The sequence below is a fragment of the Balaenoptera acutorostrata genome, chromosome 12 (assembly GCF_949987535.1).
Source record: "Balaenoptera acutorostrata chromosome 12, mBalAcu1.1, whole genome shotgun sequence".
Taxonomy (NCBI): Eukaryota; Metazoa; Chordata; class Mammalia; order Artiodactyla; family Balaenopteridae; genus Balaenoptera; species Balaenoptera acutorostrata.
Genome location: NC_080075.1, coordinates 30,595,576 through 30,732,073, shown reverse-complemented (window position 1 = coordinate 30,732,073; position 136,498 = coordinate 30,595,576). Strand labels below are relative to the sequence as shown.

Sequence of the window (136,498 nt, the reverse complement as noted above, 5' to 3'; positions counted from 1 at the left end):
CTACAGTTTTGCTATATCCAGCACATAGCACATGATCCATAAATGTCCATTAACAGTGTAATGGAAAAATAAATTGTAGTCTATTCATTTTTGGAATACTCTATAGCAATGAAAATTAATAAACTATGGCTATGTATATAAAACTCACAAACATAGTGCTGAGTGAAAGAGACAAGCTGAAGAATGACAAGTACAGTATGATGCCACATATATAAAGTTTAGAAGCATGCAAAAGATTTCATGCTATATGCTGCTTATGGGTAAGTAACTATAGAGCAATTGTATGAGACCATGAATGGAAATGATAACACCAGGTTAGAATAGTAATTAACTCCAGTGAATGGAACTGGTGAGAGGTGCAAAGGGGCTACATATGTGTCCATAATGTACTTTTACTTAAAAAAACAAAAACTGAAGTAAACGTAGCGAAAGCTGCAGTCGATAAAGTTGGATGTTGAGTTCTTGGGTGTTTATCATATTTTTATCTATAACTTTCTTAGTGTTTGAAATATTTTATTGTAATAAAAAAGGAGAAGAAAACAATTGCTTACCTAATAATAGACCCTATGATAACCCCCTGCTTTCAGCAGCCCCACCCACTCACCTCCCCACTTGACCTATTCTCCTCCATCTTTGATCTCATCCATCCATGTTTTTCTTTTCAAACTAGAACCCAAATGCAGATGACTCCCAAATCCAGCCCAGACACCTTCTCTTACCTAACTTCTTGTCAGATGTCGCTACTGGAATATTTCTCAGAAAACTCACCCTCAATACAGCCAAAAGTACCCCCTTCCAACTGCCTGCAGCCCACAGCTGGAAGGACATGCATGTTGAGAGAAGATAGATACCCAAACATCTTGTTGAAATTTTTGAATGCTGATGATAAATAAAAAGATCTTCCAAGCTTTTTAACATTAGAAAAGGTTTTCTACAAATAAAAATCAACCTGACAGCGGACTTTTCATCTGCACTGTGAAATACTAGAAAACAGCTGTTAGAAGCAATGAAACTTCTATCCATAGAGCACCAAAGAGAGAACTTTAAAATGGTTTTGAGTAAAGAGGAAAAGAAAAAGAAAGGTTTACCATTTATGTAAATTTAAAACATATATACAAAACAGCCCTACATGTTTTACATGGGTCCATAGATAGTCAATAACAAATGGTTTATTAGGGGAGCAGGGGAATTGGCAAGGGGATGAGGATAAAGAGGAAAAGACAGACAAAAAGAAGAGTGGGATCTGGTATGGACTTCAGATGGTAATGGCCATGAACAGGTAGGAAAGATTACCTCAACCCTCTGCTCCTGAGGTCCAAAAGGGGGGAAAAAATCACTACAAAAGAAAAGTGTTCCCAAATTCAGAAAAAAGGTTGAGAGGCAATGGATTAAATGATGAGTTAGTTATAAGATGATTTGGAGAGATGGCAAGAAGAGCTTGCAGGAACTTGAGATCAGGTATTTATTTTTGCTTAGAAAAGTGACATTTGAAGAAATATGGCAATGTATTTGCCTAAATCAATCCCTATCCCAAATTCCTTAAGTAAAAGCTGAAGCCCTGGTAATCCTGGGCCGGAAACTCAGGCTGGCGGCAGCTCACCTGGCTCCTTTAGAGCCCTTGAGAGGGACACCTGGCCATAGGGGTGGACACTGATCAGGCTGATGATATGTTCCTGCCCTGCTCACGTCCCATGAGCCTCTGTTCCGTGCCAGGAACTGTATCTTTATTACTTGTTTTAGATTTCACTAAACCCAACAAAGTGGGCTGTATTAGGTGAAGCTAATACCATCAGTTACATTCATTCACTCATTGGTTTATTCATGTAACAAATATTTGTGGGCTGACCATTCTGTGCCAGGCTCAGTTCTAGGCTCCAAGAGAAAAATCAGTAAGCAAAGCAGATAAAAAACCTCTGCTCTTTAGGGAGCTTACATTGTTGTTGAAAGAGCTAATAAAAATAAATAAATAAGGAAAATATATGTTTGTTGGATAGTAATAAGTACTATGGAGAAAAATTAAGCGGTACAGGGAAATAAGGAGCATAGGACAAGGCAGGGAAGGCCTCATTAAGAAGGTGATATTGGGACTTCCCTGGTGGTGCAGTGGTTAAGAATCTGCCTGCCAATACAGGGGACACGGGTTCGATCCCTGGTCCGGGAAGATCCCATGTGCCGCAACTACTGAGCCCACAGGCTACAACTACTGAAGCCCGTGTGCCTATAGCCCGTGCTCCACAACAAGAGAAGCCACCACAATGAAAAGCTCACTCACCACAACGAACAGTAGCCCCCGCTCACCGCAACTAGAGAAAGCCTGTGCGCAGCAATGAAGACCCAACGCAGCCCCCCCAAAAAAAAAAATTAAAAGAAAAAGAAGGTGACATTGCAGCAAGGACTGAAAGAACGTGAGGGAATGAGCCATGCAGATAGCTGAAGGACAAGCAGGAGGAGGGAACAGCAAGTGCAGAGGCCCTGAGGCAGGAGTGTATTTAGTCAAGGGAAAGTCAGAAGGCCAGTGTGTCTGGAGCAGGGTGAGACACGGGAACAGTAGTGGATGAGGTTAGAGAAATAAGGAGAGTGGAGGGCCTTGTCAGCCCCTGCCTGGGGTGACTTGGGGAGTCAGTGGAGTTGAGAAGAGGGGTGACATGATCTTACCCTGTTTACCAGAACCATTGAGTTGAAGTCTGTAGAAGAACAAGGGTGGAAGCAGGGGAGCAGATAGGTCATTATTGCAGTCATCCTAGCAAGAGACAGGAGGCTTGGTGCACAGTGATATCAGGGGAGGTGATTGGGCAAGGTCAGATTCTGGATATATTTTGAAGGTAGAGCCTTATGAGAAGTATGCTGATGGACTGGATGTGAGGATGAGAGAAAGAGTGGATCCAAAGATGATTCCAAGTTTTTTGGCCTGAGCAGCTAGAAGGATGAAGTTGCCATTTTCTGGGGTGGGAAAGGCTGTAGTGGGAGCAGGATGGAGACAGATGGGGAGGTGGGAGGCCCCTCAAACTCTCACAGCTTGAATGTGCACAAGCCTGATGTAAGCCTACGTCTGTCTGACTCCAAAGACCCTTCTTCTTTAGCTCCTCCACACTGCCTGCCCCAGAGAAAAGGCAAAGCAAGAGGGGTCCTACCCCTGCCCTCCTCTGCCCTTGTCAGGTCAGCATATTGTGGGGAAATGACACCTTCAAACACTGGATTGTAGTTAGTTTTTGACTCTGTTGCATTCTGTAAGCTGTCTTCATCTTCAAAGATCTGTCCGTTTAGTGAACAAGCATTATCATTTTTCATTGGTCTTAACCCATGAGATTCCCAAATCATTGACCTTCCCCATCCTCCTCTCATGAGTCTCCCATTCTACCGGAGTAAACCATTCAATGTGTTTTGGTTATCTGCTGTTGTATAGCAAACCACCTCAAAACTTTGTGGTTTAAAACAACTATTTTACCTGCTCACAACTCTAGGGGTCAGGAATCTGGGCAGGGCTCAGCTGGGATGTTCTTCTTCCTCACAGGGTGTCAACTAGGATCTCTTATGAGGTTGCAATCAGGCCTGGCTTCCTAGGTGTGGTACCTATGCAGTTGCACAGGGCCTCACGCTGAGAGAGACTCTGCAATTGGTTTAATGCTCTACTCTTGCTGTCTTGAAATTCTTCACCATTTTTGAACAATAGACCCTATGTTTTTACTTTACACTGGACTCCACAAATTATGTAGCTGGTCTGGCTTGCAATCAGATGGTGGCTGGGACTGGAACATTCAGGATAGCTTTATTCACAAATCTAGTGTCTTGGCGGGGTTGGCTGGGAGGCTGGGACTCTCTCATTCTCTCAACATGACTAGCTTGGGCTTCCTCACATAGAGGCTGGATCCCAAGGGCGAGCACCCCAAATAGCAAAGGGAAAACTTCAGATCATAGGGTCCTGCCTCAGAAGTTACACAGTGTCACTTTCTTCATAGTCTACTGACCAGAACAAGTCATAGGGCTAGCCCAGATCCAACAAGAGGGGCTAGGGAAATGGCAAGGCCTCTCTGCAAACAGAGCATGTGGGAAGGAAGCCATCTTTGGACACATACCCTACCACTCAATGTTTGTGTCCTATCTGCCCATAGGGCCTGCGTTCCCAAGAGGACAAGAGAAAGATGCGTCTGCTGCTTCTGCTGCTGCCCTCTCCCTACCTCTGCCACACTCCCCAGCTGCAGCCAGTTGAACTGGTTTGTCTCAGGTAGGGTAAGGGATCTCTTTTGTCCACTTAGACTCCGAGAATGACTAGAGGACTGGCCTTGGCCAGAGAGGCTGTGAAGTATGCCGATCACTTTACCAAGCATGGTGGTGGGGAAAGGGTGGGCCGAGTAAACAGGTGCAGAAAGCTTGGGGGCATGGCCCCACCCCCTTCCCCCTGGTAACTGGAAGGAGGAGTTGAAAGCAGGTCTAGGGGCTTGCCATTCAAGGAATGGGCCCCAGGCTAACAGCACCAGCATCACATGGGAATGTGTTAGAAATGCAGAATGTAAGCACCCAACCCAGACCCACTGAGGTGGATCTACAATTTAACTAGATTCCTGGGTGATGTGTATGCACATTAAAGTTTGAGAAGCTACTAGACTCTAGAACAGAGGTTCTCACCTTGGCCACACAGTGGAATTACTTGGGAAAGTCGTACAAGTCCCGGTGCCCCAGGCACACCCCAGACCAACTAAATCAGCATTTCAAGGTGGGAGCCTGGCATTAGGTTACTTTGTTCCTCACTAGGCACTTCCCCTGGTGAGTGAGGAAGCCAAACTCCAACGCTTCCTGCCTTAGGACTCCTCACTGGGTGAGCCCCATGTGGTTCTCCTCTGGAAAGCAGGGAGCCAGGGCTGAGCTTCCAGTGGGCTCCAACCCTCCCTCTCCTCATCAGGAGCTTGTAGACATTGATTTTCCCAGAGTACTCTCTGGACCCTGCAGGCTCTGAGTCTGGCCATTACTCCCACTTCCCATGCCTACGCCTACGTTTGAAGCCAGGACTCCAAGGGGCAGCTCTCCATGTGAGTGTGAACAGCAAACAAATCAGTCTGAACACAAATAAGGTAACTTCCTAACAGGAACCTCAGTTCAGTGCTGAACAAACAGGCAGCCAGAGCCCCCACCCGACTCCTAGACCCCCAGCTGGTGGCAAGGACCAGCCTCTGCACCTGGCTTGGAAAGTGAGGTTTCCCAGGACTTCCAATGCTCCCTTCCACCCAGTTCTCTCCGCATCCCTGGACTTGACCTCCTCAGCCTTAGTAGGGGATGGCAGAGGCTTGGTGACAACCCCAGAAGCCCACTTGTGGAAGAGCCTTAAAAAGGTTACAAGGGCATGAGGGAAGGTCTGGGCTGGTGTGAGGGCCTGTGACAAGTCTGTCCTCTTCTCCCCGCCCAACACCCCTGACATCTGCCTGCAACCCACACACACCATCACCACCACCACCACCACCATCATCTCTATTTTCCTTTCTTCTGAACACAGAAACCACTTTCTAGGTGGTTCTTTCATCCTCTCCCCTTCCAACTCCATCTGCTTACAAGACACTTGGAGAGATGACACACATGATAACCCAACTCCTTCTGTGTTTTTCCATTTCAAAAACACCCCTGAGTTTCTGGACCCTCAGACCAGGTTTGAATGTAATGATGCAGAGATGGGCTGAACCTGACTGTCAGTGACTTTTTAAAAAGAACCGATACCTTTGTTCACCTCTTCTACTGGTGTTGGAAGTTCAGTCAGTTATGAGTAGTTGAAACAAGTCGGTCTTTAAAAGGATTTACTTTCTCTCTCACACACACACACCCTTCTACTACAGCTCCATCCCCCATGCACCCGCAAAGGGAAAAAATAATCCTCCCCCCTTGAAGGGCTGTGGGGCACAGAGGAGAAATTAACTCAATTAAATTCAATTTCAGCCATTTAAGTTGACACTCTTAGTGTGGAATTTAGTGTCAGATGGACCTGGGTTTGAATTCTTACAGTTCACTAGCTGTAAAACAAATCTTAGCTCTTCAAGATCCAGTTTCCCCATCTATAAAATGGGAATAACAGCAGAATCATGGGGATCAACAAGATACATCCCTTATCCAGTGCCTGTGGTATAAATAGGGGTTTGGTAGAGGACCATCCCTCTTTCTTGTTCCTTTCTTTAGAAACTGGAGGAATAAAGGAGAAATAGAATTCAATTCAGCAAATATGTGTGTACCTACTGTGTGCTGGGTACTGTGGTAGGCGTGGCTGGTGGGTAACATGACAAAGAAGCTGCTGACCTGGGTCTGGGGTTGTCACAGGGGTATGGTGTACAGTGAGCTGGAAGCTGAGTCCTGGACCAAGTTTTGCCTTTTGTGCAAATCTCTCCCCACTTAGTTCAGTCTCAATGTCCTTCCTTTCAGTACAACAAAGGGCTTTGACTAGTTGGCTGCGAAGGCCCCAACCAGCTCTAAAGTACTCTAAGTGGGTAGAAAACATACTAGTCTCACTGAATGAGGGTTGTTTGCCCTGGTCCTTACACTTCCTCTCTGATCACTGCTTCTTCCCTCTGCCTTTGCCCATCCTTAAAGCTGGGAGTCCACACGGGTCCATACTAGCTAGCCCTTCTCTCTTCTCTCACAGCACATTCTTTTTGCATAATCTCCCCCACTCCTTGCCTTTGTAGGCTATCCTCTCTTTGGAAGTATCTGCAGAGGAAAGTCTCCCCCAAGAAGCCTTCCTGGATCTCTGAAGCTATAGCTAATCTCTGTCCTTCATACTCACATAGAATCTGCCCTTTTAGTTTGACAGTCGCATTACTTAGTTGTGAATCTCCCCCACCATGAGATTGTGAGTTCCCAGTGGGAAGAAACAGTAGTCTTCATTCCTTTGCACCCCTCATAATCCCAGCACATGAAATAGGTCTCAAACAAATAGATGTTTGTTGACTTCAGTCTAATTAAAGAGCACAGGATTTCAGAGAAAGTCTTAAAAGCAGCATACATAAGAAAAAGCTAGGAAACAGTAGGTAACTACAAAGTGCAATGTGTGTTAGCAATGTGCGCCTCTTCTGTGTCACTGTGCATTCCTGGGAGAGAGGAACAAACAACAACTTGTTTGCTCTTGGCCTGTCAGGTGCAAGGGGGTGCAGGAGGGGCAGAGGAGGGGAGAAGCAGGTGTGGGGGGAGCTGAGACAGCTGGGCAGTGGGAGGAGGTGTGGGGCTTCCCCCGAGGTGGCCCTCAGGCCTTCTCTTCCTGTAGGCTGGGCTGGACTTGAGGCCTGATGTGTGTGGGCCCTGCATCTCAGCTGCAATGACCACTATATTCCCTAGTTAGCACCTTTTTTCTGGGTGAAAAAGTCTCCCTTTGGCAAGATGAAAGAGAAAGAGGGATGGAGAGAGACTCTGCGAAAGAGAAGGTGGAAAAGGAGAAAAGGGACAAGGATTCTCGAGGGTGTTGGAGGAAACGGCAGCCAAGGGGTCTCCCAACATACATTCTCCAACTTCCTCGGTCCCCGGTGGCCCTGGGGTCCTGACTAGGGTTCAGAATATTGGTGTCTACAGCTATGTTTCTTCCCTCAGTCCAGAGAAAGAAACTAGTTCTCTACTTAAGTGAGATAATCCAAGTGCAAAGCTTAAGTGATCAGTATTAGCAATCATTATTATTATCATTTTCCCCCTCTTCCTCCTCTCTACATGTAAAACCTATAGACAAGTATAGAGAATAATACAAAGCATATCCATATGCCCACCACCACCCACTTTTATCAAACATTTTTACGCTAGTTGTTTTAAGAAATATTACAGAAAATTAACAGCATATGTACCCCTCCCTAGTCCCATTCCCTTCTTCTTCCCCGGAGCTCATCCCTATTTTAATTGTCATATTTATCATGCTCAAGAATGTCTTTATACTTGTACCACTTATTTATGTTTTATCTTATGCATTTTTTAAAATTTATTTATTTTATTTTATTTTATTTATTTATTTTTTGGCTGTGTTGCATCTTCGTTGCTGCACGCGGACTTTCTCTAGTTGTGGTGAGCGGGGGCTACTCTTCGTTGCGGTGCGCAGGCTTCTCATGGCGGTGGCTTTTCCTGTTGTGGAGCACGGGCTCTAGGCGCGCAGGCTTCAGTAGTTGTGGCACACGGGCTTCAGTAGTTGTGGCGCACGGGTTTAGTTGCTCCGCGGCATGTGGGATCTTGCTGGACCAGGGCTCGAACCCGTGTCCCCTGCATTGGCAGGCATATTCTTAACCACTGCGCCACCAGGGAAGCCCCTTATACATGTTTAAACCTTTTTATAAATAGGCTCGTGGCTTTGTACTGGGTCAACTTAGCTAAGCTAGAACTACATTTCCCAGAATTTCCTTCCTTACATGGTTCTGGGCTAGGTTCGGCCACAGGAGAAATCCGCATGATACTTGTGTGGCAGAAGTGACGCTGCAGGCAGCACGTTCACACTGTGTGAGGTAGGCGCTGGGGTGGCTCACGCACCGCGGCTGAGCTGCTGGCTCCCCTTGCTGGTGGGGGCAGCAGCTGGACACAAAGCTCCTTTATCTGTCCCAGACCCTCTTCACTTTTCCCAACTCCTGGGCTAGGTATGTATTTAGTTCTAGAACAAAGGACACCAGAGTCTTTTGCAGGTCACCTACATCAACGAAGTTAGAGGCTTGGAGGTGGTGTGAGACTGGGGCCGTTTCCAGCTCATTCTCGCTCTTCCTCCTGGATCCTGGTTCGTCCTTGCTTCCCCACTTCATATCCATCTTTCCTTCGCGACTGCCTGCCCAGGGGATTTCAGTCCCCAGCCCCAGAAAAAGAAGTAACAGCCTCACATAGACTCTATAATCAGCTCCCATAATTGCATAAAGTCAAATTCCCATAATAAATTCCTTATCCTATTGTCACTCCTAGTGGTTCTGCTTCACAGATTGGATCCTGACTGGAATAGAATTTGCTAGCAGACATAGTTCCAAGAAGAACAGAAGCTTAGTGAGTGATGGGTTCTCTAAATTTGGTCTAAATTGTCTAGAATTGATTCTGTGATCTAATTAGATCTAAAGGCATACATGACCCTTACCAAGGGTCACCAAGGGTTACCAGGGGTAAAGGGATCACTGTTACTCCATGGCATATAACAGGAGAAAATGTTTTAAAATAATCACCTGTAGGGACTTCCCTGGCAGTCCAGTGATTAAGACTCTGTGCTTCCACTGCAGGGGGCGTGGTTTCAATCCCTGGTTGGGGAGATAAGATCCTGCATGCCCTGTGGCATGACCAAAAAATTCAAAAAAAAAAGAAAGAAGGAAAGAAAAAATAATCACCTGTAGACAATTGCAATCAAGTGCCTATAGAAGTCAATACTTTGATTGACCAAGTATTTGCTTGAGCATAACAATTAGAATGAGATTGGTAGGTTGCTAAAGTGCCCTGAAGAACTTGGGGAAAGAATATGATGAGTCAGGGCTTTACATTCCCATCTCAAGGTCCATGTAGGGACTATGGCTTGTGTCCTCAGAATTCTCTTCTGTTAAAATTAGGTAGTTGATTGGGAAGGAGTGGGACCATGAAAGTTAGGATGGAGACATGTATTGACAGATTCCCGTGAACCTGGGGACCTTGAGTCCCTAAGTTCTGCTGAACCTCTTTTTTCAGTAGAAATGGCGCTTCCACCCCTATCTGAGGAAGTCTCCCTTGCCTGTGGGGCCTGTGGTGGCCTTCCCTGAAGTAGAAGTATTGATTTTTCTCAGGATCTACCTCCATTGCTTATAGGCTCAAGTCCAAACAGACTCCAAAGGGTGAAGTACAAAGCATGATCCAAGAGAAGGTGTGATACACACCAAAATAATTTCATGACTTTGCCAATTTATATCAATGGAAACCTGGGGAAATGTGTAGATATGGATCCCTAAGGTGCAGACTCAGGGTGGAAGGAAGGAATATAAAGTCAGATTAGGCTACATTTATTTATTAATGTAGAAATTTCTGATTCAATGTGTTAGCTTGAGTGGTTCCAACCATTTGCTCAGTTGGCTGATTGAAATCTGGAAGCTAGCATGTCAAAACTTCTTTGGTATACAGTAGAAGAAAGTATTCAAAGGCTAAGGAAGATTGGAATGCTACAGTAGATTTATCATATAAGATCTATTTACCTACCTCCTAAAAAATGTGCTCAGGAAAGTCCAGAGGACGCTTCTTTCCCCAAGCCTGTGAGAAGCACATTCACAAGGACAGCCCTGATATCCTTGAAGAGCTCTATGGTGGCTATTCTATGTAGGCCAAAAATAATGGTAGGAATTTACACTATTGAATCTGGCTCCCCAAATTCAATGGGGATGATGAAATCCCAGGTTAGCAGGGACCAAGTAATGGTACTTAGTCACCAAAGACAAAGTAGGTAGAGTTATTATTAATGGACTCATGAAAAATGTGGCCATGGTGGGAGGGATAGAGGTCATGCATGGGCTTAGTAACATGGATTCTCACTCACCAAGGCCAGTCTGGCTACAGCCACTGCTGAGTGCCCAACCTGCCAACAGTAGAAGCCAACACTGAGTTCCCAATTTGGAAATCAATCAGCCACATGGTGGCAGGTTGTTTACAAAGGAAGGAGCAGGGCTTTGTTCTCAATGGAATATCCAGTAACTGTGACATGGATTTGCCTTCCCTGCCCACAGTGCTTCTGCCAAAATCACCATCTGTGAACATACAGGATGCCTTATCTGTATGTCATGGCATTCCACATAGCATTGCTTTTGACCAAAGAATTTCTTTTACAGCAAATGAAGAGAAACAATGGGCTCAGGCTCATGGTCTTCACTGGTCTTACCATGTTCCCCATCACTCTAAAGTAGCTGGCCTGAGAGAACAGTAGAATGGTCTTTTGAAGACTCAGTTATGGTTCCAGCTGGGTGGCAACACCTTGAGGGCTTGGGTAATGCCCTTCAGGATGCAGGATGTGCTTTAAATGAGCAACTGACATAGGGTGCTGTTTCTCCCAAAGCAAGGATTCGTGAGTCAGGAAACAGAGTATAAATGAGATAGCACACAGTACTTCTCTAACAGAATTATTGCTTTCTGTCTCTGAAACTTTGGGCTATGTTAATCTAGAGTATTAGTTGCCCAAAGAGAAATATTTCCACAGGAAACATAGCAGTGATTCCATCGAACTGTAAATTGAGACTGGCCCTGGCTACTTTGGGCTTCTCTTACCAGTGAATCAACAGGCAAAGAAGGTTATTGTACTGCCTGGGGTGGTTGGTCCTGACAATCAAGGGGGGAATGGGGAGTCTCTTTACCAAGTATTCTCACCTCCTGTGATTAAAATTGACAGCAAAACTACTACAAACTAATGCAGGAAGGAGTGCTATTGGCAGAAACAAGGGTCACCCCATCAGGCAGGGAATATGAAATGGGGAGTGGAAGCGTATTTTTAAATATCAGCTAACACAACACAACCAGTTGCAGGAATGAGGACGAAACTTTTCTTCTTATTTCAATGTAAATATTTTTGTGTTTTAACCAAAATTTCCCTTCGCCTTCCCATCCCCCTACTGTCTAAATAAGTTTTTGACATTATTCATCAGTAATTGTTACAGGATATCACAGGGGCAGTGTGACATAGCTAGAAGAGATGTGAACATCACCAAACTATGAAAAATATGAACTTACAGACTTTGTATCTTCTTTTGGCAGGGGAGGGTTAGAAATGAACTTTTTCTTTTTCCACATGGATAACCAATTACTCCGACATATTTTCATCATACGGGGGTAGGTATATCATGTTAAGTGGAAACAGAATTTCGCTGTAGTTTGCTTTCAAACTTTATTTGAAAGTTACGTCTGGTGAAAACAGGTATTTATGGATGCCAAGTTGACAAAGGGTGGACGGTGATGGCTTTGGACTGTATCACCTTAACTAAGCTGGAATCATACTTCCTAGAATTCCCTTTCCTCTATGGTTCTGGGCTAGGGTTGGCCACAGGAGAAATTTCCATGATATTTGAAAGGTAGAAGTGAAGCAGCTATGTTTATACTTGGAAGGTCGCTGTAGGGTCAGGTGTTATTGCAGTTCAAGCACAGTGTTGTGGACCTGTTGGTTCACTTTACTGGCGTGAGGCAAGAACCAAGTCTGCAGCTCTTTCAGCTCTCATTGGATCTCCTCCTTCAGCTTCTTCAACTCCTGGGCTAGGTGCATTTTTAGCTCTGGGATGAAAGACACCAGATTCTTCTACTGATCTCCTGCATCATGGAAGTTGGAGGCTTGGAGGGAGTGAAAGAAAGAAGTGAGTTCCAGTTTCTTCTTGAGAGCTTCAGCTCTTCCTCGAAGGTTCCAGCTATCCCGATCCTCCCCACTTCATGTTCACTTTTCATTCCTCACTGCCTACCCTGCCTAGTTGAGCCCTCAGTACTAGATGCAGAAGCAATAGCTGTATGTGAACTGTTTAACTAGTTCCCATAATTATATAAGATCAAATTTCCATAATAAATGCCTTATGGCATGTCACCCCTAGTGGTTTGGATTTTCTGATTGAACCCTGTCAGCTCTGGGGGTTGTACATATATTCTCTCAGTTTGTGACTTGGCTTTTATCTTTGTTTATGGTGTCTTTTATTGTACAGAAGTGTTAAGTTTGAATGTATCAAAATTTATTGTGTTCCTTGTATTTAAGCAAGTCTTCCTTATCCTGAGGTCATAAAACTATGCCCTTTTGAAAAAAGAAATCTCCTTTTTTCTTTATACATATTCATAACCAAATAATCTGTCTACATTTTTACTATAGCTTTATAAGAAGTGTTGATATTGGGTACAGTAAGTTCCTTTACCTTATTCACTTTTTTCAAATTGTCTTAGATACCCTTGGTGTTTTGTTCTACAGTTTTTGAATCAGTGTGTCAAGCTCTATAATTGGGATTTTTTAAAATTCTAATTGCATTTAATTTTTGGATAATTTTGGGAATAGTTGTCATCTTTTGACCTTGAGTCTTCCCGTTCATTTATTAAGGTCTTATTTTATGTCCTTCAATACTGTTTTCTACTTTTCTCTTTAAATATTTCACACATCTCCTAAGTTCATTCCTATGTACCTTATAGTTTATGTTGCAGTTATGAATGAGATATATTTTTCTATTACATTTGCTAATAATATTTACATTTACCAATTTTTATATATTGACCATACACCCAGCAACTTTACTAAATTTTCTGATTAGTTTTAATAGTTTCTCTGTGAATTTACTTGAATTTTCTCTGTAGATAGTCATATTGTCTATAAATAAGAGTAACTTTATCTATTCCTTTCCAATTCTTACATCTTTCTTTTTGTGTCTTATGGCATTGTATCTCCAGTACAATGATAAATAGACACTACAATACTGGATATACATCTTATTCCTGACTTTAATTAGGGCTACTTCTGAAGTCTCATTTTGAAATATAATTCTTCCTGTAGGTTTTTTTTGTTTGTTTGTTTTTTTGTTTTTTGGCTGCGGTGGGTCTTCGTTGCTGTGTGGGATTTCTCTAGTTGTGGTGAGTGGGGGCTACTGTTTGTCATGGTGCGTGGGCTTATCGCAGTGGCTTCTCTTGCTGCAGAGCACAGGCTATAGGCCCGCAGGCTTCAGTAGTTGTGGCTTGCAGGCTCTATAGAGCAGGCTCAGTAGTTGTGGTGCATGGGCTTAGTTGCTCTGCAGCATGTGGGATCTTCCCAGACCAGGGCTTGAACCCATGTCCCCTGCATTGGCAGGTGGATTCTTACCAACTGCACCACCAGGGAACTGCCTAATGAGGATAGTTTAAGAGACTTCTGGGACAATATCAAACATGGTAATATTCACATTCCAAGGGCCCAGAAGGAGAATAGAGAGAAAAGGGGGCAAAGAACTTATTTGAAGAAATAATAAGTGAAAACCTCCCTAACCTGGGAAAAGAAACAAATATTCAGATCCAAAAAGCACAGAGTCCCAAACAAGCTGAACCCAAAGAGGTCCACACCAAGACATGCTGTAATTAAAATGGCAAAAATTAAAGATATTTAATTATATTTAGATATAAAATAATTGGCATAAATATAAAGATATTTAAAAGTAGCAAGAGAAAAGCATTAGTTATACACAAGGGAACTCCCATAAGACACTCACAACAAAGGAAAGGAATCCAAACATAATACTAAAGATAGTCATCAAATCAAAAGGGAAGAGAGCAAAAGGAGAAAGAAACAAAAAAGAACTACAAAACAACCATAAAACAATTAAAAAGGCAATAAGTGCATACCTATCAATAATTACTTTAGGGAATTCCCTGGTGGTCCAGTGGTTAGGACTCCGTGCTTCCACTACAGGGGGCATGGGTTCAATCTCTGGTCGGGGAATTAAGATCCTGCAAGTCACATGGCATGACCGAAAAAAATTACTTTAAATATAAGTGGATTAAATGCTCCAATCAAAAGACATAGAGTGGGGCTTCCCTGGTGGCGCAGTGGTTGAGAATCTGCCTGCCAATGCAGGGGACACGGGTTCGAGCCCTGGTCTGGGAAGATCCCACATGCCACGGAGCAACTGGGCCCGTGAGCCACAATTACTGAGCCTGCGCATCTGGAGCCTGTGCTCCACAAGAAGAAAGGCTGCGATAGTGAGAGGCCCGCGCACCGCGATGAAGAGTGGCCCCCGCTTGCCACAACTAGAGAAAGCCCTCACACAGAAACGAAGACCCAACACAGCCATAAATAAATAAATAAATAAATAAAAGAAAGGCAAGTAACTTTAAAAAAAAAAAAAGAAGACATAGAGTGGCTGAATGGATACAAAAACAAGACCTATATATATGCTGCCTATAAGAGACTCACTTCAGATCTAAAGACAACACACAGACTGAAAGTGAGGAAATGGAAAAAGTATCCCATCCAAATGGAAATGAAAAGAAAGCTAGGTTAGCAATACTTATATCAGACAAAATAGACTTTAAAACAAAGACTGTAACAAGAGACAAAGAAGGACATTACATAATGATCAAGGGAACAATCCAACAAGAAGATGTAACAGTTGTAAGTTATATGCACCGAACATAGGAGCACCTAAATATATAAAGCAAATATTAACAAAACATAAAGGGAGAAATTAACAAAAATATAATACTAGTTTGGGACTTTTACGCCCCACTTACACCAATGGACAGATGATCTAGACAGAAAATCAATAAGGAAACAATGGCCTTAAATGACATGTTAGACCACATCGACTTAATAAATATATATAGAACATTCCATCCAAAAGCAGTAGAATATACATTCTTTTCAAGCACACATGGAACATTCTCCAGGATAGATCAAATTCTAGGCCACAGAACAAGTCTCAATAAATTTAAGAAGCTTGAAATCATATCAAGCATCTTTTCTGACTACAACAGTATGAGACTAGAAATCAACTACAATTTTTAAAACTGCAAAAAATGCAAACACATGGATGCTAAACAAAGTACTACTAAACAACCAATGGGTCACTGAAGAGATCAAAGAGGAAATTTTTTAGATACCTGAAGACAAATGAAAATGGAAACACAATGATCCAAAATCTATGGTATACTAAAAAAGCTGTTCTAAGAGAGAAGTTTATAGTGATACAAGCCTACCTCAGAAAACAAGAAAAATCTCAAATAAACAATTTAACCTTACACCTAAAGGAACTAGAAAAAGAAGGACAAAAAAAACCCCCCAGATGTTAATAAAAGGAAAGAAATAGTAAAGGTCAGAGTAGAAATAAATAAAAAGAAACTAAAAGAACAATGGAAAAGATCACTGAAACTAAGAGCTGATTCTTTGAAAAGCTAAATAAATAGATAAACCTTTAGCCAGATTCATCAAGAAAGAAAGAGAACAGTCCCAATAAATAAAATCAGAAATAAAAGTTACAACCGACACTACAGATATACAAAGGATCATAAGAGATTATGATGAACAATTATATGCCAATAAAATGGACAACCTAGAAGAAATGGATAATTTCCTAGAAATGTGCAACCTCACAAGACTGAATCAGGAATAAATAGAAAATATGAACAAATCAATTACCAGTAATGAAATTGAATCATCAATCAAGAAACTCCCAATGAACAAAAGTCCAGGACCAGATGGTTTCTCAGGTGAATTCTACCAAACACTTAAAGAAGAATTAACACATATTCTTCTCAAACTACTCCAAAAAATTCAAAAGGGAGGAATGTTTCCGAACTCATTCTACAAGGCCAGCATCACCCTGATACCAAAACCAGGCAAAGACACCACAAAAAAATAAAATTACAGTCCAATATCTCTGATGAACATAGATGCAAAAATCCTCAATGAAATACTAGCAAATCAAATTCAATAATACATTAAAAGAATCATATACCATGATAAAGTGAAATTTATTCCACAATGCAAGGATGGTTCAATATCTGCAAATCAATCAATGTGATACACCATATTAACAATTTGAAAATAAAAATCATATGATTATCTGATGCAGAAAAACTCTTGACAAAATTCAACATCCAAAAAAAAAATTCAACATCCATTTATAATAAAAATTCTCAACAAAGTGGGTATAGAGGGAGCATACCCCAACATAATAAAGGCCATATACGATGAACCTATAGTCAATATCATATTCAATGGTCAAAAGCTGAAAGCATTTCCTCTAAGATCAGAGACAAGACAAGGATGCCCACTCTTGCCACTTTTATTCAACACAGTATTGGAAGTCCTAGCCACAGGAATCAAACAATAAAAAGAAATAAAAGTAATCTAAATTGGAAAGGAAAAAGTAAAACTGTCACTGTTTGCTGATGACATGATACCACATATAGAAAATCCTAAAGACGCCACCAGAAAACTACTAGAGCTCATCAATGCATTTGGCAAAGTTTCAGGATACAAAATTAATATACAGAAATCTGTTGCATTTCTGTACACTAACAAAGAAGTATCCAAAAGACAAATACAGAAAACAATCCCTTTTACAATTGCATAAAAAAGAATAAAATACCTAGGAATAAATCTAACTAAGGAGGTTAAAGACCTGTACTCAGAAAACTGAGACATCAATGAAAAAAACTGAAAATAACACAAACGAATGGAAAGATATACTGTGTTTATGGATTGGAAGAATTAGTATTGTTAAAATGACATACTACCCAAGGCAATCTACAGATTCAGTGCAATTCCTATCAAAATGCCAACAACATTTTTCACAGACTAGAACAAATAATTCTAAAGTTTTTGTAGTAACACAAAAGACCCTGAATGGCCAAAACAATCTGAGAATGAAGAACAAAGCTAGAAGTATTATACTCCCCGATTTCAAGTTATACTACAAAACTACAGTAATCGAAACAGTATAGTACTGGCACAAAAAGAGACACATAGATCAGTGGAACAGGATAGAGAGCCTAGAAATAAGCCCATACACTTACAGTCAATTAATCTATGACAAAGGCTGCAAAAATACACAATGGAGAAAAGACAGCCTCTTCAATAAGTCGTGCTGGGAAAACTGGACAGTTAGATGCAAAAGAATCAAACTGGACTACTTGCTCATACCATATACAAATATAAACTCAAAATGGATTAAAGAATTAAAAGTAACACCTGCAACCATAAAACTCCTAGAAGAAAACATAGGCAGTATGCTCTTTGACATAGCAATATTTGGGGGGATATGTCTCCTCATGAAAGGGAAACAAAAGCAAAAATAAACAAATGGGACTACATAAGGCTAAAAAGTTTTTGAACAGTGAAGGAAACTATCAACAAAACGAAAATGTAACTTACTGAGTGGGAGAAGATATTTGCAAATGACATATCCAAGAAAGGGTTAATATCCAAAATATACAAAGAACTCATACAACTAAATAGCAAAAAACCAAACAACCCAATTAAAAAATGATGAGAGGACCTGAATAGACATTTTCCCAAAAAGACATAACAGATGGCCAATGGACACATGGAAAGATGCTCAACATCACTAATCATCAGGAAAATTCAAATCAAAACCATAATGAAATATCACCTCACACTTAGCAGAATGGCTATTATCAAAAAGACAACAAAAACAAATGTTGGTGAGGATGTGGAGAATAGGGAACCCTCATGTGCTTTGGTAGGAATGAAATTGGTACAGATACTATGGAAAACAGTATGGTGATTCCTCACAAAATTTAAATAGAACTACCATACAATCCAGCAATTCCACTTCTGGGTATTTTTCTGAAGTAAACAAAAACACTAATTTGAAAGCATATATGCACATCTATGTTCATTGCATCATTATTTACAACAGCAAGATATGGAAGCAACCTAAGTGTCTATCCATAGATGAATGGATAAAGAAGATGTGGTATATATACATATACAATGGAATATTACTCAGCCATAAAAAAGAATGAAGTCTTGCCATTTGCAACAACATGGATGGATTTAGAGGGTATTATGCTATGTGAAGCAAGTCTGTCAGATAAAGACAAGTACCATATGATTTCACTTATATGTAAAATCTAAAAAACAAAACAAATGAATAAACTTGAAACAGAAACAGACTCAGAGATACAGAGAATTAACTGGTGGTTTCCAGAGTGGAGGGAGGGAGATGAGTGAAAGAGATTAAGAAGTAAAAACTTCCAGGGACTTCCCTGGTGGTCCAGTGGTATAGAATCCGCCTTCCAATGCAGGGGACATGGGTTCGATCCCTGGTTGGAGAACTAAGATCCCACATGCCGCAGGGCAACTAAGACCACACGCCACAGCTACTGAGCTCCCACACCTCAACTAGAGAGGCTGCATGCAGCAAACTACAGAGCCCACATGCCCTGGAGCCCACACGCCACAACCAGAGAGAGAAAACCCACATGCCACAACTAGAGAGAAGCCCACACGCTGCAACGAAGAGCCCACGCACCACAACAAAAAGATCCCGTGTGCCACAACAAAGACCTAATGCAGCCAAAAATATAAATAAATAAATAAATAAATAGAAGTACAAACTTCCAGTTATAAAATAGGTTAGTCACAGCCCTAAACTTTGGGGTGCCTGTGTCTTGTTGATTTTTAGTTTTCCCAATTTATATGCCCATGAGTGGAAGTGCCCTATGCTCTCTGTGTTTTTTAGATGTTTCAGGACACACCGTACACTTCTCCAGAGTGGCCGTTGGCAATTTACATCCCGCCCATCAGTGTAACAAGGCTCCCTTTTCTCCCTGGCCTGTCCTGCATTTCTGGTTTTTACACTTTTTTAGGATGGCCCTTTTGCCCGATGGGAAGTGAGACTTCTTTGTAGGGCTGATTTGCATTTCCGGCTTGCTTGGTTGGCCAAAAAGGGCGTATGCGTTTTTCCTGAATATATTCAGGAAATATATTTATATATAGGGAATATATATATATATATATATATGGAATATAGTCAATAATATTGTAATTACTCTGTATGGTGACAGATGGTAACTAGATTTATCGTGGTGATCATTTTCAATTATACTTCAGTAAAAAAAGAAAAAAAGAAAAAAGATTCCGTTGTATGTATAAACCACGGTTTGCTTACCCATTCTTCCATCAATGGACACTTGGGTTTCTTCTATGTTTTAGCTATTGTGAATAATGCTGCTATGAACATGAGTGTATAAGTATTTCTTCGAGACCCTGCTTTCAATTCTTTTGGGTATAGACTCAGAAGTGGAATGGCTGGATCATATGGTAATTCTATTTTTAATTTTTGAGGAACTGCCATACTGTTTTCCACTGTGGCTATACCATTTTACATTCCCACCAACAGTGCATAATGGTACCAATTTCTCCACATCCTTGCCAGCACTTGTTATTTTCTGTTTTGTTTTGTTTTCTTTCGATAACAATGGGTATGAGGTGGTACTTCACTGTAGTTTTGACTTGCATTTCCCTAATGATTAGTGATGTTGAGCATTTTTTCATGTGCTTATTGTTCTTTCATATATATTCTTTGGAGAAATGTCTATTCAAGCCTTTTGCCCATTTTTGAATCAGGTTGTTTGCTATTTTGTTGTTGAGTTTAGGAATTCTCTATATATTCTGGATATTAATCCCTTATCAGATATACAATTGCAAATATTTTCTCCCATCCTGTGTGGCCTTTCTACTCTGTTTATAGAATATTTTGATGCACAAAATTTTTAAATTTTTTGTTGTTGTTAGGTAGAGTGTTCTGTATATGTCTGTTACATCTAGTTGGTTTATTGTGTTGTTTAAGTCTTCTATTTCCTTACTTATCTTCTCTCCGTTTGTTCTATCCATTATTGTAAGTAGGATATTAAAGTTTCCAACTATTATTGTTGAACTATTTCTCCCTTCAATTCTGTCAATTTTTGCTTTGTATATTTTGATGGTCTGTCATTAGGTACATAAATTTTTATAATTATTACACTTCTTCCTGTATTGAATTGAATATTTTATTAATATATAATGTCCTTCTTTGTCTCTTGTAACCTTTTTTTTTTTTTTTTTGGTTTAAAGTCTATTTTGTCTGATATTAGTATAGCTACTCCTATTCTCTTTTGGTTACTATTTTCATGGAATATCTTTTTCCATCCTTTCACTTTCAACCAGTTTATGTCTTTGCTTGTCAAGTGAGTCTCTTGTATAGAGCATATAGTTGGTTCATGTGTTTTTATCCATTCTGCCAATCTCTGTCTTTTGACTGGAGAGTTCAATCTATTTAAAGTAACTTAAAGTAATTGATTATTACTTTATTGATAAGGAGTGGCTTACCTCTGTCATCGTGCTGTTTTCTGTATGCCTCATAGCTTTTTTTGTCCCTCATTTCTTACAGTAGTGTCTTCTTTTGTGTTTAGTCAATTTTTTGTAGTGAAATGTTTAAATTCCTTTCTCATCTTCTTTTATGTATATTCTATAGCTATTTTCTTTGTGGTTACCATGGGCATTACATTTAACTTACATCCTAAGTTATAACACTTTAATTTGAATTTATACCAGCTTAATTTTGATAACATACAAAAACTCTGCTTCTTCACAGCTCCATCCCTACCCTCTTTAAGTTGCTGATGTAACAAAATTACATCTTTATATGGTGTGTGCCCCAAAACATAAGCTAATACTTTATATAAATGCATTAATCTCAAATTATGTAGAAAACAAGATTTGGAATTACAAATCAAAATTACAGTAATACTAGCTTTTACACTAATAATTTTTTCTTTAAATGTGTTAGTCTCAAATCATTTAGAAAACAAAGTACAGTTACAAACCATTATTATAATTAATTTTTAAATTTTTGTGTATTTGAATCAATCAATATTTTCCTTTATTGCTTCAGATTTTGACTCATCCTTGAAAAGTCTTTTTTCTAACACCTCCACAAAAATCAATTCCAGACCTAAACATAAAAGGCAAAACAACAAAGAATTTTAAAAATAACAGAAGAATATCTTCATGACTTTGGATAGGCAAAGGTTTCTTTTAAAGGACACAAAAGCAGATGATTAAGCTTTACTAAAATCAGTAACTTCGTTCACCAAAAGAAAACTTTAAAAGAACGAAAAGGCAGGCTGCAGAGTGGAAGAAGATATTTGCTTCTATATATATTGTAACAAAAGACTTGATTCCAAAATATCTATCTCTATCTATACATAAATATTCTTACAAATTAATACGAAAAAGATAGTAACCCAATGGAAAAATAAGGAAACCACTGGAACAGGCGCTTCACACAAAAGGGGATATCCAAATGGCTGATAAGCTTAAGAAGAGATGCTCAACTTGAACAGTCTTCAGGGAAATAAATGTCAATTAAAACACATTTTGCTAAAGGTCAAATAGCTAGGGGATTTGAACCTAGGCAGTCTGTTAACCTCTCTTGCTCTATTTACTTATATGTAAATTGAGGATATTAATGTCTATATCCTCAGGAGCTTACAGTTTGAGGAGAAATAAGTGAAACAACAGAATATAGATAACTATGTACTGAAATACAGTGAATTATGTATGGAAAATCCAGACCTAGAGACACAGTGACCATATTTTTTACCTAAAAATCAGCACAAACATACTTAACAAAATGTTCATACACCTTCCATCTTACAAGCGTTTTCTTGTTCTTTGTCAACTTCCCCTGATTCCAGGGTGCATGCTGTTATTGTAAATAGCCTCTCTCCTCCCCAAAATAGCTAGCATGTAGCTAAAAATTCAATCTCATTCAACTCTTGTAAGAATCCCATTAGGTATTATTTTCTCACTTAAGAGACCATTCCCATTTTATAAGAAATTGAGGCTTAGAGTGAATAGGCCACTTATCTGAAGTCACAGAAAAGTTCAGTGACAAAGTTGGGATTTGAAGCCAGGTTTGTCCAACTCCAAAATCCACATTTTCCATCATCTTGCTCCACTGTTCCCTGACTGCATAAGCTGCTGTCTTTGTGGGCCCGAAAAAGTGGGTGTGTGTATCCAGGCTCACAAGGCCTGCTTCTGGTGCCTTGGCACTGCAGTCTGGGTGGGTTCTGGGTGGGTCCTGGGTCGGGTGGGGGTGTAACACAGCCCCTCCTTCTTGGAGGAAAAGCTCCTCAAAAAGAAACACGTTGAGAAATGGAATGGTGTGGGTAAGATTTGGGAGTTATGGGGGGGGGGGCCGGGGAGCATCTAGAACTTTCCAAATCCCAGTGGGTCTGACCTCACGTAAGAGAGAGTCCTTCCCACCCATGCCCCATCCCTAGGGCTCTCATTCCTGTATCCTCATCTCTGACCCTGCGTACTCTGGTCAGAACACAGGTAGCCTAGACCTGGGATCAGACTGGACACTTGCGCATCATTTTGCCCACAATCTCACATTCCAGGCTGCCTGGGGGGTTGCTCAGAAGGCAGGGCCGGTAGTTGCTGAAGTGGGAAGTGGGGGAGGGCAGGAACCCAGCAAGGTTCCTCCAGCCCTTACTTTGCAGAGCAGACAGGGCATGTTGGTGTTCCAAACAGCTGACACCTATGGACAATGCCACTGAAATGCACCTCGACCTGGTAGAGTGGTTTCAATGTTAGGCATTGATTTGGGGAGGCAGAATGCTATGGGAGGCTGGAAGGCAGGAATCCCTCAGAACTCTGCAATCACAGCATAGTGCTCACCGGCCAATTCTAAATGATTTACATGCATTAACTCATGTAATCACACAGCAACTCCATGAGGTACCTACCATCGTTATCCATTTTACAGGTGAAGAAATTCAAACAGTCACTTGTAACTTGCCCAAGGACATGGGTAAATACTGATTATCCAACTGTAAAACGGGATACAAATGCCTGCCTTACACCTACATAATTCAGGTTTTGTAGGACGTCAACTCTCATGCATTTGCAATAAATTAGTATTTCTTAATCTGGAACCATTAATGTTTTTACCCTTCTACTTTTTTGTATACAGGAAAGATTTTTCCAGTGGGGCCTAAGTAATGTGGGTGCAGAAAGTTCCTGGAAAGACCCAAAAGAAATTGGTAACTACAGCAGTGTCTCCAGTCAGGGAAAGGTGGGAAATTAACACTTCACAGTAGTTTAAAAAGATATTTAAATTAAATTTTTAAAAAAATTTAAGGGCTTGCGCAGTCACAGGTGAGTGTGGCCAGGGCTTCTGCTTCACAGACAGTGAGAGGATGAGCCAAAGCTTGAAGGCAAAGCTTAACATCCATCTACACTGGCAGGGTGGCTCGCCCGGGATCACCAGCAAGTCACAGCGAGCTCAGGGTCCTTTACCCGACAGCACGGGCCGGGGTTAGGGGTGGGATTTTTTTAATGCATAAGGAGGGAGGGCGCTGGGGCACACCGAACTTTGGAACTTCGCGGGGTCGGCTGCGCCCGGGAGGCGGCGCCTGGGCTGCGGGAAGAAAAGGCCCGGCCAGTCCGGCCCCGCCCTGTCCAATTTAAGAGCCCTCGCCGGCAGCTGCGGCCGTTCCTGGACAGCAAGGCTCGCTCCCTTATTTAAAGCAGGTGTCCTCACTCGCTTCTCGCGCTGCCCACACAGCCCAGAGGCCCCCGGCTCCCCTTTCTGCGCCCGTCCGGGCAAGGGCCGCGCCATGCCCAGCCCCGGGCAGCGAGGCTGCCGGCCGCCCGCTACCTCGGGCGCCCGGGTCCAGCGCCCGCGCTCCAGCTGCTCTCCCGCGCCCGCGTCCCCCGCGCCCGCGTCCCCTGCGCTGCCGCGCCGCTCGGCAGGCCCAGGCCCACCCCGTGCAACCGGACGCCTCGAGTCCTCCTTCTCCGTCGAGGCCATCCTGGCCAGACCCGACCACCGTGCGCCCGCCGTCTCCCCTCTGTCTGTCTCCGCCGGCGCCGCCGGGGGCCTCTGGACCGCGCCCTCCCGGCCTCCCGCTCCGGTTCTGCCCGGCGCGTGCCCGGCGACGTGGCTGCCCGCCTACCTGAGCGCGGGGCTCGACCAGCCGTGCCCCCAGCTCCCGGTGCTGCGGCTGCGCGCCGCCCACTTCTGCGGCCTCCAGGGCCTCGGCGTCCCAGGTACGAGGTGGCGGACGGCCGCGACGGTGGGCACAGGGTAGAGGAGAAGTCCCCGAGTTTGAGAGCCACACACGGTTAGAGTGGGTGGAAACGCTATGACCCTTGAGCCTGCCGTTGATACTGGGCGGAGAGAGGGACCGGGTGGGAGGCTGCCCGGCCCGCCGCTGAGGTGGGAGAAGGTGTGTGTGGTGAGGCGGGTGCGGAGCGGGAGGTGAGGGCGGGCCAGAGGGGGCTCGGCAGACAACCAGGGCCAGCGCAGGGCTGCAGGGGGCCCAGCCCCGCGTCCCTGGACGAGGGATTGGTAGAGGCCCTTGCTGTCTCCCACACCCGCTTTGGATAACGCTTGGTGGCGGAGGCTCTTGCCCAAAGCGGCTCTCGTCGTGAACCCAGGGCCCGGTCTTAGACGGGAGAAGCGGATGCTGCCGCTGGTACCCTCCAGCGAGGAGCCGTAGGGAGTTAGCCACCCGCTTACGGCCTCTGCTGCTGTGGGAGCTTAGGTTCCGCACTTCACTGCTCTGCGCCTGCTTGCTTATAGCTCCTAGAGTGGTACCTTGGGGCTCTGGGCCCTGGAGCGCAGTCACTTAAATCCCAGCGAGACTTTAACCATTGAGGTAACTTTCTCCTCTAGCATTAACATCCATCTACACGAGTTTCTGCCGTTTTTGGCTATCTGGTTCATGTATCCGCGTGGTTCCCATGAAGGAAAACAGAAGCGAAGTTAGTGCAAGCCTTATTGACCCATACTAAGATCCTTGTAAGACAATCTTACCTGGTTCCTACTTCCTGGGTTCCCCCCATCCTGCATCTCCTCAACTCCCTTTGGCTGGCATTTCTCCTAACCATGTGGGAGAGAAACACTGGTCTCCCAACCCCATCCAGATTCATGCCGCTGAATGAGAGCCACAGCCCTCACTCCAAGCCACCTTTTTCTAACATCCCCACACACCTGAGGTTTGAATTGCAGTTTACTACTTTGTATATGGTTGTCTCATTTTCAAGTTAGTTTTTGCATGGGTGTTACATCCACACAGTTCAAACTTCAAAATGTTAACTAAGATATAGTATGGAGGAGAGTTTCCTCTACCACTCCTGTCCCCCAGCCACCTGGTTCTCCCCACCCCACAGGCAGCCAGACACCAGTTTCTTTATCCTTCCAGTGGTATTTTATACATATTTAATACCTGCACACACGTATATATGTGTGAAAATAAATACATATATACATACATACACACACACACACATTCTTCTAACCCCCATACTAGACACACTGCTCTGCACCTTACTCTTTTCACTTGACCATGTATCAGAGATTTTTCCTTGTAAGTCCATGCAGAGCTTCTTTGCCACAGAATGGTCCATTGTAAGGCTGTACCATATTTTAAATCTGGCCCCATTGATTATTTTTCATAGTTTGCTATTAATGCTTATGTTTATGGTAAGCCAGGTGAGCCCAGTGGTTTGGGTCTTGGGCAGCCAGGCCTCACTCCCTTCACTGGGGCAGTTTCGTTTGCCAGCCCTGGAGCCTCCCCAAGGCTAGTGGGAGCTAGCACTGCGCTTGCCAGGCCTCTGTCTGGAACACTTCCCTCCAAGCTAGCCCAAGGGCTCACTTCCTCACTCCTTTGGAGTTATGACTCAGGTACTGCCCCCTGGCAGACCAATCTCCATCTCTGCTGGCCCACAGCTCTATGAGCTGAAAAGCACCCTTGCGTGCATTAGAAAAGGTCACCCCCTAACTTCAAGCTGGCACAACACCTTGTCAGGCAGGAAGAATTGGCCTGTGGAGAGTGGGCAGAATTTCAGACTCCACTTACCCTCTCAGCTGGGTACCTGTGTGCAGGGCATAAGCTATACATAGTGGCCCTGTTCAAGTGTCAACTTAGTGAGGTGCCTACCTTTCTAAAGATACAAACTATCCCCCCTCCCCCTCCCACACACTTAACCCTGTCCTTCCCTGCTTTATTCTTCTCACTGGCGCTAATCCCTTTCTGACATACTCAATATTTTACTTATTTGCCTTTTTTACTGTTAGGGATTTTCTGTTTTGTCCTGGAACCATGCCTGAAACATAGTAGACATTCAAAAAGTTGAATGAACGAAAAGGATGAACCCTCACTCTTTGTTGAGAAGCAGGTCTCTTCTCTGCTCATCCCATAGGGTTTTCCTGAAGTAGCCAAGGAAAGGAAAGGAGAGATGGAGGTTTGGCATCTCCTCTTAGGGCCAAAGATTATGCCACTCACTTGAAGAATAATGGAGGCCGAAGCAGTCTCACAACACTGTCCCTTCTTTCTCATTTGTTTTACTTCTGCGCAGTCTCTTCCCACCCTGCCTTCTTGCTGTGTTACCTGGCCAAGGGTAAGACAGGGCAGTGGAGCTGTGAGCTTGTCCTCTCTCCTCTAAGATGAGAAGCTAGGGCGTTACCGGCTAACCTCTCCTCCTGCTAATTGCTCTTCAGGCTTGGAGCTGGCTCACTGCCTAGGCCTCTGGGGTCCTCGAGACTGGGCCCAAACTCAGGACCTTCAGGACACTGAGAGATCCCAAAAGAGGGTTCGAACCACGTTTAACTTGGAGCAGTTGGAAGAGTTGGAGAAAGTGTTTGCAAAACAGCACAACCTAGTGGGGAAGAAGAGAGCCCAGCTGGCAGCCCAGCTCAACCTTACAGAGAACCAGGTGAGAGCAGGGACTCCTGTGGGGCCCGGGCTGCACCTAGGGACAGATACTACTCTCTCAAAGACCCTGAGTGGGGGCTGGGAGGAATTTATGGGCCTTCATCCTCTGTGCCAGGCCAATGGGGGAGACAGGCCCTAACCACTGGCACACTCCCTTCCCTGTATGATGAGAAAAAGAGTCCTATTTGAAATCACATTATGGAAACAACACATGGTGTTAATCTAGAACTTTATAACGTAATGTTTCCATGCTAAATAAGGAGCTGACAGTGAAATTAAGTAGGTATTCAAGGGACTAAATATTAAAAATAATAAACATTCCCTTGACCCCATATTCCCCTCTGGCTACTGCATCATCTCTCTGCTCTTTTCAGAAGCAAACCTATCAAGAACTGGCTATGTTCTCTCTATGTCCTCACCTCCCATCTACTCCTTAACTCATTGCAATGTGAATTCTTTCCCTACCATTTCATTGAACCTTCTCATCAAGGTCTCTAATGTCCTCCATGTTGCCAAAGTCAACAGATGCTTTCCTTTCCTCATCTTACCCCACCACTCAGTACAGTCAACCACTCCTTCTCTTATGAAATACACTCTTCTCTTGGCTTCCACACCAAGACACCACACTCTCTTGGTTTTTCTTCTGGCTTTTTGGTCCTTTCTTCTTGGTTGCCTTTGTAGGCAACTCTTCTCTAAGTGACCTCAAATTTTTTTCCTCCCTAGCTGATTTAATCTGTCCCCATGGGTTTTAAATACTATCTGTAAGCCAATGACTCCCTAATTTTTATCTTCAGCCCACCTCTCTTTCCTGACTTGTACATCTAACTACCTTCTTGAGGCCTCCACTTGGATGTCTTGTGGGTAGCCATTTTAAACTTCAGTCAGAACCTCAATTCTTGATTTTATTTTTCTCCCCAAATCTCTTCCTTTTCCCACACATGGCACCACTGTCCACCCAGTTGCTCAAAATACTTAGTTATCCTAGATTCCTCTTTCTCTCCCACTTCCAATCCATCAGCCAGCCTTTTCACTTCTACCTCCAAAATACAACTGGAACCATTTCATTTCTCTCCATTGCCCCCAGTTCCAAATGGGCCTGTTTTTCTCATCACACAGGGAAGGGAGCGTGCAGACCCAGCTCTCGCTGGATCCCTGCAATAGTCTCCCCAGCTGTCTCCCCAAATCTGTTTATATCCATTCTTCACACAACTGCCAGCTGTGCAATTTACTTGACATGTAAATAGGACTGTGTTGCATCCCACTTAAAAGCTCGAAGTTGACACTTCTAACCCTTGGCCTTCACAGTTTCCCTTCCTTTGCTTTCCCCTCTCTCAGATGTGTCTGCCATGCTCTCCTCCTTTTTGGTCCTCAGACGCTCCAAGCTTGGTTCCCCTGCCCTGGCTTGCTTTTTTCTCTGTCCCCATCGGGCTGGCCTCTCATCCTCTGAGCCTCAGCTTAAGTGCTGGTTCTTCAGGGAGGCTCAAACCCCTGTTCATACCCCCATTTGTGTTTATACATTTGTCTCCATGTTTGTTATTAGTCTCCCTCCACTGGACTATGAGCTCCATGAGGGCAGAGACCATGCCTCTACTGCTCACTATTATCACCATCACCTAGGGTGATGCCTAGTTCATATCAGGAGCTCAATAAATATTTGTTGAGTGAATGAGTGGTGACTGGAATTAGAGGGAAGGGTGTGCTTCCCTTAGAATGAAGAGTAAATTTTGGCCAGAGAGGAGTGGGCACTGTGGGAATGGGGGAAGCAGTGGGAACTGCTGGTCACATTCTGATCTCTTCTCACTGCCTCAATTACAGGTGAGGGTCTGGTTCCAAAACCGCAGGGTTAAGTATCAGAAGCAGCAAAGGCTGAGACTGCCAGCTGCATCTGCCATGGCTGCCTCCCCGGACGAGCCCTCCAGCAGCTCCAACACCACCATCCAGAGAGAAGACGCAGAGTCAGGAGTGGACAGCTGAGGACTGGGACGGAGGCTCAACCCAAGCTGTTTGGGCTAGTTCTTCCTGGGGGCACCAACTGGACCTTCCTGTTCCAATTCTTAATGAAGAGCTTGTCAGGTCAAAGGGCATCAGGGGAATCTGAACTGTCAAGCAGGGGCCCCCCTTTTCTATATCTACCCCTGGGAGCTGTAATAATGCAAATGATCATGGGTACAGACTTTGGCCTTCAGCTATGTTCTTGGCTAAGTTACCGAACTTCTGAAGTTTTTTTTTCCCCACCCTTATAATGGGTATGTTGATAACGTAGACCTCCCAGGGCTGAGATGATGTCTGTAAAACACTTATAGTGTGCCAGGCTCAGTACTAAGTGTGCAGTAACTATTAAGGCTTATAGGTCCCCTTCACCTGTGGGAGTAATACCTCACCCCTGGCTTCTCCAGGGATTAATCTTTGCCTGGCCTGGCTGTAGACGAGAGAGGGCCTCCTTGAATCAGTATCTGGGCCTAGAAGACTCTTCCCCATTGGAGATGGTGGAGTTGAGAGCAAAGAAGGAAGGGCAGACCATTTAGCCCACTTCCTCTCGCAGAATTTCCCAAAGTTTTCTTATTTTGTCTGAACCGTTAACACTCTCAGAAGGAGTTCAGGCCCAGCTGCCTCCTTGGAGCAGACATGCTACCCTGAACACCATCTTTTTCCGTCTAGCTACTTGACTTGACCCCCTATCCATCTTCATACAGAGTAGAGAGATTTAACTCTGCCTTTGCCAAAACTGGCATTTTGTCATAAACTCTGCTGTATTATTATTCCCCTGCTTCACAACCAGTTCTCATGGCTCCCATTCCTTCCCAGGAATCTACTCAGTTTCTTTCCAAGAAGCGTAGCTGATAGCCTACTCTTATGAAGCCTGCCACCAACATTTCCAGAGCTAATTTCTCTAGCACTCCACATTCCCTGGCGGGCTTCCGTTGAGGGTATTCATTTAAAACACAGAATGACTTCTGGGTGTGGAGATGAACTGGTGGAAGGAGGACTGCCCTGCCACCTAGTGGTGAGAGAGGGCATGGTCCACACTGCTCTCCATAGTTTTCTGAGGGAGGAAGGAAAGGCAGGGAGCAGGGGTGGCCTTGGAAAACCACCTGCCGCCAAGGCAGTTGACCATCGTCTCCAGGACCAAGCTGCAGCTGGAGGGAGGCCAGGGTCCAGCTTCAAGAACCCTCCTGTTCCTGTCTTCCGGGAATTCCTTCCTAATGCTGGACCCAGTCAGCTCTATTAAAGGAACACAGCTACATCTGCCTCTTCCAGGAACCACTGGCTCACTTTTTTTTTTTTTTTTCAATCACCAGCAGTGACCTATTCAGCAGTTACTGGGCTCTATCAAATCCCTAAATGTCACCATGAGACCGCAGGAGATGCAGACACAGGTCCCTTTTCAAGTAGCACAGAATCAATTGGAGCACGAGGGAACAAACTGAGACATGGTGGTCAGGCTTGGCTGTGGGGACAAATGTTCAGGTCAGTCCTGAACAAGAGAATAGGTTCCTCTCCTGTTGTCAGGACAATGTGCATCTGCGGACTCACTTCTGCATACAATTTCACGGGTCCTTAGACCCTCCAGCACCCCCAGGCTACAAGGTCCCTACGCCCTGAAGAGTCTGAGGAAGACACACGTCCAGCTTGATCTGTCGTAGGACAGTCTGCCCCGCTGCCAGACTGCCTAAGGAAATAGAAAATCTTGCGCCGGACTTTGTAGGATGGATAGGTGGAGTAAGCTAGTTCTTCCCTTCAGGTTGAGGGTCAGAGAGGATAGCAGTAAGTCAGCCTGTTGCTGTCCCACCCCATGACTGGGTCCAGAGAGCGCTTTACTCAAGACGGACCACTGGGTGGCAGAGACAACAGACAGAAACTTGAACTCGGATACAGGTACACAGATCAAAACTACACGCACACACAAGCTCTGGTACTGGCCACGAAGATAGAGATTGAGGCAAAACTGCGCGAAGGCAGGCCCAGCTACACCCAGTAAACGAACTACTTAACCTACAGATACAGAAACCAAAATGATCCAAATTAAGACCGGCTAGCGCGCAAACCCTCGCAGCCTCGGGGACACTCACGCTGGGGTCGGGGCCAGTGAGGGGCGGGGCCTCCCGGGTCGAGGCGGGGTCAAGGGTCAGCAGGCGGAGGTACGCCCAAGATGGCGGCCTCCATGTGCGACGTGTTCTCATTCTGCGTGGGCGTGGCGGGCCGAGCCCGGGTCGCCGTGGAAGTCCGCTTCGTGAGCAGCGCCAAGGTGAGGCCGCGGCGGACCGTGCCGGGGTCCCCCACCCCGCCCGGCCTTGGAGACAGCCCCACCGGACCCCATGCCTGGAATCTAGAGGCTCCTCTGCCGTTCGGACGCTGCGGCCCGTTCCCGGCTCGGGGCCCGGGGGCTCCCTGTCCCCGCGCGCAGGGTTCCGGGGCGGTCATGCGGTGGGCCCGAGCCCGCTGAGTTTCCGTGCGCGTCCCCTGCCCCTGTGGAACCGGGCCTTTCCGCCAGTGGGGCCAGGGAGCGCCAGGCCGGGGGACGTTACTTCTGGGTCCTGGGAGCTGTGGGCGGGACGTGCTGGGCAGGGGGAGCTGCAGTACAAAAAAGCGTGGGTCCTCAGGGAACTTTCTGAGTGAGATTTGGGTGGGGGTTGAGGGAAAAGGCCAGGACACTTCACGAAGGGTCTTGGAGTGTTAAGGAGTTTGGACTGAAGCCCGTAGTAGCATTGAAGGGTTTAAATCAAGAGGGTGACATTTCGTTGTTTCATTATCGTGTTTTAGAAGTTCATTGTAGAAAAAAAAGCGCATGTAAGGAAAGAGAAGGTAAAACACTCAGAATCTTATATTTGTGCAAATATGTGCATATTAAAACGGTATTTCTAGAAACTGCTTTTTGATGCAGCAGTAAATATTTCAATATCAATAATGCTACGTATTAATTTTTAAGAGTTGAGTAATAGTCTGTTTTATGGGAGGACCACTGTTCACTCAACAACGGCTCATTTATGGACCCTTATGTTGTATCTTGTTTTTCAATCCTGAGGTCAAAGATATTGGAGCTCAGTGTCTGTGCACACATCCTTTTGTTCTCACCAGCACTGAGTATTTTCTTTCTTGGTTATCTTTGCTGGTTGATATGTGCAAAATGATATCGCTTTGTTCTCATTTATATTTGTTTACTAATGAGGTTGAACAGTTTGTCATGTGTAGTGGCTGTGTGTATCCTTGGTCCTTGCCCTAGATGTCAGCCTAGTCATCTGTCTCCTGCTCTCAACATCATCGTACTCATCCAGTTCCCGAACCTAACCTTCCACTGTCCTCTTTTCACTCCAGCGGTACCTGGAGCATTCCTCTCTTTCCGTGATAAATCAGCTCCCATATCCTTGGCCTCCTCAGCTGCCCACAACTCCATCTCCACCCCGAGGCCTCCAGTGCTCGTCATTGGCTCACAGTTTGATGGTGTCTCAGTTCCATCGCTCCTAGCCTGCAGAGATATTCACCTTTACTTTCACTTCACCCCTATCTCTCAGGCCCCTCCTTTTTTTTACTTCTTCCCTCTTACTTCATCACTTCAGCCACTCTCCTTGCCCAATTGTCCTGTCCTAGCCTTCTATCAAAACCCCAGCTCTGGAAGAATGAGCTGGCTTCCCTCTCCATGCCTACAACTGATCTGCTGCTGCAGAAGAATCACATACCCAGACCTGGTGACAAGATGGCTTATCCTGGGCTTTTTGCCTCTACATTCATCAAGTGAGATTGGTTTGTGATTTTTTTTTTTCCTTTATGGTATCTTCCTTAGGTTACCACATCAAAATTATGCCTGTTTGTTTTTTGTTTTTGTTTTTTTAATAGAGAAGCTTTCCATTTTTTCTCTGTTATTGAATAGTTTAAATAGCACAAGAATTACTTATTTGGTTTGAGAGAGCTGGCTCATGAAACCATATAGGGGCGTCACATGGGGGTAGTTTTTGACCACTTTCTCTATTGCCTCTATGGATATTGGCAGGAATGATTTCCAAAATTTTACCAATTGCTATGCCAGGGACATGACCAGTCAGAACAGAAACCTGACCAAATATGGTAGATGTCAACCGGGATGCTGTACTAATGCACATCAGGCAGGTATTGGCATTGCAAGTCTGTCTTGGCTTTCTTCCTTTTGAATTCACTTTTGGCACTTAATATTTTTCTAGAAAATAATTTAATAAAGAATTAATTTACTACATAGTCTTAGATTTTTTGGTACAATCTTTTTTTGTTTTTTAAACTTAAACTTTTCAAATTGGAGATAACTTTGCATAGTTTGTACCCTTTCCATTCAGGTTCCGTTCTCTCCAGTCTTCTTGGTAATATGAATTAGAGTTGTTTTTCTTGAAATACTTTATATGTTTGGGGGATAAGTGGTTTCATAGAGGAACAGCTCTGATTCTTTCCTTTGCTTTACTAAATATTTCCTACATTTGGTCCTCCAGAAAGAGGGAGAAAGAGATCAATATTTATTCAATATTGAGATTTGAGATTGTCAGAAGTAATGTGGATACCTGTCTATATCTTGTTGTCCCACAGAGGAAGGCCAGGTTTTCATTTTGCTGGGTGGGTCCCAGGGGCTACTAGGCATGGAGGTGGGCTTCTAGAAAGACAACCAGGCTGCATCCACGGCTTTGCCAGTGGTTTTGTTCCAGCTGTCCCACTGTACCATATTAGAGCTCCCAGAGTTATTCACAGGATTGAGATTTGTGGCTCACGGGGTGCTCAGGGCCTGTCCAGGTCTATACATCCTGCTGCTCTGATTTTGGGAGGTGCCCCTGTCTATCCAGAGTGCCAGTGCTAGAAGGAAACCGGGAGCTACCCAGGAGGCCACATGACAGGACATTTCACTGCTGTGTCAATCATTTCCTTTCTCTCTCTTTTCATGACAGTTCACTGTTGGCAGGGGCACCACTCCTCTGTATAGTGAGAGAAAGTGCCCAGCTGGGCCAGTAACTGCCTAGGTTCTGAAGCTGTCTCCTGAGTCCCTTTGCACATGTGAGAGATGGCAATTCAACAGTTGTTTTCTCATCCTTCATCTCGTACATATCTACAGTGCTTTAGACCAGTACTTCTCATTTAATGTGCATATGAATCACCTGGGCATCTGCAGCTGATTTTAACAATGCAGATTCTGATTCAGCAGGTGTGGAGTGGGGCCTGAGATTCTGCATTTCTAACATCTCCCAGGCAATACCCATGCTGCCCAGTCCATCACTTCACTTTGAGTAGTAAGGAGCTAGAGTTCATGAAATTCTTTCACCTGTGCTATATCATTGCATCCTGGAAACTACCTGGTAGGTATTATTATAATACCCACTTTTCACATGGTAAAAAAGTGAAGCAACTGGCTCAAAGTTTCACAGCAAGTTAGCATTAGGACTGGCGCTAGGATTAGTCATTCCTTTCAGTGTAACACCTGAGAATTTGTTGGGTACCAGGTACTATGTATGCTAGGTGCTGTGAGTACCCAGCTGACCAGGGAAGAAGGGCGTATTCTCCCGCATAGGCCTCTCCCTCCCATGGTGTAGGATTTCTCTGCAACCCTGAGGAGCAGCTTCATGACCAGGATCCTGGAGGGGCACGTGGGTGACTCAGAGAAGGCTGCCCTGTACCAGTTCCTGGTACTGGAGGCTCCAGCCTGCTGTGAACCTTGGCCGTGCTCTGGCCATCCTAAAAATTCTCCTCTCATTAGTCTGACACGGCTGATGTGGTGGCTCTCTTCCCATCCCAGGCCCTCTGCTCTGGACAGGCTGGTAGAAGTGCGACTGAAACTGGGCAGAGCTGCATTTCCAGAGGACGCAGTCACGGAGGGTGCCGACCACGCTCCATGAACCCTCCTGAGGCAGAGGCTTCTGACGGGAGGGAAGCACGTGGGGGTGAGGAGCCCCTGAAGCTATGTCCTCTGTCTCTTCTTATGGCCATCCTATTCCTTCTCTGCCCTCTTAGGGAAAGGGGTTGTTTGCCACACAGCTGATCCAGAAGGGGGAGACCATATTCATCGAACGGCCCCTGGTGGCTGCACAGTTTCTCTGGAATGCACTTTATCGCTACCGAGGTGAGCACATCTCACCTACTCCTGAGGGCTGTTGGGCCCAGCAGCGTTTGCGCATGGAAGAGAGTACGTACATCCCTACCCGCTGACGTCTCTAGGACTCCAGGTGTTGGGAGGAAAGTGCGTCTTCCCTTGGAGAGCTGCGCCTGAGAACCATGCCTCTGTCTAATCTCAGGCCATTTGCGGCTGTAAGCCTGCTGCAGAGAGGTTCTTCCAAAGTGCTCCCTGGGGGAGGACTGTCACTCAGGTGGAACTCAGTGTGGCCTATACTGTAAGGTACTAGATGTCGTGCTGAAGGGCTCTGCCAAAGTGGAGCCCCCTACCAAGAGGAGACCCCATGCCCCTTGGTTAAAAAAGGCTGTTAGGGGTCGGAGACAAATAGGACGCTCTTAGCTTTGCCAGTCACGTGCTTTTTTCACACTTTTCTTGGGCTAGAGAAAAATCTGTGAAAGGAGGGTCACTCGGCTCCAGAATGTGGGGAAAGCCCAGTTTGGGGGCTGGGTGGGGAGCCCCGTAGACTAAGTCCCATCAAGAAGCAGAGGGAGTCTGCCGGGATGGGTGGGGACTCCAGAGAGGGAAGAAGGCATCATCTATAATGCGTGTGAAATTCATTCATTTAACATAGTCATTCATTCACTCACTTCTCAAACTTTTATTGAACACCTTCTCTGAGCTAGGTGCTATGTTAGCCCTGGGGATATTGCTGTGAAAAGGACAAATGCGGCCCCTGCTCTCAAGACACTTAATTGTCATGTCTGGCTCTCTCCCCCAGCCTGTGACCACTGCCTTCGGGCACTGGAGAAGGCAGAGGAGAACGCCCAGAGACTGACTGGGAAACCAGGCCAGGTTTTGCCTCACCCTGAGCTGTGCACTGTGCGCAAGGACCTGCACCAGAATTGTCCCCACTGCCAGGTGAATATCCCTGGGGGCTAAGCTGAAGTCCTCTCTGGGGAGACAGGAGTGAGGACAGACTTGGTCATGGCCCTTGAGAGCCCGAATGTAGGGAAAGACATTAAAAAGACATTACTGTTCCAGTTTCGTCCTCTCTGTTCCAGTCCCATTGTGTAGAAAATAGGCTTGGTGGGAGCTTGCCCTCTTCCTAGGAGCCTGGCAGGGGCCCTTCCCTGTACCTGAGAAGCGGTCTCTCCTTCCCATGGTTTTACAAGCCTGGGTCAGGTGCCCCTCTCACATGCCCCCAGAGCACTGTGTGCTTTTTCATCTCATAATACCACTGACTACTGCTCAGGGGGGTATTTGTGGAAGGAGTGCAGTTAGAGGAGGTGAGACTACATGGGTGTCTGTGCCTCACCCCACTGCCAGATCCTAGGGTGCTGACCTCCACCTCCCCTAACAGGTGACGTACTGCAGTACAGAATGTCTACTAGCCGCAGCTGAGCAATACCATCAGGTCCTGTGCCCAGGCCCCTCCCAGGATGACCCCCTGCATCCTCTCAATAAGCTGCAGGAGGCATGGAGGTAGGTAGCATTTCCTCTCTTCTTTCCTTTATCCTTCCCTCCCTGCCTGCCTTCCCCGTGCTTAGTGGATGCAGCCATCTTTGTTAAGTTACCACCCCCTAGATTTTTCCTCCATTCTTAGGGCTGAACTATCACCCATTCCCCCTGCCTTAAATCTGAGCCGCCAGTCCCACCATTCTCAGCATTTTACGCACTCCCAGAAAGAGCCCCATTAAGCCCATAGGGGTATAAAATCCTGCCCAAGTCCTTGCCAATGACTTTCTCTCTTTGGTTATAAATGAGATTGGTAGGAAAGATTCTCTGTAGTAATCAGACTGGGCTTCCCTGAATTTAGCTACTGGGGAGGGAATTTCTAGGCCAAACCTTTTTCTTTCTCCCCAGGAGTGTTCACTACCCCCCTGAGACTGCAAGCATCATGTTGATGGCCCGGATGGTGGCCACAGTGAAACAGGTGAGCCCACCTGATCTTCTCAGGGAAGCTGACTCTGGCCTCATTCAACCCTTGGCCTCAGTTTTCTTCTCACCTTAACACTCTGGCTTGGATACAGAGTTCCTTCTGGGCTTCCCAAAGGAGAGCTGCTTGCTGTGTAAACCTTAGGAGTAGCTAACCATAGATCTAGCAGGGGCAGTGGGGGCTCATCTTGCCTGTGGTCTGTGACCTATGGGTGACTTCCTGTGCAGCAGCAATTCATATATAAGCACCACCTTTTCAGGATTGTGTCTCTTAGATAAAGCGAGAGAAGCCACTCTGACCCCTTTAGTATTGTTGCTCCTCAGCCTCAGTCTATTTTCCCAAGTGTCGTGAACTGGCTAGGTTGGCACCAGCTGCGAAGATGGTTGGGTGTGGGCAGTGTGTGGAGGAAGGGTCTACTTAGAAGCTCATGTGTGATGGTGTTTCTCTGAGGGCAGGGGCTTTAGAATGACAGCTTACTCCTCCCACATGGGCAGGAGTGGCAGTAAAGAGGAGGGTATCCGTGAGTCCATGTGTGCACATGCATGCGTGAGCATGTGTGAACCTGACCCTGAAGTATATTTGTTCACTGCAGGCGAAGGATAAGGATCGTTGGATCAGGCTCTTCTCCCAGTTCTGTAATAAAACGGCCAATGAGGAGGAGGAAATTGTCCACAAACTCCTGGGGGACAAATTCAAGGTTGGTCTCCCCACATGACCCTCCCACCGCCCCCCAGTAGCCTGGGGATGTCCGTGGCTACCTAAGGGAAGCTCCACATTTGCTGCCTTCCCAGCCACTGGAAGAAGTTAAAGCCTGGGTCCAAAAATCTGTTCAGAGACTTGTATTCCTGCCGCTATTTAACTTCATGACCTAATGTGGACTTAAAATTGGGAAGTGGGGTGATGACAGAGGACGGAAGGGCTGGGTGCCCTGATGTGGGAAGGCAGGACCCCATGATAGGATTTGCAGTGGGCGAATCAAGTGTAATGGAAAATGGAGGGCTGGGGGTTCCACAGGGTCAGGGAGCGGTGTGAAACAATTTTAGTTGCCAGTGTACTGAGCACTTGCTTCAAATCAGAGTTACACATTCTCCCTGAGAATAGCACACTTCCATGCAGGAGCTGCCTGGAGGTGGAGGTAGGTGTGTGAAAGGGCATCTGGGGTGGGCCTTCCTGCATTGAATCTGGGGAAAGGAGGGGGAGGGTCAAGCTGGTCTGGAGGCTGGGGCAGGGAGCCTGGAGGGTGGTGGTGAGGACAGAAATTCTAAGCCAGGCTGCCTCCGCCCTGCTGGTACAAGGGCTAGAAAATAGGGAGGAGTTTGGGGTTCGCTACCCTGGGTTGGAACAGGCCAGCAGACTGCCAAGTCTCTTGGAGATAAGGATTCTGTGGCTTTCGTTTGCCCCCAGGGAAAGCTCGGTCTGCAGAGCTCGCCCTTTTCCTTCCCTTACGTGGTCTTCTGGGCCCTGCCTGGGTGCTAATGGGAAATCCCCAGGGATGCAAGTCTCTCCCTGCTTCCCCTAAACCAGGGCCAGCTGGAGCTTCTGCGGAGACTCTTCACAGAGGCCCTTTATGAGGAAGCACTCAGCCAGGTGAGTGTGGGGAAGGTGGGGCCAGTGGACTCCCAGGCACTCCAGCTCTCCAGGAGCAACCAGGTCAGCGTCTCCTACTGGGACAGCTAAGCCAGAGCAGACCTGGTCTTCTGGCGTTGGGATGGGACTGACTCACAGCAGACTTCCACAACAGGAAGAAAAGCTAGTGGCTGTAACCCGAGTGCTCTTCTCCCTTTCTCCCCACAGTGGTTCACTCTGGATGGATTCCGGTCTCTCTTTGCTCTTGTTGGGACCAATGGCCAAGGAATTGGGACCAGGTTAGGAGGGAATGTTCCAGAGCTGTTGTACTTGTCCCTCAGGGCTGGGGTGGGAGATGGACTGAGGAAGGTAGCCACATCTCTTTTCAAGACTAGGGTGGGGCAGGGTGTGACTCTGGCCAGAATGCTGGACTAAACTCAGTGGTGGGGGTCAGAAAGACTGAGTCTTGGGAGCACTTGGTCTGTTGGGGAAGGACACACCCACCCACCCCCACCCTCCCCCCGAGAAAGAAATGGACTTAACTTGCTTGGAGTGGGAGAGCCCTGTGAGCTGGGCCTCTTCCTCTCCAACCATGGCCGCCTGGGACCCCCAGCTCCCTGAGCCAGTGGGTCCATGCCTGTGACGCTCTGGAGCTGAAGCCTCAGGACCGTGAGCAGCTGGACGCCTTCATTGACCAGCTGTACAAGGACATCGAGGCAGGTTGGTGAGATGGAGCCTTGGCCTCACCCAACTTTGGAGACATCCATCAGTTAGGCAGTGGACACAGTCTTCCCCCAGGGAGCTCTGAGTTCGTGGTTGGGGAAGGTAATCCCTGTGTGCCTATGGGAAGCTTCAGATCTGTCTGCAGGACATACACGAGAAATGGCTCCGCGATCTGTGCAGAGGCTTGATGCTGGGGGTGGGGGAGGGCCGGACAGTAAAGTGGTACCATTTATAGGAAAGCAAGGCTTGCGCCTCAGAGAAGCAATTTCAGGTAAAATAGTAGTGACTGGGTGGCAAGACAGTGGAGCCACTGCCTGTCCTTATAAGCCTAGTTCCCTTTTCCCACCTATAACGTGGATGCAATAACATCTGCATGTTACTGTCTTACAGCAACTGGTGAGTTTCTTAACTGTGAAGGATCTGGCCTCTTTGTGCTGCAGAGCTGCTGTGAGTCCCGGCATTGAGAAGGGGTAGCGTCACAGCTGCAGTTCATCTCTCTTGGCCCCTTCTGGGCTGGTAGAGTTGAGTCTGGGAGTGGGGTTAGGGCTGAGCTTCCTTGGGGATTTCCCCTCAGCCTTCTCCTTCCATTATTTTTTCATTCATTTATTGGACTCTTGTGCCTTGATATAAAACCTTCCAGTGGGCTAGGCCCAGTGCTAAGGCAGGGCACAGAGCTCTGATTCTTGCAAAGGGGAGCCTGGGTTTTGCCCCCCCACTGCCCTGTGAGCTTTGGTAGGAGAGTGTTGTGATAGCCCGGGAGGAGCTCAGGCTGGAAGGCAGTCTCACCAGCACCTGATGGAGGGGGCAGAGCCAGCTCAGACTGTTGTCTTTTCCAGATCCCAGCCTCCCACCCTCTGCTCTCCTCACTGCAAAACCTTCCTCCCAGGCTCTGGGGACACTACTCCTCCCAAACTAGGCTCTCAGAGGGCCTGGCTCAGCTGTTACCAGACATCCAATAACAGACAGGACTGAGTTAAGTGGCCTGGCACGGGCATCCCTTTCACAGCCCTGTCCCTCCCTTTGTGAGACACTGGGAACGCATCTGAGGATCAAGTTGACCAGTGAGGAGAGAAGGGGCAGTCATGGCAGGAGGGGAGGGGAGCGATGCGGGAGTGCATTAGTGCCTGTGCTCTTCCGCAAAGAGCACTGGACAGGGATATAGGAAACTGGGGTCCCAGGACCTGCCTAGCCCTAGCAGGGATCAGAGAACAAGGAAAGATGGGACCCAGTGCTCTGCAGTTAAGGCTGTTATTTTTATTAGTCAACAGTCCTCATTACCTGCCTCTCATGACCCAGGCAACCACAGCTGTGTCCCCAATGCAGAGACCTCCTTCCCAGAAAACAACTTCCTTTTGCATGTCACCGCCCTGGAGGATATTAAGCCAGGAGAGGTGAGGGGGCCAGTAGCTGTCGGGGTGGGTGGGCAGTGGGCCTTGCAAGTTCTCTCCAGGAATTGGGAGCAGCAGTGGCTACAGTCCCAAGTTCAGGCTGTTGGGTTGAATCCCCACATGCTCCAGGACATGAGTCTTCCCCATGAGTATACTCTAACCCCACCCCACTTCAAAAAATAACTCCAGAAAGCCTCAGAGCAGTGTTTCAGAGACAGCTGTGTGCCTAAGTTCTTGTCCCCAGCTATCTTTGATCAAGGAATCTGCAGCATCTAAGGAAGCAGGACACGGCCCTTTGTAGCTTGGACTGTGGGGTGCTAGTGTGGGTTTGGGGCCCCGGCTCTTAGAGCTGTGCACGGAGCCTGGCTGAAACTTCTTTCAGGGCAAGTAGCTTCACACCAAGATAACGTCTGCCCCAGCCACAGACCTTGGCCACGGCCCGAGGCCAACCATAGCCCCCTGTCTCAGACACAGATTGTGAAAGCCTCATAGTGGCCTCTGCTGTGAGCACAGGGGAGTGGATCAGGGTGGCCTGCTCCTTCGCTGAAGGGCAGCTCTGGCTCCTGGGGATGGGGCAATGGTTGGACATAGGGCAGAGGTTGGGGAGGCCCTAATCCCATCTGTTAGAAAGCACAGACTGTCAGAGCCCACCTCTCTTCTGCCCGTTAGGAAATCTGCATCAGCTACTTAGACTGCTGTCAGCGGGAGCGCAGCCGCCACAGCCGCCACAAGATCCTCAGGTGCCAGCTGGGGGTGTGCTGGGCTGCCGGGCTCTGGGCTTCTCCGTGCTGGTGGCTGCCTGACTTTGTACCCTCACCATCAACCCCCCCAACCCTCTGCAGGGAGAACTATCTGTTCGTCTGTTCCTGCCCCAAATGTCTGGCAGAGGCTGATGAACCCAACATGACCTCTGAGGAGGAGGACGAGGAAGAGGACGAGGAAGGAGAGCCGGAAGATGCTGAACTGGGGGATGAGATGACTGATGTGTGATGTCACCCTGCCTAGAAGTGGTCCTACCCCAGACCCTGCCAGAAGAGGGGGCCTTGCCCCAGAGCAGAGGCTTGGAAGGAACTCCCACTCCTGTTGCCTGCTTTCCCCCCATGCCAGCTCTGTTTCTTCCAGAGGGTAAGACAGGCTGGACCCTAGGCCCTCCACCTCCTGCCAGACCTCATGCCCAGGACACTGCTGCTGAGCGGCTCAGGCTCTGCGTTGTCACTGAGCCTCTCAGAACTGGCCTCCCCCTGAGGTACGGGTGTAAGTGGCTGGAACCAAGGTCACGGCCTAACAGTGTTTCTTCCCCTTGGCCCCATGGCCCCGCTTACTCATCCACCTGAGGCTTCACCCTCCTCAACTCACTGTTGGTGGGGGGGCAGTTGGGTCACAAAGTGGCAACCTGAGAACAGCCTGACTCCACTGAAGAAGAGAGGGGGTTAGACACCCTTACCCTCTTCCCCACTAGCACAGCTGGGAGAGGCAGGAGGGAGGAACTGGGCCTCCAGAGTACCTTCCCTAAGGCTTTCTGCAGGAGAACACCGAACCAGGGGGATTACCTCCCTCTGCTCACCTCCCCACACCCACCATTTAGACATCTGGGGAGTAGAGAATCTCCCCAGACAACAGACTCTGTCCTTATGCCTTACCTCTCAGGCCCTGGCACAGTGGCTGGCCTCACAGGGTATGGAAGCGGTCTCTGCCTCCCTTGGGAGGGACATCATCACCCCTTCCTCCCCCCTCCTCCCACTGAGGACTCTAGCAGCATGGCTGAGCTCTGGGGGATGAAAGGCCTGTGCTCCTTAATTTAGGATGTCCTAGAGTCTTCTAGAGCATGGGTCAGTAAGGGGCTCTCCTAGTCTCAATCTCCGTCTTTAGGATCCCTGCAGAGGAACATTGAAGTCTTCCAGAAACCTAGGAGAGCTAGGCTAGATACTCAGATTAGCCCTGACTGTGTCCCTCTCCTCCCCAGATTAGCACTGCCCCTTACTCTTGGGTTGGAAGCTGTGGAAGTTATAACCCATCACCTGCAATTCCTTTCTGCCTACCTTTCCTGAGGGGCCTGCCACATGCCCCTGCTGAGGGATCCCAGGGAGGGCAGGTGCCGCCCCACAGGCCCTTTCCTGCATCATGAGCCAGGTGGAATCTGCCTGTCTGGCCTACTGCGTTCATAATCCTTCACAGCAGCCAGAACCCCCTCCTCCCCACCTGCCCACTGTTCTCAATAAAATATGAGTGGTGACAGGCCTTTGCAGGAATGCTTTGTGGAGAATGGCTTGACAAGCTGCTCCAGGAAGGCAGCAGTCACACAGATGGTGCAGAAGTGCATAGGACAGAGCAGGTGACGGCAGGAGATGGGAGCTCCAGCTCCCCAGTTTGGGGTCATCCCTGGTCTTGCCTATACTCTGCTGTGCAAATGTTTCTAAAGTCCAAGAGCAGGGCTCCTCTGAGGCCCAATGTGGGTCCTCAGTACCAGGCTACAAGATGGGGCTTTTGCTCAGGGACTGAACTACAGCTTCCCAAGTTTTTGAGCAGGAGGCTGTTGTGATCCAAGATTAGCAATCTGAGCACTGGTCCTAAAGGGCCTTGGGCAAGTCATGTATCCTCTCTGGGCCTCAATTTCCTCCCTTCAAAACAAGAGCATGGGACCAGATAAGTGTTTGAAGGCCCCTCCCACTCCTGTGTGCTTTTACTCTAGGACACAGTTACAACCCTGATGAGAGGCTTTATTGCTAAAAAGTCAGTGAGGGTTTATTATGTAGTCCTCAAACACCAGCTCCTTATACCATTCCAGCAACTGCTGTGAAAGACCCTGGGTGGGGAGGCTGAAGCCAGGTGGGATGTGACAGGTCTCAGATGGCTCTCAGACCACCTGCTGTTGGCCCCTTTAGTTCCAGACCCTAGCCCATAAGACCTGGGGCCTGGCTCTTGCCTCTTCCCATAGCATGAGACAACTTAGGAGCCCAGGGGAGGGAAGGCCAGTGGTGTGGCTTCCTTCAACTTAGCCAAGGCCCAAGCCCTTTTCCTCTACCTGGCTCCCCCAGTCCCCAAATGCTATCCCCAAGTCCCAAACAGCAGAATTCCTGGATTTTCCCCTTCCCAGCCCAGAGTTGCTTATGGCTGGAATGTAGGACCAACTCTTCTACCAGAAGGTCCAGGGCGGTTGCAGCAGCTCAAAGGTGGGGATGCTGGTGACATTGACTGGGATGGAAATGATGGCCCATGGCAGCCCATGCTGTTCCAGGGAGCGGCGGATCATGTAGCTGGGAGAGCATGAAGAGAGGTGGTGATGGTCACTTTCCTGGCACCCCATCCTGCCCCACTGTCCCCATCACTCTGGGAGTTCCAGAGCCTGAGGACTTTTTTGGCCCTCCAACCAGGGCATCCCAAGATGAGGCTTGTGGGTAGGGACTGGTGATTGCCCTTGACCTCCCCAAGTCATGGCACCCAGCTTGGTGCTGATACAGCCAGAGACAAAGAGCCCTCACCCATCTCGGCCAAGCAGGAAGAGGGCAGGGATGTCAGCTGTGCGCTGGGTACTGTCTTGGATCATCTCCACGTAGAAGCTGTCATTGTCAACTGCGTTGTCAGAGATGATCACTGCCCGCCCACCGTGCTCCTGCACCACCCGGGTCTTGGAGAGGAAGGAGCAGCCCCTGGAAGAGGTGGTGATGAGATCAAAGGAAAGGCGGGGTCCTAGCTCTCTGTTCCCCAGACCACCACCCTGGGAAGATGAAAGGAGGGCCCTGGAGGCTTTTCTATAAAGGCTCACAAGTAAATGGCCAAAGGCTGGGATAATCTTAAGATGTTTCTTAAAGACCCTTAAAAAGATGAATTATTTAAAAGCAGCTATTTCAAAGCATCACCACCAACATTGATCTCAGAATCTACCCTATGCCTGCCTTCCCCTTGTGCCCATGCCTGTCCGCTCCTTACCCCCTCTCCACCAGAGCGATCTGGTCCTGGATGAAGAAACCGTTGCTGAGTTCCCCGCAGGCCTCTGAAGGTTCAGCAGGGACAAGGTGAATCTGCTCATACCTTGTATGCTGAAAGACATTTAGACAGGTGAGAGTGTGGGGAGACACACCTGCTTTAGGACTGGGGTGACCATCCCATGTTATCAGCTTCTCACAAAGTATGAGGGAAATGAGGAATGATTTCTGTGTACTGGACACTTGAGCATTTTTACTTAATTCTCACAAAGGTCTGTCTAGTCCTATCCCACCCTGCCTTTCCCAGACATAGGTAGGGAAGTTGGTATGGACCCAGAGAGGGGAAGTAACTTGCCTTGAGTCATGTTGTTCAGAGGTGGAGCTAGCAGAGCCCTTGATTTTTCACTACTTCGTGTCCCTAAGAAAACAGCTTTTCCCTCTGTGGTGCCCAGGTCTGTATTATACCCAGAGGAATAGCTGGAAGCCCTTCCTGGCTCTGTAGCCCCTGGAAGACAGAGCTGGATTCTGCCCCCTTCTCTGTCCCAGCACTCAGGTATGGGTTGAAGCGATGAGGGTCACCTCAACTTAGTGTGGGGAATGTGGAGACAGGATCAGAGATGAGGGGGCCTCCCTGAACTTACAAAGATACCACCAAAGTCCTTGGCAGGCGTGGCTGTGAAGATGTATCGAATGTCCCCAGGACTCAGCACTTGAAAGTACAAATAATCATGGATGCGTAAGCCTGAAAGGTAAAATGTACAGGTGAGAAGGCTCCAGGGAAAGAAGCTGGTTCAGGTTCAGATCATGGACCCCATGCCTTCAACGGGGCTGGTTAAGGTCTGGGCCCAGAGACCCAGCTTCAGCCAGTTGGGTCTTCCAGGTGGGTAGGATAGATGGTCTCTGCCCTGGAGAGGATAGAGTTGATGCAGACAGAGTTAGTAACCCCAGAGATTTACAGCTATTGCTGCTGCTGCTTACACAGGTGAGCCAGGAAGACAGAACTCCAGTGTTAACCTCTCTGAGGGTTAATTCATTGATCTTTGCTCTGAAGCAGACTTGGGAATTTCAAGATGGAGATGTGGTAGCCTGCACACAAACCAGCTGTCACCAAAACTTAAAAGTTGACTCTGGTTCCACTGCCATCCCCCTAGTCCAGCCACTATCATTTCTTGTCCTGGCTGTTGCAGCTTTTTAACTGGTTTATCTTAGCCTCCATTTTTGCTCCCTACGGTCCATTCACCCAATAACTGCCAGGGATTTTCTTAAAACATCTAAAAGCAAATATCATGTCACCACTTCAGTACCCTTCAATGACTTCCCTTTGCACTTAAAATCTAAACTTAACTCTGGTCTGCAAGGCCCTGCTTGATCTGGCCCTCCAACCTCATCTCTTCCTATGTTCAAGCTACACTGCCCTCCTTTCAGTTTCTTCACATCTCCAAGGCTTCTTGCAAGTTCCCTCACCCTATCCCCACCTCTACCCCTTTATATGGCTCACTTCTATTCATCCACCAGGTCATAGCTTAAATGTCACTTTCTCAGAGAAACCTGCCCTGTGACTGCTCTCCCCTTATGCCCATTCAAAATGTACTTTTTCTCCAATGACACTTCTAACATCATTTGTAATTATACAGTATTTATAATTTTTTGTTTATTGTCTATCTCCTGCACTAGGACAAGGACCTAAGTTTGTAACTTTATTCACTACTGTATCCACACTATCTAACATAGTGGCTAGGATACAGTTGGTGCTCAAAAAGGTTGTTGAATGAATGAACAACTATTTCCAGCTCCACTGCTTTGAGGAAGGGAATTGCCAGAATAACCAGATATTTCTGGGGTGTGGATCTCTTCAGCACCAAAGTGTAATGTTTTACCTGAACTTAAGTCCCTGGTTTCCTTAGCCCAGAGAGACTGAGGAATGTGAAAGGGTGGAAGTTGCTGCCACAGGTCTGTTAGTCAATCAACAAACTATCAAGTCGCTACTGTGTGTCAGAGCGTTGGGATGGATTGTGGCTTTAGCTGTCCTTTTCTACTGTCCAAAATCAGCCGCCAGGTAGAGCTCCACTGGCTTGGCACTGGGCTACATATATGGCCTTTTATCCCGGGAGTGGAGACTTCCCATCGGGTACAGATACACTCCCAAGGAAGCTTTCCTGGATTAGCACTAAACTTCCCCGCCTCCCCACACACATCTTTGCCTGGCCTTTGCATCTGCTGATCTGTATAAGTCAAGTGTAGGTATACACATGTGCTCACGTACGTACACGGGTGTATGTTTATGTTCTCGTGTAGGTGCAAACAAGTTGGGTGTGTACGTATGTGCTAGTGCCTGTGAACCCACGTGTAGCAACGTGTGGCCCCGTTTATGTATGTGAGTGCTCACGTTATCTCCAGCTTGTAGTATCGCTAGTTGCTCCTTGTTGCTCGCCCCCTTCGCCACCTAAGTCAGCGCTAGTGGGGGTAGGGGAAGTCTTACTTCGACGTGGGGGGCTGAGGACTCGCAGCCCAGCCTCAGGCCGCACCCAGTTCATGTCCCTGGGGAACCACTACCCACCCACTCCAGGCGCCCGTCTCTGAACCTGCCCTGCTCCGAATTCCCGGGGTCCCCAAGGTGACCCGTGGCCCCCGGCCCGAGACGGGCTTAAGCTGGACCGCCAGCCCCGCCCTGAAGCGCAGCCCCGCCCGTTGCCGCTCACCGTGGGCCGCGACGCACGCGGGGAGCCAGAGCACGAGACAACACCAGCCCGCGGCGCCGGCGACCATCTCCAGGGCCCGGCCCGGCGCCGCGCTTCCTCCAGCCGCCCTGCAGCGCGTAGCTCGCCGGACTTCGGCCTGACAGCTGCTCTGGACTACCGCCCCCAGACCCGCTCACGCCGCCGGTTGGCGCACCGGAACGAGGCCCAGGGCTGATTGGTTCTGACGCCTGCTCGTGTAGCCACATTTTCCGCCCCTGTGCCCGCCCACTTCCTATTGGTGGAGCGAAATGGGGCAGAGGAATGATTTGTTTAAACTCTTAACTGCAACTGCCGTCCCCGCCCCAGCATTTCTCAGATTGGATTCGACTCCGTAGGACCTCGCTGGCTGGCGGGGCGGGAGAACTGCAGGTGGGAGACCCGCAGGACTCGCCTCAGCCGCCGGAAGTCTTGGCCAATCAGCTCGTGAGGTCTCGGCCGGATCCTTCCTGTGGCCGCTTCGCAACACGACGATTTACCTTCCCCTAGTTGTGCTTTCCTCCTTCCCATCCCCTCTTTGGGAAGGCATTCGTCTAGCGCCCAGGTGGTCTCCGGCGACCCCTGCCTAGTTCCACCCGCGCTTGCGCTCTCATAGTCAGTAGGCTCTGGGGACATAGACTGATGTACACGACCCTCGAGGAAGCTCTACCCAGTGCCGAGCCAGAAAACGAGCACTGGGGCCAGGTGCCCGCGCCTGTTTATCTACCATTTACTGTACAACTGTGATTTTGGACACCTAACCTCACAGCCTCAGTTCTCTCATCTGTAAATTGGTCATGATTTCAGTACCATCGCGATAGCGTTGTGAGGGTTAAATGAGCTCACGTCAAATGCTTACTTAGCAAAAGCCTGTTTCGCAGTCAGCGTTCAATAAATACTTGCGTTTATTGCATTCCTTGGGCTGGCGTTTGAGGGGAGAAAGGAAATGGAATTAGAGTTAGTGGGTGACGCGGGCCAAGCAAGGATCCTACATGCTCAAAAAGAATGGCACCATCGAAAACCGGCGACTATTCCTTAACCACTGCTTCTCGTAAGAGCGCCAGCGAAGGCCCAGCCTCTGGCCCTTCTAGCCACGCCGACTCTGTGGTAGCGAACCATAGAGTGGCGGAAGCGGCCCATCCCCTTCCTCTCCCGGTCCAAAGACTTGGCGAAGCTTCTGGGGGTTTCTCTGGCGCGGAGCATTGTGGGGTTGCTGGGCGGCCCGGGCGCAGAGAAGAGGAGTAGCGGGCTGCTGAATAGGCTTCCAAGATGATGGTGAGTGGTGTCTTGCGCATCTGGCTCCATCCGCTGCCATCTGGTCGGTAGCTGGCGCCGCCTGGCCGGGGCCGGTACAGTAGGACCCCCCCACCCCCCCACCCGCCGCCAGCCTACTGCCTCGGTCCTTCCCCCGAGCCCTGTCTGTGGGTGATCCCGGCCCGCCGCCGCCTGGTGGGCCCGGGCACGGAGCAGGGGCCCTTGGCGAGGGTTGTGTGGGGTTCAAGAGGAGGCTCTGGTCTGGCCGGCTGGGGATTACGAATCCCAGGGTGCTTCGGCGCCGCGAACCCGCGTCGGCCACCCGGTTTTCTGAGCCCCCGTAATCATGACCTGGGTTAAATGACTGAGGGTTGAGCGTGCATACGCGGTCGAGGGCCAGACTTGGAAGCTCTGGCTGCCCTGGAAAATGCGGATGTGAAGCGGGTGCTTCCTAGAACCTGCAGAGGCAGCACGGGGACCTTATGTTGGGCCGAGCCCAAGGTCTCAACTATGGTCGCTCACTTGCTGCGTAAATGGAAACAGACCTCTCCGCTCGTACTTTAATTAACTCACTCGTTCATAAAGTAAACACATATTTATTACGTTTAAATAATGTACCTGAATGTACCAGGCTCCGCTGGTTGTCGGAGGTCCAACTCTTCAGCCAGGAGAATAGGTAGGGCAGATGGGGGCACTGCATCAGAGGTGGGAAGACCCGGCCTCTGACTCCGACCCTGTCTGCGCCTCCAGATGTGACATTAGGCGGCTTTTCTAGTTGGCCACCTAACTCTGGTTCTCGTTTTCTTAAGTTAGGGAGGTTGGTGAATCGTGGAGTGTCTCTGTAGCCCTCCTCCCCTCCCCGCTTCCACGGCGTCCCTTTTTCCATCTCAGAGCTGCAGAAACCTTACGTGGGTCCCAAAGCACCTCGGTGGTGTCTCCTGAGTTGCTGTTGAACAGGGTCAGCTTTTAAGTGTTTGAAGCAAAACCCTAAGATACTGCTCCCTGTGCACTTGGCAGTTCACTCGTTCATTCTAGCCTACCAGTCCAACTCAGTTCTCTGTTCTTTTCCTGCTTCCTCAGCTTATCGCTGACCTAGTAGATGTCAAACTGACACTTATGAGGTGTTCATTATGGCCACATGCCCTGTGAATCCCTTCTGTACCCAAGATAGAAGGAACCTGGCACTAATCTGTATTCCCTCTCCCTTTCATACCTCCAGTACTGCCTTTTTCAGTCCATCTTCAACGTTACTATTCCTGAAGTCATCTTCATCTTGTGTGCAGAGGCAGCATAGTAGAGCAGTGGAGAGTAAGGGCTCTGGAGCTACACTGAACGCCTAGGTTCGTAACTAGCTCTGCCACTTACTAGGTGTGTGACTTTGAGCGTGGTGTTACATTTCTGGCCCTCAGTCTGTTAAAGAGGATTAAATGAATGAATACGTATGAAGTGCCCATCAGGTAGTAACACTCAGCATGTTAGCTCGTCTGCTAGGTGGTTGCTTGCCCTTTCGTCCTTGTAATCCACCTTCCTGCCAAGGCTACCATAAGAGTTTTGGTTGGCCTTTAAAGAACTGGGGATCAGAACCAAGATTCTTCTGACTGGTGATAAAACCCTTCACCAAGAGGCTCCAGACCACCACCTTGGGTTTTTCCTGAACTGACGTCTGTTCTGTTTCTTTGCTGTATTGACCATTTATAGCTCTCCTTTTGGTGTGTGAAACTTCAGTCACCAAGAATTCTCCTTGCTGTTATTGAATTGGTACCTGATATTCTGGAAGCCTTCTGTGATTGAAAAAGAGGTAAAAGGGTTCCCCAGAAAGCTCAGTCTTTGGTACAGCCGTACAGAATGTATGCTTGCCTTTGTGGTATTGAGCACTACATGCCTTAGCATATGAACACCTGTTGTTTTATACAGCATCAAGCTTAATAATGCTTAATAAAAGTTTTTAAGGAGGATGAAGAAGAAGACTATTAAGCTGAAATTACCAAGCCTTCCATGATACTCTTGGCAGATTACTGGATTCTGCTGTTGTTTCTCTACTTGAGTAAAAATGCGGTTGGAAAGTAACTTAGGGACAGAAGCTGGGCTTTCCATAGTAGTGCTTGCCCCCCTGAAACTGATAGAAGAGGACCCATCCTGATTGACCTGGCTTGGCTCAATCCAGCCCTGCCACCTTTCCCTCCTTAAATGATCTCTGTACCCAGCCTGCCATTTCTGTAGGGCCTTTAAAGCGTAGGGAACTTGGGGACAACGTGGTGAGCTGCTTCCAAGCCCTCTTTGCTTTGTACTTAAGAATTTTCAGTGAATTTAGTATCACCATGCTGCCGATGCTTTTCCAAAAATAACTGACTGCTACCTTATTTCACGGCTTGTATAAAGCATTTTCAAGTGTAGTTGACCCTTGAAGAGCTCGGGGGTTAGGGGACCTGACGCCGCTCAGTTGAAAATTTGCATATGATTTAGTCAGCCCTCCATATCCGGGTTCCGCTGTATCCGAGGATTCAGCCAACCTCAGATAGTGTAACACTGCAGTATTTACTATTGAAAAAACATCCAGGTATAAATGGTGCCACACAGTTCAAACCCATGCTCTTCAAGGGTCAATTGATATGTAACAGTTCAATTTTCAGCACCAAAAGCTTCTGTATATTGCTTTGTATGTGACCAAATCTAGGCATTCTGCACATTGAGATTAGTGTACTCCTTACCTTTGGGAAGCTTGTACTTTAAGATGGATGGCAATATAAACATTATGCTCAAGAAGGAGCAGAGAGAGTGTTGGGATCCCCTGTTCCCAATGTTCTTGTTAACGGCTGTTGAGAAAACTTGGAAGAATGGAGGCTCTGAGGAGTTGCTGGCCTAGTGGAAAGAAAGTGGTTTTGGTAGAACGGGCAGTGTGGCTCTTGTTGGTGGGGGTACAATTTGGAGGTAGAGGGAGAAAAATTTATAAAAACATTGGATAAGTTAGCCTTGGAGAGGTGAAAGAATCTGTCGAGGAAATAGGAAGGGATTAAGACTCAAGTTGGTTTTTGATTTAAAACCTAAGGCTTCATCCGGGGCAGGGTTGGACCAGAGGTGACTTGAGGTTGCCCTGAGGAATGATTTAGCAGGACTGGGAGAAGGTGGGGCCTTTTGGGGGACACAGCTTTCCTTGCGAGGAACCTGAAGGAAGGCTGAGAGTATGGAGAAGCCATTTCTTGCCACTAAACCTGGGATACTACCATGAAAAGGAAGGAATTTTCCTTCCAGTATTCTTTTAAAAAAAAGTAATGTGTGATATGTTTGTTAGAAAAAGTTGAAACAAAACAAAATATCCAAGTGTCAAAACTTTCTTTACTTACCACTCTTACTCATTAGAGTTTGTTGTACATTTTTCCACCCTGTTTTTATGCATTTGCACATTATATCTTGCCTCTTCTTACCCATTTTCTATAGTTGTTTTTTGGGTTTTTCCCAATGTAAATTAGACTATGCCATTCCTCTGCTAAAAGCCTTTCCAGGGCTTCCCTTCTTTGTAGGACTAAAATCTAAACTTACGATAGTCTATAAGTGAGTAGTGACCTGGTTCCTGCCTGCTTCTTCAGCCTCATTCCAGTCTTCCACTTACTCACTACCCTCCAGCTACACTGGCCAAAGAAGTCGAATTTTTAAAGAAACTGCTCAGTTAATGTGGAGTCAGCCTCATGGGTTGCTCGACTTTGTAGGGTGTGAATTCCTGGTTCCTTTTTGTTGGACTGAGAAAGCCCTGTGCTTTCCTATGCCTTCCCTGCTCGGACACCTGAAGTACCCCCTAGGGGTGGACATGGGCAGTGATTTTCAAACTTTATATTGCAATCCACAGGAAAAAATAAATTTCAAAGCATAGCGTAATAGCACACGCATAACTAACATAGCAAAAATGTTGCAACGGTATTTATCCTTAATTTGTTTTACACACATAAAATAAGTCACAAATGCAGGGAAGACTGGGCCTGGTTCATGAGCTCATCTCTGAAGGCACAGCCTTGGATGCAGAGAGAAAGCAGTCTTGTGTGCTAAGGTAAGGAATTACTGTCTGCTAATGGTCACTGGAGCAAAGGTACCTAAGCAGGCACTTTAAAATAAGCAGATATCCCTGTCTTCCCAGAGTTTCTAAAGCAGTTCCACAGATTAAGCCTCTGCGAGAACAATGACTGTTCTGGAGACCAATGCAAAATAGAGAAAAACTTGTTTAGGGTATCTGGTTGGAGATAAGTCACAAGGAGGCTTTATGGAACCAGCATGAGAGAGGGAAACATTGCTGTGCAAATTAGATTTGTTGTCATTTTGTGAGGCGGACAAAGGTGCCATTTGTTTCTCTGCCTAGCCATTTCTCTACACTCCAGCTAAACATCATTGGTAAAGCTGTCTGCCTGGGCATCTCCAGGACAACATCTGAAGCTGTTAGCACCTTATGTTTTGCATCAGTGCCCCATATACTTCTCTACGATTAAGCTCTAATGCAGATAAATGGATGTTTGCTGGAGGGTGAACACTGAGCGTGGCCTAATTCCTTAAAACAGGGAATAAGGTCAGCAGTTGAAAGGGCTATGCTTATGCATTTGGGCACTGGAGAACACATTCTTTGATTTGTTCTTTTTGACTAAATCAGTGCTTCTCAAACCATTTTCTGGCACGCCTGCAAGTATGCTATCTCTGGAGGTAGAGGCAGTGTAAGGAATGGATATAGTGGATGGACATTGGAGGAGTGTGGTTTAAAAGGGCCTCCAGGTATTTCTGTTACTGGGTAGATGAGGGCATTTTTCCTCTCCCTCCTTAAGTCTTATGTAATGAATGATTATTTTTCAAAAACAAAAAAAACATTCAGTTGCTCTTTCTTCTCTAGCCCACACCAGTTATCCTGTTGAAAGAGGGGACTGATAGCTCCCAAGGCATCCCCCAGCTTGTAAGTAACATCAGTGCCTGCCAGGTGATTGCTGAGGCTGTAAGAACTACCCTGGGCCCCCGTGGTATGGACAAGCTCATTGTGGATGGCCGAGGTAAGTCTGCAGAGTTCCTCAGGCCAGTTGCAGAAGAGGAGGCTCCCCCAGAGTGTTTGGGGCTAGCAGAGGTTGGCATTAGAAATCTCAGTGCTCTGAAGATCTCTGAAGGATTGCTCACTGTGAAGCAGTTTCTTTTCAGACATTGTCCTGAATGCTGAGCCCCCTGGGAATATATGGGAGAATCCCGGCTCAGGAGCCTATTGCTTTGTAGAGAGATTTAGCCTAGAAACACTATAGAACCTTCCGGAGTTGCCTGTGGTCACTTCCATTGTATCATGTTGCCAAGACAAATTCCCCCTTATGTTTTAGTGTATTAATTTACGAGTGAAATACTAGGGTATCAACTGTTAAGAATATCTAAATGATTATTTATTCTTATTTTTAAAAATGTTTTCTACATCCAGTAGAGGTGTGCTCTTTGCACATTTGCTCATTTGTTCATTTCAAGGAAAATCAGGAGTTCATGGTCTTTGGGATGTGTGATTTTAGGTGGCCCTTTTCGCACAGAGCTAACTCTGTAAAAAGATCAGTTCATTCCCACCATGAGCCCCTCTGTCCCATCCCAATAATGTGTATATGGGCTCCAAGTCCAACTAGAAGACAGAATTTAAGAAACGGGCTTTACATTTTTACTTTGTGTTTGTTCCTTTTAAGGCAAAGCAACAATTTCTAATGATGGGGCCACAATTCTGAAACTCCTTGATGTTGTCCATCCTGCAGCAAAGACTTTAGTGGACATTGCCAAATCCCAAGATGCTGAGGTAGGAAAATCAAGCCTATGTGTTTCAGTGAAACACATGCCTGCTTGCTCCTTTGCTGTCCTTTCTTTAAAATTTTTGATTTTATGTCTAAAATTATAATTTCACAAGTAATTGCTTGGGAAAATATTTAGGTGGAATTAATAGTCTTTTAATATTCCTGCTCTTCCACTGTGTGGCTGAGATCTTAAGATCAGGCCTGTGTGCTGTCATTCATTTGAATTGCTCGGTAAATAATTTAACCTCTCATCTGTTGGTTGCCTTATAAGATGGGGCTGGAGACTGTTTCCAGTTTACCTTTCTTTTTAAAAGAAAATTTTTTATGATGGTAAAATATACTTAGCATAAAATTTACCATCTTAATGTGTGCAAGTCAGTGACATTAACTCGTCTGCCTTTTTGAAGACCATTTCTGACACTGGAGTCTTGATAATAAGTGTTGAGAGAGACAAGTTTGCATATCAGAGTATTACAGATATGTCCTGAAGTTATATCAAAAGGTCTATTAGGACCCAGTAGCCTATAAAACAGTATGGCTTATATAAAATTAAAGTGAGAAGAGTCTAGATTTGATTGGTTAATATTTTCAACAAAGGAATACCTTTCTGTCCAGGAATTTGGCAGCTTAAACCCTTCACCACAGTAACCTTTTTTTCTCCCTGAAGTCCCTTATTATACAGTGGACATAAGTGAGTAAAAAATAAGTATCTTCTAAATCAGAGGTTAGCCAGTTTTTTTAAAAGCTCTTATTCTTAAAAAAAAGAGAGAGAGAGAGAAAGCTCTTATTCTTTTTCTCCTTCATTAAAAATAAGGTTTAGATCCTATCATAGAAAATAGCCATGTAAGAAAGATTAGCAGACTAGTGATCTGCTAATTCCAAATAGTGTTTAAAATAAAAAGGACCTTAGCTGGTCCTTAGAGGTTTGTTTTGTAAACTCCTGTAGTATTTTGTGCTCCTTAAAGAATATTTATCTCATATCTCTTGCTACTGTGGTTATTTGTGACATGTGAGCATTGTATTATAAGCATCTCTGGAACTGTCTTACTTATCATAGTACCTTGTCCGTAATAAATAAGTTCTTGGCTAATATACATATATGATTTCATATTCTGGGGAAATTTGTCCAAATCAGCCCTCTTTGGAGAATGGCCTGGCTGGGGAATTAATTTTGTGGCCCAGGACCATTTGATGGGATGAATACCTATCCACCAACACCTTTCTTCTACTTGTTGCAAAAAGCTGTGCTTCCCAGAAAAGGTTTAACATCCATTTAAACAGTCCCCAGTTTAAATGGGTAGATTGCTTAGAAAGTGGAGTTTGGGGGCTTTATCCCTGAACGTGAGAAAACGTGAATTTACTGTCATCCTCTTCCAGGTCGGTGATGGCACCACCTCAGTGACCCTGCTGGCTGCAGAGTTTCTGAAGCAGGTGAAACCCTACGTGGAGGAAGGTTTGCACCCACAGATCATCATCCGAGCTTTCCGCACTGCCACTCAGTTGGTATGGGAGTGCTGGTGACCTTGGGCGCTTTGTGCACCTTTGTATTTCTCTTAGGATACTATCTTTATTGGGGTGTGGAGGGACTGGGAACAAGGTTCTTTGGACATTTTCTGAATTCTCCTGCCTAGGAATCTCAGTTCTACCATTCAGTAGCTTTTGACTAGGTATATTACTTAATCTCTTGAAGCCTCAGTTTTCCTGGTAGACTCTGATGATGAGCTCTTGGTGAGAGCTAGTTTTGTTTTCATCAAGTACTTCGTCATGGCACATCTTGAGACCTTGCTTTTATTGACCTTTGACTTTCATTCTGTAACCTGGGGTAAGTCAGTTCCTCTGTGCCTTACTTTGTCTCTTTACTATCTCTGTTTTGGGGTGGTGGCATTAAAATGAAATCATACATGAGAAGTAAGTATGAACGGATATCTTTTGAAAACGATGGCTTTGAAAAGATACCATGTTTAACGTACAAATATGTGTATCGTATATTATATAACATACCTAATTAATATATAAAGTGCTAGAAGTTGTCACAGGTGCTGTTTGTAAGCCAGAAAATTTGGCCTAATTTAGTGTCATAGTGTGTTTCCATTCATTTGTTTTAGTGTGTTACCTGCAGATCCAGAGCTGAATCCTGATGTACCCTGATGTTTCTTCAGAACTATACCTACTCTACATTTCTAACTTTGGGCATTTTCTAAACTATAGAGATTTATATTTTTCTGGGCAGCTACAAGACTTAGAAATGTTGTTTCAGCTGTAGAGTAGAAATGCTTGAGATTTGGGAGCAAACAGATTAGGGGCTAGCAGGAGCTATTGGGATCCACTTCTCCAGTTTGTTTTTAGCCTGAGATACTCACCCAGCTTCTGTTCTTGGCAGGCAGTTAACAAGATCAAAGAGATCGCCGTGACTGTGAAGAAGGAAGATAAAGTGTAAGTTTGCAGTGAGCTTTGTCAGAACCTTGACTTCCCCTGACCAAATTGAATGCAGAAGCATGTGGAATCCCTGCATGGCCTGGGGCTGTTTGGCTCTTGCTAGACCTCTGGCTGTGCCCAGCCCATGCATTACAAGAGAGGCTGTAGGTTGTAGTTTAAAAGCTATCACTCATAACGTCTTTGACTCCAATCACCGCCTGTCACTGATAATCTGCCCTAAAGATACAGAAGGTGAAATTGTTGAGGGCTCAGTTTAGAGACTAGAACAGAAACTATCTCCTCATTGCAGTAGAGTCAGGTAAGAGGGGCTTTCAAGGCCTGATGCAAGTCCCACCCTTGTGTCCCAGGGAGCAGAGGAAGCTGCTAGAGAAATGTGCCGTGACTGCTCTGAGCTCCAAGCTGATCTCCCAGCAGAAAGCCTTCTTCGCTAAGATGGTGGTGGATGCGGTGATGATGCTCGATGACTTGCTGCAGCTTAAAATGATTGGAATCAAGAAGGTTCAGGGTGGAGCCCTAGAGGTGAGCCTGCCGTGGCCTCCCTAGGAGGCTCTTGCTTTCGCATTGACCCTTCAGACAGCTTGGTGTAGGAGGAGGGCACACGGTACAGGAACAGAGAGAATGCATGTTGGGCTGGAAGGCAGACTGGAGCTGTTCCCCATACTGCTGCTACAGGCTTCTCCTGTAGGTGCATTTTGTAACCTCTGCAGACCTATATTTACTTGTCAGCAGAATGGAAGATTGAACTGGCTGATTTTAAGAATCTCATTGTTAATGTGGGAGGGGGATAGGACTAGCTCTGATAAATCATCTAAAACCCTCAATAAATATGAGAAGTACATTTCAGTCCATTCTTCTCCAAGTGATATGGCCAACCTCTCCCTTCTTTTATTCATTTATTTTGAATAGATAATACATAATTCAAACTGTATAGAATTCCTAAAGGAAAAAACAAATGTTCCCTACACCACTCCTGCCCCGGATACAGCCACTGTTAACTGTGTGTGTGTCTGTGTGTGTCTGTGTGTGTGTCTGTGTCCCCATCCTTCCAGAAGTACTCTGCATCTATAAGTGCAAATGTAAATACTGTTTTCTTAAACAAATGCTCAGTTGTAATACATAGTGTTCTGCAACTTGGCTTTTGTCTACTTAACAACGTATTTTTTCACTTATTTAAATTTAAATAGAGACATGTTGGCTAGTGGCCACTATATTGCACAGCATAACTATAAAGACTTTGTTCTTTTTTAACACACAAGTATCTGTCTGGAAACCTTCTTTGATGTTGGTGTCTCCCTGTTGGACCTTTTCTAGTCTTTGGCCTGCTCTACTTCTTACTTTACTCTTCCTTGGTGACCTCAGCCTGAGGTGATTTGGACAGGACAAGACCTGCTTGAAATATTATATCCTGGCCCTTGTTCTTTGAAGTCTTTGGAGGGACTTCTACCCCTCCAAATTGCATTTTCATTCTGTCCACCTCCCTCCTCTTCCTCCTGTCATGGCACATGTCAGTGGGATGAGGTTTTCTTTATATAATAAAGCTGTGAGAAATCTGGAGGTCATCTGAGTTATTCCCCATCTTCAGCCCCCACTACCACTCATGTTTCCGCCCATTCTTTGCATCATGGCTTGCGGACTTTGTCTTTACACACTGCTTTGGTAGCAATATTCCACTTTCTCCTGGGCCTTCCTACTTCCGTAAACCCTTGAGATTAGATTGGCATTCACTAAACTAGGGATCAGAACTAATAATCTTATCTGGTGAGAGAGCCAGGGGCTCCAAGCCACGCATATGTTCTTCAGACTGTCCCACATCTCTTAAATGCATGTAAAACCCTTAACACAATACTTGACACACACAATTCAGTAAATGGTGGTAGTAATTATTTACTTATTCTCAGGATTAACTGAAAACTTCCTGATCTATATCTTCGGCCCTTAGCTCTCTCGAGCTTCACATTCCTGGATCTCACTGCTACTGCACTCATTATGTTGTCCTCCAGACCTGTAATATTTTCTGTATTCCTTGACATAGCTGGTATCACCACCACTATTCAGTCACTCAACCCAGAAGTCTAGGGTCATCCTTAAAAATATTTCCAATTCCCCACAACCTGTCGATCACTGTTGTTTCATTTTACCTACCAATTTGTTGTTTCTTAAGTCTGTCTCTTTTACTAGACCATTGTCCTGGTAGTGGTCACTCTTCCTCCAGTCTTGCATCCCCTAAGTCCATTCTATTTTTTGTTGCAGCGTGAAGTTCCCCAATTTACACTCTGTGTGTAAAGCATATTGGGGTTCCACATTGTGTACAGGATAAGAGTCAGGCCTTAGCAGAGCCTTTAAGATTCTCCTAAACTGGTCCCTGCCCTCTTGTTTTGTATTCCAGCAACTGCAGGTAGCTTTTCATCCCCTGATTGCACCACACTGCCTCTGTCTCTTGGGAACATCTCTTTCTTTTTTCTGTTTGACTAATTTCTGCTCATCCATCTTGAGTCAGCTCAGGCATCACCCCCTTTAGGAGGCTGTGGATTTGAATGATGTAGGAATCTGTTTCACCAATAGGCTACAGTATTATAGGCTAGGATTGTAGATTAGCAGTGGCAGAGAACATATAGGTCGTTGAACTGAATACACTATTTAAAAAGATTTATTTCTTTGACGTATAGTTGATTTACAGTGTTGTGTTAATTTCTGCTGTACAACAAAGTGATTCAGTTATACATATATATGTATATATTCTTTTTCATACTCTTTTCCGTTATGGTTTACCACAGGATACTGGATATAGTTTCCTGTGCTATATAGTAGGACCTTGTTGTTTATCCATTGTATATATAATAGTTTGCATCTGCTAATCCCAAATTCCCAATCCATCGCCCCCATCCCTTGGCAGCCACAAGTCTGTTTCTGTGAGTGTTTCTGTTTGATAGATGAGTTCGTTTGTGTCATATTTTAGATTCCACATGTAAGTGATATCATATGGTATTTGTCTTTCTCTTTCTGACTTACTTCACTTACTGAATACACCCTTCTTTACGGAGTGGGAAATGACTAGGTTTTTTAGTAAGAAAGAGATCTGAGATTTGAACCTGCCTTCTGATACTGCTGAAGCCACTCCCAAGTGCAGCATGCTTTCTATTATGCCCTGCTGTTAAATCCACCCCACAGCAGGCTCTGTTATGGAACAAGTGGTAGTAGTTCATATTTTGAGGGATCAAGATGGGAGTAGCCACAATGATAGCTTGGGAACCGCAGGAAATTTCTGACGCTTAGGACCTTTTGTTTTCATCTGGAAAGAGGAAGCACCTAGGCTACAGCACACAGGTATGTGTGTGCTCGTGTGCAGTACAGGTAGGGAGGGGTATGTGTACGTATGTGTAGAAGACTGGGAGGTGGGGAGTTGGGATCAAAGTGCATCCCTTGGCACCTGCTTTGGAAGTCAGTCTTAGAGAACAGCCCAAACAGGCCTTTACCATGCTTAGTCTCTGCAAGCAAACTGGTTTTCCTTATACTGAAGGCACAACCAAAATATGTTCTGTATTTTTCCTAGCTTTTAGGATGATGGAAAAACTTTGTTACAACAGTGAAATAAAAACATGGTTAACTCCTTCAGGTTCACAGAAATGGACATGCATTATTAGTCCAGCACACCACTAACTTGATTTCATTTCATGCCAGTACTGAACTGTTGAACTGTTTGTTTTTTTAAACAGGAGTCCCAACTTGTAGCTGGTGTTGCATTCAAGAAGACTTTCTCTTATGCTGGGTTTGAAATGCAACCCAAAAAGTACCATAATCCAATGATTGCACTTTTAAATGTTGAGCTCGAGCTGAAAGCTGAGAAGGATAATGCGGAAATCAGAGTCCACACGGTTGAGGTAGGCCCTACCAGCTGGCAGTGGCATGGAGATGGGCAACATTCTGGGCCACAGCCTCGGGCCTTTGTGGCCATCTTGGGCTTATCTTTGTTTCTCAGGTACCTTATGGGCTCCTTTCTCCTCCTATCCCCCTAAATATTAATGTCTAAATACTGGGCCCACTTCTTTTCTCACTCTGTGCTCTCTCTCAGTGACCTGGACCTGAGGAGGTTTGGATAGGGCAAACATGCTGAAATATTATCCTCTGGCCCCAGGGAAGGGGCTTGCAGGGGCCTCTCAGCTATATAGTGAGCCCAGTATTTTGATTCCTCTTATTTGGGCAGATGTGAACTCTGCCCCTTCTATACTGGGTCCCGTGTTGCAGGGACAGGTGTGCTCCCAACATTGATATCACCAAGGCTGTCTCTGGAGGTAGCAGTGTCACCCATCTGTAAGCAAGTATTCTTGGAAAATGTGTCCCCAACACAGAATGGCCTTTGGGGGAAAGGGTCTTGTCGTTGGTAACTCCATGGGTGCAGTGCCTCAGAGGAGCTAGAACTGAGCCGGGCTAAAGTATGTCTCACACCGTAGCAAGTGCTAGCTCTGGAGTAGCTCCCAGTCCTGGGGTTACTTTCTGCCTTTGTGTTTGAAAGTTTTAGGTGATTCCTAAGTTACCTTATAGGGTCCTTGTATATTTGGACTGAGAGGAGGCTATTCTGTTTACCCCTGTTAATTCCCAAATAAATCAGTATATTTTATTTGGCGGGGGTGTGTTATGTTTTAACATACCATATAGGCTAACCTCCACCCCAAAGCATCCTCATCCTTTTCTGGGTCTCTTCAGGATTATCAGGCAATTGTTGATGCTGAATGGAACATTCTTTATGACAAGTTAGAGAGGATCCATCACTCCGGAGCCAAAGTCGTCTTGTCCAAACTCCCCATTGGGGACGTGGCCACCCAGTACTTTGCTGACAGGGACATGTTCTGTGCTGGCCGAGTGCCGGAGGAGGACCTGAAGAGGACAATGATGGTAACCAAACTTTCACAGGCTGCTTCTTGGTCTTTGTGGCCCCAGGGGGGTTTTCACTTACCCCTGGTGTACCGGAGTGGTTGGTATGTGAATCTAGACCTGTCTTCTTAACTCTTTTTGCCATGAAACATTCCAGTTCCAGTGTGTATATGCTCAGTATACAAGAGTTAATCTAACCAAACAAGTCAGGAAAGCTGATTTGTAAGGAAACCTAGCAGTAGGGCTATGATTAGCTGGCTAAACTCCAGTCTGGATGCTTCCGGCCAGGTTTCCTCCCTTTCTTCTTGAGCATCTCACCAAAGATGCTTCAGGTCTAAAGCACTGATCCTGACTTCAGTCGCTGGGCCCAAAGCACCCTAGTTTAGGGGAGGGGGTATTGGGTGAAACAAAGGGTCACCATCTCCTTTTAACCAGGCTTGTTTGCCCTTCGTGTGTCTTAGTTCTGTTTTGTTTTCTCCTCTTCCAGAGGGAGCCTGGAGGTCAAGGGTGAGAGTGGGTCATCCAGTGAGGAGAGCTCCGGGGCACCATAGCAGTCTAACATGGGAATTGGGTTTAAGACTAAGGGTCAGGAAGCTCACTTCTGGCCTCGTGTGAGCCTTCACTGCTAGATGATGTTGTCTTGTGTTCCTCAGGCTTGCGGAGGCTCCATCCAGACCAGTGTGAACGCTCTGTCATCAGATGTTCTGGGCCGCTGCCAGGTCTTTGAAGAGACCCAGATTGGAGGCGAGAGGTGAGCAGTAGGCCTGGGCTCCCTGTGTGCCTAGCTCACGAGACTTGCCTGATGGCCTTCTGCCATCTTTGGGGTGTGGTGTACTGAGCACATGCTCTTCTCTTCTGAAGTCTTATATCTCTTGGGGCATAAAGAGCTCAGATATATAGAGTGATTTGGGAGGGAAGAAGATCAAGTTGGGTCTAAAGTCTGATTCCACAATCTTTTATGCCCCTGTGGTACAGCCCTAGACCTTCCCAAGAACATGTCTTTAAGGGTGGGCTTGGAGAACCTTAGTGAGGAACAGAAGAGCAGCTGCTGAGTGTTGGGAGGACTTGGTGAGGTTAGAACACAGTGGGTTGGCAGCAGAAAGGAGTTCACAAGTATGATTTGACCCTGGGTGTAGGTACAATTTCTTCAAAGGCTGCCCTAAGGCCAAGACTTGTACTATCATCCTCCGTGGTGGTGCTGAGCAGTTTATGGAGGAGACAGAGCGGTCCCTGCACGACGCCATCATGATTGTCAGAAGGGCCATCAAGGTACCAGGCTGGGAGCTTCCAGCCTGCACAGCTCACTCTGCCTCTTGAGCTGATGAGACCCTGGATTTGTGTGGTGATTCCTTCCCTGTATAACCTGTCCTTCCATGTGGGGCATGTGGGCCCTGATTTGTCTCACAGATGATAAAGAAACAGCCTCAGTCTCTCAAAATAAGTCATGCTGCCTTAAAAGCTAAGACTTGTTCTTGTGAGCAGCTGTGGAGCTGATGGAGTCAGCCATCCCAGGGCTTGTGCCAGTGCCCTCAAGCTACAGGTGACCTTGAAGATGGTCAGAAACCATAAGGTTCACCAGATTGAAGTTGGGATGTGCTAGACACGGTCCATGTCCGGGCTTCCTGGGGCTTGGGCTGAGGGAGGGAATGTGGAACCAGCCCTCTTTCTGGGCTAGAGGGCCTATTGACTGAACGGCCCAATTTGGCCATGGCTGGAGCTTAGACCGGGGGACCCCTTGCATTTAGTGGTGGGTCTGGTCTCTGCAGAACGATTCAGTGGTGGCTGGTGGCGGTGCCATTGAGATGGAGCTCTCCAAGTACCTGCGAGATTACTCAAGGACCATTCCAGGAAAACAGCAGCTATTGATTGGGGCCTATGCCAAGGCGTTGGAAATTATCCCACGCCAGCTGTGTGACAACGCTGGCTTTGATGCCACAAACATCCTCAACAAGCTGCGGGCTCGGCATGCCCAGGTGGGTTATTCCTCTCCTCCGTGTCCAGGGACTGGGTGGACGGGGCTAGACTCTGAGTGTGTGTTTTGCTTACTCAAGCTCTGTGTGGTCAGCCCAGGTGATAGTGCTGGAACCAAACCCAGTACCAACTGCCTGCCTCCTCTGAGGTCAGAAGGAAGGACCAGTGCTGGGACTGGTGGTTCCAGGGTTTGTTCAGTGCTTCTTCCAAGAGTCTGATCACTCCTCACGGTGCAGTGAGAGGAACCAAAGGAACCCTGTGGCCTCCTGCCTGGAAGCACATACCATGTGTACTGGGTTCCTTGGTGGTGAAGCACTCCAGGGCCCTGCTGAGAGCAGTCCGGCCATGGCTCTACCACCTCCAAGTTGTGATCTCTCTGAGAATTTAATTTGTTCATCTGCTGTTTAGCAAATACTCATTTAGAGATGTTTCTTAAATGCTGTCTGTTAAATGCTCTGTGGTGACAGCAGCATTTAGTGAGTGACTTAGTTTCTAAGTAAGTCACTTTGTCTATTTCCTTGTCTGTAAAATCGGGACTAATGGAAGCAGTGAGATGATGAAATGAGATAAGGGATTGGAAAGTGTTCCTCTTGAGTAGCCTGGTTTGACATACGCAGTCCTCAGGTGACCTGAGGATGGGGCCTCCCTAAAAGCCAGCAGCTTGCCTGGGAGAGGGCCCGGAGGTCTTCTGTGGTCAGCACTTCTCAGGTTGGGGGTGGGGGAGGGGCGGGAAGAGGCTTCCAGGCTCCTGTTGTGATGCCACCTTCCTCAGGGAGATGCCAGCGGGTTCAGAGAGCCTGAAGATTCCTAACAATCCGAGTCGTTCAGAGGGTGTGCAAGAAGAAATTTGAGAGCAGTTCCACGTCACTTTCCCTCTTTTTCTGCTCTTTCAGGGGGGCATGTGGTACGGTGTGGACATCAACAATGAGGACATAGCTGACAACTTTGAGGCCTTCGTGTGGGAGCCAGCTATGGTGCGGATCAATGCCCTGACTGCAGCCTCTGAGGCTGCGTGCCTTATCGTGTCCGTAGATGAAACCATCAAGAACCCTCGCTCAACAGTGGATGTCCCCCCAGCTGCTGGCCGGGGCCGAGGTCGTGGCCACCCCCATTGAGAGGCACCCCAGCTGTCACAGGAGTGGCTGGCAGGCTGTGCTTACTCTGTCTTGGTGAAATGGTATTACGAGGAAGGGGTAGTATTCGGCCCACTCTCTTCTCACTGGAGGTTATTTAAATAAAACTTAAAAGACTTAGAATTCATTTTGCAAATTATTTGGGCACAGGAGTTTTACTCATAAATGTCTTGACTGCAGCTCAGAATTGTAGCTTTATATGTACTCACCCAACAGGTAGAAAAGAGAAAATCATCATCCTTCTTGGGCTGAGTCCTTCACAGCCTCTAGTCATTGTTAGGCAGAGTGTAGGTCCACTCTGCCAGGGGAGGAGCTCCACCTGAGTGGCCCCTGTCTGGAAGTTTAGCTTTGGTTGCTTTCTCAGTCCTAGCAGCGGCTGGGAGGTGTGGAGTTGCTTCCTTTTCTTCTGACATCACCTTATTTAGCCCTGGCCTCGCCTGGCTCTGCTCCCAGGGTTTCTCTGGGTTTGAGTTAAATGAATTACATTACCTTGTCTACCCCTTCTACTTCCGTATTCTTTTGGCTCAGTCTTTTCATCCCTCTTTTTCAAGATCTTGAGGTTGAGGGCTTTGAGAGGAATCTTTCAGAGAGGACAGATCCTTTCTAAACTCTTGTGACTTCTTAGAAGTAAGTCCATTGAGGAGGAGGCTGAAGGAGCCACCCCAGTCTTCTCAGTTCAGCCACCAGTGGTCCTCTCTGCTTTCTTCTGACCAGTGGAAGTTTAGAACGGCCAGCACAGATAAAATCAGCAGTCTAACTGCCTCCTTGTTTATTGCTAGTTCTGAGAGTTGGCCTGCAGCTACCTGTAATTAATAGGAAGCTTCTGCTCCCTAAATCTGGGAAGTGATTTTTTTAAAAATCTGAGTTCCAGCCAAGTCAGATGAACTCAAAAGCAGAATGGGGGTGGTGGCAGGTCCAGACTTCAGAGTTTGGCATCCCTCCTAACTTGATGGTCTGTAAGTAAATTTTTTTCAGCTATTCTACCTGTAAAACGGTAATAGCTGACTCAAGCGTTGTGGGGATAAGTGCTCGTCTACGTGTTTGATGCTAGAGCCACACACAGTTTAAGCCTAAACACCTGTTCTTTTTTGTGATTTTAAATATTTCAAGACCTGAGTAATCAAATCTGTGGGGCAACCCCATTTTGTAAAATGGGAAAGTTGAGCCAGACCGTGATGGGAACTGGTCTCCATCAGGCCAAAGTTGGATTGGCTGTCCAGAGCATCCTAAGGTTACCAAGCCAGTGAGGGGATGGGCAAGTGTGTGCTGTTCCTGCTGTATTTGTGCTGGGGTTGCCCTTAAAGATGGCTTCTCCTGGCTGAGAGTCAGAAAGGACACCCTGAGGCTCTTTATCTGCCTGCACACATTGAAAGCTATGGCACGGTCGGTAACCTGCATGGCCTTCCTCCAGCAATGATGTCTACTGTCCCGAGACAGGTCTTCCTAATGCTGCAGTTCACCTCACTGATGCCATTCAGATCATCCGCCTCCTTCCTGCCTCAGTGCATTTCAGCTGAAGGAATGTTTGGTGACAGACTGGCAGATGTGGCCACCTACCATTTACTTCCCTGAGGCAGATATGATTCCAGTTTCACCATCTTTTATTGGATACAGAGCCACAAATTCTGATGCCCATTTGAGTCCTTTTAAATACATACGCTCGGGTACATTGAGCAAAGGGCATCTATGGGTGATGTGGAGCAAAGTGCTGGGATGGTGATGCCTGGCTGGGGCAGAAAAGTGGGGCCAGGGAAGGCCCCCTGGGGGCTGGAGGTACTGGCGCCACTTCAGAAACAAAACCAAAAAATGCTCTCCACCCCTCTGCCTGATGTGCTTGGGGTGAGGGAAGCTCCCTTCTCACAGCTCAGGCCCACTGCAGCCTGGCTGTGCAGGGAAGGCAGGGCCTGGGGCCAGTTGTGGAGGTCCCCGCCAGCAGGGGTCGCTAGAGCCAGGCCTACTGGCACCAGCCATGAGGCGAGTCTGCCCCTGCATGCAAGACCCCTGCCAGGGCAAAGCTGAGGCCTGGGGCCCTGCCAGCAGTGGCAGACAAGGCTCGGACTTGTGGCGGGGAAGCCTGCCTGATTGTCGGGGCAGTCTTGGGACTGGCCAGGGTCCCAAGGGGTTGGGGTCAGACTAGGAGCTGGTTGCCTTAGTTGGCCCTGGTATTCTGATCTTCACCCAATCCTAAACCTTATCCTCAGGCAAGGCTGTAGATGAACACACTTGTCCGGGAATAAATACACACACGATACACAGCAATATATACAGAAATGGGGCCTGGGACAAGGCTGGGTGAGAAAGCACAGCCACCAGGGGTAAAAAGAGAAGTGCCAGGCCCCTGGGGGAGGGAAGTTACACTCATCAGGGACTGATGGGCTGGGACACATCCCATTGGTATGAGTTAACTCCTCTGGGCACTTGGGCCCTGCACCCAGTCACCGTCTCTCCCGTTTTCACCCCAAGTCCACCAGGAACTGGGTCTTTGGCACCAATAGTCCCTCTGGAAAGATCTTCAACTTAGCGCCCAAGAGGGACTGGGGCATGGGCAGCTCCCCACCGGCAGCCCAGGGGACTAGAGACCAGGACCAGGTGGACAGGCGGGACCCAAAGGCAAAGGACAGAGTCAAACCTTGGAGCAGCACGCCTTGGGAAGGAGGTGGCCCTTTTTTTTTTTTTTCCCAGCAATTGCTGAGGGACTGGCTCAAACTCCACTCTCATGGGACTAGGAAAACATGAGCTGCCTTGGTCCTTAGGTGGTCTCCTGGCCAGTGAAAAGCCATGGTTCTGGGCAGCCCACTTTCTGTCCCTCAGGGATGCAGATACAGCATCTCCTTTGTTCTCTGCCAGTGCTGTGGGGAGGCAGCCTGAATAAAGCATGATATACTCAAGCCAAGTACCCCAAGCCTCCCAGGTGCTGGGCTGGCAAGGAGAGGTGGTAAGGACACCAAGTGGCCATCACCCATGGGGCCTCTACACATGCTGGGACCCCTGGAGCAGGGCCTGTGTTGGTTTGCTCTCACAGATACTCCTCTTTTGCATCTCCTCAGGTGTGAGATGTGGAAGAGGGCTCTCCTGTGGGTGAGTGAAGGATAAGGTGCTCCTAGGGATGGCCAGGCCCTTCATCCCTGTTCGCTGTCCTCAGCCCTAGCTGTGTGCTTGCCAGAGAAGTGACCAAGTAAACAAAAGCTCTCCACTCAGCAGCAGGGCTCATCCCCCTGGGGAGAGGCAAAAATAGCATCAAGCTGGTGGGGAGCCCGCAAACCCGCCAGTTCTCAAGGCAGATATGAAGGCCAGGGCACACAAGTCTGTCAGCCCCAGGTGTGCAGCAGTACAGGCTGTGACCCATCGTTCCCATGGGCAGAGGCTTGGACCTGTGCAATATGCACCCCACACATCCCTCACACACTCAGCTGGAAAATACAGGGCGGGGGGCTTGGCGGGTTTCCTGGAAACAGCCAAACTTGTTGAGAGGCAAACTTCCCACCAGCAGGAGAGGGGAGTCTTGTTCACTCTGCTGCCCCAGCGCTGGCGGTGCTCGGCACTACTGCACAGAAGGAACCTACGACAACCGTCAGGCCTTTCAGCACCACCTTTCTCCCACTCAAGCCTGCTGCCTGTGCACCCTGACCTCTCCCAGAACTGATGCCAGGCATTCCAGCGGGCATCTTCCCAGGGAGAAATTGCCCAAAGCCTTGTACTCAGGGATGGAGGCTACCTAGGGCAGAAAAAGCCCCTCAGTAGGACAGGCTCAGGCCAAGCAGGGCATCCCTTTGTGCTTTGTCCAGGAGACAGAGGGTCACAGGGAGCAGGGGCTATGGAGGGAGGATGCAGTTGGCAAAGCAGAACAGACACAACCAGGGCAACCAGGCCGAGTGGACCTCCACCTCCCTTCCAGGCCCCAGACAGAGGAAAGTTGTGCTTCTCCTTCGTGACTCCTGGGGACAGGGCTGGAGAGGTAAGAGCCAATGGAGCCAGCTGCTCTGGGGTGGGGATGCCACACAGCCAAGGCTTCGTGCAGGACTGGACAGGGAGTTGCCAACGTGCCACCCTTGGTATTTGGGGTCTTCAAAGGGCAGGGCCAGAACAAGCCACGGGAGGAAAATCATCAACAATGAAAACAGCCAGGACACAGCTGAGTGGGGAGCCAGGAGAGCTGGGTACACTTCTGATCCTGTGGGGGTCCCAGCTCTGGAGGCCTCCTTGCAGGGTAACCCAGAGCGGGGCTGATGTCCGTGCCAGGTTGCGGCAGAAAGTTGGGTTCCTGGAAAGGATTGAGAAACTAGAGGAGCCCAGCCCCAGCCAGAACCAGTGGCCTAATGATTACGACTGAGAGCCCACCCTGTAACAGGAGAGAAGGAAACCCTAAGATGGACCTAGATCAATGTTTGAAAGAACTTTCCAAATGAAGGTTGGCAGGACCCACGGCCTTTGCGCCACTGTGGGAGTCCTGAGAGGCGGAACTGGGGAGACCTGAGTCTTTAGAGCCATAGTGCCAGGAGCTAGCCCTCTGGGAACCGTGCAAGGGTTGGTGAAAGCCCCCATTTGCATTTTAAGCCAGTGGTTCTGGCTCAGGTCCCAGCACTGCCCCCGGCAGAAGACCCCCAACACAGCCCTCAGCCTGTGGGGCCAGTGGAGATTGAGGAGGGGGAAAAGTCCAATGATGGGGGGGTCTCTTCCTCATTCTTGGCCCCATGGGTCTGGCTCCCTACCAAAGCCACATCTTCAAGCAAGCTAGCCAGACGAGGAAGCAAACTAAACCACCCTCCTTCCGGACTCCTCCAGGCCCTAGCACAGAGGGCAGCCTAGTGATTCCCTCTCACGTAGCCTTGGGGACCCAAAGACCATCAGATTCCTGCCCAAGCACCCGGATTAGAAGTACATTCCTTGAGGACAGGAACTGCTTCTCACTGCTGACACCGTTTCCCAGAGGCTCGGGATTGGTGGAAGTTATAGAAACATGCACCTTTTAGCTCTGAATTTAGTTCTGGTGTGTCGTGGGTATGTGGTGGCTGGGAGGGATCTTGTCTTTTCTACAGCAATAAAAACTCGAAGTTTTCTCTACCTTGGGAGGGGTGGTCTCGATGTCCTGGGGAGAAGTTCTGGATGAACGTCTTGCCCTTTCCACGCCCACCCCACTACCTCGCTGCACCCCTACCTCTCACTTTCGGCTGGCCACATCCCCAGACCGCTAGGGTTATCCCTGGAAAATACGGACCCAGAGCCCCGGCGGGCTGCCTGGAGGGGGTGCCCCACAGAAGGCTGGGACAGGGCAGGGGGAAGAGAAGAGCCCTCCTTGCCAAGTCTGAGCTGCCTTGTGGAGCAACCCACTGGCATGGAGCTTAACAGAGGCTCCCGACCAGGAGGCTGGGCCTCACAAAGGGGAGACCTGCCCCAGCAGCCCGAGCGGCCGAGGTGGTTATTGCAGATCCTCAGGGCGATGACACCAAGTGCTGGTGGGACTCAGCTCTTCGCTGACTGGGCCCAGAAGGCTGCTCCAGCTGGGGTTGGGGTGGGAGTCGGGGGACAGCTGTCCAAGCCCCTGCCCTGGAGAGGCAGTGCTCAGGGTCAGGCCTGTTGCTCCACTGTCCCAGCAGGACAGGAGACTGACAACCCCTCCCCAGAAGCCAGGGATAACACTAGGCCACCAAAGGTCTAGTACAAATCAGGGTCCCTCTGGAGGTCCAAAGAGAGTGCCCTGGTGTGGGGCTGGCAGGGGCCCTGCCGCCCCCCACCCGGGTTAGCAGCCGCCTTCCACCTTGATGTGCAGGATCTTAGAGAAGCCGGGCCTCCGCCGTAGGGCCTGCAGACCAAACCTGCGTTAGTTCCCCTCAGGGCAGACAGGTGGAGCCCTCCCTTCAAACACCCAGGTCACCAACCCCAACCTAGGGATGCCACTGGGGGTCTTGGGCAGCCTCAGAGACAGCTGCTCACCTGGAGTTTTGTCACCATGTCCTCAAACAGCTTCTGGGCCTCAGGGCTGCTGGGCTCTTTGAAATAATCGGCAATCCCAACCTGGACCACAATGGACTTGAGGTTCCGGCAGATGCCTGGGAAAAGGTAAGGTGGGGGCCCATGTCTGATCTGGGCAATGGGGCTGTCTTCCCTCCTCTTACTAATTAACAGAATCAGAACCCTCTGAGAGACAGTCGTGTGCCAGGCACTGGGAGCAGATCCACGCTGCCCCGGGCTCAACGGGGCAAGGGGAGAAAGTGGAGGGTGAGGTCAAAGAGCAGTGGCTGTGGGGGACTCTGGGAGGACGAGTGGACAACAGTCAGCTGCGCAGGGGCTCTAGCACCTTCCCTGGCAGAGGGGACCGCTGTGCTCTGGTCTGGGCATGTGGAAATGAGTTACAAGGACGGAGTGGCTGAGGTTAGGCTGACGGATCTCGGCTGGAGCACTGGAGGCGGGGAGGCAGGGAACAAATAAGCGGGGAGCAGAGGGCTTAAGGGACTGGACGTTGCCATGAGGTCAGGGGAGGAGGAGCAAGAAGGTCAGGAGGCTGAGAGGATTCTAAAGGTTATGATTTTGGAGGCCAAGCAGTTAGTTCTGGTGGTCAGTCCAGGGTGGGGCCCTGAGGCTGAAGTGGGGGAAGAAGAGGATCCTGGAGATGACAAGAAGGTCGAGGAACCTCCAGTGCTCAGGACGTGAAGTCCTGCCAGGGGCCAAATGGTCCCGGATGATGGTCTACCCTTGCGCGTGTGCAGCCCCAGCTGGGCACCTGTGTCCTTAATGAAGGTGGAGGACTGACTGGGAGGGGAGTGGGGGCTGGAGGGGCCAGCGGAGGCATGTGTGTGAGCCCCCTGAGAAGTGTTCTAGGGGGCTCACACACATTATCTCATTAATCCTCCCACTCATTCGGTTTAGAAGTCAGCTTAAAAGATGGGGATACAGAACCCAAGAGAAGTACAGTAATTTGCCCAAAGTCACACAGCTAATAATCAGTAGAGCCAGAACTGAGACCTAGGTCAGCCAGTTCCAGAACCCATCTGTTCTGCCTTTGCCCTTGGCTGGAGGCTCGTGTGGGGGTAGATGGTAGATGGTGCTGAACAGCTCCTGCCTCCAACGTGGACAGAGCACAAGGCAATACATATCCACTGAACTGAACCATTTGGGTCAGATGCTGGCAGGCCTTAAATGCCACACTGGCCTCAGAAGGCACTGGTGGCAAAGCCAGGACTAGAACGCTGGTCAATCTGACCCCAGTGCTGGTGTTTGCTGACTAGGAGCGAGAGGGAGTCGGTTATGCTACTTGCTGACAAGACGTGGTAAGAGGCAACAGTGGGACCCCACCCCACGCTCCCCATCACTCACTGTTGAAATGCAGCAGGGCCTTGGGGGTGACAGGGGTGGCCGTGAGCACCAACATCTCCAGTCCCTTCAGGCCTTCCCGGCAGACCTCAGCCGCCACCTCTTGGGTGATCTCCGACACGTGGTCCAGCTCCAGGACCTGCAGTCGCATGCAGTTTCTCGCTAGGAAGAGGGAAGAAGAGGCAAGGTCCTGCTGACAAACACCCCAGGTCACCTCCTGCCACCACCCAGGCTGCAGCCCCGAGTCCCTCTGGGATTTCAGTGTTGCATCCACCCCTGCTTCCCATCACCCCCTACCCCAGTCCCAAGGAAAGACTCACCGAGTGATGCCAGGCCCTGCACCCCACAGCCGGCACCCCCGACGCCCAGGGCCCGGAGGTGGGGCCAACAGCGACCGATCATCTGTAGGCAGCGGTTACTGAAGCGCGTGGGCTGCTGGCTGGAGAACAGGGTGGAGGGAGGGCTGTCAGGGAAGCCCCTGGCTGCATGATACCCTAAGCCTGCTTCTCTGTCAGGACCTGCCTCTCAAAGGCGAGGCCCCACCAACCACCCAGCTGTTCAAGTCAGAAACCTGGGATCTTCCCTGACTCCTCCTCCCTCACCTCCTGCCAAGACCTGCAGATTCTGATTCCTGAATAACTTTCAACCCACAGTTCAGACCACCATCCATATTCATCTGATTATACAGCTAGTCTCCCTGCCAGTTCATCCAGCGGCTGCTGACAGCCAGCCCCTCACTCCCATATCCTTTCACCCAGTCATTCAACAAAAGCTTCTCAAGTGCCTGTCATGACCAAGAACAATTGAGCTGGGCCCTGGGGACACAGTGGTGACATATAGACATGGTCCCTGCCTCCAAGAGGTGAGCAGTGGGGGGGATGACACAGAACATTCCTAGTCTGATGTAATCCCATTTTTTAAGATCTAAAATCCCCCAGTGGCTTCCCAGTGCTTTCTAGACAAAATGCAAACATCTAAAACCCCTTAGGCAAGGCCTTCCGACCTTGGCCCAAACCTTCCTTTCCACACTCATTGCTTGCTGGGCCCTGCCCACCACTCACACCACACTTTCTCCTTCCCTGAACACTTCATCACTTAATAATCGCCCAGCATCTGCCACGTGCTCAGTACCAGGGATACAGAAATGGACATTCACAGCCTCTGCCCTGAGAAACATGAGTCTGGTGTAGACTGAAATATAGAGAAATTTTTGCAAAATGGACTACAGCAGGGGCCAGGACAAGGTGCAAGAGGAATGGAGACAGGGGAGCAGTGACAAATTCTACCAGGGTGTTAGTGACAGGACACTGGGGGACCCGGAAGGAGGTGTCATGTGGAGAGGGGCTTGCAGGGCAGGCGCAGGGAGTGAAAAAGCCTGGTATGTTTGAGGAATTCCAAGGAAAGCGATGAATGATCTCACACCCTGGATTCTCGGAAAACCAGCTCTTTTGTACATTATACAATGACCTCCCTGAACTGCCTTTCCTGTGCCAAACAAACCTGGCTATTTCCAGCTAGTGTGGTAAATAGCCCACTGTGGCCTCTGCAGCCTTTATGCACACATCTCATTTGAGCCAGCTATAGTCCTAATAAGATCGACAGATCTAATACCCCCTTCACTTTACAGTTGAGAAACTACGGTACGACTGGGTAGCCCAAAGTCACACTGCTAGCCGGCCAGGACATGATCCCAAGTCTGATTCTGAAGCCCTGCTCCTGTTGCCTGAAGACACAGACTGATGAATGTGAATCTGTCACCCCAAACTGCATATGGAATGGGCCCAGATCTGCTCAGTCCTCAGCCCCACACCCAGCCCCAACCCTGCCCTTCCGCACCCCTGCCTGGGCTCACCAGGGGTGAAGTGGCGCCACCTGGAGGGAGACAATCTCTCTGCAGCCTGCGCCCAGGGCCCAAATGACCTCATGGCCCACCGGGTCTGTGGCGCTTCTGTTGAAAAGACAAAGCTGGGGCCACCAACTCTGGTGGCCTCTGCTCCTTTCCCTTGGGCCACAGAGCTCTTGGGTCCCTTTGCCTGAGAGCCCTCGGGGAAGGATATGCAGAGCCCAGGGATCCCTGGGGCCCGAGGCCTTGCTTCTTGCAGTGTGGACCCACCTGTAGGTGACAGCCTGCAGGGCGCGGCAGTAGCAGCTGGCCAGCCAGAGTGAACGGTCAGTGAGGATGTTGGGACAGTGGGAGATGCGCAGGATCAGCAGATTCCCCCCAGCCGCCTTCAGCAGAGACTCTAGCCCTGCTTCCAGACAGCCCCTGGGGATAGCCAAGAGGTCAGGGCACTGTTTGTGGCCAGCTCCTCCTCTGGGAAGCTTCCCGACATCACTCTGGGTCTGCAGCTCAGAAGCAACCCCCACCCACCCACCGTGGCCTCACCGGGTACTCCGGGCATACTCTTCTTTGCTCTCCTTCTTGCCCCGCTGCCGGGGCTTCAGGTTCTGCAGTGTCAGCGAGTGGGCCTGGGTGCACCACTGAGCCAGCATTGCCAAGAACTGCAGGGAGAGAGGGGTTACCTGGGGATGAGGGGATCTGGGTTTGGTTGGCTGGAAGTGGACCAGCCCCAGGATAGGAGGCCTCACGAGAGCATTTCGGGGAGTCAGGTTGGAGCTGGGGTGCTGTAAAAGGCTGCAAGGACCAGACCTTGCGGGGCCAGACTCTGCCAGGGAAAAGGAGGGTTCACAGCATGGGTGATTGGGAGGGCAGGGCGGCAGGCAGGCACAGGCACCTTGGAACAGACGCGGGCGTTCTCAAGCAGCACCCGTGTCCAGACGGCAGGGTGGCGGGCCACAAAGCGCCAGTCCCGGCAGACCTCGGCGGCATGTAGCAGTGTGCGCGTGTCCAGGTAGGTGAAGATGCAGAACAGGGCGGCTCGCATCTTGAGGATCTCCGGGCTGATGACCTCATTGGAGCGTGAGGGGCTGCCCCTCTCGGCTCGCCGACCCCGCCCACTGCCTCCCTCAGGGCGGGCTGCATAATATCACGGGGTCAAAGGTCAGTGTGGGGTATGGGTGGGGAGCTGGGGTAGGGTAGGAGCTGCAGGAGGAATGGGCGTGACAGAACCATGCCAGGGGACCAGCAACTTGGGAGGAGGGACAAAGGGCCTCTGCTTTCCCCTCCTCTGCATCACCCTCATTCCTAGTTTTGCAAATTAGAAAAAGGTGGCCCTTCCTCAAGGGAACTTTCTTTTTAAGGTCGTATATCATCACATAGTCCAAAGTCATCCCCTAGATGAGGTGACTGAGTCAAGGCTGGAGAAGGAAGGGGCTTGGATAGAAACCCTGCATCTGTGAACAGAATGCAGGTGAGAGGTTGCCCAGAGCAGTCACCAGGGCACAGCCATGCACCCTGACCCGAACTCTCCAGCCTCCTGACCCCGACCCACTCACATATGCACATGGCTTTGTGTGGATACAGGAGAGGGTTCGCCCTGCTGTCCCCAGGCTTCAGTTTGAACACTCAACTCCTCTCCTGTGAATGTCATGTGAAGGGACCCCCTGAGCTGTGGCATCCTTGTGCAATACCCAACCTGAGTGCCCCCGTGCTACAGCAGCGCCCTGTCCCAGCAGCTCCTGCTCCAAACTTGCTGGGCCCTGCGTGGGAGGAAGTTTGTCATTCTCATTGTGGGAAGTCTGGGGCCAGGCGAAAGGCGGTGCAGGAGCCCAGGAGATTTACTGCCTCTGCCCTGTGTCCCCTGAGAGCGCCTGGCACCATGGAAAGACTGGCCTCTCAGTCCCCCTCCCAAGACTCACCAGAGAGCCGGCAGCTGCTCAACGGCCCAGCCATAGCAGGCCCAGGGCGGGGGGCATCCGAGGGGCCCTCAGCCTCTGACTCGGTGGTTCGGGAGCCCACATCCGAGACGTCACCTTCCTCCCCCTCCGTGCTGTGTCGGCGAGGTCTGCGCTGCCAGTTCTGGATGGCCTGGCGCCGCAGGCCTGAGCTGCGAGGGGGCTGGGCCCGCTCCAAGCCACCGTTGGCAGCCTGGACCCGTGTGCCCAAGCCCCCGGGGCCACTGTCCTCAGGGGCCCCCTCTTCTGGCCGGGGCAGCTCCAGACTGTCACTGTCATAGCAGCCTGAGCTCTGGGATGCAGCTGGGATGCGACTGCAGGCCCTGGGGTAGGGTGGACCAGATGGTGAGGAGCAAGGGGTCCTAGGCCTGCCTGAACTCCCCATGCCACCCCACCACTGGCCAAGGGCAACCCACCCACCTTACTTTCCAAGAGTCCCCTCTGAGTGTGGAAAGCCAGACAGAGGTGACCCGAGGAGGACGGGGGGAGGAGGAGAAGCCACGGCCCAGATGGGCCAGCCAGCCAGCGGGCCAGTGGATCTTTCCAGGGGGAGGGTGGGCTGTGTGGGGCGGGCCAGGCCCGCGGCTTACCCTGTGCTGGGAGAGGAGCCATGCCGTGACACCGCGTATGTGCTAGGCATGGCCAGGCCCGCGTGGTGTTCTCGCTGTGGGCCCCCAGAGAGGGAGGGAAGGGCAGGGGGGCAGAGGAGGCCAGAGGATGAGAAGGAACAGGAGAAACAGGGTACAAGATGGAGAGAAGGGGGGGTGGAGAAGAGAGAAGAAGGAGAACAGTTGGGAAAGATGGACAAGTAGACAGATAGACAGCCCAGAGAGGCAGGCTCACCAGCCCCCTCCCCACGCCCACCAAGCACCCCAGACCCCGGCTTGTGGCTCCTGGGCTCTCATTTGCAGGGATGGGCAGAGGCAAACCCCTGCCTGAGGACTGGGGTTGCTGGATGGTATCTCACTACAGCCTCAGGGCTGGCACTTCTGCTGTCAGAGGGGCTCCCCTATTCCTGGACCCCAACTTCAGGCCTGGAATCTGCTCATGGGGAAGAGCCAAAGAAGGAAGCACGGACCATCGTGGGGCGGGGGGTTGTCAGGCCATGTATGAGGCACGGTTGTAGGGGGTCAGGTGTGCAGGTGGAGGAGGGAAGGCAGGTGGGCACTCACCGTCCTGCCTGGGCCCCGGGTACTGGGCCCAGCACCACTTCCCCCACCTCCGCGGCCCAGGCTGGCACTGGGAGTGCTGCCACAGCTGCTGCTGATGACCTGCAGCTGCCGCTCGGCGCGGTCAGCCCGCTCGAGGAGCTCCTCGATGAACTGCTGCAGCCGCAGCTTGGCGCTGGCCTCCCGCGCCGCCGTCTCCTTCAGGAACTGGTCAATCTGCACCACCTCCCTGGGCCCGGAGCAGTCTCTTTACCCCAGTGCCTTGGCCTGGCTGCCCACCCACCCTCCGGAGGAGACCCTGAGCGGCAGGGAGAGACACGGGCACAGCTGGCCGCAGTGTCCGCTCGTGGTCACGTGGGCACACACAGAACACACCCAGGAACACTGCCCCACACAGCACAACGGCACACACAGAAACGCAAGCGCACGCTCCGAGTCATACACGCACACCCCACCAACCCAGCCCTAAACACACCACCAGACACCCTGCTCCCCACAGAGATACTCACAGGCGTGCTCAGTCACACACAGCCATCTCCTCCCTCCAGAAACACTCACGGGCACACACTTAGAGTCCACATAGCCCAGCAGACAGCCCCCCACGCTCATGTACACGTACTCATATCCCGTTCATTCACAGGTACACAGTCTGAGGCACAGTCCTACCAACACATTCAAACACACACACTTTCAGAAACATTCTCAGATTCAGAAAAGCACACTTATAGTTGCACCAACCTCCAGGAGTTGCACGGACACACAGTACATTTAAGAGTCATGTGAGTATTTACTCTCGAGTGCATTCACAGTTGTTCATGCATCTGTTCACCATTTACAGGCACCCTCTAGGTGCCAGGCACCATTCTAGGTGTTGGGGTGTCCAGCAGTGAACAAAGCAGAGAAAACTTCCTGCCCCCCATGGAGCTTATATCACAATGGGGACGAATAAATAACATCTGTGTACTTCATAATTCTACACTGAAAGACCAGAGGAATGAGGAGAAGCCAGCAAAGAAGACTGAAAAGAAGCAAATAGAGAGAGAGACGGTAATTCCAAGGAGAGTGTCTTAGAAGCCAAGTTAAAGAGGTGTTTCAAGGATCAGCTGTGTCAAATGCTGCCAATGGGCCAAGTAAGAAGATGACTTGGCCTCGGTAACATGAAGGTCATTTATGACATGGAGGATAGTGATGGAGGTGGACAACTGATCAGAGTGGGTTCAAGAGAGAAAGTGGGGAAAGAAATTGAAGACGAGGAATAGAAACAATATTTTCAAGGAGTTTTTCTGTAAGGAGGAGAGAAGGGGCGGTAGCTTAAGGGGGAGATAGGGTTAGGCAGAGTGGAGAAAGGACCGTATGTCTGTATGTTTTTAGTAATGATACAGTAGATAGGGAAAACCTGACGGCGGCAAAGGGAGAGGGGAGAATTGAGCCATGTCTTTGAGTAGGCAAAACGGAAGACGATCTGGTGTCACAATCAGGAACTGGCCTTGGTAGGAGGATAGAAAAGGAAGAGAAACCGTCTTTACACACGCGGTCACACTGCCATGGACTCAGAGTCCTAAACACACACCTTCATGACACTCTTGGCCACACGCGCACCACCTTTACATGCTAGTGGCCACCGATCCCATAGAATTTGGCCACATACATAGCCACACCCACGGTGGTGGCGGCGGCACAGTGACACGCGTGGTCACCTACTCAGGAACATTCGCGGACACACCCACCCACAAGGCCCTTCGGGCCACTCACTGCTGCTTGCGGCTCAGCTCCTGTTCCTTGTGCACCAGGTCCTGCTTGAGCGAGGCCAGCAGCTCCACACTCACGTCCACCTGGCGCGAGAGCTCGGAAGCGCGCTCCTCCAGCTCCTCCTTCTCGCGCCCCAGCCGCGCGCTCTCCTGCCGCGCAGTCTCCAGCTCCGCCGCCTTGCGCTCCAGCTCGGCCTGGAGCCGGCCCACCTGGCCCGCGATTTTCTGCTCCACCTCCTCGCTCAGCCGCTCCAGCCGTCGGTCCACCTCCAGCTTCTCCAGCGCGCGGATCTTGAGGCGAGCCAGGCCCTCTTCGTAAGCCACATCGGCGGGCGAGGGCGACGCGGGCGAAGCAGAGGCGGGCCCGGGGCCAGGCCCGGGCGGCGGCGTCGAGCACGCCGAGGAGGCCACGGACTTGCGGGCGAATAGCTCCCCCAGCGGGATCTCGATCTCGCGGAGCGCGTAGCGCGCGGCGGCGGCGGGCACGAGGCCCGGCTCAGCCAGCTCCTCGCAGGGCAGGCTGGCGGGCACCAGGTCGCCAGGGAAGTGGGCGAGGGGTGCGTGGTGGTGATGGTGGTGCAGCAGGTGTGGCGCCGCGGGGGACGGCCCGGCCGCCTGCTCCTTGCCCTGGAAGGACGTGCTCTCGAAGACCTCGCGCCGGGCGCCTGGCACGGCCAGCAGGGCGGCAGGCTCAGGCGCCAGAGGGAAACCGGAGGCGGCGGCGGCGGCAGCCGCGGCCGCCGCGGCGCCGTTGCAAATGCTGTTGGTCTTGGAGAGGATGTAGAGCGTCTCGTACGTGTGGCTGTACTCCAGGTGCGCGCGCAGCGACGACAGGCTCCGGAAGCGCTTGTGCTCCCCGCAGCGGGGGCAGCGGTAGGGCAGGTCCAGCGAGGCCATGGTCCCGCCGTACCCGCTGCGCCCGGACTCCACCGCGGCCGCCCTGCGGGTCAGCCGGGCGCGCTCATGGGGGGCCGCGGGCGAGCCCCCCTGAGGGGTCAGGCAGACTCAGGGCGCTGGCGGCCAGGGGCAAGGAGGCTAGAAGAGAGGGAGCAAGCCTTAGGAGGGTGGTATCCGTCCCCACCTCCAACCCATATCCCCCACCCATGACAAAATTGACTTCCCCAGAAAACACGTGCCCAGAAGAGAGAGGCGAGGGGAGACCAATGGCCAGACCTCCCAGAGGGGACTGGCCTGCTCCAGTACCTGTGTGAGGGCTGTGCATGTATGAGAGTGAGAAAGAATGAGAATTCTCTAAGAAAGAAAAAAAAAAAAAAAGCATTAGTTTTATTTATAATAGTTACAACCCGGACATAACCGAAGTGCCCATCACCAGTAGAATGGATAAATTGTGTTATATTCATAATGGGATGTTACCCAGCAATAAGAAAAGGAACCACTGGTACATGCAACAACATGGGTGAATCCATTTAATATTATGCTGCATGAAAGAAGCCAGACTAGATTGCATACTGCTGGATTCCACACATATGGAGTTCAAGAACAGACTAAATTGATGATGATAGAAGTCAGAATAGAGTTTACCCCTGGGGCCTATACAGACTGGGAAGGGGCAGGAGGGAACTTCATGTAATGCTGAAAATGTTCTCTATCTTGATATGAGTGGTGGTTATACAGGTGTATATGTAAGGTTATACAGTTTATACATATGTACACTTACGATTAGTGTACTATATGTACTAGCTTGTTACATCTCAAAAAAAAATGCTTATTTCGTGTCTTGCAAACCACACTCATTAGACCAGCTGGACTATTGGTACCATGTTGCAGTGACCAAGATGTCACCTCACCTGATGATACCTATGTATGTCACTGTTCCCGTTCCTGCTTCTGTCCCACTCCCTCCCATCCCTGCTCTGCCCTTTGCTTCAAGGGCCATGATACTTGTCTTCTCCAGGTTCCTCCTGGCACAAGTCACCACCCTTCCTGGCATCCCACTCCTGGTCACCCTGAACGCCTGCTGCCTATCCCCCCTCATCTCTGGCTTCCGGTCACCCTTCCCCTGCCTTGTGGGATCCCTACCCTATTCTTCACTGCCCTCCTCTTCCTAACTGGCTGTGACCAGGCTTCAACCACCTCTGCTATCAACTGTGCTCTTCCAAGTCACAGACCACCAGCTAATCAGACAATGTAGTTGTCATCAAGGGTCCTCACCTACTTCGTCCCTTGGATAATACTACTGACCGCTCCAGGTTCATAGGCTGCCATGAAGCTGCCCCGTTTGGGTTCTCTGACCTTTTCTTCTTGCTGTCTTCCTAATCTTCCTATCTCCTGATTGGAGTTCTGCCTTCAAGCCCCCTTTGCCTCTATCTGGTTCACTCCCACAGTCTGGTTTACTCACATCTTTAAGCCTTGACTCTCAGCTCTACCTCTCCATCCTGACCTACTCTTGAGTTCCATTTGCCTTCTGGCTTTCCACATGGATGTATGGGTGGATGCCTGTTCCCTTTGCCAGCCCAGCACCCAGTCGTCCCCCTGGCAACAGCACCCTGCTTTGACCTTGGGGAACCATCCTTCCTTCCCCACTTTCTCAGTCCATGTGGTCTGGGTGGCGGTTGATGGTTCACCCTTGCTCCATGGGTAAGAATGTGATATAGGCCTGGCCAATCAGAGTCCTGAGATGGGCACAGATCACCCAACTTGAGTCAATGAGTCATTTCTCCAGGACTTCTCTGGCATTACTGGGGAAAGCATCCTCTTTGGGCTCAGGTTTCAAAGCTGATGGGGAGGGCCAGAGCTGTGAGGGCCATCTTTGCCTCCTTTGGGAGGAACCACCTGGGAATGAAGGCAACACAGACAGGTAGAAGTGAGATGGAGAAAGAGAGATTCCTCACACTGTTTGAGATCCTGGTCTGTTCAATTGTGTGAGCCAATCAATTCCTTTTGCTTTAGCCAGCTGGAGTTGGGTCTGTGTTATCTGCACCAGAAAAAATTCCAAACTCAGAAATTAGAATCAGAAGTCAAATTTTTTGGGAAAAAATTTTAGAAGGAATTAGCTGAACTAAGAGGGACAGTACCGCTTCCCCTGCTCAGAAGTTGGTGAAGCCTGCTACACAGCAGCAAAGCAGCTGATTAAACTCTCCCACGGCCTCTAGAGCTCAGATGTTCCTACCAAGGCTGGAACTTTAGCGGACTTGTAGAAAAATGTCCAACAAGAAAGAGACACACTCTGGCTAAAAGGGGCCCATCTGAAAGCAGAGAGGAAGAAAATGCTCCTTTGCCCAGACAGGCCCTTTCTGCCTGAGGCCAGTAATTCAATATGGCTGAGAGTCAGATAATTAAGAGCCAGTTCTCTGCTTCTAGCTAAAGTCAGCTCAAGCAAAGACAGGCAGGCTGGAAACACAGAGGGAGACAAACCTGGGGCCTGATAGGCTCTTGACTCCTCAGGCCCTCTTGAACCCCTCCTGCTGTGCCCTCCCAGCTCAACAGAGGCAACCGTTGCTTCCAATACAAGCAGCCTTCCAGTGGGATGCAGTTTCAGGGAGAAGGGACAAACGAACTCTGCCTCTCATCATAGACTGGGAGTTTGCATTGCCCTGTGGCAAAGGCCTAGCTAGAGCCACAGAACCACGGGCTCCTGGGACAGGCAGAGCACCAAGCCCTGTTGCTAAGAGACAACTCCTCCTCCTCCCCCAGCACCATCACCAGGGACTTGATTCAAGAATTATAACTTTCAGTGGGTCTCTAGTTTGGTTAATAGCTCTGGGGATGGCTGAATACGAACTGACTGAGAGCTTTCTAATCATTAAAGGGATTGTATTGCCAGGAAAACCCCACAAACCTGGAAAACAAAGGCCAGGGATTACTCAGCCCCTAAAGTTTCCCACCCCCAAACCTGCACCAATGGGAGGTGACCCCTCAAAGCCCCTTTTGCACATGGCCACAGAGCATGAAGGATAAGGGATGCTCTCCGAGACAGCAGAACCAGAGCAGCCGATAGGTGGGCCAGGGAACCTCATCCACGCCGACTGGTCAAGCATGTGGACTGGGCTATGGACTTGTGACCCCTGAGTGTTCTCCCTCACCTCCCCTCTTCAACTGGGAGGGTTTTGTTCTTTCAGTTATCCAATTTTTCTTCCATCATTGTAGTTTGGCCATAAATTGAAAGACCATGAGGGGCTAGCTCAGTACCACGACAGATAAGATCTTGAATTGGGGCTGGGCATGGTAAGTGGTGAGAACTTGGAACGTCTCCTTCCGGAGGTGGGACAAGTGTGTTTTAAGTTTTGTGAGGGACAGTTGCATTATGATAAACAGAGAAAATTTTTAAATGATACAAGAAGGGGGATCTGTCTAGATCTTGGACAGAGGTGGAAGGCAGTGGACATTTATTGGTTTTGCTGTTCAACTCCAGTCCCCCTTTGTAGTTAGACACCCCAGTTTTCCCTTGGAGAACCGTTACCCGCCCCCCCCCCCACTCTGAGTTGATGTTGTTTGGGTAGGGCTGACCCCACCCCCAGGCTCCAGGGGAGCTCATGTGACCTTGGCCTGTTCATCACTCACAGTTATCACTGTGTACTGGGCGAGTTTCCTAGGCCAGGCCAATACAGCCACTCTAGACCTGTGCTCAGCCGGCACAGTGTGAGGCTGGAGCTGCTGGTGGCCCTTTCTGTCCTCTCTCTGGGTAAGAAGAAGAAAAAGACTCCTCATGACATCCCTTGAGCACCCAGATCCAGATGTGCCAAAAACTTTAACCCAGGACTTGTCAATTGTGTGAGGCGGCAAATTTTTTTGGAGATTAAATCATTTGAATTGGTTGCCAGTAATGAGGCTCTAAACTACCACAATGACCCACAGCGTCAAAAAACAAACCTTGGACTTCCCTGACTGTCCTCCCAGGCACCCCACAGCCCTGGCCGTCTTGATTTTGCTGTCTGCTAGCCATCAAGACCAGCTGATTTTTCCTTTGAATGCTCTCAACGCAACTGTTCTCGTCTCATGCTTTGTGGTCCCCCCACCCCTGGACTGCTAGTGCAGCCTTTGGTCTTACAGCTCTCTACCATCCTATATAAGGCACCAGATGCCTCTGACTAGAGATAACTCCTGCTCGTGATCCTTCAATGATGCCAATCACCTGTCAGCTGCAGCCAAACTCCTCAGCTTCATGCTTTGGCCTTGATGTACTCTTGCCAATTTGAAAAATGTCCTGGCTGTTTCACTTGCATTTTTTTGATGACTAATGGCTGGACATTTTTTCACAATTTATCAGTCATTTATATCTCTTTGGTGCCTTGACTATGTACTACTTTGCTCATTTTTATACTGAACATACATCTTTTCTTGTTGATTTTTGAAGTCTTAATTTATAATATTGATCTTTTGTCATTTATATACTACAAATATTTTCTCAAGTGTGTTGATTAGTTTTTAGTTTTGTTTACAGTCTTTATTGATATACTAAAGCTTTAAAGTTTCCTTCAGTAAAATCTTTAGGATTTCTCATTTTGTTATGCTTAGGAAGTCCACCCCTATCCAAGGATTATATAAACTTTTAGTACTTTGTGATCTCCCTTTTTTAAAAAGTCCAGAACGTTTTTTAAATTAAGGGCTTTAAACAAATAACCATAATATCATAACTGACAATGACTGGTAGCATGCAAATATTTCAGGCTGTGTGGTTTCCTTTATACACTGGACTTTTCATCCATCTAGAAATTTTTGGTATGCATGGTGAGACAAGGATTTTAAAAAACCCAACTTTTTTGTTATGGAGATTTTCACACATATTCCAAAATAGAGAGAATATGATGATGAACTCCTATGTACCCATCATCTAGCTTCAGAAATTATCAACTCGTGGCCAGTTTTATTCATCTGTACACTGTCCTCCGGCTTCACACCTCCTCCACCTCCACCACTGGATAATTTTGAGCAAATCCAAGTTATTGTATCATTTCATCTAAAAGTACATTAGTATGTATAAGATAGGGACTTACATTTCTTTTTAAAAACTAAATATTAGTCACTGTTCTAACATCACCATCTTTTAGGTATATTAACACTCAAGAATCTGAAAAAGTTGGTATAGACGATCTTATTTACAAAGCAGAAATAGAGACATAGACATACACAACAAACGTATGGATACCAATGGGGAAAGGGGAGGGTGGGATGAATTGGGAGATTGGAATTGACATATATACACTATTGATACTATGTATAAAATAGATAACTAATGAGAACCTACTGTATAGCTCAGGGAACTCTACTCAATGTTCTGTGGTGAGCTAAATGGGAAGGAAATCCAAAAAAAGAGGGGATACATGTATACATATAGTCGATATACTTTGCTGTACAGTAGAAACACAATATTGGGGACTTCCCTGGTGGCGCAGTGGTTAAGAATCCGCCTGCCAAGGCAGGGGACACGGGTTCGAGCCCTGGTCCGGGAAGATCCCACATGCCACAGAGCAACTAAGCCTGTGCGCCACAACTACTGAGCCTGCTCTCTAGAGCCCGCGAGCCACAACTACTGAGCCTGTGTGCCACAACTACTGAAGCCCGCGCGCCTAGAGCCTGTGCTCCGCAACAAGAGAAGCCACCTCAATGAGAAGTCCATGCACCGCAACAAAGAGCAGCCCCCGCTCGCCACAACTAGAGAAAGCCTGCGCGCAGCAACAGACCCAATGCAGCCAAAAATAAATAAATTTATTTTAAAAAAACGTTTAAAAAAAAAAAAGAAACACAATATCGTAACGCAACTATACTCCAATAAAAACTAAAAAAAAAAAAAGCGAGAGGAAAAAAACCCCTCAAACAGTAGCCTTGAGGGGTAAATCCAAAAGATGGTTCTCTGAAAAGACCAACAAAATAAATAGCCCTCTGGCAAATCTATTCAAAGAGAAAAAGAAAGAAAACAAATACATAACACTATAATGAAAAGAGGGATATAACCACTGACACAGAGATTTCTTTTAAATTACTGAAATGCTACCAGTTACAACCCCTGGCCCAAATTTTTGAAAATCTGGATGAACTGAATGCTTTTCTAGGAAAATATGAATTATCAAAATTGACTCAAGAAGAAATAAAAAACCTGAATACACTAATGGCTATAGATAAAACTGAGCAAGTTGGCAAAGTGACCAGGTGTATATTATAAGGAGAACTTGGTTCACACACACACAACTGTTCAGGAACAGGGTTATTCTTCATGCGTGTTCAGCCGGGTTTCTGAGCGCCTGTGTATGCCTGTCCATCTCAACTAAGCGCTGGTCCTTCCTGTGGGGGAATCTTGCCTACACAGCACCTTGCTAGCCAGGCTTCTAGAAGAGCAGGGGAAGGGGGAGGCGTGGGGGTATAGGCCTGAGTGTGGATGTGCAAGCTAGAGGAAGGAAGGGGCTTCTGGGATCCAGGTGGCTCTTCACCTGAGGCCAGCCCACCCCACAGTTTCCCTCCATCTGCTAGAGCTGAGGAATGGCTATGAATCATTCTTAGGAATATATCTGCCTAGATCTACCCACCTCCTCAGCATGAGCATGAAGCTTTGCCTGAATGCAAGCAAGAAGGTGATGGAGGGAGGAGGGGAGAGAAGGAATGGGCAAAATAGAAGTGTTGTCTATTCAAATTCCATCACAATCCTGTACTGTGATCACCTTGACAGAACAGTCAGAGATTTTCCTTTGCATTCTAGTCTCCCCAAATCAGCAACCTCTGCAGACCTAAGACCTGCCTCCTTTTTCAGCCTGGCCCTGCCTCCTTGCCATCCTCAGAACTTGTTATCTCCTTCCCCCATCTCAGACGTCTATCTCAAGTCTACTTTCTTTTTTTTTTTTTTTTAAATCTAGGGGGATTCCAGGGACTCCAGTCCCCAGTCAATACTATTAATACCTAATTTTTTTAAATTTATTAATTTATTTGTTTTTGGCTGCGTTGGGTCTTTGTCGCTATGCGCGGGCTTTCTCTAGTTGCAGCGAGTGGGAGCCACTCTTCGTTGGGGTGCGTGGGCTTCTCATTGTGGTGGCTTCTCTTGTTGCAGAGCATGGGCTCTAGGCACACGGGCTTCAGCAGTTGTGGCACGCGGGCTCAGTAGTTGTGGTTCGCGGCTCTAGAGTGCAGGCTCAGTAGTTGTGGCACACGGGCTTAGCTGCTCCGCGGCATGTGGGATCTTCCCGGACCAGGGCTGGAACCTGTGTCCCCTGCATTGGCAGGGGGATTCTTAACCACTGAGCCACTAGCGAAGTCCAAGTCTGCTTTTTTTTAAGTCCAGCCCAAGGTTGTTTTCTTTGGGTAGAAGACTCAATCAGAAGCATTAGCTTTTTTTTTTTTTTTTTTTTAAGGCTTTCCAGTGTGTGAGTTTCATCTCCTCAAATAAGACCAACCATGTCAAGATGTGTGTCTTCTCTGACTCCTGTCTACTGTCACATTTTCACATGTTGACTCTGCCAGAAACACAGATAGTCTTGCATTTTCATGGCCTCCACTACCATGTAGTCACTGGGAGTTCCTGCAGTGAACATTATTATTTTTATCTGCTCAGCAAGTCTTCTTCACCTTCTGGTAATAGCAACATCTCATCTTCTCTTTGGTGAGCTGCCCCTCCCCACTCCATGTGGTTCTGACAGGGCTGCCAATCCCAGTAGGGTGGACCCAGACCTGACCAATCACTGTACCCCCATCTTCTTGGCCGTCATGATTCCTCAGGCTGAGCCAAATGAATCCTTCACTGAGAATTTATATGAAAGACTGAGGAGTCCTCTTGACTCTCTGGGATCACATGCTAGGGATGATGAAGCTGTCTATGGCCTTTTGCAACCTCCACCCATCACATGGAGAAAACCCATGACTGGTGGGGAGAAAATGTGGCAACACTCAGAGTGAAGCTGAGTCAAGAGTTAGAGAGTCTTGGGCTTCCCTGGTGGCGCAGTGGTTGAGAATCTGCCTGCCAATAATGCAGGGGACACGGGTTCGAGCCCTGGTCTGGGAAGATCCCACATGCCGCAGAGCGGCTGGGCCCGTGAGCCACAATTACTGAGCCTGCGCGTCTGGAGCCTGTGCCCCGCAACGGGAAGGGGCCGCGATAGTGAAAGGCCCGCGCACCGCGATGAAGAGCGGTCCCCGCACCGCGATGAAGAGTGGCCCCCACTTGCCACAACTAGAGAAAGCCCTAGCACAGAAACGAAGACCCAACATAGCAATCAATCAATCAATTAATCAATAAAAAAAAAAAAAAAAAAAAGAGTTAGAGAGTCTTCACCCACTTTTTTTTAAAAAATATTTTTCTTATTTATTTATTTATTTGGCTACATTGGGTCTTCGTTGCGGCACATGGGCTTTCTCTAGTTGCAGTGAGCAGGGGCTACTCTTTGTTGCAGTGCACGGGCTTCTCATTGCGGTGGCTTCTCTTGTTGCGGAGCACAGGCTCTAGGCATTCAGGTTTTCAGTAGTTGTGGCACGCGGGCTCAGTAGTTGTGGCCCGCGGGCTCTAGAGCGCAGGCTCAGTAGTTGTGGCGCACGGGCTTAGCTGCTTCGTGGCATGTGGGATCTTCCCAGACCAGGGCTTGAACCTGCATTGGCAGGTGGACTCTTAACCACTGCACCACCAGGGAAGTCCTTCACCCACTTTTGAGAACCTGCGTACAGTTATGCCCAAGATCTACTCATCCCTCTTTTTTCCAGTTATATGAATTGGTACATATCCTTTTTTTGCTTAAAATAATTTGGGTTGGGCTGGATTTCTGTCATTTGCAATCAAAAGTCTTAACTAATACCCTTATAAATCTGTATTTCAAACCTAGAATTCTCTCCTAAACACTATTCCAACATGAATTCATTCAACGTACATTTACTGGGTACCTGCTCTGTGCCATGAACTATACCAGGTGCTGTGCTAGGGATGTTGAGGACACACAGACCTACAAGATCCAATCCTTGCCTTCAAGCAGCCTGTGATCTGGGGCAGACTAAGGGATTGGATGGTGTAGTCATGAGATAAATGTTATGCCAGAGACTGGCACAGAATTCTACACTTAGCTTGAGGAACTGGGGGGGTTGGGGAACCCCTAGATGTAGTAGCATCTAGGCTGACTCTTTCTTTATTATTAATTTTTATTGGAGTATGGTTGCTTTACGATGTTGTGTTAGCCTCCACTGCAGGCTGACTCTTGAAGAGCAAAATAGAGTTGTCAGGTGAGGAAGGGCAATTATAAGGTTGGGGAGGGGAAGAAACAATCCTGAGCAGCAGAAAGAGCACATACAAAGGCAAGGAACTGAGAAAGAGTATACCTCTCACAGGGAAGGAAAATGTAAACTCCATGAGGGTAGAGACATTGTCTTTCTCGATCACTGCTATTTCCCCAGCACTTAACAACAGTGCCCGCTAAGGGCTCAGTAAATGTTTGTGGAATGAAGGGATGGCAAGGACTTAATCAGATGTAGTTTAGAGAATGGACTACAGAGGGCCAATGTCAGGAAGAAGGCTACAGGAACACAACACGGAAATTGTTAGCCAAGGTAGCAGGAGTGCAAATTGGGAGAAGGATGGATCTGGGAACAATTAAGAAAGGAGAGGGGAGAAGGCTTGGTGACAGAATGACTGCGGTGGGTATGAAAGGGAGGAGTCAAGGCTCAGGCTCAGGTTTGGAGTTTGAGCTTCTATGTAGATGGGGATGAGGCTCAGTAAGGAGGGAAAATGAATGAGGGCAGGTTTGGGGGAGAGAGAGTGAGTTTGGTTGTAGATTCCATGAGTTTGAGGTTCCAGTGGGCCTTGGAAATAGAGATATTTGGTACATAGTTTGCAATATGCAATATGGAGCTGAAAATACAGTTTTGGCAATTTAAGCATAAAAACAAAAGTGGATGAACAGGACCACGGAGAGGGTGCAGAGAGAGGAGAGCAGGGGGGAAAGGTGGACCCTCAGAGAGACAGAGGAGGGAGAAGAACCAAGAAGTTCCTAAGAACCAGCAGCAGAAATGGTTATTCTGGCAGGAAACCTTAGGGAAGAGAGGATGTCATGGATGGAAGGAGTGGGAAGGAGTATAGAAAACAGTGTAAACAACAGGAGTTGACAACTCAGGTCAGAGCAGAGGTGGAAAAGGTCCACTAGTGACTTTAGAGAGGGCCACTTTGATGAGCCTGGCTGCTGTGGGTTGAGAAGAGAGTGAGGTGAGGATGTGAGTAGACGCAGGAAGCTCAGCTGTGAAGGGAAGGAGGCTGCATGGGAGAATCAGAGACAGTACTGAAAATGAAAGACACCTGAACATATTTAAATGCTTCTTAGAGAAAACCTAATTTTAATCTATACCATCACTTCCGCTAGCCTGAGGCATGGATAACTCAATGCCTCAGACCTGTAATTTATAGCAATTCTTTTTTTAAAAGTGTTTCTTAGAAGCAGCAAGTAGGGAAGACGAAATGGATGATATTTCAATGTAGGTGGCTGAGAGCTTAATATGACCAATAGTGAACTCATGATACCACAATGCTCACCCTGAAACCTGTTTCTTCCTCCTGTTTCCCATCTTGACCAACATGCTCATTGTCTACTTGGCACCCTGCGTGCAACCCCCAACGCATCTCTGAATTCTCAAAGTCCCCCTCAGATCTCATCAGTTGCTGATTTTTGTCAACACTATCTTCTAAATATTTGACTCTATTTGTTGCTTTTCCTATACCCCTTTTCCTATTATCCTCTTCTATCTGGACATTGATACTGTTTCTAACTGGAGTCTCTAACTCCTCCAGCTTTGAATTCTCATGGTTTCCTCAAAAAGAGATCCAGTCATGTCACTCTTCTTCTTATAAAACATCTCTGAAGGCAGGCCATCTTCTAAGAATTCAAGTCCACCCTGCCTTGCCTGCCCTCAAGGCTGACTGGAATCTGACCACCACTCAGCCTTGTCAGCCCTAGCTTACACTTCCCACGTGCATCCTTAGTGAGCCCTATGGGGCTTAGCTTCACTGAGAAGTGCCATGTGATGTCATATCCTTGAGTCTTGGCTCATGCTGGTCCCTCTTCCTGGGACTACCTCCTCTAATCGGTGAATTCTGCAGGCCCAGCTCAGATGCTACCCTTTCCATGAAGCCTTCTACCCCCTCCTCCAGCTCAAGTCACATCACAACATGAATCACTCCTCACCATAGCTCTTCACACATGGTAACAAGTATCACATACTGGATGGTCATGGACCTGTTTGCACATCAGATCCTACCCTTCACATACATTGGAGGGCAGGGGCAATGCAACTGACTCATCCTCACACCTTCCACACACACAGTAGACCTCAGTATATTCTTAGAGGAATCACAATGAATAATGGAGGATGAATTGATTGATTTATGTAACCAAACTGATTTCCACCCCTCATCATCATGGAACTGGGTGAATTTGGTTACAATTAAATCAATCCGAGAATCACCTTGAATAACATTTGCTTCCCCAGCTCTGCAAGTCACCCACTGGGAGGTAAGAACTTGCTGTGTCTCCTCAACACTGTCTCTCTAGCAGAGCTCCAAGGCTTAGGACTTGTCTGCTTCATTCTATTTTATCCACCCAACAAAAAGATGTCAAACACAAAGGCCCATGCCAGGCACTGAGGACACAAAGATGACTAAGACAGTAATGCTCTCAAGGTGCTTGCAGTCTAATAATCAAAGCAGTGAACATTGACCTACTAGTTATTCTGGTGAGACAACATGGTTTTCACTTAGCTCTCACGACAGTGCTGCCAAGTACGTAGTATCACCTCCAGTTTAGGATGAGGAAATTGAGGCTCAGAGTGGCCAAATCACTGGTCCAAGGCCAGTAAGTGACTTAACAAACTGTTGCTTTGGTGGCACCCAATGAGCCATGCCTCCCAGTATTCTTGCCCTTATGCGGTCCTCTCCCACACTGACTCAGAGCTTGGCCATGTGACTTTGGGCAATGGGACATTAAAGCCTGATGCAGGCAGAGGTTTGATAAGCAGATCCATAGAGCTTATCCTCTTTGAATACTTCCTCTTGGGATCCGGCTGCCATGTAGAATACTTGAGCTAGACTACTGAGTGATTAGATGCCACGTGTGGAAAGGCCCTGGAGGATGAAAGGCCATCTTGATGTTCCTTTCCAGCCAGTCTCTCTCAACTGTATGCACCTGAGAAGGGGCAAGTGAGCCCACAGTCACAGCCAACCCACAGACCATAATAAATAATAAATCAGTGTAGTTTTAAGCCCCTGTATGCTGGAGAGGTTTGTTATACACCAGTGAATAACTGAAACAGTGACAAGCTGGGATTTGAACCCAGTACTATTTGACTGACTTCAAAAACCATGCTCTTAGTTTCAGTACTATGTTCCTTCTGGTTGGGAGTGGAATGTCATACCAATACTATAATATTCATAGGTTGGCCCATAGTAGCACTCAATAGGTATTTGTTGAATGAATGAATAAAGGGTGTGGTGGGCGACCAGAGAGGTAGGAAAGTCCAGGGAATTCAAAGGCAGGTTGGCAATTACCTTTCCACAACCATGACCCCCTTTCCCACTACAAATATTCCAAAAACAAACATTCCCTAAATCTAGAAACAAGTATGTGGATATCACCAAACTCCCTCTCTCGGTCTCTTTCTCTGTTAAATTCAGATCAGGCAAAATTGAGAATTTCACAGAGTTTGGTTTTCGATGTTCATTCCCCTTGCCCCCAACCCTCTACCATGCCCCTGGCATCTTCTCTCCCTCCCACCTGGCCTTCTGGGCCCAGCAGCTCTTTCTCCCTCTTTCCATATAAAATCCACACGCAGGAAAGCAGAGAAGGTGGAAATTACAGAAATGGGGGACGAAGATTTGTATATTAGTAGATGGCATTACAGGCCAAAGAAATGAAACTCTAAGCTCAGTGCTTCCAGGAGACATCTGCCAGCAGGTGGAGGAGGTATTTTAAGGATGGGGAGCCAGCTGGAGGTGTCCCTGTGGTTGGGGAATAAAGGAATGCCCCCTGAATCCCCCAAGAAGGCAGAGGCTCTGGCTCTCCACACCTGGGTCTGTGGCCCAACATCTGTAGCTCCCAGAGTAGTCACTATAGCCTGGTGAAGACCCACAGGGGTCACTGTGTCCAGTCCTCTGCTTCTTGGCAGCTCTGACACTGCCTTTTCTGTTCTAAGCTCCCCCTCATTCTTAGGCTCCTGCAAGCATGCACACACCCCCCAAGGTCACACACACATGGCTCCAGCACCTGGATCCCACACCCTGAAAACCATCTGGGCCCTTCACTGCAGACTCAACCTAAGGAGAGAGCAGGCCCCACTCCTGCTCACAGGCAGACTGTGGCAAGTGCACACAGGCACCGTGGCACACACTCACATGCAAAGCAATGCGGTGGGGAGCACACATCCAGACCACTGTGGGCACAGTCACCGGTGGAGGCACTGGGATATGAGGAGACATAAACATGCGTGCACACACATGCACACCTCCAGACCATCCAGACTTAGCACACGTGCACAGGGGCACCCAAACCCTCCCACCCTCAGACATCCGCGCAGGTGCCCAGCCAGGCCGCAACACCAAGCCCCTCCCCCACCCCTTTTCAGAAGCAGGTGGAGAGGGCTGGGGTTTGAGGGCGCTCTTCCTCCTCCCTCCCTCTGGCCCCGGCTCTCCAAGGTCCAGAGTCCCGGTGGGATCTGGAGCCCGCCCCGCCCCCCAGCCTGGCTCGAGGAGCGACTGGCGAGAGGGGGGATGGGAAGCCTGGTCTCAAATCTTTCTGATTTTAAGTCCTTAAATTAACCCCTTCCTTGCCTCTGCCCTGGCCTGGCCTGCCCAAATCCCCTCCCCCGCCCCGGTCCGGGAGCCTCTCCGGCCTCCAGAGGGCTGTGGGAGAGAAGCAAGAGAAGGCGGCAGCGGCTGGGGTCCTCCCTGCCTTCTCTCCAGGAGCGGTCCCGCAGCACGCCCGCGACTCGCCCTTACCTACTCCACCCCGCGACGAGGCCAGGCCCCGCGGCCCTCGGCTGGGGGTGCAGAGGCAGCCCCCGCGTGCCCGGGCCAGATGCAGGGCCGCCTCGGGGCCTCGGATCTCGTTCCCCTCCGCAGCCTCGGGTGGCCGCCGCGGCTTGCGCCCCCGCCTCCCTCCCGGGGCGGGGGCGGCCAAGCCTCCCAGCCAGTCGCAGCGGGAGGGGCACACAAACAGGGTGGGGGAAGGATGGAGGAGGGAGGAGGGGGCGCGCGGCCCGAGGAAAGGAAGGGAAGGGGGAGGGAGGCGGCAAGGAGGTGGGGCGGAGCCGGCCCCTCCTCCGGGGCGGGCTCTCCTGCGAGCTGGGGAGCCGCAGATACCGCCAGAAGCGGCTGCGCCGGGACCCCACGTTTTCCGCTGAAGGTGGCTTCGGTGGGGGAGGGGTCCGCGGCGCCGCCCTGGGGGTGCAGGGGCCTCTCCGGCCGCGCTCCTCCTGAGTCCCTGTCTTCCGGGGTCGCGGCACCGCCCAGTGCACTCTCCCTGCCCCGGGGACCTCCGGTTGTGACCTCTGCTGCCCACCTTTAATCCGAACCTCTCCGCCCTAACCCTACCACTCTGGCTTGGGCCTGCTTCCACTCGGGGCACATCCTGGGGTGGGCGATTCTGTGGGTCGGGAAGAGGGCCGGCGCGCTGCATTACTCCTGGGATCTGCACCACGGGCTCTATGCAGCCTCCTGGGACGCGCGCCTGGCTGTGCACTCAGCGACCCCGAGTCCGAGACACAGTCTCCGGGGAGACTGCCTGTGTCAGTCCCCTCTGGGCATCCCTAGGGAACCACGGGAACTAGGAGTGTCTTCGGTCAGACTCCGTCATGTCCCGGACCCAATCTTGCCCTTGAGGGTGCCGTCTAGGAGCACGTGTCCCCGTCACAAATCCTATCCGGGACCTGGTGGAGGAAGAAAGGGACAGTGGGCTCCGGCCCTGGTTCCTTCCCACCCACTCCCACCTCAAACTTGGTTAGGGGAGAAGCCTGGCTCCCTGGGACTGGAGCACCTAGAGGGCCCGCCCTTGGCTTAAGGCCCATCCAGCTATTGAAGCAGGAGCAATCTGACTGTCCTGGGCTTGGAGGAAGTTTACAGGGCTGCAGTGGGTAAATCAGATAGGGTGTTGGGGCTACTAAGCCCAGGGCTGAGATGAACTGAGCTTTGGATGAGGAAAAGAAGAAATGGCATTTCAGGCTAGGGGTAGTGCTTGGACAACGGCAAAGAAACTGGCTTGGGCAGGGCTGAGGTCCAAGACCACCAGGGGTAGTACAGCTGCAGCAGAACAGAAATCCAGCATAGCCCCAGGATTCTCCAATAAACGAGGCTGATGGGGACTTTTCTTGACCCCATTCTATTCCTGCTAAGGCAGGGGCATTGGGCATTTAGTATCTGGAGGGATAATTCGTAGAGTTCTCAGGTGGCTTTTGAAGAAAGGCAAATTTAATAAGGACCCAAGCCAGTCAGTTCAAACTTCCCTCCTCCCCCACATCTTCTCTTCCTACCCCTAGCTCCTGAATTTCCTTTCTCCCCAAGAAAGTCTTAGATTGAGCAAATAAGAAATCACTTCTCCTAAGACCTAAGTTATACCAGCTCCTATTAACCAAATGCTGGGCATTACACTAATCATTTTTATGCATATCATTCAATTGTCAAACCTATTGAGTAGATGTTATTATTATCCCCACTTTACAGATTGGGAAACTAAAGTTCAGAGCTCAAAAAAGGGCACAGTCAGGATTTGAACTCAAGTCACCAAATTCCAAAGTCTGTGCTTGAATACAGTGCCCTCCTGCCACCCCTTTGCTGTATTAAGCCCACTGAGCCTTCCACTGCCAAAATGAAGATTCTCTAAATCCACCTGCTTTTGCAGACTGCCAAAAATATCCATATATTGTTTTTTCTTCTAGTGATGTTTGTTCTCACTCTGTGCTTCCTATGAATGTGCAAAACCAATTTGAGGGACTTCCCTGGTGGCGCAGTGGTTAAGAATCCGCCTGCCAATGCAGGGGACACGGGTTCGAGCCCTGGTCCTGGAAGATCCCACATGCCGCGGAGCAACTAAGCCCGTGCGCCACAACTACTGAGCCTGTGCTCTAGCCCATGAGCCACAACTACTGAGCCCGCATGCCACAACTACTGAAGCCCACGTGTCTAGAGCCCATGCTCCGCAACAAGAGAAGCCACCGCAGTGAGAAGCCCACACACCGCAACGAAGAGTAGCCCCCACTCGCCCGCGCGCAGCAACGAAGACCCAACACAGCCAAAAATAAATAAATTTTAAAAAGAACAAAACAATTTGAGGCATGCTTGTGTATGAACACGTGTTTTCGTGAATGTGTACATACATGCATGTGCATACAGGTGTATATCTGTGCATATGCACATGTGTGCATTGTTTGTGAGTGCATGCATGTGTGAATGTATGCATGTGTGTACATGTGGGTGTGCTTGTGCATATGTGTGTATATACGAGCAAATGCACATGTGTATGTAAGTGGGCATGCATATACTTCATGTGTGTATTCGGGTATGCATGTGCACACGTGCACACATGTGCATATGTGTGTGTGCATGTGTGCCCAGGCTACATTTTATGGACAACAGTTCCTGCTTGGTTGTTATGGGAACCACAGTTCTAAAAATGTTAAACTGAATCCCACTCCATGTGGGCCAGAAAAGCCAAAAGGGAGAGAGAAAGCTGAATGACAGACACATCTGGGGACCCAGACCTGAAGCAGAGAATCATGGGCTCAGGAAGAATTAGACAGGCACAGACCATCCAGAAGTGTGGTCCTACTCATGGGACCCCGTGGATTGCATCAGTGCCTCAATCTTGCTTCTTCCCATCTCCCTCCTGATCCTTTCCCAGTTTCATGCTCTCCAACCACCTTCCTTCCTTCCTCTTTCCCCTTCTCTTTTTCTCTTCTCCTTTTAGCCAACCAATCAACCCAATAATTAAGCACTTAAGGTGTGCTGGGCAGAAGGCCTAGTGATATGGTGGCCACACATGTGGATGATCAGACAAGGTCTCTGCCCTTGAAGGAGCTCAACGGTGGGAGGATTTGGACAATACGTAGTGGGGAGGAACTAGCACAGAGCAAAGGGAGAGACTACAGAGGAGGGTGGACGATAAGTTTGTATCAGATATGGAGGGCTTTAACTGTGATGTATTTTTTGTAGGAAGGTGGAAATTGTGGTCAGTTTGGGATAAAACACTATGAATAATGGTTTAGGGAAATTACATCAGTAGCGCTGTGCAGTGTGAAACGGAAGGAGAGAAAATGGAGGCAGAGGGACCACAGGAAGCAGTTTGGTGTAGAGCAGGCTTGTTTCAAACAGGGCACAGAGGTTGGGGTGAAGAGGGAGGAAGTAGCGCTCTGGGTTGCTTTGTCAAACTCTGCCTCATCAAGATTCTTATTGCTCTTCCCTGTCTCTCCAGGGTGAGAGTCAGGATTTGAGTGAGGCTTTGTTACTAATGTGCATGTATCGAACTCCTCAGTTGCACTAGAAAGGAAAAAAGTTGGGAACCACGGGCCCAACATATGGTAGGCACTCAGTAATATTTGTGAAACAAGTGGATATATGGATATGCACTGGTCTTGGAACTGGAAAGCCCGAGTTCAAGGCCCACTTCAGTCTCTCATCATCTGTGTCCCCTTAAGAAAATCCCAAACTTCTTGGGCCTCAGTTTCCTACTCTGTACAATGAGGGGTCAGACAGGATGTTCTTGTAAGCTCCTTCCAACTATTATGATGTCATAGCCAAAGTGTTTGTGTATGTGGAAGGGGTGGAATGGACTGAGGTGCTGGCAATAGGAACAGAGAGGATAAATGGGGGAAATATTTTAAAAGAGGAATCAATATCTTCTGGCTTTAGTCTTCAGCAATACTGTGGAATAAACCAAAGTCCCGCCTGCTAAAGAATGCATGGACTGATTCACAAAACATAACGGACATCTGAAATGCTTAGCTGAGCTTGCAAGAAAGGGAAAATCTACTTGGACCGAAACAAGGGAACTGAGACCAACAAATGTAAGCTCAAGATGTGCTGTGACTAACCCTAGGAAGTAAGTATAGGGAAGGAATACCTTCCCATGTTGCTTGTCCGTCCTGACCTGGGCCCTGGGTGGAGAAGGGGAAGTTGCCTCTGAGAATTTATAACTACTTGAGTTAGAGTTTAAACTCACAACACCTGCATAGTACAAGAACCCCAAGCCAAGAAATTAACATAAAGATTGGTCTTGTCAGTTGATATTCCTGGAATGCCTGGCAGAAGCAAGCACAAAACTGCTCAGGAGAAACATACCCTCAACCCAGGCTACAGAATATTACTGACCAGGTAAATCCCCACTTAAGATGAGCTCACAAACTGAAAATTACAGTATGTAAAAGGAAACGATGTACCATGAATTAGAGTAGTTAAGACCCTTTAGAACTTCAACAAGATCCAGTAAGTCTGAGTGACAGCCTGGATGTGGGGGAAAGAGGGGTTAAAAATGAATCCCACAGAAGAACTGTAGTTATTTAGGTGATTTTGGGGAACCAAACAAATGATAGTCACCATTAGCATAAACTGGGTATATGGAAGGATGATTTGATTTTAGACAGATAGTATTTGAAATTGTGGTGAACATCCCCATATGGAGGTGTTCATTAGTCAGAACCATGGGCTTCAGCTGGAGTAGAGATGAGGGCTGGCTGGCTTAGAAGTCATCTATGCATCAGTGATAGCTGAAAGCCTAGGAATTAATGTGCTCTCCAAGAAGAGTGTGGAAATGGGGAAGGAGGGGGCTCAGAACTAAGTCTGGGAAAACAACATTTTGAGGACCAGATAAAAAATAGGAGCAAGTATAGAAAATGAGCTGTTAGTCCCCGATTATGTTTGGGTCCTGGGTTTGGGACGATTTTCTGATTGTTTTATTTAATTCTTTCCATCTCTGGCCTAACATTCTTTTCCCTAAGTCCCTAGGGGAAGTTCCAGTAAATGGAGCAGTTTCCCTTGGGAGTAATAGGAGGGACTTCTTAGCTGGGAGTTGTAGAACCAGGCTGGGCCCTGGTACCAGCACCACTACTAAGTCACTTCTTTGGGGTGCAATTTTCTCATCAGTGATTTTAGGCCTAGGTGGGTATGAGGACAAGGTGGGGCACAACAGAGCTGATAGTACTTGATGGAATGCTGCTCAAGGGGGCAAGGGTGGACTGGTTAGACACCACCCACCTACAGCCTGTCTGCCCTTCTTCCTTTGTTCAGGTTGTGTGGTTTGGGACCAGTTGCTTGAAATCTGGGCCTTTATGCTCTTTCTTACCCTACTCTGCATGGAAAGTGAAGTCAGGTGGTCCATGCCTATAAGTGAAAGGTGTGGTCACTTAAATAGTAAGATAATGAGAGTCATCATCGTCTTATGTCTCCATGAATCTACCACTTCCCTATTACAGTGCCTGATGGTTCATCATTTGAGCCTCACTACGGGGTTAAACATTGCCCTCTATAGGCTACTCTATTAAAATGTTAACTCTCCTAGAAGAGGTAGTATTGAATCCTTTACCACAAATTGGTTTATTAGATGCAAGGTACTCAACCACATGAAAGCACTTACCACTCAGGGAGAAAAATGGGTGGAATTCACTGATAATTGAATTGATCATTTTGTCTCTGGTCAACTGGACTGTGGGGGTGGAGGGTGAGCACATCTGAGAGTGAAGGGATGAAGTAGCCAAAGGATTAGAAGCTGGGTTGTTCTGGCATCCTAGGGCTGTAGGACTCTCTTAATTCAAGAATAGCTCAGCTCAGAAAAGAAAGAAGCCCCCAGACAGGCTCTATCCTTTCCTTAGCAGAGAGGAGTTGTTGGGGAGGAGAGATGGGAGCACAGCAGGCTTTTAATGCTCCAGCGTCTACCCAAGATCGCCAGAAAGAGTAAGAGCTTTTGGGTTGGGAGTTTAGGGAGTAAAGGGGGGGGAAGTTTCACCCATTCCCCACTTTCCCCATCACAGGATCATACTTTCCTCACCACCCTCCTAGCTCCACCGCCTGCCCCCCGCCCCGGAAAGCCATGGAAGTTTCATCTGGAAGGAGAGTTAGGAAAAAGGGGCTGTGGCCAGTGCTTGACTAGATGGTAAATGGGCTGCTGTGGGAAAAGCAGCCTCTGGCAAGCACCCTCTCCTTACTGGGCTTAGCTCTGCCCATCAACGGTCTAGCTGAATGCTGAGTCCCTTTTGGGCCTGACAGCATGTGATTCTCATACAGATGCATAGGCACTGGCTGGAGCCTCTGTGATACCCAAAGCTCTGGGTGTTCACAAGCAGCACTGAAATACTGCAGTCTTTTGCTGCTGTTGCTACTGCCTGGAGCTCCCTCTAGTTGCCAAATCTATTTCACCTCTTGGTAGGATGCCTTTCCAAACAGTGCTGATAAGCTGAGGTGCCGCCATTCTGGGGTTGGGAAAAAAAGCACTGGCTTTGGAGCCAGACAGATCTGAGTTTGACCCTGTCTGTTCCTAGCTGGGTTACCCAGCAAGTTATGTACTTTGCTTCCTCATGCTGCACTCAGGATTGTGAGGACTAAGGAGGATAATACATGCACAGTGTTTAATACCTAAGCCTCTCAAGCACTCTCAAGTTCCAGAAACACCTTGAACCCTTAGGTCAGCTATGATTAAATTCATTTGTTAATTCAGTACATATTTATTGAATGCCCACCATGTGCCAAAGTGCCTGACGGTAGGTGTGTAATGATGCCATGAGCATGAGGATCCCCTTTCTCTTCTGGCACATATACTCCTGGGGGAGTGGGTGCGGGAATGGTCAAGAGCTTGGATGGCAGATTCCGTAAGCTTTTAGCACAATAATTTTAATTGCAAAAATAAACAGTTTTGTCAACTGCTTGAGAGTAGCGTCTGCTTTACAAAAATGAACGACAACAAAAAAGGAAATAACCCCAAAGCAAAACGTTACAACCAACGGCTGCTGAAAACGACATTGCTGTACAAAACCCCGCGCGAGACCAGCTCGGCTCTGCCCCTGCCCGTCTCTGGGGGTCTAGGAGAGGGCGTGGGGCGTGCGCCATTACAAAAGAGAGTCTTAAGTCCCAGGGAAGTGCCTACTCAGTGGGTGGCCTGAGAGAACTTCCCTCCAAAGCGTGGCTGACTCGGAAGACAGCGCCCGGACCGCGGGAGCTGTCCATGGAGCTAGTGCTGTACGGGGAGTGTGCGGCGGGCGCTTCAAGGGAACTAGAAGCCGGACCAGAGGCCCGCCCTAGGGCGTGCCGGAAAAAAGTGGGCAGAGGAGCGGGGAGGGGTGGGCAGGTTTTCTCGTGCGCGCCGGACTGCAGCGCCCCAATGTGCAAACCCATTTCACCCTCACAGCGCAGCGAAGGAGAGGCCCAACGAGTAAAAGCCAAGGCCCTTGAGCCGCTCCTCGGCGCGCGCCTTCTGCTTGAGGTGCACCTTGCTGTGCCGTTTCTTCTCATCGCTGCGCGCGAAGCGGCGGCCGCACACGTCGCAGGCAAAGGGCTTCTCGCCTGTGTGGGTGCGCACGTGTGTGGTAAGGTGGTCGCTGCGGCTGAAGTTGCGGAGGCAGATGCGGCACTGGAACGGCTTGTGGCCCGTGTGGATGCGCAGGTGGCGGTTGAGCTCGTCAGAGCGCGCAAAGCTGCGCACACAGCTCTCCACCGGGCAAGCAAATGCCTTGGCGTGCGGCCGAGGGCAGAAGCAGCGTGCGCTGCACTTGCCGCCCCGGCGCCCCTTGCGCCGCGCCTTGGCTGGGGGGAATGGGACCGGCGGCGGTCCTGGAGGCTCAGGCACGCCACTGCTCCCGGGGAGGTCCGCCACCAGAGGTTTCGGGAAGTCCGCCCCGGCGCTGCGGAGGCCCAGCGGGGAAAGCTCAGGCTGCGTACCATCTAGAAACTCTCCGCCTTCGCCGCTACTCCCTCCCTCCCCACTAGTAGGGGTCAGGAGCCCCGGGAGGCTCTCGGTTCCCTCCCCTAAGTCACCCGGGGCCAGCGGGAAAGCATCGTAGGCCCCCGCGGTGTACAGTCTGCTGGAGGGGCCAGCCGGCAGCTCCGCGGGGCAGCTGATGGACAACAGGTCTTCAATCTTGGCCCCCATCGGGGGGAAACGGGCCTCCGGGGCACCCTGGTAGCCTCCCTGTGACCCACAGCTCCCTGGAGCCCCGGCTGAGAGCAGCTCCCATGGAGCGTAGGGACCTTTGAAGGCCGAGGCAGTGTCCAGCGCAGGAGAAGCCGGAGGAGCCCGGAGGCCGGGCTTAACGTCGGGTGGGGAGAGATGAGGCTCATACAGGCACTGTGGGGGGGCGCCCGCCGAGGGTGAGGCCTCCCAGAACGCCTCTGGGAAGACGGTAGCGCCCAGATCCGGGGAGAAAAGGTCTGGCGGACCCGGCAGCAAGGCGTCGGAGCCTGCGGGAAAAGAGGCGTCCAGAGGAGACCGGGATGCTGCCGCCTCAGCGCCCGGGAAAGGTGCCAGGCCTAGGATGCCCGACATGAGGTTGAAGAGTGCCTCCGGATCGTGCGGGTGTTCGGGTACTGCCTGGATGAAGAAGCTACCACTGTAGCTGAGGCCGGGAGGAGGCGTGGGCGCAGGCCCCTCCAGGAAGCAGGAGTCGGCTAAGTCCCCCCCGGCGCCGCAGCTGCTCAAGGCCCAGCTCAAGAAGTCACCTGCTGAGGAGGGAGCAGGAATCAGCTCCGCGCACATTAAAGGCTGTGCCTCGGAGCCCGCAGCCCCTACCCAAGAAGCCCTTGGTGCGCACTGGCACACACAAAGTGCCTTTTGCACATTCTGATCCAGCCGGAGCCAGCATACGCCCCAAGACGCACATACAAACATGCACACGCAAAACACACGTGCAAAGGCAAAAGGACGCCTTGATACACGCACAGGTTCCTGCGGAGGCGCTGGAGGCCGGGTGGGGGTGGGATTGGGGGTGCGCACACACAGGACCCCGAATCTCCTTCCGCCCCTAGCCCCACAGCTCCAGCGTCCCAGTCCCTGCCTGTTCTCAGGCACCTTGCGTCCCCGCGCTGCGCCGCCGTCTGAGCACCCCCGGCCGCGCTCCTTACCTCCGGGATAGCCGGCGGCTGCGGGTGGGTCCCTGGCGGGCAGCCGGGTCAGTTCGGTACTGGGTTCAGAGCAACAGCCCTCGGTGGACTTTACCAGGAGCGCGTCGGGGCCAGAAAACTCGCTAAGGTGGAGCATGGCTCGGCTGCGGCTGCGGGGCTCCGGGGGCCTCGCCCGCTGGGTTTGGGGGCGCGCGGATGGCCGGGAGGCCGACAGTCGGGGCGCCCCGCGCCTCGCAGACCCAGGCTCTCGGGCTCCTGGCTGCGGGCTCTCACCTCTGGGAAAGGGTTGGGGGGTGGTGGTGGCCGAGGCGCCCTTGCTCGCTGGGACCCGCCTCAGGTGGCGGTTCCTCGCCGGTCCAAAGCGCAGCCGGGCTCCCCCAACCCGCGGCCCCCCCACTTATATAGCAGCGGCGGCGCTGGCTCAGGGCTTCCGACTCCCAGGGCCACTGCCATTTCGGGAGGCCCCGGCCCAGCCGCCGTGACGTAAATGCCCAAACATGGACACAGGATGTGTACCGGGGACTCCCGAAAAGGAAAACTCGGGCTGTGACGTCTTCGCCACAGCCGCCGACGGGCCCGCGCCGCTGCGTGCGCGCGCACTCCCTGAGCGTGGAGCCCCGTGCGCGCCGGGACCGCGGGTGCGCCTGGCTGGGGAGCTGCGTCGCGTGGGTCTGGACGTCAAGTAAGTGCACGTCTCTCCTGGAGGCAGAGGCCGAAGGACGGTTAGGAAAGACAGTGGGCTTAGGGATTCCACAGTTTGGGTTCGAATCCTCTCTCTGCCACCTTCTAGCTCTGTCATTTCATCTCCCCAAACGTCAGTTTCCTCATCTGTGAAATGGAGATACGTACGTCTACTTCATAAATTTGCTATAAAGATTAATTGGGTTAGAGCATATGAAATTCTAGGCACGGGGCACTCAATGAACCGTAGAGATTATTGCCATTATTCATTATTTCCTCACATCTGTGTGTTTTTCATATTCTTAATAGTTTTTTGTTGTTTAGTTCTAGGAAAAATAACTTATTTAAATTAAAAAGGATCATATCGTGAGAGAAAACGTCAGTTAGCACAGAAGGGTATATTATAAATTGAAAAGTAAAAGTCTCTCTTTTCTCTACTCACCTCCCTCCTGAGGTAGCCACGTCTAAATTTCCTGTGTATTCTTTAAGAAAAAAAATTATGCGTATTGCAAGCATACACACTGTCCTGCCATAGAATTTTCCCCCACTAACAATAGCTGAGAGATTGCTCCATGTGCAAACATAGAGAGGTTGGTCATTCTTTTCTAAGGCTGTATAGTACTCCACTGTAAGGGAGGTCAGTTTGTCCCCTATCCATTAGCGTATAGGAAGTTTCCAACCTTTTGCTTGTCATCGTTGTTGTAGTCCTTGAGTAAATAAATGTGAATGCATCTGTGGGATAAATTCCAATGAGTGTAACTCTGGATCAAAGAGTATGTAAAATTTTGATACAACTGGCAATTGTCCTCCAGAGAAGTAGGGCCAATTCCTGCTCCCTCTTCTCTCACCCACAGGGTTTGAGATGCTTGTGTAGTAAACTTTTTTTTCTACCTGTGTATAAATGACTTTACTCTAAGGGGTTGTTCCCAGGAGCACACAGAGAATCTACAGGCTATATTTCCCTGGAATCAGTTTCTGGAATAATTGGGCTGCTTCTGAAAAACCTAAAAAAAATATTTCATAGCCTTATGGAAGCCGTGGCTATTAGCTGCAGAAGGCTAGTCAACTCCTGCAAAGAAGCCTGCCTACTCTCCTGATCTCATCTCTCTTCTGCTGTGGTTTTCCCTTTGTTTTATCTTCTCATCTTTTTAAATTTTTCATTTTATTTTGTGTTATAGTTCACTTAACTCCTTTCTGGACCAATTAGGGGATTAGGTATATACATGGGATAGTATGTTTTTCTTTATGAAGAGCATCAATTCTTGGGACTCTGGGTGCCAGAAGGTAGGAGGGGCAGGGCTGGGATTCCCTCTTACTTCTCTACTTTCTTAGGAATGGGCACAAAGCCATTCAGGGGTGATGGGCTACAGCATGACTGGCAGTGTATCTCCCAGGCCCCCTTGCCCAGCCTCCTTTTTCAAGGGAGAGTGCCAAGAATGCCCAAACTCCACCAAATTCTCAGGTCTTTCACCCTGTGTTCATTATGCAAACATTCATTCATTCAGCTTCTCAATGTTTGTTCATTCAGTATTCATTCCTTAAGTGCTTACTATGCACCAGAAGGTGGATTTTAGTTTTTATTCTACAAGGACTGTGAGACCTATCTCCATCGCTAGCTGCACTGTGAGATCCATCTCCATCCCTAGCTGCCCTACCCACCACCCCACAACAATGTTACAAGTGTGTTCACAGAATATGTCATCACATAATCACCTGCAAAATACATGCTGACACACTTGCATTTATTCTCTTGTGTCTGGAAATCATGCACGTGCAGCATGACCTAACAAATGCCACAGACATAGTTCTATGTTAGCAGCACATGTGTTTCCATTTAGGAAATGCAGAAACCCAGCACTTGTCTGTAAGGATTAGACACACCGGGCAGCATGTCCTTTATACTCTATTTCAGACTCTGGGTTTGATTCTAATCCAAATGCATTGCTGAGGCCCGGTGATCCCACACCAGACATACAGGGCACACATGTCTCAAATCCATGCTGGCATCTTGCTGCCTGGGAGGGAGGGGGAGTGGAGGAGTTTGGCTAGGCCGGTGTCCAGGGCTCGCCAGGTTGCCCCGTCAGGCCAGATTGGCCAGCCCCAGGTTCTCCATCCCTCTGCTGTTCTTCCCTCTGCCACGGCATTCCTCCTCCTTCTTAGTCATGGATAATTCTCCTACTCCTTTGGCAAGTTCCCAGGCCATTGCTGCTCTTTGCCAAGGGCAGTTGGGCTAGGTCTGTGTTAAGACAAAGGTCCAGCTTCCTCTTGTTAGAGGCCAGGCCTGGAGGCAGAGCTGGGGAGGAAAGAGTGAATAGGAGAGGAGACGGGGGACACAGCTTGTGCTCCGGGTGTGGGCTGGCCCACATTCCTACCCCTGTGCCCCTCACCTTCAGCGGACACACATACACATACTCTCGCACATGGGATGGTTACCTCTGGAGGGCAGTTGCATCTACATTTGGCTCCTTGAGGGGGGAGGAGGGAATATAAAGAGGGTGGACATTTTGTAGCCCTTCCCAGCTCAGTCCATCTTACTACCAAATTTTAACAGCTTAAAAATAGATTCCTGGTGGTCTAGTGGTTAGGATTTGACGTTTTCACTGCTGTGGCCCGGGTTCAGTCCCTGGTCGGGGAACTAAGATCCTGCAAGCTGCGTGACGTGGCCAAGATAAAAAAAAAAAGAAAAGAAAAAAGATTCTGGGCCCAGATAGAATAAAGGTCTTTGGGTGGGCATGGAAGAGAGAGGAGTTTAGATCTATGAGCTCTACTTTAATTCACACTTCAAATATAAAAACACGAATTTACACACAAGAGGGAAATCTCATACACTGAACACTCTACAAACATATCATTTAATCATTACAAAAGCTCTGTGGAATAAGGAATTGAAGACCCATTTCACAGATGAGGAAACAGACTTGAAAAGGTTAAGCAACTCACTCAAGGCTATACTTCTATTCAATGGTGGAACTGAGAGTCAAGCCCAGGCTAGCCTACTCCACAAGATAATTTAGGAAAAGTTCATTCATTTTACAAAAAGTTTAACTTTAAGATGGCTTTAGGTGGAGAATCTTCCTCTAGCTTTTCAAATGTGCAAACTCCATCTGGCTGGTTTCCATCCCTGCAAGAATTCTCCGGAGTGACTGCCATTAGGAACACTGTGGGTCACATCAGACACATGTTGAGGAGGAGAGCATGCCAGGTTCTTAGGAGCCATTGTGAAAGGTGGTGGTGGTGATGGTGTGTATGTGACTCTGGGGAGGCTGAGAGGAAATTTTGGATTTCCATGGGAAAAGGTGAGGGAAGGAGAGTTTACTTTCTAGACAAGCACTGAATAGACAATTACTGAATGAATTAATGAATGAACAAATTCATTCATCAGATGTTCATTGAATACAGCCCTGTGCCAGGGGCGCTGCATGGGCCCTTTGGATGCTGACGCTCATGTCGCAGTGGATGAGACTGGAAGCTCTGGATGCAGGGAGGGCGGAGGGAGAGGGATCAGAGAAGTAAGCCTCCCTTTTCTGTCTCCTGGGAAGGGCCCAGCCCCTGTCATCATTCTGGTAATGCAACTGTCTCCTCCCCAACTCCCCACTTTGATCTTTCTGCTCTAAATATCATTGTGTTCAAATAATAGTGTATATTTTAAAAGACTCCAAGAAGACAGCTGCCTCAGAGTATTAATCATGAAGAGGCTAGCGCTCAGTCTCCATGGCGACTCCTGGCACAGAATGCTGAGGAGCAGCTCCACGTCCCACTTCCTGGGGCCATGGAGATGCAAGCACATAGCATTTCTCTTTCCTCTCTTCCTCTCCTCTCTCCTCTGGCCCCTCTTCCTCTCCTTTCTTCTTCTCTCCCATACCCCCTTCCACTGCCTCTCATTTTCTCTCCCTAAAGGATCTATTTAAAAGCATGGGCAGAGGCAAGATCCAGACATCAGACTAACACGGAATAAGGCCATTGAGGCTGTAGCAGAGATGAAGTTTGCCTCCAGCTGCAACTTCTGCAGTACACAGCTCCTGTCCCCAAGGCCCTGCGGTGCCCCTAGGCTTCACTGACCACTAGGCCAGAAGGAGTCCAAGGCAAGGTACCCATCATCAGGGTCCTTCTCTGTCCCCTCCCTCTTCCCTGACCATGTTCAGTTGTTTGTTTGTGGTTTGGGTTCTCACTATTATTATTTTTCTTAATGACCACACAAGTAACATAGGCTCGCTGGAAAAAGACAAACATGTTAAAATTTATAATACAAAAAGTGGAAATATCTTTCCCTTCTCTACCCAGATATATAAAGCTTAAAAGTTTTAGGTTGATTCCTATAGATTTTTCTTCATGCGTATTCATTCAACATTCATCTATTCAGCTGTAGCATCGTTATCATTATTGATACCGATGGTATCATACTATACATACTCTTGTAACTAACTTGACATTGTACCTTGAACAGTTTCTTTTTTCCCCCAATCATGGTACAGACTATAGTATTAATAACAGTTGCTTCAGAGTATTCCATCATGTAGATGTACCTAATTTTTTAACTCGATAGTTCCTTTTTTTCACTATTACGAAGAATCTGGCTGTGCATAGCCCTTTATGTATACTTGGTGTACTGATAGGGGTAATAATAATACAGTATGCTAGCTAACATTTGTATACCACTTACTGTGGGCACTATTAACTGGGTATTGAGAGCTTTACATATACTCACAATTTAATCCTCACAACAACTTGCTAAGTACTATTACTATCTCTACTTCATGGAGATAGTGATGGGGAAACCGAGGCATGAGGAGGTTAAGAAACTTGCCCGAGTGCACAAGGTTAAGATTAATGAGAGTGCCAGGATTTGTATAACCATAATATACAAACCATAACCATAGAATAGATTAACCATAGAATAGATTCCAAAAAGTAGAATTCCTAGGTCAAGGTAGAAGTATTTAAAATTACAATATATGTTGTCAAACCTTCCTCTAAAAAGATTGTTCCAGTTTGCAGACCAGAGAGCAGCATATGAGAGCCAACTGGTAAGCAGAAAAAGGTATCCCTGTGATATTTTCATTTGCATTCTAAAAATTATCAGTAAAGACAAGGTACTTTTCACAGGGCCTTGCTCTTTATTTCCTTTTCTGTGATCTAGGGGCCTAATGCCTCACCCAAAGACATCTGCGTGGGCGCCTTCCTCATGCTCCTTACAACCCTGCACTGGGCACTAGAGTTGAGGCTGTTCTCACATGGACTGGCGTGGGGACATGGGGTATAGGGGCTTCTGCACCCTCCTTAGTTTTGTTTTTTCTAGTTTGGGTCATGGGGGAGGTGGAGAGGAGAACAAGGCAGCTGCAAACCATTCAGGAAAAGCTTCTTAGATTCTTCCAAAGCAGCTTCTAAGCTTTTCTCCCACAGGAGAGAGGGAGGTTATTCTTTCTCTTATCTTCCATTCTACATTCCTCCTTGGGCAAAATCAACATTGGACAGAGCTGATCACAGACGTGTGAGGTGTGACTAGAATGGGTTCTAGGAGGGCCAGAGGCAGGGGGATGGACAGAATGACGTCTCCATGCTGCTACCCACCCTGGAATTTGGAATCAGCCTCCCACCACCCCTTTGTCTCTAAGCCTGGTTCTCCCTTTGTGGGCAGTAATGGACTTGGATCTTGATATGTGTTTTTATCTGATTAGGTAATGGTGTTCAGAACGTTGGTTTTCAATTCATGAGCTGAGAAGGTGAAAAAGAGGCTGAGAGTAGACTGAGAGGCCTATAGCTCTAAAACAGAAGCGGAATCAGAAAGAAGCCCGTTAAACCAACCTGGTGTGCTTCTCTTCTCCCTGGCCTCCTCCTGCTTCCTCTCACCTGCGCTCATCTCCTGTTTTTTATCATCTCTCCTTCCCCATCTTGTAGTAGTTTTCCTTAAACTGCTTTGAAGTAGATTAGTCAGTGTACTGGGATCTGACAACATAACTCCAAAACACTCAGGCAGTTAATCTACAGCTGGGCCACTGAGCCATAGCCTGAGTCCTCTGTGTGTCCCTGAACACTGTCCACCACTAAGCTAGGCTTCTGGTTGCAAGTGATAGAAATGCAACCTGAATTAGTTTAGACAAAAAAAAAAGAAAAGAAAAGAATTTATCAGCTCACAGAATCCAAGGGAGTGTCAAACAACCAACCTGCAAGGGAGTACGGACACAGCTGGTGTCAGGAGCTAGTGGAACCAGAGGCAAAGAGTTTTCCAAATACTTTCAGCTCTTCCTCTTTTCTCCCACTGATGACTGAAAACCTGGCCACTAGCAGATTCTGTGTTCTCCATGCCCACCTCCTGTGATGAATGGGTTCTCATTCTCAATTCCAGGTAGGAGATCCCAGGAAAGACCTCTGCTGTCCTTCCTAGGACAGTGATCTGGCTAGGGGTCAGAGTAATATACCTGACAAGACCAATAGGGGCTTACACTTGGGTTTTGAGAGCAATTCCTGGAGAAGGGGAAACCAGTGGGAGCCAGGAAGCCTCCCAAGAGGCCTCCACCTCAGGTCTTGAGGGCAGGAGCTGGGCAGCACTGGGCTCTGCAGGTTCTCATAATGCGGGCAGAAGTGGATATTTCCCTCTGCTTAACAATGCCCCTGGAGCAAGTTGCGTACTCCATCTGTCTGCGAGCTCCAAGGAGCACTGCCCAAAATAAAAAGCCCTAATTAGCAATTCCTGCAATCCAAAGCAAAACAATGTATTTGTTTCCTAGAATAATCTGGAGCCATATTTGGCTTGGCAACCAGTGTGTCCCACACATGCATGTGGTGTGCATGTGAAGACTCCAGCAGGGACCTTTCCTCAGTCAGGGCACGAGGGGGAAGGCCCCAGGGGCCGCTGCCCAGATAGCAGCAAGCTGGGGCCCAGAACAGAACCGGCTTTATCAATCATGTACAGCAGGTTTCTGAAACAGGGAGGTAAGGAATGGAAGGAACGTCAACAGGACTTCTAAATCCAGTCCCCATAAAGGCCAGACTAGGCACACACGGCCTGCAGGGTCATAGAGAATCCCATAATAGAGTAGTGACCTCAAGCCTGGAGTCAGGGGAACAGATTCCAACTCAGCTCTGCTGTTAGCTTGTTCTGTGACCTTGAACAAATTCCCAATCTTTCTGTGCTTGCATTTCCTCACCTGTGAAAATGGGAGTATGTTATTTGCTCTACCTACAGTCTGAGGACTGAGGCTAGAATTAACAAATTAAGCAGCCGAAGCACAAGCACTTTCTGTAGCAATGAGAGGTGATGTGAGAAGCAGTATATCCAGTTAAGAAATAGTGGAGGCTTCCCTGGTGGCGCAGTGGTTGAGAATCTGCCTGCCAATGCAGGAGACACGGGTTCGTGCCCTGGTCTGGGAAGATCCCACATACCGCAGAGCAACTGGGCCCGTGAGCCGCAATTACTGAGCCTGCGCGTCTGGAGCCTGTGCTCCGCAACAAGAGAGGCCGCGATAGTGAGAGGCCCGCGCACCGCGATGAAGACTGGCCCCCGCTTGCCACAACTAGAGAAAGCCCTCGCACAGAAACGAAGACCCAACACAGCCATAAATAAATAAAAAAAAATAAAAATTATTTAAAAAAAAAAAGAAATAGTGGATAAGGAAAACATAGGCAGAACACTCTATGACATAAATCACAGCAAGATCCTTTTTGACCCACCTCCTAGAGAAATGGAAATAAAAACAAAAATAAACAAATGGGACCTAATGAAACTTAAAAGCTTTTGCACAGCAAAGGAAACCATAAACGAGACGAAAAGACAACCCTCAGAATGGGAGAAAATATTTGCAAATGAAGCAACTGACAGAGGATTAATCTCCAAAATTTACAAGCAGCTCATACAGCTCAATATCAAAAAAACAAACAACCCAGTCCAAAAATGGGCAGAAGACCTAGACATTTCTCCAAAAATAATATACAGATTGCCAACAAACACATGAAAGAATGCTCAACATCATTAATCATTAGAGGAATGCAAATCAAAACTACAATGAGGTATCACCTCACACTGGTCAGAATGGCCATCATCAAAAAATCTACAAATAATAAATGGTGGAGAGGGTGTGGAGAAAAGGGAACCCTCTTGCACTGTTGGTGGGAATGTAAATTGATACAGCCACTATGGAGAACAGTATGCGGATTCCTTACAACACTAAAAATAGAACTACCATACGACCCAGCAATCCCACTACTGGGCATATACCCTGAGAAAACCATAATTCAAAAAGAGTCATGTACCACAATGTTCATTGCAGCTCTATTTACAATAGACAGGACATGGAAGCAACCTAAGTGTCCATCAACAGATGATTGGATAAAGAAGATGTGGCACATATACAATGGAATATTACTCAGCCATAAAAAGAAACGAAATTGAGTTATTTGTAGTGAGGTGGATGGACCTAGAGTGTGTCATACAGAGTGAAGTAAGTCAGAAAGAGAAAAACAAATACCGTATGCTAACACATATATATGGAATCTTAAAAAAAAAAAAAAAGGTTATGAAGAACCTAGGGGCAGGACGGGAATAAAGACACAGACCTACTAGAGAATGGACTTGAGGACACTGGGAGGGGGAAGGGTAAGCTGGGACAAAGTGAGAGAGTGGCATGGACATATATACACTACCAAATGTAAAATCAATAGCTAGTGGGAAGCAGCTGCATAGCACAGGGAGATCAGCTCAGTGCTTTGTGACCACCTAGAGGGGTGGGATAGGGAGGGTGGGAGGGAGGGAGACACAAGAGGGAAGAGATATGGGGATATATGTATATGTATAGTTGCTTCACTTTGTTATAAAGCAGCAACTAACACACCATTGTAAATCAATTATACTCCAATAAAGATGTTAAAAAAAAAAAAAAAAGGAAATAGTGGATAACCCTGACAACCCCAGATGTGCTCCCTATGTTTTCTGGGCACTGCTTTATATGGGGGTGGGATTGGTCACCATGACCTGAATTTTTTTTTTCAGTATAAAACAACATCCATTTTATTATATCTCATTATTTTTGTGGGTAAGGAATTTGAGTAGGGCTTGCTTAGCCAGCCCATTTTTCTGCTCCACATGGCTTTTTTAAAAAACCATTAAAAAATTGAAGTATAGTTAATTTACAACATTGTGTTGGCTTCAGGTGTACAGCAAGGTAGTTCACACACACACACACACACACATATACATGTGTATATATATGTATATACATATATATATTCTTTTTCAGATTCTTTTCCACTAGAGATTATTACAAGATACTGAATATAATTCCCTGTGCTGTACAGTAGATCCTTATTGTTTATCTATTTTATATATAATAGTGTGTAGATGTTAATCCCAAACTCCTAATTTATCTCCGCCTCATCCCCTTTGGTAACCATTAGTTTGTTTTTTATGTCTGTGAGTCTTTTTCTGTTTTGTAAATAAGTTCATTTGTATCATTTTTTTAGATTGCAAATATAAGTGATATCATATGATATTTGTCTTTCTCTGTCTGACTTACTTCACTTAGTTTGATAATCTCTAGGTCCATCCATGTTGCTACAAATGGCATTATTTCATTCTTTTTTGTGGCTGAGTAATATTCCATTGTATATATGTACCACATCTTCTTTATGTATTTATCTCTCAGTGGACACATCGGTTGCTTCCATGTCTTGGCTATTGTAAATAATGCTGCTATAAACATTGGGGTGCGTGTATCTTTTCAAATTAGAGTTTTCTCCACATAAATGCCCAGGAGCACTATTGCAGGATCAAATGGCAACTCTATTTTTAGTTTTCTAAGGAACCTCCATACTGTTCTCCATAGTGGCTGCACCAATTTACATTCCTATCAACAGTGTAGGAGGGTTCCTTTTCCTCCACACTCTCTCCAGCATTTATTATTTGTAGACTTTTTAATGATGGCTATTCTGACTGGTGTGAGGTGATACTTCATTGTAGTTTTGATTTGCATTTCTCTAATAATTGGTGATATTGAGCATCTTTTCATGTGCCTGTTGGCCATCTGTATGTCTTCTTTGGAGAAATATCTATTTAGGTCTTCTGCCCTTTTTTTTTTTTTTTTTTTGACCATGCCACACAGCATATGGGATTTTAGTTCCCCAACCAGGGATCGAACCCATGCCCCCTTCAGTGGAAACATGGAGTCTTAACCACTGGACCGCCAGGCAAGTCCCTCTTCTGCCCATTTTTTTATTGGTTTTTTTTTTATATTAAGCTGTATGAGCTGTTTGTATATTTTGGAAATTAATCCCTTGTCAGTAGCATTATTTGCAAATATTTTCTCCCATTCCATAAATTGTCTTTTTGTTTCATTTATGGTTTCCTTTGCTGTGCAAAAGTTTTTAAGTTTAATTAAGTCCCCCCTCCTTTTTTTTTTAAATTTCCATTACTGTAGGAGATGGATCCAAAAAAATATCACTGTGATTTATGTCAAAGAGTGTTCTGCCTATGTTTTCCTCTGGGAGTTTTATAGTATCTGATCTTACATTTAGGTCTTTGATCCATCTCAAGTTTATTTTTGTATATGGTGTCACAGAATGTTCTAACTTTATTATTTTACATGTAGCTGTTCAGTTTTCCCAGCAGCACTTACTGAAAAGACTGTCTTTTCTCCATTGTATCTTCTTGCCTCCTTTGTCATAGATAAGTGCATGGGTTTATTTCTAAGCTTTCTATCCTGTTTCATTGATCTATATGTCTGTTTTTGTGCCATTACCATACTGTTTTTTTTTTTTTTTTTAAAGGATTTTCTTATTTATTTATTTATTTATTTATTTATTTTTGGCTGTGTTGGGTCTTCGGTTCGTGCGAGGGCTTTCTCCAGTTGCGGCAAGCGGGGGCCACTCTTCATCGCGGTGCGGGGACCGCTCTTCATCGCGGTGCGCGGGCCTTTCTCTATCGCGGCCCCTCCCGTCGCGGGGCACAGGCTCCAGACGCGCAGGCTCAGCAATTGTGGCTCACGGGCCCAGCTGCTCCGCGGCATGTGGGATCTTCCCAGACCAGGGCTCGAACCCGTGTCCCCTGCATTAGCAGGCAGATTCTCAACCACTGCGCCACCAGGGAAGCCCTACCATACTGTTTTGATGACCGTAGCTTCGTAGTATACTCTGAAGACCATGACCTAAAGTTTTTTTTTAACATCTTTATTGGAGTATAATTGCTTTAAATTGTTGTGTTAGTTTCTTCTGTATAACAAACTGAATCAGCTATACGTATACATATATCCCCATATCCCCTCCCTCTTGCGTCTCCCTCCCACTGTCCCTATCCCACCCATGACCTAAATTTTATGACTAGCTATTTTCTTCTAATCCTTCCTCTCCTTCACTCATTTATTCATTCATCTAAATATTTATGGAGGACTTAGCTTATCAATACTTCAGTAGATTATTACAGAAATGTGTGATGCATGTGAAACTAGGGGAAGGACAGGGTGGTTTGGGATCATAGAATGAGGCAGAAGGTAGTTATCTAGCCAAGAAATTTGGGGGAAGCTTCCTCAAGGAAGTGACATTCTAATTGAGACCAGAAAGTTGAGTAAAAAGTTAGCCAAGAAAAAAGGAAAAGTTGAGTGGGGAGAATGTTCTAGGCAAAGGGATAGCATGTGAAAAGGCCAGAAGGTAAGAGAAAGAGGGGTGGAGGAAAGAGAAGGATTCAGGGAACTGACAGAAGGCCATGATGACTGGAGCATAAGGTGTAAAAGAGGCTAGGAAGTGGGGAAGTGGGGTCAGGCTGGAGAGATGGGCAGACTCAGGATCATAGAGGACCTTTTTTTTTGAATTTTTGAATTTTATTTTATTTATGTTTTTATACAGCAGGTTCTTATTAGTTATCCATTTTATACAAGTTATTGTATATATGTCAATCCCAATCTCCCAATTCATCACAGCACCACCCCACCCCACCCCCGCCACTTTCCCCACTTGGTGTCCATATGTTTGTTCTCTACATCTGTGTCTCAATTTCTGCCCTGCAAACTGGTTCATCTGTACCATTTTTCTAGGTTCCACATTTATGTGTTAATATACGATATTTGTTTTTCTCTTTCTGACTTACTTCACTCTGTATGACAGACTCTAACTCCATCCACCTCACTACAAATAACTCAATTTCGTTTCTTTTTATGGCTGAGTAATATTCCATTGTATATATGTGCCACTTCTTCTTTATCCATTCATCTGTTGATGGACACTTAGGTTGCTTCCATGTCCTGTCTATTGTAAATAGTGCTGCAGTGAACATTGGGGTGCATGTGTCTTTTTGGATTATGGTTTTCTCAGGGTATATGCCCAGTAGTGGGATTGCTGGGTCATATGGTAATTCTATTTTTAGTTTTTTAAGGAACCTCTATACTGTTCTCCATAGTGGCTGTATCAATTTACATTCCCACCAACAGTGCAAGAGGGTTCCCTTTCCTCCACACCCTCTCCAGCATTTGTTGTTTGTAGATTTTCTGAAGATGCCCATTCTAACTGGTGTGAGGTGATACCTCATTGTAGTTTTGATTTGCATTTCTCTAATAATTAATGATGTTGAGCAGCTTTTCATGTGCTTCTTGGCCATCTGTATGTCTTCTTTGGAGAAATGTCTATTTAGGTCTTCTGCCCATTTTTGGATTGGGTTGTTTGTTTTTTTAATATTAAGCTGCATGATCTGTTTATATATTTTGGAGATTAATCCTTTGTCCATTGATTCATTTGCAAATATTTTCTCCCATTCTGAGAGTTGTCTTTTTGTCTTGTTTGTAGTTTCCTTTGCTTTGCAAAAGATTTTAAGTTTCATTACGTCCCATTTGTTTATTTTTGTTTTTATTTCCATTACTCTAGGAGGTGGATCAAAAAAGATCTTGCTGTGATTTATGTCAAAGAGTGTTCTTCCTATGTTTTCCTCTAAGAGTTTTATAGTGTCCGGTCTTACATTTAGGTCTTTAATCCATTTTGAGTTTATTTTTGTGTATGGTGTTAGGGAGGGTTCTAATTTCATTCTTTTCCATGTAGCTGTCCAGTTTTCCCAGCACCACTTATTGAAGAGACTGTCTTTTCTCCATTGTATATCCTTGCCTCCTTTGTCATAGATTAGTTGACCATAGGTGCGTGGGTTTATCTCTGGGCTTTCTATCCTGTTCCATTGATCTGTATTTCTGTTTTTGTGCTAGTACCATATTGTTTTGATTACCGTAGCTTTGTAGTATAGTCTGAAGTCAGGGAGTCTGATTCTTTCAGCTCCGTTTTTTTCCCTCAAGACTGCTTTGGCTATTCGGGGTCTTTTGTGTCTCCATACAAATTTTAGGATTTTTTGTTCTAGTTCTGTAAAAAATGCCATTGGTAATTTGATAGGGATTGCATTGAATCTGCAGATTGCTTTGGGTGGTATAGTCATTTTCACAATACTGATTCTTCCAATCCAAGAACATGGTATATCTGTCCATCTATTTGTGTCATCTTTAATTTCTTTCAGCAATGTCTTATAGTTTTCTGCATACAGGTCTTTTGTCTCCCTGGTAGGTTTATTCCTAGGTATTTTATACTTTTTGTTGCAATGGTAAATGGGAGTGTTTCCTTAATTTCACTTTCAGATTTTTCATCATTAGTGTATAGGAATGCAAGAGATTTCTGTGCATTAATTTTATATCCTGCAACTTTACCAAATTCGTTGATCACCTCTAGTAGTTTTCTGGTGGCATCTTTAGGATTCTCTATGTATAGTATCATGTCATCTGCAAACAGTGACAGTTTTACTTCTTCTTTTCCAATTTGTATTCCTCTTATTTCTTTTTCTTCTCTGATTGCCATGGCTAGGACTTCCAGAACTATGTTGAATAATAGTGGTGAGAGTGGGCATCCTTGTCTTGTTCCTGATCTTAGAGGAAATGGTTTCAGTTTTTCACCATTGCGAATGATGTTTGCTGTGGATTTTTCATATATGGCCTTTATTATGTTGAGGTAGGTTCCCTCTATGCCCACTTTCTGGAGAGTTTTTATCATAAATGGGTGTTGAGTTTTGTCAAAAGCTTTTTGTGCATCTATTGAGAGGATCATATGGTTTTTATTCTTCAATTTGTTAATATGGTGTATCACATTGATTGATTTGCGTATATTGAAGAATCCTTGCATCCCTGGGATAGACCCCACTTGATCATGGTGTATGATCCTTTTAATGTGTTGTTGGATTCTGTTGGCTAGTATTTTGTTGAGGATTTTTGCATCTATATTCATCAGTGATATTGGTCTGTAATTTTCTTTTTTTGTAGTATCTTTGTCTGGTTTTGGTATCACAGTGATGGTGGCCTCATAGAATGAGTTTGGAAGCGTTCCTTCCTCTGCAATTTTTTGGAAGAGTTTGAGAAGGATAGGTGTTAGCTCTTCTCTAAATGTTTGATAGAATTCACCTGTGAAGCCATCTGGTCCTGGACTTTTGTTTGTTGGAAGATTTTAAATCACAGTTTCAATTTCATTACTTGTGATTGGTCTGTTCATATTTTCTATTTCTTCCTGGTTCAGTCTTGGAAGGTTATACCTTTCTAAGAATTTGTCCATTTCTCCCAGGTTGTCCATTTTATTGGCATAGAGTTGTTTGTAATAGTCTCTTAGGATGCTTTTTTTTTCTGCGGTGTCTGTTGTAACTTCTCCTTTTTCATTTCTAATTTTATTGATTTGAGTCCTCTCCCTCTTTTTCTTGATGAGTCTGGCTAATGGCTTATCAATTTTGTTTATCTTCTCCAAGAACCAGCTTTTAGTTTTATTGATCTTTGCTATTGTTTTCTTTGTTTCTATTTCATTTATTTCTGCTCTGATCTTTATGATTTCTTTCCTTCTGCTAACTTTGGGTTTTGTTTGTTCTTCTTTCTCTAGTTCCCTTAGGTGTAAGGTTAGATTGTTTATTTGAGATTTTTCTTGTTTCTTGAGGTAGGCTTGTATTGCTATAAACTTCTGTCTTAGAACTGCTTTTGCTGCATCCCATAGGTTTTGGATCGTCGTGTTTTCATTGTCATTTGTCTCTAGGTATTTTTTTATTTCCTCTTTGATTTCTTCAGTGATCTCTTGGTTATTTGGTAATGTACTGTTTAGCTTCCATGTGTTTGTGTTTTTTATGTTTTTTCCCCTGTAATTCATTTCTAATCTCATAGCATTGTGGTCAGAAAAGATGCTTGATATGATTTCAATTTTCTTAAATTTACTGAGGCTTGATTTGTGACCCAAGATGTGATCTATCCTGGAGAATGTTCTGTGCGCACTTGAGAAGAAAGTGAAATCTGCTGTTTTTGGATGGAATGTGGTATAAATATCAATTAAATCTCTCTGGTCTGTTGTGTCATTTAAAGGTTGTGTTTCCTTATTAATTTTCTGCTTGGATGATCTGTCGATTGGTGTAAGTGAGGTGTTAAAGTCCCCCACTATTATTGTGTTACTGTCGATTTCCTCTTTTATAGCTGTTAGCAGCTGCCTTATGTATTGAGGTGCTTCTATGTTGGGTGCGTATATATTTATAATTGTTATATCTTCTTCTTGGATTGATCTCTTGATCATTATGTAGTGTCCTTCCTTGTTTCTTGTAACATTCTTTATTTTAAAGTCTATTTTATCTGGTATGAGTATTGCTACTCCAGGTTTCTTTTGATTTCCATTTGCATGGAATGTCAGTTTCCATCCCCTCACTTTCAGTCTGTATGTGTCCCTAGGCCTGAAGTGGGTCTCTTGTAGACAGCATATATATGGGTCTTGTTTTTGTGTCCATTCAGTGAGCCTTTGTCTTTTGGTTGGAGCATTTAATCCATTCATGTTTAAGGTAATTGATATTGATATGTATGTTCCTATTACCATTTTCTTTATTGTTTGGGGTTTGTTTTTGTAGGTCCTTTTCTTCTGTTATGTTTACCACTTAGAGAAGTTCCTTTAGCATTTGTTGTAGAGCTGGTTTGGTAGTGCTGAATTCACTTAGCTTTTGCTTGTCTGTAAAGCTTTTGATTTCTCCATCAAATCTGAATGAGATCCTTGCCAGGTAGAGTAATCTTGTTTGTACGTTCTTCCCTTTCATCACTTTAAATATGTCATTTAAATATGTCATTTACTCCCTTCTGGCTTGTAGAGTTTCTGCTGAGAAATCAGCTGTTAACCTTATGGGAGTTCCCTTGTGTGTTATTTGTCGTTTTTCCCTTGCTGCTTTCAATACTTTTTCTTTGTCTTTAATTTTTGCCAAATTGATTACTGTGTGTCTCAGTGTGTTTCTCCTTGGGTTTATGCTGTATGGGACTCTCTGCGCTTCCTGGACTTGGGTGGCTATTTCCTTTCCCATGTTAGGGAAGTTTTCGACTATAATCTCTTCAAATATTTTCTCGTGTCCTTTCTCTCTCTCTTCTCCTTCTGAGACCCCTATAATGCAAATATTGTCACGTTTAATGTTGTCCCAGAGGTCTCTTAGGCTGTCTTCATTTCTTTTCATTCTTTTTTCTTTATTCTGTTCCGCAGCAGTGAATTCCACCATTCTGTCTTCCAGGTCACTTATCTGTTCTTCTGCCTCAGTTATTCTGCTCTTGATTCCTTCTAGTGTATTTTTCATTTCAGTTATTGTATTGTTCACTTTGTTTGTTTGTTCTTTAATTCTTCTAGGTCTTTGTTAAACATTTCTTACATCTTCTTGATCTTTGCCTCCATTCTTTTTCCGATGTCCTGGATCATCTTCACTATCATTATTCTGAATTCTTTTTCTGGAAGGTTGCCTATCTCCACTTCATTTAGTTGTTTTATCTTGTTCCTTCATCTGGTACATAGCCCTCTGCCTTTTCATCTTGTCTATCTTTCTGTGAACATGGTTTTTGTTCCACAGGCTGCAGGATTGTAGTTCTAAGAGGCTTGTGCAAGTTTCTTGATGGAAGGGACTGGTGGTGGGTAGAGCTGGCTGTTGTTCTGGTGGGCAGAGCTCAGTAAAACTTTAATCTGCTTGTCTGCTGATGGGTGGGGCTGGGTTCCCTCCCTGTTGGTTGTTTGGCCTGAGGCAACCCAACACTGGAGCCTACCTGGGCTCTTTGGTGGGGCTAATGGCGGACTCTGGGAGGGCTCACACCAAGGACTACTTCCCATAACTTCTGCTGCCAGTGTCCTTGTCCTCACGGTGAGCCACAGCCACCCCCCGCCTCTGCAGGAGACCCTCCAACACTAGCAGGTAGGTCTGGTTCAGTCTCCTATGGGGTCACTGCTCCTTCACCTGGGTCCCAGTGCGCACACTACTTTGTGTGTGCCCTCCAAGAGTGGAGTCTGTGTTTACCCCAGTCCTGTCGAAGTCCTGCAATCAAATCCCGGTAGCCTTCATAGTCTGATTCTCTAGGAATTCCTCCTCCTGTTGCCAGACCCCCAGGTTGGGAAGCCTGATGTGGGGCTCAGAACCTTCACTCCAGTGGGTGGACTTCTGTGGTATAAGTGTTCTCCAGTTTGTGAGTCACCCACCCAGCTGTTACAGGATTTGAGTTTATTGTGACTGCACGCCTCCTACCATCTCATTGTGGCTTCTCCTTTGTCTTTGGATGCGGGGTATCTTTTTTGGTGAGTTCCAGTGTCTTCCTGTCAATGATTGTTCAGCAGTTAGTTGTGACTCCAGTGCTCTCGCAAGAGGGAGTGAGAGCACATCCTTCTACTCCGCCATCTTGAACCAATCTCTCTCTAGAGGACCTTTTAAAGCATGTTTAGCATCTGGACTCTATCCCTAGGGCCATAAGATGCCTTTGAAGAGGTTTAAGCTGTGTAGGAGATGCAGGTTTTATTTTAGAAAAATCAATCTGCCTCCTGTATGGAAGGTGACCTGGAGGGGAGGTCAGTTAGGAAGGAGGCTGCTGTAGTAATTCAGGTGAGAGAAGTGCATGAGGCCTGAACCCTGGTAGCAACAGGAAAGGAGAAGCTTTCAGAATCAACAGCCATTTAGGAGCTAGTCTATAATGGACATATGTGGGTGCTTAGCTACACATGGGGCAGAAGGGAGAGGAAGGAATCAGGGTTGACTCTTGGGTTCTGGGTTTGACAGTGAGGTAGTCATTTATTTAGGTGGAAAATCAGCAAGAAAAGCAGAGTCCTCCAACCAAACAAAAGTGTTTTATTTATGGAGCTATAATTCACATACAGTAAAAGGAGCAACTCTTAATTGTACAGTTTAATGACTCTATACCCACATCAAGATATAGAACATTTATATCCCCCAGAAAGTTCCCTTGTGCCCCTTTCCAATCAGGGTAACCACTTTTCTCAATTCTTTCCCAATAGATTAGTTTTGCCTGCTCTTGAACTTCGTATACATGGAGTAATTCAGTAAATACTGTTTTGTGTCTGACTTCTTTTTCTCAACACAATGTCTGTTAGAGTTATCCACTCCATGTTTTGCATGTATCAATAGTTTATTCATTTTTTTGGTAATCACTAACTAATATGCCATTGTTTGAACATACCACAGTTTGTTTATCCATTCTCCTACTGATGGAAGTAGGTTTTTGTTGTTGTTATTGTTTGCTTTTATGTTTGTTTGTCTTGAGGAATCCAAAAGGAAAATGATTTAGAAATGAATGACAATGAAAAGATGTAACAGGGGCTTCCCTGGTGACACAGTGGTTAAGAATCCGCCTACCAACACAGGGGACACGGGTTCAAGCCCTGATCCAGGAAGATCCCACATGCCTTGGAGCAACTAAGCCATGCACCACAACTACTGAGCCCGTGTGCCACAACTACTGAAGCCCGCACACCTAGAGGCCATGATCTGCAACAAGGGAAGCCACCGCAATGAGAAGCCCGTGCACCACAGTGAAGAGTAGCCCCCACTCGCTGCAACTAGAGAAAGCCCGAGCACAGCAACAAAGACCCAGTGCAGTCAAAAATAAATTAAAAATATATATATAACAGTTATAAACTCTTATGCCCTACTATATAGCATCAAAATATATAAATAAAACTATGAATAAAAGATCTCATTTACTTCAGAAAAAAAAAAGAAATTTTGTAAAAATTTAGTAATAAACTCAAGAATGTGTAAGATGAATATGAAGAAAACTATAAAAATTTCCTAAAGGACATTAAAAAATACAATAAGTGGGGAGATGTGTTTTTTTGGATGGAAAGACTCAATATTATAAATATGTCAATGTGTCAGTGTCAGTGGGTTCTCTGTGAAGCAGACATTGAGATGGAGTTAGGAGTACCCAGGGTTTATTTGGGAGTAACATATGTGACAGATAAAAGAGAGGCAGGAGAGCCTCAGCCTGCAATGCATATCTGACAGGGTTTCAGTCAACCCAGTGAGGAGTTCCAGAGCGAAAAAATGCGCATTACAAGAGTCTTGCCCTGGGAAGACGTGGCCAGTTCCCTGATACCCCCTCTGTACTCAGTCACTGGTGGGAGCCTTCCTGGAAAAGGCATGGCCTTGGCTTGAAAGCTGAGATGAACCTTAAAGGTGCTAACGGCTGGAGGCTCAGCTATATCTGCACTCCATGCAGCTGTACAGCACGTTCTTTCCTGAAGCAAAATTTAAGGGGCACACCTCCATAGCTGCCACAGTTAGTTCTCCCCAAATTAATCTGTAAATTTAATGCAGTTCCAATAAAAAATGCAAAGATGACATGATTATGTACAGGAAAAAATCCAAAGAAATAAACAGATGAATTATGAGAAATTATGAGACTTTATAAAAGTTTCTTGTTACAAAGTCAATGTATAAATATCTATTTTTCTATGTATCAGCAAGAATGAGTTAGAAAATGAAATGTAACAGGATAAGAAAACAAAGCAGAATTTTAAAAATTGAATCATTTTCCAAAAACAAAAATATGAAGTACTGAAGTATAAATATAACAAAAAAGTAAAATACAAAGAAATTGTTAACATTTTATTGAGAGATATTATACAAAGCTTAAATTAAGCGGGGCAATCTATCATTTTCATGTATTGAAAATTAAGAAATTTTAAGATAACAGACTTCCCCAAATTCATTGATAGTGAAAACAAACAAAATAATGTTTTTCTGAGTTCTTGATAAGTTGATCATGAGGTATTTATGAAAATGCAAAGAACCAAGAGCAGTTAAGATGCTTTTTGAAAAGAATAAGGATGGGTGGGTCATGCTGCTTAATATCAGAACATATTATAAATCTAGAGTAAATGGTGTAGTATTATCATAAGTAGTAGGGGAATGTATCCATGAATACACACACACACACAAAATGCCAATAAGGTGTGGGGTTTTTTAGGAATTGGGGTGCAATTTAACAAATTAATTCTGAAGTATGTTTGGAAGAATATGAGAGAATAATCAAGAGAATTTTAAAAATTATGACTAATGCTCTATTAAATATCAAAACCTATTAAAATAATGTAGTGTTTGAACAAGGGATACCCAAATAAATCAGTGGAATAGTTAAGAAACCAACCCACATATATATGGAATTTAGAATATGATAAAAGACAAATTGTCACAGCAATGACAGAAATTTGATTATTGACTAAATGGCATTGAGAGAACAGGGTAGACCTGTAGAGGAAAAAGTAGAATACATATTTTATAAGATATTCAAAGTAAATTACAGACGTATTAAAAAATATAAGAAACCTAAAACTATAAAATGGCAAAAGAAAATTGTATGGGAGAATATTTTTATAATCTTGGCATGAGGAAGGTCTTTGCAAGCATGAAATAAAACTTGGAAGAAAAAAATTGGCAAGTTTGTCTATGTGAAAATTTTAAATGTTTGACAAAAGCCTTCATAAAATTTAAAACAAAGGACAGTCTTGGAGAAAAAAAATCTCTCTATATATTTAATAGACATGGCTTAATACCTACAAATAAAATTTTAAAAAACAACCCAGTAGAAAGATAGCCAGAGGATATGACAGGCAACTTAAAGAAGGACCAATACAAATGATAAAGAGATAAAAGATGTTCAACCTCATTGTTAATAAGATAAATGAAAATCAAACAGAGATGTAAGAGATGAAGATTTTTACCCTTCAGACAAGCAAAAGCTTAAAAGGTTAATAATATTCACATTGGCATTAAAAAAGAATGAAGTGTATCTAAACAGAGTTATTTGTGATAATGCTTATTATTACACATTTAAGTTTTTAAAATATTGTTAAGTTTAAAAGCAACACAGAACAATATATACATAAAATGATCCCATTTTTGAAAAACAATCTATGTGTATGTGTTTCTGGTGTGTGTGTTTGCATATTCGTACAGGAAGGCCTTGAAGGACACACATCAAACTGTTAAGAGTATTTAACTCTGGGGAAGTGTTGTGGAGGGATTTCTACATTTTACTTTATATAACTCCTTGTTTGAATTTTTAAACATTAAAAATGGCTTTAAAAATCAAGAAAAACAGTAAGAATTTCCTTTGATTCAACAGCTACACTTCTACATCTCCACGCACCACAACTAGAGATCCTGTGCACCACAGTGAAAGATCCTGTGTGCCACAACGAAGATCCTGCATGCTGCAACTAAGACCCGACGCAGCCAAATAAATAAATAAATATATTTTTTAAAATTGTTAAAGCAGCAACAATCATTTATTTTGCTCACAAATCTGTGATTTGGGCAGGGCTTAGCAAGGAAAGCTCATTGGAGGGGCTCTACTGAAGGCTAACTATGCACTTTCAAAAGGGCTCACTCATATAGAGGGCAAATTGGTGCTGGCTGTCAGCTGAGTTGCCTCTTCCTATACCCGTGGGCCTCTCCTCACAGCACAGTGGTTGGGTTCCAAGGATGAGCGTGTGTGTGTGTGTGTGTGTGTGAGATCATCTTTATTACTTACCTTCAGAAGTCTGTAGCATCACTTCTGCCATACTGTGGTAGTCAAGACAGTCACAAAGATCCACCCAGGTTCAACCCTCTCAGGTTCAAGGGGAGGAGACTTAGATACAACCTCTTGATGAAAGAGTGGCAAAGTTCTAGAAGAGCATGTGGGATGGAAATATTGTGGCCATTTTTAGGAAGTACAATCTGCCACATTCCTGCTCTGAAACATAACTGATACAGTTAATAACAAAGTTGCTTTTCTTTTTAATCCTTAAGAATAAAAGGTTAAGCTAAAATTAAATTCAACAGAAAGTATTAAGTCTGAAAATATCTAAACAAGTAACATTTTAAAGGAATATACAAGAAAAGAAAAGAAAGGGTAGATTTTTACAAGATTAATTTTTTTAAATAGAAAGCCTAAAATATAGAAGCAAATGGTTTTCTAAAGAATAAAGTTTAATGCATAGGATGTGAAGGTAAAGGAAAATAACAAAGAGAAGGTAGAATTAGAACAGGAGTCCCCAACCCCCAGGCCATGGACCGGTACTGGTCCGTGGCCTGTTAGGAACCAGGCCACACAGAAGGAGGTGAGCAATGGGCAAGTGAGTGAAGCTTCGTCTATATTTACAGCTGCTCCCCATTTCTCGCATTACTGCCTGAGCGCCGCCTCCTGTCAGATCAGCGACGGCATTAGATTCTCATAGGAGCACCAACCCTACTGTGAACTGCGCATGAGAGGGATCTAGGTTGCGCACTCCTTATGAGAATCTAATGCCTGATGATCTGAGGTGGAGCTGAGGCAGTGATGCTAGCATGGGGAGCGGCTGCAAATACAGATTATCATTAGCAGAGAGGTTTGACTGCACAGAAACCATAAAAAATCAATTACTTGATTGGGAAGAAGAAAATATTGAAAATGTGATTGGAAATACTTAGACTGTCTCCTTCTTTTAGAAAATTAAAGAATGGTGGGTGTGGTGGTGGGGTTCAATGGGGGATGAGACCCCTGCCCACAGCTGCTTTCCTATAGGGCCCCCCCCCAAGACCAAGGGAACCTGTTTTCCAGTGGCTGTCTGCTCCCCACCAGGGTGGGGTCTGTGCTGGAGGTGTGCTTCATCTCTGATGTAGAACCAAGAAGTGTTAGTGGACCCATAGAGAGACAGAGCCCCAACCCACTGCCTCAGTAGTACACGTTTTGACCAATTGAATGAATTGTCCCTGGATTAAATGGAATGTGGGGATAGAGAGATGATGGGCAGGTGTGGGGCACTGAGGCTGAATGCCTAGAGGCTAATCCTAGCTAACACTGATGAGGGCTAACTGTATGTTAGTATTTGTCAACTCATTTCCTGCTCATCTCAGCTCTAAGAGGTAGGTGATATTATTGTCCACATTTTACAGAAAAGAAATCTGAGGAACAGAGTTTAAATTTTAATCCAAGATTAAGGAGCTAGGAAGTGGAAGATATGAGACATAAATGCAGAAGTTGGATTCCAGACCATGTCCCTGGCCACTACAGTCTGATGACTATACTTCTCACATCCCAAGCAGCACCTTCCTACCAGTATCTTGACCCAGACCCCGATTTGCCTGTCCAACCAGGGAGCCTCCTACCCTGCACCAGAGCTGCGCCTTCACAGACAGCCTCCCAGGTGGTGGGTCCCAGGACATGTGCAGCCTTTCGTCTTTCCCAGCATCTATGCCCGACCCTCCTATCATTTTGGCCATGTTAGCTTCATTCTTAGGGACCATTGGGCCTTCTGGAAAGCCCAGAGTGTGATTCAGATTTAGAGGCTGCCCTTCCTCATGCCCCTTGTTTTCGTTGCTTCTCATCCACCCTTTCTAAGCCTTCGAGCATATGGTATCCCTGTCTCTCTTCTCCAAGCCCCTCACTCATGGACTTCTCCGATGAGGCTCTCCCTGGCTTTTCCTCCGGGCCCCAGCATAAAGTGACTCAAATTTCCAAACTAGTCCTTCCCCTTCTCACTGTGCATTCATTGTCCTCCCCCCTCTCCCCACCCCCCCACCCCCCGGTTTTTAATTCCTGGTCAAATTCTGTGTTTTTGTATAAAACAGCTATCCGTGTAGACACCTATCTCCCCAGTGAGACTCCAAACTCCTTGAGGGCAGGCACCGCTCCTTATTCATGTTTGCAACCTTTTCAGCACCCAGCCTGGGCCTGGCACACCTTAGACGCAATGCACATTTGTCCAGGTGACTTGCCAGAGGGGTGCAGGTTATTCTTGGCCCCACAGTTTACTTGTCACTCATCAGATGCCCTTTACTTTTTTCTTGCTTGAATGGAGTGAAAGCACCCTTCTTTACATTCATGTAGTCATTTAATAACTGGTGTTCCAGTCTTTCCTAATCATTCCTAAATAGCAAGCTCATGAGAGTTCTAGGATCTGGGTCCATTCACCTCACTTTGCTCATTACTGAGACTCACATCATGGCAACTATTTGTGTGGAAACATTGAAGATATTTAAAGGGATATTTTAACCAAATGGATTGAGGGAGCTGATGAAGCAGAAGATCTGCCTACTATATTGCCATTTTCTAAGTTAGGAAATGCCCACCCCAACCCCACTGTGGTCCCCTTCAGGATTTGGAGGGGTGGTGGGAGAAATGTTTATAATTTTCACATCCAACACAAAATAGGATTATAGAGATGTTTACTCTTTTATCAATCTAGTATTTTCTAAACATTAAAAAAAATCCCATTTAAAAGATAGGAGCATGGAGTTGCTAAAGGCTGACTCTTCCGCCCTACCCCTCATCCTCCTTTATAACTTACTTTTATTTAGTTAATTTTAATAATGTAATAAGCACCCATAAACTCACTACTCAAAACAAAACCTGGCCCTTGGCAGTACTCCACATCTGACTGTGTGGTCCCCCATCCCATGCCTTCACCTCCCCTCACCCAAGGTGACTTTCCATGCTACACTCAGATCAGGTTTGGAGTCAGGGACCTGCCTTGCCATATTACTTTCTCATCTGTTCCCATTGTCACCAATAGGGCAAATCTACTTTAGCAGGCTTAACATTTTAAAATATCCTTAAATGGCCTCACTTGGCAGAGAATAAAGCTCAGATTAAATGCTACTTCTTGTAGGATAATTTTCTATGTTTAACAGGAGCTCAAATATAGCTGAGATATTATTCATCTTGAAGCCATCACCCACTAATTTGGATATAACTTCTTTTGTCATATTCCAGAAATTCTTCTCTCTAGGATAGGACCAGGGCCGCTGACTAAGAGATCCCCACCCCACACTCCCTGCCCACCTCCTCTCCAATACCGATTAGTGTTTTTCCCTCAGCCTCTGCCATGGGGCATAATGGCTCCTGAGTGACAGTCTCCATCTAGGCTCATAATTTAGAGAATTTAGAGGCTGCTGCATGGAGTGACACGTACTGCCATTAGTCACTCCTCCCAGCACTGAGTTAGTATCATGTTTCACAGGTACAGACACCAAGTAGGAGTCATAAGACGCACACCCAGACTTGAAGAGGGGATAAAAAGAATGATACATGTTGTGGAACCCTTCTTGGGGAGAGGGTCTCTTAGAATAAAAATGAATTCTCGGGTATAGAAAACAAACTAATGATTACCAGTAGGGAGAGGTAATGGGGGAGGGACAAGATGGGCGTAGGGGATTAAGAGGTACAAACTACTATGTGTAAAATAAATAAGCTACAAGGATATATTGTACAGCACAGGGAATATAGTCAATATTTTATAATAACTGTAAATGGAGTATAACATTTAAAAATTGTGAATCACTATGTTGTACACCTGAAACTAATATAATATTGTCAATCAACTATACCTCAATTAAAAAAATGAATTCTGGGAGATGATTTGAATTAGCAGGATAAAGCCCTGTTTGTCTTATAGATGTTTTACTCTGAAGAATCTGCAAGACCTAAAGTTATCTAGACTTGAAGTGCTATAAGGAGGCTCCATCTGCCACCAAGAGAATGCAGTCTCTAAGACATTGACCACAAGGGGCTCTGTCAGAGTGGACCTGGAGCCTGAAGCCTGTGGGTAGGGTGAGGGTGGGGGTGGGGTGGGATAAGCGGGAACAGAGGAGCAGAAAGAGAAGAAGGAGGGAGCCAGGGAAAGAAGGGCCTTGGGACTTCCCACCTAAGGCTGACTCAGTCTGCACTGAAGGGCTGTATTAAGGAAAAAGTAAGGACATGTTTATCATTCTCTGGGTTCTTGGTGTCATCATGGCTGGCCGCAAGAAAGATTGTTTCTTTCTGGTCAAGACATTGAAGGACATAAGAACAGGGTGACATAAGGAAGATCATAAGCATGGACAAAGGTTTGGGTTGGTTCCTGCAAGCCAGAGCTCTTCTAAGATGTTGTGCTAGTGGATATGGCTTACGATGGGCCCTGTGGTAGGGAGCTCTGTAGGTGGTACCCAGCCCACAATTGCTCCTTGTCTGAGAGCTGCCCCCAAATCATAGCAGCATGGCCTAGCAACCAGATCTGTGTTCTTTAAATCTTCCCCGACGTAGGTGATTGGCCCAGAGGAGAACAGGTCCAGGTTGGGCCAATTGTATCTTATCTTCTGATAGGATCTGTAACGTGAAACAGAGAGACACATGGAATGGGAGTCCCTAGAGCCAAGTCACATCAGTGGTGATGTTCTAGAGGGAAATGGATCCTTCAGCCTCAGTCAGGCTTTCAGGCCAACATCTTTTTATTTATTTATTTAGCTGCGCCAGGTCTTAGTTGCCGCATGCGGGATCTTTGTTGCCCCATCACGTTCTTCATTGCGGCATGTGGGATCTTTTTTACTTGCGGTGTGCGGGGTCTTTTTTAGTTGCGGCATGTGAACTCTTAGTTGCAGCATGTGGGATCCACTTCCCTGACCAGGGATCGAACCCAGGCCCCCTGCATTGGGAGCGCAGAGTCTTTTAGCCACTGGACCACCAGGGAAGCCCCCAGGCCAACATCTTGACTTTAACCACCCGAGACTTTCACCAGAGCCAGAACCACCTACTTAAGCTACCCCTGAATTCCTGAGCCATAGAAACTGTGTGAGATAATGTTTTTTGTTGTTTCCAGCTGCTAAGTTTTGGGGTGATTTGTTATACACCTAAGTACATATGTATATACATCTAAGATGTATCAACTAGGAACGTTTTTGGCAGCAATTAACAGAATGCCTGACCACAGTAAATCTTGAGGACATTTAGAGGTATGAGTTTCCTAGAGCTGCCTTAATAATGTCCCACAACCCGGGTGGCTCAGAACAACATAAAGTTGTTGTCTCACCAGTCTGGAGGCCAGAAGTCTAAAATCAAAGTATCAGTGGGGCTATCCTCCCTCTGAAGGCACTAAGTAAGGATTTGATCAGGTTTTCTCCCGACTTCTGATAGCCTCAGGCATCCCTTGGCTTGTAGACGGCTGTCTTCTCCTTGTGTCTCTTCACATTGTATTCCCTCTGTGCATGTCTGTCTTTGTGTTCAAATTTTCCCTTTTTATAAGGACAATGGTCATATTGGATTAGGGCTCATCCAGATGACCTCATTTTAACTTGATTACCTCTGTAAAGACCCAAAGAAGGTCACAATCTGAGGTATTGGGAGTTAGGACTCCAACATATCTTTTTCTGGAATATAAAATTTAACCCAAACAAACATTTACATATCAAGAAGTCTGGAGGCAGATCTCAGGACTTGTGTGGAATTCATTAGTGTAATTCCTAACCTTTGACCAAGGAAAATGAAATGACTTCTCTGATCAATAAAGCTGGGTAGAATAATCTGAGTACCTGTTTTACTCCAGCTTTTTCCCCTCATGGCAGTCAACTGCCAGCAGAAAGGTCATGTGTTCTTCAATGCTATTTCTCATGACAAAAGTTATATGGGAATGGGCCTTGCCCCTGGATGAGCCTTCAGTTTTGGAATGTGCAATCTCAGAAACTTGGGCATCTGATACATTGGCCAGAAACATTTAGAAACAACCTAAGAGTGGATGTGGAGGAACAAAATATTCATATGGAAAAGGTTTGGGTGGGCCAAGATGTGTGGTTTGTCTTGTACTCTAGTTATGGAGGTTTGTTAAAGGAGGAAGGACTTTTTCTGCAGCTCGTTTTTTAATTTTATGACCCAGGTGACAGGCTTTTTTTTAGCTGCCTATATGGTATTTAGTTCTTAAAGTGACTGTAACTGATGGAGGTTTTGTCTGTAGCTGAGTGACTGTTTCAATGGAGCAGTGGTTCTCAACCTTGAATGTGGATAGAATCGCCCAAAGGGCTTGTTAAAACACACTTCATTGTTCTCTATCCCACAAAGGAATACTCTGAGGCAGGATTTTTCCACATGGCCTACATGGAAGATATCCTGTATGGCTGAGCAACCAGCCATGTTTCCTGTGAAGCTGTGGCCAGCTTGCTAGTGCAGCAACTTGGGTTTGCTCCCCTCCTTACCTGCCTTGCTTCCCATTTTCCCTCACTGTTGGTGCCCTGGGCTTGTCTCTCTCAGTAAAGCACTAGCACATAAGCTTTGCCTCTGGGTTCTTTTCTAGGCAACTGGTGCTAAGAAAGGGCTGAAAGGGAAATGGAAATTAAGGGATTATATGTAGGTGGAGTCTCCCCACAGAAATGACTTAACACAAAAGTCATAGCTTTTAGCAAAACAGCCCCTATCAAGTCTGAACACCCTGTAAGCCTGGGCTCAGCTGGGGATGTGGGGACTAGAGTTTGGATTTCCCATTTGTGTCCCAGTGGGAACCAAGAGCAAGAGATCAGACTCCTTCTGGTCTATAGCTACCAAGTTATGTAACCCTGGGAAATTCACGTAGTTTCTTTGAGTCACAATTTTATCAAATCACAGGTGCTGAGAATTGAAGGCTCATTTTACAAAAAGGTGTGTGTAGTGTGAAGAGCACTGGACTGAGAACCAGGAGATGTTGCTAGACTTTCTGAGTCTTAATTTCTACCTCTATAAAGCAAGGTGGTACAACAATGTAACCAGCAACCAGAGGAAGAAATAAAATATTAACCTGCACATAAAATAAAAACAAAAACAAAAATGAGGTGGCAGGAATAAATAAACTTCAAGACTTCTCACTCTAAATTGTGAAATTAAAGATTTTGAGACTTACTTGGGGTCATAGCATGAAGAAATCGGGAACTAAACCTGCCTTTCCCTGCCCCCAATCTGGGATTCCAGTTTTATTGCTTGAGACTTGAATGTGCTCACTGTCTTTGACTCTTTAGCTCTGCTCTCCTCTTGACTCTTTGGGGTTGGGCTATGTAGGTTTGGGACTATGTGGGATTTGAGGTTGGACTAAGTGTTTCAAGACCTTCCCAAACCTGTGGGGACATTGTTTATAACACTGTATACTTTGTGTTTTGTTTTGTTTTTGATGTGGACCATTTCTACAATCTTTATTGGATTTGTTACAATATTGCTTCTGTTTTATGTTTGGTTTTTTGTCCACAAGGCATGTGGGATCTTAGCTCTCTGACCAGGAATTGAATCTGCACCCCCAGCATTGGAAGGCAAAGTCTTAACCACTGGAGGACCAGGGAAGTCCCTAGCACTGTGTACTTTGGAAAGAGCTTTTAAATATATTATCTGGCCAGGACCCGACAGTCTGCTAAGAACTACGTATTTATATCTACTTTCCAGATGAGAAATTGACTCTTGGAAGAGTTAAGGACTCAAAGTCCCAAGGCTGGTGAGTTAGGGGCAGAACTGGGTGAGAATCCAGGTCACCTGACTTCCAGCCACAGGCTGTTTACTCACAAATGTAGAGGGTTCTGGGGAGAAATAGAGTGGCTCAATGAGGGGAAGCAAAATGTAGTAGGAAGGAGTTGAAGTATGGCTCAAAGGAGAAGAAAAAAGGAGGGGTTTCCCTGCCTGGCTCCTCTTCCCTGCTGTCGAGCCAGGTTAATGCCTCTGTTTTCTTTCAATCACCTCTTTATTACTATAGAAGCCATATGGGCTCATCATAAGTGATTCCATTAGAACAGAAGGATAGAAAGTAATATGTCAAACTCTTCTGCTCTCACCCATCTCAAGAGTCCTCTCAGGATGTCTCAAGAGTGTCTGGATTAGTGTTGCCACCTTTCCATGGTCCCTGGCATGGGTCATGGATTCTTGAAATGTTTGTGAAAATATTGAGGTTCATCCCACATGTCCCCTACTTCAATTTGGGGTGGGATTTTAGAGTCCGGATCATAGCACATGTCCCTTATCCATCCTGGGATTCCCTCAGCTACACGTGGAAGTGGGAAACACAGAATCACATGAGTAATAGTGCACAAGTAGATGTCACCTGTAAGAAACAGGGCTTAGTTCTGAAAACCTAGGAGGGGCTTCTTATGCCCTCTCTTCTAAACTGAGAAAAATTGAGCCTACAGAGCCTACACACTCCCTTCCCTCCCACAGATCCAGGCAGACAAGACAGAACAGGATGGTTGACCAGAAGGACAGCCAAACCTGCTCTCTCACTGCATGAAGGCAGGGAGTGGAAGAAAGAGTAGAGCCCAAACTCGCACCTGTTACAAAATGCAGTCACTCTGCCCACCGGTAAAACATGGCTCAGGAATGCCCTGGGCTTTGGGCAACTCCTCCTCCCTCAGAAATGACTAATAATGTGGTATTCCCTCCCTTAAGGGCAAAAATGGACATAGGAGTAAAATAGTAGAAATATCCTTGTTTTACATATAACTGAAGTTTCCCCTTTTGGGAAACAAAAGTGACACTTCATTTAGGGCACAATCCTTACAACAGCCCCATTTAAATGTACAAATTACCCTTTGAGCAGAATATATTAACACCTACTGTGTTAGGGATTGGGAATCAGAGATGACAAAGATGTAGTCCCTGCTCTCAAGGAGCTTACAATCCAGAATGGGAGACAGACACCCACCTAAATGAAATAAAGTTCTATAATAATAACAATGACAATAGCTAAATGTCCATGGAACAATTACTCTGTATAGGTATTATGCTGACCACATTACATGTTTTATCTTGTTTAGTCTTCACAACAATCACACTAATTTTAGTATTTAGTAATTTTAGTAATTTAGTAATTTTAGTATTCCCAGTTTTCAGATGAGGGAGCTGAGGCTTAAAGAAGTTAAGAGCTTGCCCAAGTCCACACAAACAGCATGAGGCAGAGCCTGGAGTCACACCGAGTTCTGATTAAAGTCTCTGTGTGCAATCACTACATGATGTTCCTACAATAGAGGACAACACGGGTGCTACAAGAGCCCAGGGAAAGGCAGTCACTCTGATTTCTGGGGTCAGGGGAGGATCACAGAGAAGCTCACACATCACTCTGTGAATGCTTGAGCACCTATTAGGGACCAGCCAGTTAAATTGCAGAAAGAGGGAGCATTAGTAGGTCAGGTGTGCACAGGATGTCTCAGTGGGAGAGGGAGGGGAGGAGGATGCTGAAAGGGGCAAGAGGAGTGGAAAGGGGTGATATGAAGGCTGAACTTCACAAGTATATATCATTAAGCTCATTCACCTCAAGGTTAATCCAGAAATGTTCAATAATGACCACTATTGAGGCTGGTTGATATAAAAATATTTATCTTTGAGGAGAACACAAATGAAAATATCTAAGAGAGGAGGGAGGGGGAGACATCAGGGCATCAGGAGCCGGAATCTCAACCATCTGGAATCCTACTGAGATTTGGCGGCCCATTCCAGAGTCTCAGGTATCTTGCCAAAATATTTTTGAAAGGAGAAAAAAAAAATAATGTTGCCTGCTATAATAATGCGCTGGAAACTCCTCACATTGACATTTACAGATTTCCTGCCAATGACCCAGAGAGCATGTAATGGATGGATAGCAAAGGCAGCAAGGGGGAAAAAAGCAACTGAGTGATTGAGTTGTGCCTCCTTGGGTTTTTATTATCATTGCTGCCTTTAGCCATATGCTTTTCAAAGGCACTGACAAGCCTGGACCAATTTCAAAGGAATTCCTAAACCCAGATTTCAAAATCATCATTGCATCTCCGGATTGTCAGTGCTCTGTACAGGAAACATAAATTTATGTAAGTTCTTAAATGTTTCCCCTAAATGTTGATCAGCCTCTCCTGTCAATACATGAGATGCCTCGGATGTTGAAATAGATGCTAATAAATTGCCAATCCAGCTTATTGCCAAGTAATGAAAAACATTTCTCTTCCTTGGAATAGGATGTCTTACCACTTGAGTGGCTTCCAGAAGCTGCATAAAAAAAGGAATAAGATGGTTTCTTTTTTAGCCTGGTTGTTCCTTACCACCCCCACCCCCACTGCCACTCTTTAAAATGGAATGAAAACAGATTCATTCTGGTGGGAACACCGGTTTTTAAGTACAGGATGGACTCTGTGCTGCAGCTGTCATCCAAGACTTTTGTCATTCTTTGCCACCCCTGGATATCCTAGATGGTATGATTCTCCACTCATTCCAGGTCTTTCCCTATCCATTTTCTTGTCCCCCTTCTCCATACCAATTTTGCTCAATCTTACGAACAGAAAAATTAAACCAGAGGCTGATGAGTTAGGTGGCTGATGAGTCAGGAACAGAGTCTGGGAGAACCCACAACCAAGTGGGACTCTGGAACACTGCAGTGTCCCTAACTCCATCTCCATCCCAAAGGACAGCATGCTGCTTTGCAAGAATGATGGTGTCATACTAAAGGCTCTGGAGAACTAGAAGCCACAAGTACACTGGGTATTTTGGTAAGATTTGTGTGAAGAGAGCAAAGCAAAGGGATAAATCCTGTGAAAATACAGAAGTCTTTTACTTTAGAGAAATTCTTGGTTGGATGGAATGTGCAGAAATCTGGGTTATTTTGGGATATTCCGTCCAAAATGAAAGACAAGTTGCTTCACCTTGTGCCTCATCACTGAGAAGAAGACCAATGTTTCAAAGACAGCCTTGAATTTTGGAGGCAGCATAATAATATTTTAACTCTCTGCTCCACATTACTAATTGGATAACACAAAATACACCCCAGGAACCAATACAAAATCACATTCAACACCTTGAGATGAAAGCATGGGACTATTAAATTCTTTTCCCGAACACATATTGTGTGTCAGACATTTTTCTAAGTATTTTATTCATGTAGTCCTCACAGGGCACACATGTAGTATGGCAGAGCGAGTA

The 136,498-nt window shown here is 47.1% G+C and overlaps 6 protein-coding genes across 10 annotated transcripts; 3 read left to right on the top strand and 3 right to left on the bottom strand.

Moving 5' to 3' along the window:
* Nucleotides 1-24,033: 24,033 nt before the first annotated feature.
* Nucleotides 24,034-29,109, top strand: NOTO (notochord homeobox). The gene is made up of 3 exons (XM_007184009.2): nt 24,034-24,466; nt 26,922-27,136; nt 28,951-29,109. Exons 1-3 carry the CDS (start codon nt 24,034-24,036, stop codon nt 29,107-29,109), a joined length of 807 nt encoding a protein of 268 aa, XP_007184071.2.
* A 2,144-nt stretch (nt 29,110-31,253) lies between these two features.
* On the top strand, nt 31,254-43,401 carry SMYD5 (SMYD family member 5). Of its 2 annotated transcripts, XM_057557786.1 has the most exons (13): nt 31,254-31,381; nt 35,092-35,200; nt 35,970-36,109; nt 36,552-36,673; nt 37,055-37,124; nt 37,720-37,824; nt 38,652-38,714; nt 38,922-38,992; nt 39,307-39,413; nt 39,807-39,863; nt 40,713-40,807; nt 41,474-41,544; nt 41,647-43,401. In XM_057557786.1, exons 1-13 carry the CDS (start codon nt 31,286-31,288, stop codon nt 41,792-41,794), a joined length of 1,254 nt encoding a protein of 417 aa, XP_057413769.1. In that variant the 5' UTR covers nt 31,254-31,285; the 3' UTR covers nt 41,795-43,401. The 2 variants fall into 2 exon arrangements, with proteins under 2 accessions (XP_057413769.1, XP_057413770.1); XM_057557787.1 differs by lacking the exon at nt 39,807-39,863.
* A 103-nt stretch (nt 43,402-43,504) lies between these two features.
* PRADC1 (protease associated domain containing 1) lies at nt 43,505-47,601 on the bottom strand. The gene is made up of 5 exons (XM_007183999.2): nt 47,427-47,601; nt 45,369-45,469; nt 44,732-44,841; nt 44,284-44,451; nt 43,505-44,058 (listed from the first exon to the last, which is right to left on the bottom strand). The coding sequence occupies exons 1-5, from the start codon at nt 47,491-47,493 to the stop codon at nt 43,938-43,940; spliced, it is 567 nt and encodes a 188-aa protein (XP_007184061.2). The 5' UTR covers nt 47,494-47,601; the 3' UTR covers nt 43,505-43,937.
* Nucleotides 47,602-48,558: 957 nt separating this feature from the next.
* On the top strand, nt 48,559-65,004 carry CCT7 (chaperonin containing TCP1 subunit 7). Its single transcript, XM_007184000.3, has 12 exons — nt 48,559-48,716; nt 53,560-53,713; nt 54,371-54,477; nt 55,850-55,975; nt 56,853-56,905; nt 57,256-57,427; nt 60,622-60,786; nt 61,610-61,798; nt 62,431-62,528; nt 62,914-63,046; nt 63,544-63,750; nt 64,642-65,004. Exons 1-12 carry the CDS (start codon nt 48,711-48,713, stop codon nt 64,861-64,863), a joined length of 1,632 nt encoding a protein of 543 aa, XP_007184062.1. The 5' UTR covers nt 48,559-48,710; the 3' UTR covers nt 64,864-65,004.
* A 1,322-nt stretch (nt 65,005-66,326) lies between these two features.
* Nucleotides 66,327-93,936, bottom strand: FBXO41 (F-box protein 41). 3 transcript variants are annotated; one of them, XM_057558803.1, is made up of 14 exons: nt 93,801-93,830; nt 80,105-80,152; nt 78,906-79,936; nt 77,157-77,382; nt 76,575-76,648; nt 75,949-76,307; nt 74,925-75,166; nt 74,576-74,691; nt 74,303-74,455; nt 74,042-74,137; nt 72,510-72,628; nt 72,193-72,351; nt 70,813-70,928; nt 66,327-70,681 (listed from the first exon to the last, which is right to left on the bottom strand). In XM_057558803.1, exons 3-14 carry the CDS (start codon nt 79,796-79,798, stop codon nt 70,619-70,621), a joined length of 2,616 nt encoding a protein of 871 aa, XP_057414786.1. In that variant the 5' UTR covers nt 79,799-79,936; nt 80,105-80,152; nt 93,801-93,830; the 3' UTR covers nt 66,327-70,618. The 3 variants fall into 3 exon arrangements, with proteins under 3 accessions (XP_057414786.1, XP_057414787.1, XP_057414788.1); XM_057558804.1 differs by lacking the exon at nt 80,105-80,152 and having other exon boundaries at nt 93,801-93,936; XM_057558805.1 differs by lacking the exon at nt 74,042-74,137.
* A 6,789-nt stretch (nt 93,937-100,725) lies between these two features.
* On the bottom strand, nt 100,726-103,277 carry EGR4 (early growth response 4). 2 transcript variants are annotated; one of them, XM_007184003.3, is made up of 2 exons: nt 102,897-103,277; nt 100,726-102,497 (listed from the first exon to the last, which is right to left on the bottom strand). In XM_007184003.3, the coding sequence occupies exons 1-2, from the start codon at nt 103,030-103,032 to the stop codon at nt 101,182-101,184; spliced, it is 1,452 nt and encodes a 483-aa protein (XP_007184065.2). In that variant the 5' UTR covers nt 103,033-103,277; the 3' UTR covers nt 100,726-101,181. The 2 variants fall into 2 exon arrangements, with proteins under 2 accessions (XP_007184065.2, XP_028022771.1); XM_028166970.2 differs by having other exon boundaries at nt 100,726-102,494; nt 102,897-103,246.
* Between the last annotated feature and the right edge of the window lie 33,221 nt (nt 103,278-136,498).

Coding starts and splice junctions, on each gene's coding strand:
- SMYD5 (XM_057557786.1), top strand. CDS start 31,286: ATGGCGGCCTCCATGTGCGACGTGTTCTCATTCTGCGTGGGCGTGGCG. Junction 37,125..37,719: donor TGGTGGCCACAGTGAAACAG/GTGAGCCCACCT, acceptor TGTTCACTGCAG/GCGAAGGATAAGGATCGTTG. Junction 41,545..41,646: donor AGCCGCCACAAGATCCTCAG/GTGCCAGCTGGG, acceptor AACCCTCTGCAG/GGAGAACTATCTGTTCGTCT.
- CCT7 (XM_007184000.3), top strand. Junction 54,478..55,849: donor CCAAATCCCAAGATGCTGAG/GTAGGAAAATCA, acceptor ATCCTCTTCCAG/GTCGGTGATGGCACCACCTC. Junction 62,529..62,913: donor ACCCAGATTGGAGGCGAGAG/GTGAGCAGTAGG, acceptor CCCTGGGTGTAG/GTACAATTTCTTCAAAGGCT.
- EGR4 (XM_007184003.3), bottom strand. CDS start 103,032: ATGCTCCACCTTAGCGAGTTTTCTGGCCCCGACGCGCTCCTGGTAAAG. Junction 102,498..102,896: donor AGCCGCCGGCTATCCCGGAG/GTAAGGAGCGCG, acceptor CTCCCTCCTCAG/CAGGTGACTTCTTGAGCTGG.
- NOTO (XM_007184009.2), top strand. CDS start 24,034: ATGCCCAGCCCCGGGCAGCGAGGCTGCCGGCCGCCCGCTACCTCGGGC. Junction 24,467..26,921: donor CCAGGGCCTCGGCGTCCCAG/GTACGAGGTGGC, acceptor ATTGCTCTTCAG/GCTTGGAGCTGGCTCACTGC. Junction 27,137..28,950: donor TCAACCTTACAGAGAACCAG/GTGAGAGCAGGG, acceptor CCTCAATTACAG/GTGAGGGTCTGGTTCCAAAA.
- FBXO41 (XM_057558804.1), bottom strand. CDS start 79,798: ATGGCCTCGCTGGACCTGCCCTACCGCTGCCCCCGCTGCGGGGAGCAC. Junction 74,456..74,575: donor GAGTATGCCCGGAGTACCCG/GTGAGGCCACGG, acceptor GGCTATCCCCAG/GGGCTGTCTGGAAGCAGGGC. Junction 70,929..72,192: donor GGCCCTGCTGCATTTCAACA/GTGAGTGATGGG, acceptor ACCTTTTCCCAG/GCATCTGCCGGAACCTCAAG.
- PRADC1 (XM_007183999.2), bottom strand. CDS start 47,493: ATGGTCGCCGGCGCCGCGGGCTGGTGTTGTCTCGTGCTCTGGCTCCCC. Junction 45,470..47,426: donor CGCGTGCGTCGCGGCCCACG/GTGAGCGGCAAC, acceptor TTTACCTTTCAG/GCTTACGCATCCATGATTAT. Junction 44,059..44,283: donor TTCCTGCTTGGCCGAGATGG/GTGAGGGCTCTT, acceptor ATGCTCTCCCAG/CTACATGATCCGCCGCTCCC.